Here is a 144,179-nt window from a genome sequence, read left to right as displayed (position 1 = left end):
CGGTATTAGTTCTCTTTAAACTGTTCTACCTCAAAGTGCTCGACTTCGCGCGCAGGTCGTCGGGCTACCAAAGCAGCGGAACCCATTCCCCCATTCAGGATCAAAATTGCGTTTTCAGGTCTTCGGATCATCCTCGGGGATGTTTCCCAGACCGTCGCCAATAGCCCATTGTGCAGCTCTAGTGCGACGTAATTAAAGTACTTACCTGCCTACCAGAAAAAATGCGCTATCTTAAATTGCAGTTCTATTGTTTTATCACCATTAGGTAAAAGAACGTGCATATCTCAATAAAGTTCACTTTCATAATCTTTTAATTTTAAATATTACTTAGATGGCAAGTATATTCCTGAGTCACGATTCAGAAAGAAAAAAATTAGATTTAGGGGAGAACTTTTAAAGTGAACATGCAGACTTTTGGCATTAAGTGGAAAACCCCGAAAACTTTCCTTGGCTCTGATTCAGGGATAATTAAACTTGATAACGTAATGATTTGTTTGTAAATGCTAAAAGTAGAACTATATATACAATGTATACACCAGTATATAGTATAAATTCTTTGCTCTAGAATGAACTACCAAAAGAACTACCAACTTCTTAAAAAAATCTTACATTTCACTTAACAGCAAAGTGAAGAAATCTAGGTTTGTCAACAGGAGCATTAACTATCGAAATGGTGATCTTTATAAGACGTGATCGCGAACTACTATTTTATTTTATAACCGTCGTTGAACAGCCGAATCAAATTTGGGTTTATGACTAATAATGTTTATCTCCGTAGCCTTGTAATTTTGAACCCAAGCAAGGAGACAAGGGTGCTCCTGGTTCAAGTATTGGAAGAAATTTGCCTTCGTGGAGGACTTTTTGAGGGAACTAACCCGCATTTGAGTTACATGGAGAGGAAGACCACGAGAATCTCCCACTGTTAGTCTGACGACAAGGGGACTCTAACCCATGATCCGTCTACCAATAAGGATATTTCATGTCAGCATTGTGGTCGGTGCAAGCCTGATGCAGAATTCGTATCATCCTCAGAGATGTTTCCCAGACCGTCGCCAATAGCTCATTGTGCAGCTCTAGTGCGACGTAAATAAAGTACCTCCCTACCTATGTTATACATTTTAATGGTTATTAAAAATCTATCCATCTGACATTAAATCACACAAACCACGATAAGTATAAGTTCGAGATATTTCTTAGAAATATTTCCATTTCTGAGATAAGATAGAAAACTCATCTGATTACCACTTTCTCATCCACTTTCTCATCGGATCATCCGATCGGATCTTTTCGGATCGTCCTCAGGGATGTTTCCCAGACCGTCGCCAGCAGCTCTACTGCGACGTAAACAAAATACCTTTCTGCCTACCACTTTTTGCTTATTTTGTCAGATCTAGGAAATTTTTTAAGTGAATCAAATTTTTTTAGCAAACAACAAGTTTTCTAAACAATAAACAAGTATTTAAAAACAAATAACAAGTTTGAGTGATTTTAGTTTTGTTAAATTAAAAATTATAGTTAAATTACAAATTAAAAAATATTATATTTTAAAAGTTCATAAATTTAATTTTTTTAAAAGGTTTACAATTTATATAATTTTTTGATGATACAAGACAACTAGGAAGAGAAAAAAGCTAAATACTAAACAAGGAAGACAAAGAAACGGAAAATAAATTAAAGTTTGAGTAATTTTAAAAATGTTAAATTAAAAACGTACGTTTTATCAAAAATTAAAATCATTTTACTGTTCTAAAGTTTTTAAATTTCAATTATAGTTTTTAAATAACCTTTGAAAAGATTTATGAAAAAAATTTATATGCTTATGGAGTAGTACAACAACTAAAAAAAATCTCATGCATCTTTTCACTTTTTAAAAAAAATTTCAAAAATTGACGTCCAGAAAAGGACTGAAAAATTTAATTCATTTAAAAAGTTCTAGAAATTGACAAAAAAAATTTCAATGAGCGATTTGAGAAAAAATAATGATAATACACAGTTTAAAATTATTCAGGAAAGGGATTTTAGTTTAATACATCTCGATTTCCATGTCAGCAGTGAAATATTTCTGAGCATCGCTGCCATCTAGCAAAATGTTGGAAAATTATAAACGTAAAATTATAAAAGATTATATCTTTTATCTAATAAAAGATTATATCTTTTTTTCCGGCTTCTTTTTCCGGTTTTTTAAATAAAATTGTATCCTTTTTTTTTTAAAGAACTGTTTGTTATTTTTTTACTTATTACTTATTATTTCCCCCTTTTTTCATATGTTTTTAATTTCTCTTTGTTTCATTCTTCATTTTGAACTTATCTAATGGGTTCTGTTTACTTGCAACTTAAGCGCAATAAATGAAACTTATTGTTTTTCTTAACTTTCTTCGTGTTTTCTTGTATTATATATATATATATATATATATATATATATATATATATATATATATATATATATATATATATATATATATATATATATATATATATATATATATATATATATTAAAATCGTATCGTAGGAATCGTATACGAAATAATGAAACTATCCGCAATAAAAATTTTCCGTCCATTTAATTATTTTTCAGTGCACTTTTTCTTACTCTGAATAGGTATGAATAATAGCCTAAACACGACTTGAATGGATCTAGGAATGCTATATAATGATTATAAAATGAGGTTGATATCACGATTTCCACAGAATTCTTCCCGCAAAAAAAAAGAGCGGATGATCGCCAATTCGAGCAATCTGAAAAGATCATGAAGAGCGTAGTAAAAATCTTTGGAGTATGTGTGAGCGTGAATTTGCTTGCCGGCTGCGCCGACATCCCACGTGACTGGGGGGCGGTAACCACACTCATTGAAGACGAAGAATTTCGGTTCTATTCACAGGAATGTGACGTAGTATTTCAGCGCCGACCTTCCAATTTCATCCTAAACTAAAATGTCCACGTGCGATGCTATCACATCACGCGGAAGAGTTAACTTTCGCGGATGAAAATAAATAAATATCTTGGACAATTAGACAAATCTATCGCTTTTGCATCAAGAAAATTTATTTTTAAGCAGGAGATTCATCTCGGATTTCTCATTTAATCTTTGTTTGACGGTCTGAAATACAAACTACAAATTTGTAATTGCATTTTATTCAGTACCATAATAATAAATCGGCTGTAATTAATACTAATTGAGGTATTAGTTCTTATTTTGCGAGCTGTACCATAATGAATTGTTGTTCAATAATATTGAACAGTATATTTTATTATCGTCATTTTTTGAGGTTTATATTTGTTTTCATTTTATATTCATTTTGTAATTACAAAAAAGGAGAATAATGAATAGTTCACGAATGATTTATAACAAAAAATCGGTGTTCTTTTATGAAAAACTTGGTTCAAGTTGAACCACGATGTTGTGCGATTTTACCTCACTCTTCATAAGTTGAATCATAATGTCGGGCAATTTAACTTCATTTTAATGTCGTGCAATAAAGCTTCCCTTTTTATAAGTTGAGTCATAATGACGTGCAATTTTACTTCTCTCTTTAAAAGTTGAAATCATAATGTCATGCATTTTCGATTCTCTCTTTATAATTTGAACTATAATGACGAGAAATTTTACTTCACTCTTTATAATTGTCAGAATCAGTCAAAATCGTATAAGTTAAACAACAAAGTTAAGTGTATACTAGTACACGTATCAACGCTAATAAATATGGAAAAAAAATACAAAGCATGTAACAATTAAAAACTAATTTGATCGTTTTAGTTATTTTTGACGCTAAGGCATGAAGCAAAGGGAAATATGTTAAGCACACTCTTCTAAAGGGTAAATCAATTTGCAGCAGCTATTTCAAAGAGCGATCTTCATCAAAATGAAGTAAGTATAGAAAAAATTTAGAGCATAAATAACATTAAAAAAAAGTGGAAGACTAAAATATAAATAACATTAATACATAAATAATATTAATACATAAATAACATTTTAAAAAAAACATCAAAACATAAATAACATTGAAAAAAAGTGAAAGGCGTAAATTGTTAATTGCTGAATTATTTTTTTAAATCTTTTTGCAAGCGTTGAACGAATCTACGAAATTGAAACGAATTGTAGGCAAATTATGAGAATTTTTTAAAAAAAAAAATAATTAGCATCCTTTTTTAAAAGAAGAATCGTTAGGTAGTTAAGGACGGATTAAATTTCTAAAGAGGGGTCCTAATTTTATTCTTTTTCGCGAAAATCGCAACAAATTGAAGGTAAATTACGAAAACTTTCACAAAAATTATTAATCTCCATTTTTAAAAAACAGTGAAAGATAGTTACGAACCGTGTAAATTTCTAAATGGAGAAGTCTTAATTTTAGTTTTTCCAAGAATTAAAGAAAATTACAAGGAATTGAGGGTCAAAAAAGTTTTATATTTTTTTAAGGAAAGGTTGTGGGAGATAATGCCATTTAAACGTTTAAATGGGAGAAAGCACGTGATTTTTTTTCTTTCTATGAATTTAAAAAGTTTACATCGATTGATATTTCTGAATAATAATTATGCTTTAAATGAGTAATCTCAGAAAACTGCAGTGAAAAAATATACTTGATGGTATAAAATTTTATCCCCTTCGAAAAATATGATGATGATAATTAAAGTCTATGTGTTTCAAACATTCAAAATGGCGCCTATTAAAGCTTATGAGATTGGGCGACTATTTTCAAACAATTATAATTGAGGCTACAATAATTCAGTATACAATAATTCTTTGCATTATATAATAAAATCATTTGTATAATTTTATGAGCAGCGATGGCTCAGGGGATAGAGCGTTCGCCTTCCAATGCAGCGAACCGGGTTCGAATCCCAGTCGATACGAATTCCGCTTTCGGCTTGCACCGACCACAGACTAACCGTGGGAGGTTCTCGTGGACTTCTTCTCCGTGTAAAACAAATGATGGTTAGCTCCATCAAAAAGTCCTTCACGAAGGCAAATTTCTCACAATAGTCGATCCAGGAGTTATTTTGTCTTCTGGATTGGGTTCAAAATTACAAGGCTACGGAGTTGAATATTAGTAGTCGTAAACCCATAAAATTGGGTCGGCTGTTCAACGACATTTATAAAATATAAAATAAAATAATTATATCTATAAAGTATACTAAACATATCTACTAGGTGTTCACAAAGTTACTGACCCATTTTGAACAAAAATAGTTAAAAACAAGATTAGACAGAAAAAATATTTGCTGTTAGTTGCATTTTTAATAAAAAAATACATTTTGATAAAAAATATATTATGTTTGATTAGTTTGAATTTTTTACATCAACGGGCATTTTTGCTGAAAAAAATACTTTAAAATACTTACAATATAATCACATTTGTAGCAATAATATAACGTAGATTCGAAGCAAAATGAATTGGCATACATCATCGAACTAATAATTAATGCCGCAAAAATGTTTAGGATTTTGATAATATACCTTCGCTTTAAAGTGTTCTTGCAGTAATGAATCACAAAATTTCAAATCTGGCGAATAGGAGTGCCAGTTCATGCTTAATCTTACATGAACTCGCTCAACAACGTTTAAATGAACTCGTACTGCAAGTTGTCACCATGGCCATCTGGTAGAGAAATTCGGAACTATTTGAACACAATGGAACAAAGGGTGTATTTTTTACAAATCATGCATTAGTTACCTTCAAAATGGGTCAGGTATTTTGTAAACGCACTGTATTCGCTCATTGAACTTGTTGATGAATACACAAAGATTTTACCCTTTTGGAAAAAAAATCTACAGGAATTGCACATTCGTTGCTCATTTACCATTGCACATTAACACACATTCGTTAAAAAATAATTTGAGAAAGATCCTATTTTTTAAAACTAAAATGGCAACACTACTTTAGTTTCAACTAGTTTTTTTCTTTTGACATTCTTTTTGATAGAAACCTTTAAGAAATAAAAAAAACTCAGTGATTTGAATTTGATTAGTGACACCGCATAAGTTGGATTTTACTATTGCTATTATTATTATTCCTCTTCACGACTTATGTTTCTTTATTTATTTTGTAAAAAATAAAAATTCTTTCAAATGAAAATAGAGTCAATGGAATTAAAAAAATAAATATTAAAATGATTAAATGGAATTCTTTTAGAAAAAAATTAACTTTAGAACAAAAATAATAATTTAATGTTATTGAATAAGGAGACAATTTTTTTCAACAGAGCACTTATTCAAATAGAGTCAACGAAGTTAAAAACGAAGAAAAACCGTAATATGACGAAAAGGAATTATCCTTTTTTAAAAAAATACATTTAAAAAAATCGAAAAAGAAATTTAACTATTTTTTTTAACAGCGCTTATCAATCTTGAGTACAGTGCGCAAAAAAAGAAGAAAAAGTATAATCTGAATACCTTTTAATCTAGAATCTAGAACAAAAATGTATTTTTTTTAAACATGCTTATTTCTTCGACAGATTTGGATTTCTAATCCTCAAATTTTAAACAAACGGCAATTTTTTAAAAATTTGATAACTCAGTAACTGTTTGACCGATTTAATTTTCGCAGTATCTCGAGAGCGTTTATTACCGAATTCAAAAAATTACTTTTAATAGGAATTTATTACTCTTCATTATTTTATTTAATAAGTCGAAAACATTTTGCCGTATTTTGCTGTTAAAGATGCCGTACTTTTAAAATTAGATTTTTCAAGAACTTATTCAACCGATTTTGCTCAAATTTTGTATTTTGCCAAGTAAAATTACGTCCTATCCCCTATATTTTGGTTGATGTGAAACATTTAAAGAAAATAATAAAAACTAATAACTATTTAACAAATGGCTATATTTTGCATGGAATTAGCATATTAATTTCATGGACAAACGATTTTTATACTTGTGTGCAAATTTTCGTTTATTAGCTTAAAGGTTACGATCTAGATATGCACAAAAAGTAAAGTTAACATTAAGGAGTCGAAACTTTGGACTACTGCCTTGATCAAACTATGGAAACCATATTTCCCAGATTGCTACTATCCTCTGTATTTTAGAGTTCAGAAATCCGAATCCGTCGAATTTAAGTCTGAATTCACAACTGAAATTATCGTTTTCACTAATTAATTAGCATATTTCAGATCACCCCCTCGAGTCCTTAAGACTAAGTCATATAACGTGAAGATCCGATCATTAGATCAAAAGTTATTCAGGGTGATCCGTTTTTTATTTTCCGCCCTGTTTAACAATGTTATAAATAAGATTTGACCCATAAATAAATAAAAAAGTTATTCAAGTTGTCAGTTTTAGTACCATGTTCCCACTAGCCCCCTCTCACCTATTTATGCTAGAAAATACCAAAACGTTGTCAAAATCTGACGAATCATTATTGAGAAAATTGAGATTAAAAGCATCAAAACCAGATCGATTGATATGACTTTATTTCGAAGATTTGTACTTTTAATATGAATATTTTTAAGGATATATATAAGGTTATGGGAACTTGATATCAGAGTCATTTATATTACAGAATTAATATTTTGTTCTTTATATTTTGGAAATAATTTTTTTTCTTTAATTCCGCCAAGAGTTACTTTGTATAGATTTAGTAAACGCAACGTTCCCAAATGTCTCTTTCCAACATAAAAGTCTTTTACTCTTTTTAAACGCAGACACGCTTTTGAATTTTTCATTGGACTATACTGCCGTATCGACGAATCAAAAGTTTTGCTGAGATTGCGTCTTCTACCATTTCCTTTCTGAAATAGTTTTACCTGGATTTGGAAGAGTTGAGACAGACAAAAAGCATTTGAAGTTTCCTTATGTGAAATTCATGCTGTAATATTTTATTATTAAAAAATATTACGAAACGTTAGCAATTTATAAAATTCTGCCACTGATTCAAGTAGTCTCAAAGTTTGATGTTTCTTATGGAAAGTTTTAACTAGAATTTTTTTTTCTCTATAGTTAAATATATAAAATAACTTTTAAATATTTTAGTAATTTACAAACTAAGAGCTTACCTATTGTTCAATATCTTCCCGTAAAAAAAATATCACCCTAAATAACTTTTGTGCTCGTACACTAAAAAAAATTTTTTCGAAACTACCAGAATGGTAACATTTACCGTGTTTCTGGCTCAATGAGAACGCCAGAAGCTCAGTAATTTTTTCCGAAGCGATTTGATAATTCTTTTGGTAAGAGTAACAATAAAATAAGGTTTTATAATATGTGATAAAATATGGTAAATGTGGTAAAATTTGATACAGATGGCCTCTAATCTTCTTACGGTTAGCCTAATAACAGTAGAGCGACTGTAAAAGCATGTTCTTCCCATATTTCGAAAAAAGTATGGTCGAAACTACCAAAATGCGGTAAAATTTACTATGTTTCTGGCTCAATGGAAGAACTAAGAAACACGGTAATTTTTACCGAAGCACTTTAGTAATGATTTTGTTAAAATTAATAATAAAACATGGCTTTAAAGTATGTTATAAAATTTGATAATTGGGATAAAATTTGGTGATCTTATCATGATACCTTTTAGAACATGAGATAAAAATCATTTATTTGGTTAAATTTACTTTTACGCTTTGTAATTTTTCCTAAATGTGTAGTAATAAGTACTGTAATTTCGAAAACCAGAATTTCCGGTAAACCATTATCATATGAACGGAAAAATTACCAAATGAATGTTTTGAAGATCGTATGTTTGGTTTTATTAACTAAAGTTATGTTTTTTTACATGAAATGTCACATTACCATATAGTAAGGTAATTTTACCTGAATTATTTTCTTTGTGTACTAAATACCAATCTGAATGGTTGAAAGGGCATATCAACCTTAAATGTGCTAATTAATTAGAGTTAAACTGATAATTTTACGAAAACAGACACGAAAGCGTACTTTCTTTGAATTAGCATATACTTTTTTTTTTTTTTTTTTTTTTTTTTTTTTTTTTGTCAGATATGAATTCTTGACTATCAAAATGTAGGGGATTCACAATTTTTAAACCTTTTGAAATAAAATAAAAAATTCAATCATTTTAAATATATTTTCAAAAAAATACTCTTTATTATTAAATTGCATAGCATCCATATTTTTTGATATAGAAATTTTTTTTTAGAAAACATGTAAATTTTTTTAAATTTTTTAAATTTATAAAGAACTAAGTAAATAAATATGTTTTAAGTGCATAAATAAAATAATTAGGGCTTTAAACTTATAAAATGATAAATATTTTAATTTATAAAAGTTAAATTATGAATTATTTTAAATTTATGAAAAGCTAAGAATTAGAAGCCTGTGATTTAGAAAATAAACGTGTTCAAAATTAAAAAAATTACAAATACTTGAAGTTATATAAAGATGAACATTTTGAATTTATACAAATCTTAATTGCTATGTGTTTTAACGTGATAAAAAGCTACATTTTTAAGTATAAAATAATGAGAACTTTACATTTAGTAAAATGAAAGTGCTTTAAACTTTTAAACTGACAGGTAGTTTGAATTGAATAAATTTTAAGGGTTTTTTATTTATGAAATGCTTAATAGTTAATATTTTCTAAAAATGATTAATGTCTTAAAAGTAAAAATAAGTATTCTAATTCAGAAGAGGTTTAGTATTTAAAACATATAAAATGTTAAATGTTTAAAACTAATAAGATGAAAAGTGTTAATATAAATCAAATCCGTAATCTGTTAAGTGTTTCAAATTTATAAAATGCTAAATGTTTTAAGTTAATAAAATTTTCAATATTTCAAATTTAATGAAAAGCTAAACTTAGAAACTTTATAGGGTTATGCTTTTTTAATATATAAAATGATATTTGTCCCATCTCTATACAATTGTAAGGTCTTTTAATTTAAAAATTATTAAGTATTTAATTTATAAACTGTTAAGTGTTTAACACACATAAAACACTAAGTTAATTTATAAATTCCAATAATTCTAAAAGTGTTTAAAATGCTCTCAATGTTTTTTTTCTTTCTATAAACTTTATTTATTGCTCGAAATACGTATCAAATTTGAAAAAGTCATTATTTTTAGCGACATTAAGTTACTTTTAAAGACATGAAACCAATAGCTTGAGACAAAAAACTGAAATAAATGATTCTTTGGGTAATAGATAGATTTCATGGTTTTTGATCAGTTGTCAGTATGTAATCCTACTTATTGATGAAACTGATACTGAAAAATAGTTTTGTCAAACCTCGAGAAACCTTTTGTCATTGTCGTCAAACCTTTTGTCATTGAAGTTGAAAGTGCATTGATCACATGATAATAAAATATTCTGTACGTATTTAGAGAAATGAAAAGTTTTAAACACGTGATTTATTGAATTTCTCTACTTTATTCAACACCTGAGACAAAGTTTTGAAACTTCTTTTAAGAAAGAAGTTTCGAAAAGCTGCTTACGAATTCGACATGAGTTATTGAAAATTAAATTAAATTTAAAAAATAATAAAATTATAAAAATTAAAATTAATTGCATTAATTAAATTCAGCTTAAATTATAAAAAAAATTCATATGTTCAATTTTTTATGTGAATTAAAATATTATAATTAGATAAAGATTCTCGGTTTATTTTTAATAAAAGTATTCATCATTCAATATGTTACCGTTAATGACCGAAATCAAGAGAAGGTCGACTTTCACCGGTGAATGTCGGCAATCGCTTTGGTGAATGTCCGAAATATTTGTTATATCCGATTTGATATTAATTTATTCGTTGATATTATTTTATTTATTCGATATTTAAATATCTGCTGAGGATATATTAGGAGAAGAATCAGTTTCGAAGTACTGGGCAGTGGCACTGACCTTCAAAAAATATTGATGTAGGGCATACCGGGCAGGGGCACTTAACTAGACCAAGTATATATTTCGGCCATTTACCAAAGGGACTATGTGATTGTTAACATTCACCGGTGGAAGTCAACAACCACCAATTTCGGTCATCCACACAAATATATTAAATTTTTTATATAACTTATGAATTAAAGATTCTTGGATATTTTTAATAAAAAGTATCCATCCTTTATATTGTCTTCCGCGTTTTTACTGTAAGAGTTGAACAAGAAAATTAAAAATATATAAAAGTAAAATTTTATATTATTCTTTTTCACCTATTTAAAAACTTCAAATGAAATCCAAAATGCTTTTACAAATTACTTGAAAACAAAGTAAAATAACTGAAATGCATTTATTATAAATTTTATGGAGTTATTTTTAATCGTGTTTAAAATGCACAGTTTTCAAAAATTGGGTCAGTTTCCCGATTTTGGAGCCCTTTCTAAACTGTTCTTACGATGACATTCGGAAACAAAAAGAAAAGTTTAATCTTTTTTCATCTCGAGAGAAAAGTGGAGATGTTCTTTCCTGCTCTCTTTGTTATAAATAATTTTGCGTAGAATTCGAATGTTCTGAAAACAAGCTTTTAATCTTACAACAAAATATTTTTCAACTTTCCACTGTATATATTTGTTATCAAACTGAAAATTCATAAAAAATATGCATTTAGAAAATTGAGAATTTGATTGGTGCATTTAAAGAGAAACGATTAAACAACGTTCAATAGGAATGCTTTCTAAGTTTACAAAAGTCGTTTTATTGTTCTTCAAGAGTTTAACTTTTTTTTATTATAGTTTAATTTTCTAAAAGAAATTTTTAAAATAATGTTGAAAGAATTATTATTAAATAAAGACTAATGACGTCACGTGAAAATTTTAGATTGAATCAATAGAAAAATTAACAGTTAAATAATTAACAACCGTTAACCTCTAAACGATAAACTTCTGAAAAATTGAAGAAATTTGGAGGGGTCTCCAAAAGCAACGTGTCACGGAACAGATCCAATGACTAAGAAAAAAGTCTTCTTTAGTTTTAGCATCGCATGAAATGGGGGGGGGGGACAAAACCAATTTTTATCTTGCATTCGAATCATGCAGAAATCTGCTTGTAAGAAAGAAAGCATATTTTCCTCTTAGAAAAATAATAGATTGCATTATTTTTTCAAAAGATTACCTCTTTAAATTGCTAATTAGGAAACGTAAGCTGTAATTTTCTTTTCAGAAATTTTTCAGACTTGTCAGAAAATCGTTAACATTTGTCTATTTATAGAGCGCAAAACATAAAACGGACAGCTAAATAACTTTTAATCTCATAATCGGATTTAAACGTGTTTAAAAACAATATTAATTATTTCAGATTTAACCTTGAATGTGTTATTTAATTTGTGCAAACAATATTTTAATTTATGAAATAACATTTTTTATCGAAATGAACTCACTTTTTTACAACAGATTCTTCACTATTTGAATTAAGGGGAGATAACAGCAACCTTGAAAATACGGTTCGATAATTTAGTGGGAAGAGGGATAAAAAGTTTAGACCACTTTATTTTTATGTCATTCCCCTGGAACTTTTCAAACGAACAAAAAACAAATTAGCACTCATTTATAAAACTTGTTTATCCAAAAATATTTTATGCGAATAAAAAAAAATTTTAAGATTACTTATTATTTTTTGATATTTATTTTCGTAATGAGTGGGATTTTTTATCTTAACGTATACATGTTTTAACATCTCTTTAAATTATGTACTTTTAAATGAAAAAATCCGAAATTCGGATAGAATCGGTCGAATAGTTTTTGAGAAGAGAAAACTTAACACTTGGACCTTTTTGAAATTTCATTACATAGAATAAACATTTAACCGAATCTACCAAAATTTCGGATTTTGGAATTCAAAATTGCATGGTTTAAAATGATGTAAAAATACGTACGTATAACAAATCAAGTTTTTTGTTTGTTATTAAATTTACTAATAAAAATTTTATAAATAATCTTAAATTTTATTTTGCATGAAATTATCTTTATATTAACGAGTTTTATAATAGTATATATGCAAAAAATCTTTTCATTCGTTATAATCTCATGAGACCAAGTACGTAAAAAGTAAAATTAAAACTAGGCGTCCTAACTTCCAACAGCTCTTCCGATTGAACTTATGTCCATATTATCCAGATTACAAATATCCCTCAGACTTCAAAAAGCAAAAATCCAATTCAATTGGGTACTTTCACTTCAAGAAGAAGAAGACTTCCCATACCCACACATATGACCTCTGACGTCAGCGCAAGCTAATCTTTATCAGCAAAATGGAGTATTAAAGTTGAGCTAAGTTTCTCAACATAAGTTAGAATGTTAATTAGTGATAAGTTAATTAAATACGGAGCCGTATTGCACCATCGAATAAGTTGAAATAAAAAAAATTTCTCGTCTACTTCTTCTACTTAACTTAGATTTATTATTTGTTTATGCATTTTATTGCAACAGCGATATATTTTTGTTTTGTGTACCTGGCGATTTCGATGCATAATTAGATTGTTTATGTTCCACTTGGCTTCGTACCTGGCTTTGTGTTAAGTCTCTGTGAAAATATATAGTGAAAGAATTGAAATCTTTGAGAAGGAATCTTCGTGAGAGAATTTAGAATGTGTCACTTAAAAGAACTGGTACTTGACGGACTTGTCTTGTTCAAAAAAGAGTGGAAGGAACAGTTGCGAACGTAAACAAATGCCACGCTTCAACGACCAATCAAGATTGAGATACCCACACTACGTCACTTGCAGGTATGCATTTGGAAAAAAAGGTATATTTATTTACGAACTTTTGCGTCTGATTTTGCAACTTAAAATATCGCCTGCACCAATTATTTTAAATTGAAGCAATGTATTATATAAATTTGTGAATTTATAAAAAAGTAGAATAATATGGTTCTCTTTAGCCTCATGAAAAATTGCCTCAAATTTGAACCCTATTATGGTTTAACTTTGCTCCTTGTTAGGATTACAGCAAGTTTGAACTACACTGGTGGACAAAATTAAGAGATGGAAGACATTTTCCCAAATATCTAAAAAAATACTGAATATAAATAAATGAAAGTTGGTATGGATATAGCTTATTCCATGATAATAAAGTATACTAAACAAAAACGTAAGTGCCATTCACTGGCAAGACCTATTGCCAATAAATCAAATGTAGTCTGAACTTAAGGAAAAAAGATGACAATAAAAGTGAGGCTTGTACAGTGTGTGTTGCCTCTAGTATGTTGTATGGTCACCTCTGACAGACAGACAGCATGCACAACGAGTATGCATGCTGTTAAAAGGGAGTTAAGGAGGACTTGTGGAAGACCCTCTCATTCTTCCACCAGAGCAATTTTTAACTCCAGAATGGTTCCGGGGGGAGGTTGGCACATCGCAATAGCTCTCCCAAGAGCATCCCAAGCATGTTCAATAGGATTCAGGTCAGGAGATTTGGCTGGCCAATACCTTCTTTGAATATCCTCGCTTTCCAGATACTCATCAACCATTAGAGCCCTATGTGGTCGCGCATTGTCGTCCATAAAAATGAACTCAGGGCCAACAGCGCACTGAAAAGACGCACATAGGGCTCTAGGACCTCCTGTCTGTACCTCTGGGCATTGACGGAGCCATTGTCAAACACATGGAGCGGTGTGCGGGTATTTTGCATGATCTCTGGCCCAAACCATGAGTCCTCCACCAGCATAATGGTCCCTTTCGATAATGTTGCTGGGATGGTATCGGGTTCCAGGCTCCCTCCATATCAATAACCGTCCAGAATCAGTTTGTAGACTGAATCTGGACTCATCGGTGAAGAGAACATTAGCCCATTGAAGCTGTGTCCAATTCTGATGTTGTCTGCACCATTCTGCTCGCACTCTGTTGTGGGGGTGGGTAGTGGGATGCAAATAGCGGGCTTCCTGGCATACAGCCCTCTTTCATGGAGTCTCCTGGATACTGTCTTACTCGAAATTGATGTTCATGTAGCAGCCGCGAGGCCCCTAGACAATTGAGAGTCTGTAGCCATCCTCTGGCACTTAGCTGAAAGGAACAAATACCGGTCTCCATTGGCCGTTGTAACCCTCGGGTGACCTTGTCCTGGTCGTCTGCATACTGTCCCACTAGTGTTAAATTGACTCCACAAAATGGAAATGTCGCTTAGTGTTATATCCAATTCCCTAGCAATCTGAGCTTGGGACTGGCCTGGCTCAAGTCTACCCATAATTCTCCACCTCATACTTTCGTCTAAACGATGATGTTCACTCATTTCACCTAAAAACCAGCAAGAAATAACAAGATTATTCAAAAAATGCACTAAAATCTGCAACTGTGTTGAAGAGTGGAATGAGATGAACAGCTCGATGCGGACTTTTATACCTCCTGCTGGCTTAGCAACGCCCACAAGTACACGTAAACTTATCTCAGGGCCAATAGCGCTAGCTACAGTGACCATATATGGCAATCAACTGTCCAGATTTTGTGCGGTATTTTTAGAGAAATGTGCGAAAATGCTTTTCATTTCTTAATTTTGTCCACCAGTGTATCTCAAAGTACAAAGCTTCTAACGGAAGGACATCGTTCAAGACCGTTAAATTGCTAAAATAATTGAGTTTGTCAAAAATAATGTATCTTATAAAAAGGTACAAATTCTCCCTGACTAAATTGTTAGTAAAAAAAAACTGTCAATAATTGTGGAAAAATATCCATCAGATGTTGAAATTGAAATTTAAAAAAATCAAAATTAGTTAAAACAATACTTATATCAACCTAATCTGCTTATAAATATTCTTTCAGTACGCATTCGTTTAAAAATTTAGGTTTTCAATTAAAAAAAAAAAAATTCAAGTCGAATGCAAGTTTTTGGTTCTATCCAGAAAATATTTTTTAAGTTTGTCAATTATATAAACAATGAATTTATATGTACTCATTGCCATTAAAATACCATCAGAAGGTCTTATAACCTCAAAGAAACTATTTTTTAATATATATATTTTGTAAGAAACGATTAAGTATTGATTCCTTTAAGACTTAATCAAAATGAGTTCGCATGAAGCAGTCGGTCGATAATGTAACTTTTTATTTTTTTAAATACTACTCGAAGGTAGTTTTTTGCTACATCCAGAAAAAAACATTAGGTTTGGTAATTTAATAGAATTTATTTTCTGTTGTAATAATTTGTTCTAAATTATTATCAGCACGTATAAAGTATTCCGTAGACAATGTGACCATTTTGATTTTCAGATTTTTTTAAAATTTGTTAATCAATTAAATTCAATATTTTTAATTAATAATTAATTAATTTTTAATTAATTAGTAATTCATTTTCAATTTGTTAATTAATAAAATTTAATTTATTAATTAATTTGTTACTTAAATATTAAGTATGATTAATTATTATTATTTTTTAATTAAATGACTCAATTTGTTTTTTAAATTTATTAAATTAATTTCAATGATAAATATATATTCAACATATATTGTAAACACAAATACTATAATACAATAGTTTTTGGAATCTCACAAAATTTTAGATATTAATATTTTTTTTAAAAATCTATTCACAATTTATTTGACAATTTTTGATTTTAATTTCTTAATTAAGACTAAGTAGCTTTAATTAAAACTTTATTCATAGTGCTTTTCTCTGAGTCAGTTTCAAAGATCTAGAATTCTCTTGCTCGATTGATAATTAAACATAGAATTAGTCTTGTCATTAACCCGTTAACTCTATTCCTTAAGTTAACCACTGCAGTTTAAAGCTAAAAATGCCGTTCAAGGGTGATAAATATATATATATATATATATATATATATATATATATATATATATATATATATATATATATATATATATATATATATAACTCTGCAACATTTTTTAATAAGGCCTTTCACTAGATTAATTTCGAAGGTTCCGAATCCTACTTCCATACATAATTTTAAAAAATTTAGTTTTAAATTACAAAATTTAATAACGAAATACAAAATTTAAAAAAAAAATTAAATTAAATAACGAAATACAAAATTTGAGGTGTGATCAGTTGAATAGTTTCTGAATTACCAAATTATAAAATTGTCGTATATTAAAAATTGATTAAAATTTGCCGAAATATATAAAATCTCTTTTTATAAATGTAATTCTTCTACATTTGATCAATATTAAAATTTGATTTTTCAAGAACTATTTAATCAAATATATAAAATCTTTTTTTCAAAAAAAAGAAACAAAAAAAAACAAAAAACCAACATTAAAGATCTGATTTTTCAAAAACAATTTCACCAACATATGTAAGATCTTTTTTTACGTAAATATAATTCTGCTACGTTTTTTAATAATAGAGCTCTTCACTGGGTCAATTTCAAAGGTCCCGAATCCTCCTGCTCTATTAATGACCAAACATGAAACTAGTCTCGCCATTAGCCCATTAAATCTATTCTTTCAATAAGCCATTGCTGTTTGGAGCTATGAAAAAGTCGTTTAAGAATGATAAATCAACTAATTGCCACCAGGCATCATTAATAATTACAAGTAGCGGATATACTTATGTTGCAGTGACAGTCATTCGAAGCTTAGGTGAAATGCTTCTTCAAATTAATCGAGTTACTCTCGCTGTTCAATCCAATGAAGAAAAAAAAAATGACGTCAATTGCTGCGTCAAAAGTTTTGGCTTTCGACACTTTTTTTCCAAGAAAACCTAAACAAAGAATGTTTTTGAAATACTCTATATTGTCTATAGAACTTGAACTTGGCGTCAGTTTCCAAACTCATGGTATCAAAGAATGCATTGGAAGAAAATAGGATGGGGTTTGAGAATCTTGTGGTAAATGTCAATGTCCTCTAGATTACACATAATATGCAAATTAGTGGGTCGAAAAATTATTTACTAGTATTTTTCCACATTAATGAAAAGAATTTTATTAAGGTATTTCATGGACAATGTTTTACACCATTACATATACAGGTATAACCAAAAAAGAAAATATAATAGCGAAGATTATGTTTTAATTTATGCAAATCTTCACAAAACAAAGTTATTTTTCGTATCTGTTATTTAAGAATGCTAATCTGTCGTTTTAGCAGAGTTATATTGACGGGTAACTTTTTTTTATTGGAAGTGAATTATTTTTCGTATGTAAGAGTGCTAATCTGTCGTTCTGAGAGAGTTGCAGTAACTGGCAATTTTTTTTTTAGTGGAACTGAGTTATTTTTCGTATCTGTTATTTAAGAATGCTAATCTGTAGTTTTGAAAGAGTTGCAGTGACGGGTAATTTTTTTTTATTGGAACTGAGTTATTTCTTGTACCTGTTATTTGAGAATACTAATCTGTCGTTTTAGCCAAAGTCGCATTGATGGGTAACTTTTATTGGAACTGAGTTAGTTTCCGTATATGTTATTTAAGAGTGCTAATCTTTCGTTTTGAGAGAGTTACAGTAACTGGTAATCTTTTTTCTTCTTGTGGAACTGAGTTATTTTTCGTATGTGTTATTTAAGAGTGCTAATCTGTCGTTCTGATAGAGTTGCAGTGACGGGTAATTTTTTTTTTATTGGAACTGAGTTATTTTTTGTATCTGTTATTTGAGAATACTAATCTGCCGTTTTAGCCAAAGTCGCATTGACGGATAACTTTTTTATTGGAACTGAGTTATTTTTCATATAGGTTATTTAAGAATGCTAATATGTCACTTTGGCAGAGTTACACTGACGGGTAACTTTGTTTTATTGGATCTCAGTTATTTTTCTTATCAATTATTTAAGAATTCTAATCTGTCATTCTGACAAAGCTACATTGACGGGTAATTTTTCTTTATTGGAACTAAGTCATTTTTCGTATATGTTATTTAAGAGTGCTAATCTGTCGTTTTAGCTGAGTTACATTGACGGGTAACTTTTATTGGAACTGAGCTATTTTCCGTATATGCTAATCTTTCGTTCTGAAAGTTGCATTAACTGATAATTTTTTTTATATTTTTTTTTGTGAAACTGAGTTATTTTTTGTAGGTGTTATTTAGGAGTGCTAATCTGTCGTTCTGACAGAGTTGCAGTGACGGGTAAATTTTTTTTATTGGAGCTGAGTTGTTTTTTGTATCTGTTATTTGAGAATACTAATCTGCCGTTTTAGCCAAAGTCGCATTGACGGATAACTTTTTTATTGGAACTGAGTTATTTTTCATATAGGTTATTTAAGAATGCTAATATGTCATTTTGGCAGAGTTACATTGACGGGTAACTTTGTTTTATTGGATGTGAGTTATTTTTCTTATCTATTATTTAAGAATTCTAATCTGTCATTCTGACAAAGCTACATTGACGGGTAAATTTTTTTATTAGAACTAAGTCATTTTTCGTATAGGTTATTTAAGATAGCTAATCTGTCGTTTTAGCAGAGTTACATTGACAGGTAACTCTTATTGGAACTGAGTTATTTTCCGTATATGTTATTTAAGAGCGCTAATCTTTCGTTCTGAGAGAGTTGTTCTCACTGGTATTTTTTTTTTTTTTTTTTTTTTTTGTCGAACTGAGTTATTTTTTGTATGTGTTATTTAAGAGTGCTAATCTGTCGTTCTGACAGAGTTGCAGTGACGGGTAAATTTTTTTTTATTGGAACTGAGTTATTTTTTGTATCTGTTATTTGAGAATACTAATCTGCCGTTTTAGCCAAAGTCGCATTGACGGATAACTTTTTTATTGGAACTGAGTTATTTTTCATATAGGTTATTCAAGAATGCTAATATGTCATTTTGGCAGAGTTACCTTTAAGAACTCTAATCTGTCATTCGGACAAAGCTACATTGACGGGTACATTTTTTTATTAGAACTAAGTCAGTTTTCGTATCTGTTATTTAAGAATACTAATCTGTCGTTCTGACAGAGTTGCAGAGATGGGTAAAATTTTTTTAATTGGAACAGAGTTATTTTTCGTATCTGTTATTTAAGAGAGCTAATCAGTCGTTTTAGCAGAGTAACATTGACGAGTAACTTTCATTGGAACTGAGCTATTTTCCGTATATGTTATTCAGGAATCATATAATCAGTCGGTCGGACAGAGCAGTTCCGTTCCTGGCGGGTATGCAGCGAATGCCCCGCACGCAGGCGCCCAATTTAAGGGGCGCCAAATTCAACTATTCGAAAAAAATCAAATTATAGCAAATTATTAAAAATCAAATTATAGCAAAGCTGTAAACTTTGATTACAGGAAGAAACAGTAAACTAATATAAGTAACTTCTGCACTGGAATTTATGACCTATATTGTACGTTAATAGTCTATTTTATTTGATGTCGAAAATAAATTTTTTGTCATATTTTTTCGTTGTTTTATTTTATTACGCCCATTTTCATAATCAAACACTTACACTAAAGTGACTTTAGTCTTTAAGGAAACTATTCAGTTTAAACCTCAAACTAAAAATGATTATGAAAATTGGCCTTATCATCAGAATTTAAGCATAGTATATAGGGGCGCACAAAATTATTCTTGCACGCAGGCGTTCGCCACCCCAGGAACGGCACTGGGACAGAGGTGCATCTACGGACATAAAAACTTTTTCATTGTGACTTGTCTATTGCAAATAAAAGACAATTAAATTTAAGGTTTGCTCTCTCTTTCTCTCTTAGATAATAATCCTAAAAAGGGTTTCGTAGAAAAGTCACAGGAGTTTCAAAATGTATAACTTAATTTAACCATCAATTATGATTTTTGAAATAGGTAATTATATTTTTGCCCCGACAATGCAATATTTCATTTAAATTTCGATTATTTTTATGAAATTATTCAAATAAAATCATAGAGAAGCAAAAGCAGCATTATATTTAATAAATAAATAACATTAATGAAATCATTTTGCATTCAAACCTTCCAATCTAAAATAAAACTAAATTCAACAATAAAGAAATACGTTTTTCTAATAACCATTCACAATTTTTATGATTGATTACATAATTGTTGCTTTCGTTTTAACGCAAACTATAATTCAGCTTATTAAATTCATTTTCAGCTTGCCTACGCATACGCCCGAAACGAATTCTAAACTAGACTGAATACAGCTCGATAAAGTAAAATGTCTGAAATAAATGTTATTTTAAGACTAGCGTTGATAAAACGATGAAAAAAATTCCCCTTTCTTTCCGTTTTCATAATAAATTAGCAATCTTTCTGTGGTTAATATTGTCATTGTAAGATCTTAAATTCAGTTCTATGGTTATTTGGATAAAAACGAGTTAGGTCAAATCACATTTTATTAGGAAACAAAATAATTTAACATAAAAACAAAATAAAACAATTACTCAAGCTACACGGTCCAACTGACCTCGCCATAGTTTTTAACTTCACCTGAAGGGTGAGTGTAGTACGCCCTCTAGCGAAGAAGCCAAACACTAATTTCATAATTAGGTAACCAATTAAATCTGATCCTAAAACTATTCCGTGACTATTTTCTACTATTACTAATGCATAACTATTTTCCTTCTATTGCTAATGCTGTGAACGCTAAAATAAAATTACAAAAAACTAACAAAACAATATTTAATTTTCAAAAAAAAAATCTTTTGCAATAAGTAGCTTATCATACAAAAATGTAAAATCTATAAAAATCTCAATTGGGTATAATATAGCCTACGTCACAGGTTGTGTTGTTCCTACTAAATTTAACCCATGAACGGCATTTTCTGCGAGCCTAACTTCAAGCCACAAATAAACAAACGAAGTGTTCGATCGTTTAAATAGCTGCTCGCCAGATTTTATTGCATTATAAAGAAAAGTTATTGAAACTAAATAAACAACAACAACTAAAACAAATAACAACAACTACTAATAACAATAACTAAATAAACAACAACTAAATTCCATTCGTTTAGCATTGCGTCATATGTTGTTCCTACTAAATCGAAGTAGTTGTGTTTTTTTCATATTATACCCAATTCTGAATTTTTTGTCGCTTGCATTTATTTTTCTATTGCAAGGCAGCATAACTGTAACGTTAACACGCCATCTTGTTCATACACAACCAGCTGATTTTCTCTGGAATTGCAGGTACCCAATGGCTAATGTAATGGCTATTTATAAAGTTGAGATCCCGCCAAACAGAGGTCGATCATTTAAGATTGCCAATGCCATAAAAAATTAGAAACCGTGAATTTAGATTATATATATTCTTTCCTCTCTTGCGTTGGCAACAAAAAGCAGAAACTAACTGAGCTATAATCTAGCCAGAAATAGGAATTTAAAACCGAACTGTTGAGGTAAACAAGCTGAGTATTGATTATGCTAATTAATTTACTTCCATATAATAATTTATAATTACATTCTAGTTTTAATGAGACTTAATGTTTACGTAGGAGAAAGAGATGTTTTAATAAAACTTCAAAAAAATGATCTATTTAAGATCTTTCAGAAATACTGCCCGAAGAGTATCTTCCGTCATCGCAATACAATCGTAATTATTTTAGTGAACGTAATCGTAATAAATATTCTAGATACCTTTCTAGGTTGCGATCTTTAAATTCTATTACTGAAAACTTACTTTTAATTTGCTTATACAGTCAACTTGAATTTGCGTTTTGATTCTAGAATAATACTTATAGTTTTTACCGTCTTTTGTTTAAAAAAAAAGTTGCTTGTTCCTTTGTTTTCATACATATTACGTGTTCATGATAGAACAGCTTAAAACTGTTGTCTCTGAACACTGAGTTATAAAATTGAGTTTACAATGAAATTATATAAACTAGTTGTTTCAATTGTGATTTTTAAGTAATATTGAAATATAGAGAAACATTTTACTGTACGAAAAAATAAAAAACAGAACACCTTAAATGGCTCAAAAAATGTAACTTTTAGTATATATTAATTATTTTATTTACCAATGATCGAAAAAATTTTAAATTATAAGGTTCACAATTTTTGACACCATTTTAAAAAATGCAATTTTGCAAGGCAAAATACAAAATCTGAACAAATTCGTTCGAATAAATACGGCTGCTTTAAAATTCGATTTCTCAGGAACTACTCGACCGATTTCGCTCTAATTTTGTATTTTGCAATGCAAAATTACTTAAAATAATATGAAAAATTTATACCTTACAATTGAAATAGTTTTTCCTTTACAACAAAACAGATGGGAAAAAATGTAAATAAAAACGGAATGATAATCCAAAAACTTGTTCAAAATATAAACTAAGGAAGGCGTGTTGTACGTACAGTGTGCAAAATAAAAAACGGACCACTCTGAATAACTTTTGATCTAATGATCAGGTTTCCATAGGCTTAATTTTAATTATTCGAAGGAATGGTTTGAATGTGCTAATTCATTACCATAGACGATATTTTAAGTTACGAAATAATATGCAAAAACGTACTTTCTCTGAATAAAAAACTTTTTTTAAGGATTTGGAACTCTGACGAACAAAATATGGGGTGGAGGGTATTTACAATCAGTGAAATATGGTCTAAATGATTTGGTCAGTAGACCAAATCTCCTCATAAGCAAATCTTAATCTGAATATGTAAATCTAAATACGTAAAATGAGCTTTCAAATTATTCAGAACTTTCAAACTATTGATTTAAAATACTTTATAACCTAAAAGGCTACTTAAATGTATACTTTAATAAATAAAATTCTTAAAGTACGAAAAATTACTCATTTCTCCATGGATTCTATTAATGATCTGACTATAGAATCATTTTCTAATTTAATCATTTATAATTTAATTTTAACTTTAGTTGTTGAACGAAATAAAATATATCATATAAATTTTTTGGGAAACAAAATATTGCGCAGCAATAGTTTGAAGTTTTAGGTAAAATAATTAAATTTCAACAAATTTTTTAAAGACATATTTCAATGTTGGTAAATAATAGCTGTAACTACTTAAGGTTTTTCTACTCCGTGGGAAAATTTAGAGTAATATTTTGCTGCTTTAGAGTAATATTTCGCTTATCGTAAGTAAATACGTCTAGAATTGTTTTCGAATTTGTTTTAAAATATGAAAAATAGTTAAACTGAAATTATTTCCCTATATAAATAAATTACAAACTGAAAAATATATTTTTTGAAACGAGAGTAGTAAACCACATTCTATTCCAAAACAAAAATAAAAAATAATAGATATTAAAATTGATAAAAAGCATTAAATTCTAAAAATCCAAAATTTCTTATCCAATTTTTTTTTTTTTTTTTTTTTTTTTTTTAAACGGCATTAAGCAGCCGACGACCCAATTCTGAGTATACGATTATCTATATTGAACTCCGTAGCCTATCCCAAGCCAGAAAACAAAGGAACTCCCAGATCAAGTATTGGAACAAACTGGCCATACAGGAAGACTTTTTGATGCATAAACCACATTTGTGTTACATGTAGAATAAAACCACGAAAACTTCCCACAGTTAGCCTGAAGGTAAGGCTAAACCATGATCCATCTAATACTGAGGATATTTTACGTCAGCGCTGCGGTCGGTGCGAGCAGGGAGCATAACTCGTATCAACCAGCCGCCGCAGATGAGCCACAGCTGCTTCTCCAAATTTTAGAAATTAAAATGGGCTACCAAAGTTATTTATTAACTTAATATCCTGATATAAGAAGTAACAATCAAAAATTTGGAATAAAAAAATAAGACTTTAAGAAGCGAAAAATAGGATTTGTCTTTAAATGGAAAAAAAAAATTTATGCTTACTTTAGTAAAGCCATTCGGTAATAATCCTTTGAGAGAGTGATAAAAGGGAACATAAAAAACATTATTAAAACATCTTAAAATCTGTAAGTGCTCTCGGCCACTGTGATTTTTCTAGTTTTGTTTTTCCTCTTTACTTCTCCTTTTTTGTTGGCAACTTTACGTTTTTTTCATTTCAAATCATTTTTGTTTTCTTTTCTTGTCTGTCAAGTCTAGAAAATGGGCGCCTATTTTTGAAGAGCTTGAAACATGTCGACTGTTATTCAATATTTGTTTATTTTTAAAACGAATGAAGTTTCCAATTAGGTAACATCTTACCACTTCAATTTTTTGGGATTACTTATTTAATAATAACTATTATATTCCTTACTATTACGTTGAATGCTAATTTGTATTATATTAGTTTCATCAAAAAATTAGACCATAATATCTTTTAATATATTTTTAATTTTTGTAAGCCACTGTTCTATTGGCATGAAGATAAAATATAATAAAATGATCATGGGATAAAATATAACGCCTAAATATTAAAATATAACTACTTTTAAAAAAATTAATGCCTACAAAGAAACTGAAACATAGTTTTGTTTTCATACATTTTCAACGTTTCGAACATCGAATAAAATATATATCGTTTCACAATATAAAAATAAAAATGTAACCTGATTGGTAGCCGTAGTATAGGATTAATGTAAAATTTAATTATACAAAATGAAACGTATTGGAAAAAAGTTGCAGTTTAACGCTATAAGTTTAAACAGCTTTACACTACAATGTAAAAAAAATTCTTAATTATGTTATTTCAAAATGACTTTCTTTGCCAACATTTTTCCATAAATCAATATTTTTAATAACTGACGAGCTGGCAAAACAAATTTGTATCACAAAGGGATTGATTCTTATTAAGTTAATTGACAAAATTAGGAAATTTTGATAATAGCTAATGGCTAGTTGTAACATTTTTAACAGTGGCCATTTTTTAAAACAAGTGGTGACTTTTTGAAAAATTTAAGATTTTAAACGATAAAAAAATTATTAAAGTAAACTTTAAAATAATAAAACTATTGAAATAACGTAATTAAAATTATAATAAATGTCATACATTATTCCATCTTTCAATATGATATTGAAAACAATGCCATTTTTGCTTTTTTATTCATTTATTATTTTTTCCCGAATATGATAAAGTTATAAAAATTAATGAAATAAATTCAAGCTCTAATTTCAAAAATGTTTTCTTGACATTAAAAGAACTTGTGGGTCATAAGTAGCTGATGCCAAAAAAAAACCTGATTACATATTTCTGTTAATTTTATTAGTTGATATTACAGACAAAAATTGGCAGTATCGGAGAAATTTTTATTTCTGAGAATTCTGAGTAACTGTTAATTATTTCTGAGAAAGTAAATAACCCAATTCAATCAAAGATACTCCAAGCAATTTATAACAATGAGTTGATTATTATACAGTTTTTTTTTCATAAAAAATATATTTTAGAAATTTAAAATCGCTCTGTGTGGCCTGGTTACACGACACTGAAGAGCCCTCTTTAAAGTGTTTCATAGAAACTCTACAAGCTCACACAATTCCTTTTAAATGGAAAGGCTGCGGTTTGAGACGAACTTCTCCCAAAAGTTATAAAAGAATTTTTTTTTTGTGAAATGTATTCTGCTGAGGAGAAATGTATTCTGCTTAATACGGAAGAGATTGACCACTGTACCATGGACTCATTTAATAATTCGTCGCAGAATTTTTATTTAGTTTATTTGTGATACTTTTTTCTTCTTCATTATTTTGAAATAATTTAAGTCAAAATAAGTGAAAAATATTATTTACAGCATTTTAATAGTTTATCGCTATGAAATACAGCAGTGTTAAAGATAAAATCTTCTAAACACGTCTGAATTCCAATCAATATTTTTTTTCTTCTTTCAAATCTGCACTTATTTGTAGTTTGATCTAAGAGAAACAGTTATTCATCATTGAAAATTCTTTCATTTAAATAACCAGTTATCGATTTTTTATTTGAATACAAATGAACAAAAAATTAAATCTGTTTTTTTTTTTTTTTTTGGATCTTCTATTTTTAGTACAAATATATTTCTAATAATCTAGCTAATTATTTGTTGATGAAACTATTCAATTATTTTTTATAATTAAAAAATACCAAAATATATTTTTGCTTGTAATTAGCTCGTACAATAAAATATATATGTAGAAGGGACACTGATGTCCAATCTGCATCAAAGGGTTAATGAAAAATTGATGAATACATAAAATGTTTTGTAAATAATTATTAATATTTTCGCTTGAGGTGATAATTGTATATTTGAAATACCAACTATGCTTTGATTACAAAATGAATTTCAAAATAAAATTTATACGCCAAATATATTGCAACACAATATTTAATATGAGAATATTCTTTTTTTTTTCTTTAGTAGTTGAGATAATTTTTTAAAAATTTTATTCTTTTTTCCCCCTTATATTAGATAGTGGATAAAGAAAAACATATGGGTCACTTGTGATGTGGTAATTTTCGTAATTATCTTTTATTATTAATAATAAAAGATATTAATTCTATATAATTCTATTATACTGGATTATAAAAAAGCAGAGATGTGTGTGGCTATGAAGAAGAATATATTCAGGGTGCCAATTTTAAATGGTGATGGTGGGTGGAATATCAAGGTGTGGTTGGAGGTTGTAGATTGGGCCAGTTGAAGACAGTATGAATTGAAGATGATGATGAAAACAGAAGGGTGATGAAAACAGAAGAAGATGAATATAATAGTTGAGCCGGATTAGAATTAATAAAAGGCTTTTATTTTATGTATATTTGCAGAGCTCGAGTTACAAAATATAAAAATCATAAGAATTTCAGTTTAATAAGTTTTGCATAGTAATATTAAAATAGGTCAGGCCATGGGAGACGCATCCCCCACAGCCTGCCTAGTCAAAAGCCAAATTAAAAAGTACGTGTAATTCGTTCCGATCGGACACAGGAGAAGCATGGGTAGGAGATCCAAAATTGGCGATTTATTAAAATATAGCATAGCCAAAACAAAGCCAATAGCCTATCAATATGGGTTTAAAAGAATACCTTGGCGATCACGAGTCGCCAACAAATTTATGTGAATTATTACAACCATGCAACCGAAACATTTAGCCGTTGGAAAATTAGAATAAAAAGTTATAAATAGATTTTTGTTTTCGATTAAAGGCGACAGTGAATATATAAGTCTGCATTAGTAATGAAATAAAAAAGTATCCGTTACATTAATCTAGAAGAGAAGAAATAAATATTTTATGTTTGTTTTAAAAATATTAAGTTTTTGATTTATTTTTAATGTAATCCTTCTATTAATAAAAATCAGCTTAAGTAATGAAAGATATTTTAAAAGATAGAAAATAAATATGTGTATGCCAATTGTGGCATCACAGTGGCATTGCTCGGTATTCCCTACCCTGATGGTTTGTTTAAGATTCCGATTTTCTTACATTGATTTTTTAAATGTTGTGGGTCATTTTCCTATATTGATATTTTTTCTAATATATCCTAATTGTATACCGTTATAATAGTCATTGTCACTTGTGCAATGTGAGTTTATAATTGTCTTAATTTTTGACTGTATGATTTAAATCTCGAGTTACTTGAAATTCTGCTTTCTTCACAAAGGTGGACTAGCTAGTCGTCTCTGGCGACTAGTCTTAAATATAATAGCAGAGATAAATGTTTTCTGATTTGGAGAACAATTGTACTAGTTATTAAAAAATATTGAAATGGCACAATATTTTAACATCTAATATTACCTAGTCAAGGGAGTAAGATATGTAATGTTTTTCTGTGTCAAATAACTTTTGATCACATTTGAAATATTTTGATGAATCTAAATTGCTTTTGAAAGATACAAATAGCCCTTTGTTACTTGAAACATTTTTTTTAATGTATACGCAATTTGTTAGATAAACCATAATTAATCCATGGTATATAACGTTTATTGCTACACTATTAGAAATTTTTCGGAGAAAATGGTTGAATAACAGTTTATTTAATTGTTATTTTACCATATTCATGAAGTAAGCAGTCAAATGACATAATTAAGATAGTATTCAAACTGTTAACTGCTAGAAAAACAGTTTAACTGCTTTCATCTAATACGGTTAAACAACCAGAATTTTATCGCACCAACTAAGCCCACTTAATGAAGCCACTTAGTTCCTTGCAGATGGGTACATATTCTAATCAAAAGAGCTAATCTGTCAATCTCATGGCCGATAAAATAGGGGTTCGAGTCTCAGCGTTGACACCATAATATTTCCTCCAGACCCTTCAACACATGAAAAATTTCCAGTGCTTTGCACTTCCCAATTTGTGTGACCCTTTACTATTAGAATACGATACTCTTATTCACACATAGATGGCAGCACCATAAAGCTGCTAAACTATCTTCAATGCCTAGTCATTTTTTTACCTTTTTGAAACCATGCTAGTTGTAAATGGTTAAAAAAACGTATAATATTGTATTCATGTTTTTTAACCATGCTAGTTGTAAGCGATTTCAAAACTATAACGATAAAAAATGCTCTTTACAGTAATTTTTACGGTTAATTGGATGGACAGGTCGCTGCCTGTTACTTTACCATAATTGTAGAATGGAAATTCTAACATTGTACGTAAGTCATTATGGGTCGCATTCATTTCATCGACAATCACTTCATCGACAGGCCATTTCATCGACACCACTTCCTCGACAGGCCGTTTCATCGACTAGGTCATTTCGTCGACAGGCCGTTTCCTCGACAGGGTTGTTTCGTCGACAGGCCATTTCGTCGACAGGGTCATTTCGTCGACAGGGTCATTTCGTCGACAAGTCATTTCGTCGACAAGGTCATTTCGTCGACAGGGTCATTTCGTCGACAAGTCATTTCGTCGACAGGGTCATTTCGTCGACAGGGTCATTTCGTTGACAAGTCATTTCGTCGACAGGGTCATTTCGTCGACAAGTCATTTCGTCGACAGGGTCATTTCGTCGACAAGTCATTTCGTCGACAGGGTCATTTCGTCGACAAGTCATTTCGTCGACAGGGTCATTTCGTTGACAGGGTCATTTCGTCGACAAGTCATTTCGTCGACAGGGTTATTTCGTCGACAAGTGATTTCGTCGACAGGGTCATTTCGTCGACAGGGTCATTTCGTCGACAGGTCATTTAGTCGACAGGGTCATTTCGTCGACAAGTCATTTCGTCGACAGGGTCTTTTCATTGACAGGATCATTTCGTCGACAGGGTCATTTCGTCGACAAATCATTTCGTCGACAGGGTCATTTCGTTGACAAGTCATTTCGTCGACAAGGTCATTTCGTCGACAAGTCATTTCGTCGACATGATCGTTTCCTCGACAGGGTCATTTCATCGACAAATCATTTCGTCGACAGGGTAGTTTTGTCGACAGGGTCATTTCGTCGACAGGGTCATTTCGTCGACAAGTCATTTAGTCGACAGGGTCATTTCGTCGACAGGGTCATTTCGTCGACAAGTGATTTCGTCGACAGGGTCATTTCTTCGGCAATTGATTTCGTCGACAAGTGATTTCGTCGACAGGGTCTTTTCATTGATAGGGTCATTTCCTCGACAGGGTCATTTCGTCGACAGGGTTATAATTGAGGAGAGTTATCCATATGCATCTGATTTTATTCTCATTTAATGTTTTATTAAAATAAGTTCAGCAAACTTGTTTTTTTACTTAAATATTAAAATGTTTTTCTTTTCGACTTGCCAGAGAATAAAAATTTATTTAAATTAATAAAATTTGCGGTGAGAGTATATATTTTAAAGGCGAGCAATAAGTCCTTTAGAAAGTGTAATCGGAAATGGAAATGTTTTTAAATATCATGTTTGATATGTGTTCTGAAAAAGAAATGTGAATTTTTGCTACCAAAACGAAAAAAGTGGAATTTTGAATGTTGATAGAACATTTTGTGAAATTTTGCCCTTGTGGTTTTCGCTATGTGTGAAAATTTTCATAATTATTTTTTCTCATTTGTAGTCTACTGAACAAATTTGATATTTTAAATATATATGCATTTTTTATTTTCATTTTTTCTGCATTTTAGTTTTGAGCCTCCTGGCTTGTTCAGTTGTTGTTGCTGTTAATTTACGTCGCACTACAGCTGCACAATGGGCTATAGGCGACGGTCTGGGAAACATCCCGGAGGATGATCCGAAGACATGCCATCACAATTTTGATCCTCTGCGGAGGGGATGGCACCCCCGCTTCGGTAGCCCGACGACCTACGCGCGAAGTCGAGCACTTTACGGTAGCACAGTTTAACGAGGACCCATACCTCACACCCTCGGTCCCTACGCAGACTGATCCAAGTGGTCACCCACCCGCACACTGACCGCAGTCAGTGATGCTTGACTTCGGTGATCTGCTGGGAACCGTGTCTTAACGATCAGTCCACTGCGGGATTGGCTTGTTCAGGCAGAAAATAATCAAAATTTTGATTGGCGATAAGTCGTGCTAATAGTTGTCAGTAAGTGTTTGAAAATTGCGTTTTCATCCTGTGCAGAAAATCAGTTAAAAATTTATACTATTAAAAAATTGGTCAAATTTTAATTGCAAGATTTTTTTTTCTTTTTTGTAAAGTAAGAGTTATTTATTCTTACGATTAAATTCCAGGCTTGACTTTTTGTTAATTTTCTTTTAAACAAAATGTGTCTAATTTAAATCCTACAAATGAAAAATGAATTAATTCATCATTTACTTACTACTATTATTATTCCTATTAAATTATAGTATTTTTATTTAATTATAATAATAGTATAATTCAAAAATAGTATAATTTGATAATATTAGATTAGAATTGAATAATTAATACTATTATTAAATCCACTATTAATAGAAAAAGCACATTTTGTGAAGAGCAAACACTAACACGCTTGCAACATTACGCCCATGCTTCCAAACATTTTTGGTAAGGTGAGTAGCACTTTAAATATTGTGGGAATCTAACCGCCTCGGTAAATACCTAAACATCAAGTTCGTGTTCCTATTGTTCTTCGAAATCTTTAATAGTAGTAACGAAACTAAGACTCAGTTTGATTGTTCGAATAAGCATATTCCTGTCCTAATGTTAACGATGCTGAACAAAAAGTTTAAAATTGCAATTAAAGTGAACATTAAGAAATTACTTTTCCATCATAAAAAACCTAAAAAAATTTTTCTGTTGTTGTTGTTCATTTACGTCGCACTAGAGCTGCACAATGGGCTTCTAGGCGACTGTCTGGGAAACATCCCTCAGGATGATCCGAAGACATGCCATCACGATTTTAATCCTCTGCAGAGGGGATGGCACCCCCGCTTCAGTAGCCCAACGACCTGCAAGCGAAGTCGAGCACTTTACGGTAGAACAGTTTAACGAGGACCGATATCACACACCCTCGGTCCCTACGCAGACTGATCCAAGTGGTCACCCACCCGCACACTGACCGCAGCCAGTGATGCTTGACTTCGGTGATCTGCTGGGAACCGTGTCTTAACGATCAGTCCACTGCGGGACGATTTTTTTTTTCTACTTATGCAAATATAATAATTAGGTCTATGATTATTTTCATTTCTGTGAGAATTCGACTGAAGTCTATGTTTTTGTTAAAATTTATGTAAAAATGTTCAAAATTTTTACAGCAAAAAATTTAGCTTTCCCCTGCTTGAAATAGTGTCCAAATTTTCATTGTAATATATTTTTATTACTTTTAGTTCTAAAAATATATTTTATTAATTTGATTTGATATTAAAAACAATTTGATTGTTAACGTCACACTATATTAACTAGTGACCACGGTTCGGATATCATGCTTGGTAATGTTCTGAAGACAATCCTTACCTATCTTGAAAATAAGTGTCGAGCGATTACGATTTAGATATAGAAATGTAGATTTCGATACATCAACCGTTTAAACGCTTCTCAACTACCTATTAATTAATTTAAAAAGCGAACTTCTTTTAGTGCAATTGGAACAATAAACAGCCATAAAGAATTTTACTTTAGTATAAGATTAAATAAGTGCATTTTTCTTATTAATAATAGAAATATTTAGATTCAATCTCTAAAATAGTTTCAGAATTACGCATGACACTATCAACGAAATGACCCTGTCGACGAAGTAACTTGTCGAAGAAATGACCCTGTCGACGAAATCTCTTGTCGACGAAATGACCCTGTCGTTGAAATGATCCTGTCGACGAAATCACTTGTCGACGAAATCACCCTGTCGATGAAATGACCTTGTCAATGAATTGACTTGTCGACGAAATGACCCTGTAGACGAAATGACCCTGTAGACGAAATGACTCTGTCGATGAAATGACCCTGTCGACGAAATGACCCTGTCGACTAAATGACTTGTCGACGAAATGGCCCTGTCGACGAAATGACCCTGTCGACGAAATGACTTGTCGACGAAATGGCCCTGTCGATGAAATGACCCTGTCGACGAAATGACTTGTCGATGAAATGATCCTGTCGACGAAATGACCCTGTCGACGAAATGACCCTGTCGACGAAATGACCCTGTCGACGAAATGACTTGTCGACGAAATGACCCTGTCGACGAAATGACCCTGTCGACGAAATGACTTGTCGACGAAATGACCCTGTCGACGAAATGACTTGTCGACGAAATGACCCTGTCGACGAAATGGCCTGTCGACGAAACAACCCTGTCGAGGAAACGGCCTGTCGACGAAATGACCTAGTCGATGAAATGGCCTGTCGATGAAGTGGTGTCTATGAAATGGCCTGTCGATGAAGTGATTGTCGATGAAATGAACCAGACCCAAGAAATTTAAAATTAAATCTCTTAAACCTTGCAAGTTCAGCAACGCTGTTCTCAGTCTAAGTAAATGAAACTTGATGATATAAGTTTAAGTATAATTTTCTTGTGCACTTTCTCAATTTCAATGATGACAACATTCTGTGTCATTGCTTAAAACAAATCCAATTAGTTTCAATATTTTTCTTTGATTTTTCAGTTTAGAGTTTTCAAGCTAAACAACTGCTAGTTTTTACGCTGGATCCAATTTCCCTAATTTTATTTACAGCTGTAGCTTTTTACTTTTTCTCAAAAAATTCTTAATTCCAGTTTGTTTTGCTACTTAAGACAACAAACTATGAAAATATAGTTCGTATTCAATAAAAAAGTTGTTTAAAGATCGTTGTTTAAAATGTTTGTTAAATATAAAAGTTGTTTGAAAATCCTTTTTGGAATTTTAAAACTTGGATCTTGGGATTTAGATTTTGAGATCGGGTAAAAATTAAAAAAGGAGGACTTTTTGCAGTTTTCTTTGTATGATTTATTGCACTAATATAGGTCGAAAATTTGACTCTTTAAAACTCCTTTAAAGCTATGAGTAACTTTCATTTGCGACTGCCTTCATCCAAAATACTTTTCAACGATAATTTGTTACATTGTTGCTAAATATTTTGCTCATACATCTACGCAATAAGAAAACAATAAGAGAAATTAGACACCGAGTATGGAAATATGTATCGGATCAAAATTAAACAAGTAACATTTTTCCACATTTATTGACATTCCTTAGGTGGAAAAAATTCGAACATTTCGAAGAACACGAGAAAGGTGAAATGTAGAACAATTGCTCGAGTTCAGCAACCTCTTAAATTTAAGCCACTTTCTTCTCTTCTAATTCAAAAGTCATAAAAAGTACAGTGCTGGACTTTGAAAAAGTAAAATAGAAAAAATGTACAAACCTGCTGACCGCTTCGGGATCCGTCGTAAAATTGGCTCCAATCGTCTTTAGGGAATACAGTCTCAAAGACGCATTATGTTCATAAAGGAAAGAAACAGCATCTATAGTCTCTTAAAATCAAAGTAATAGTTCTAAATTCAGCTTTTAGTTTAGTTTCGTTTTGCTCTTTTTTTTAAAGTTGAGTTTCCTCTTTTTTTGTCGAAGTTTATCGTTTGAAGATCTTTAAACACTATAAGTACTGTAAAGTTATAAACTAAAACATAATTTTAAAAAAAAATGGCGATATTTTTTTTTAAAAAGCTGGGGAAATAGAATCACTTTGATGGTTTAAATGTTATTTGTTCTTAATTGTAATAATAAATAAAATTTAATCAGATTAACCATTTCCATTGTTCTAAGTCAGCTTTCAGACTTCATTCAAAACTTTATTTCAAAAGTAAAAAGTATTATAAATGTAACAGTTTATACATTTTTTGTGCATTGTAAGACAAATAAAGAATTTATGCATTGAAAAATAAAAACGAACTTAGCATGTGATACAAAAAGATTTGTGCATTTCCTTTTATGAATGCATACAATGCATCTTTGAAAGACCATGTTAGCTGGACAAAAGAGGAGTGCGATGATTCCGTAAAACCAATCCATACCTATTATATTCTTATGCGCAAATTATAAACATATGAGTAAATAGAATGTATTCATCATTAAAGTCTATAATTGTATTATTTCTGCGATCCCTTTAAGACATAAGTATTGCATTGTGCAATTTCAGAATATTAGCTGAAATTCTAAATGTATTATTCAAAAAATTATCTTACAACGGAAGAGATTACAATATTAAAGACCACGTTGGTTTTTTCTAACTAACGATATGAAAAACGCATATTGCCTTAAATTTAATACTTAATTCAGTGGTAGTGATATAAGGGAACCACAAATTTAGATTTTCTTAAGAAAAAAATATTCTATGACAAGCTATGATTTCAACCATAATAATATGAAGGTCGAATACTTTTTATCACGATTTTCAGCTCTTAAAACACACCTTTTTTCGATAAATTTTTATTGATCACCTAGCCGAAATCTGGAAGACCGACAGTTTAGTCGAAGGAGCGGTTGAGAGTTTATTTTCACTTTTTGCATACTTCGTTATATCTAGGAGAGTTAAAAAAGAATCGAAATTTTTTTTTCGCACCAACGTTTATCCAACTATAATTTCACATAAAAAGTACATTTTAATAATTTATTACTTACTTTAGCAATAGTCAAGAAATTTTTGAGCTGTAAGGTGCATTAAATTTTACACCATTTTAAACTGGATAATTTTAAATGAAAAAAATAGAAAACTTGAGCTAATTCGATCTAAATTTTTAAAACAATATAATAATGAAATTTACAAAAAAAGTAATAAAATTAATTAGTAATGAAATTAATCTATACATAATAATAAACGCGGCTGTGTGTGTGTGTCTGTCTGTAATCACAATATATCGCCCCAGAAGCCTCGCCCAGGCACGAAACTCGGCACATAATTGTGTTTTGACATAATGAAGAAGTATTTTTTTTTCTTTTTCAAAAATTTGGATTAGTTTTTTAGTTATCAGTCATTTTGTAAGAAAATCTATGCTTTTTCGTCTTCAAAAAGACATATTCAAAAAACTATTAAAAAATGCATATACTTTTCTCCACTCTTATAAATGTATGCTAATGCGAACCTTATAATTCAAATATTAATTTTCAACAACTTAAACCAATAATATACGAAGGAATTAATAATTTAATTGTAAGGTTCGCATTAGTTTACATTTATCAAAGTGGAGAAAAGTTTAACTTTTGTATTAAAAATGTGGCAATATATTCGATACGTAAATAGAACGCCTAGCTTTGATATATTTGTCGCTGTTCATAATTGTTATAATAAGTTTTTCTTCTTCTTTCCACGCTCTATTTTTTTTTTTCTTAAGCGAAGACGATAATTTTTGTAGCGATATAGAAATAGAAATTGATACCATAAAAAATTATATAGAAATAGAAATTGATACCATAAAAAATTATTTCGTTTCCGGGTTCTTTTCATGTATTTAGCACTTTAGTTCTTTTTTCTTAAGCGTCGTTGTAGCTATATAATACATAAAATAGGAATTTAATTGTTTTTGAAGGAACGATCACACTTACCTTGGATCTGTTTGGTTTTTCTATTCTTTATTTTAACAGTTTTTATTAAATGTAATTAGTTATTTTCAGAAAGTTTCAGTTTGCAGGTAAGCACTTAGATTTTAATATTGAAGTTTCATGATTTGCTTTCATAGTAATTGTTGTTCTAAAGTATTCGTTGACTTCTTAAAAACCCGATTACTGACATGGCAGAACCGCCTTCCAAAAAACTTTGTATTTTGTCAAGGAAAAAGATATTCAGAGATTCTCAAAGAAGAAGAAATGCCCAAGAAACGTCTGTGGAATGTTAAAGAAGGATGGAACATGACCGAATTTTGACAAGCAATTCTAGAGACCAAGAAGTATCAGAGAAACGTCAAAGAAGATTAGAAGAGGTTCGTGTCTCAATTAGCAGTGCTAGGGTCCGAGAAACACCTGAGAAACGTCAAAGAAGATTGGAAGAGGATCGTGTCTCTACTAGCAGTGCTAGGGCCCAAGAAACATAGCGTGGCGGACAGCTGGCCGCCTAAGGCGGCTAGTTAGTAATAAAATTTATAAAAATAACATATACTTGAAAAATTTTATTACTAAAAAATGCTCGGCCGATTTATTTCAGATTTTGTATCCTGTCACTTAAAATCCACATAATTTAAAATGATGTAGACATTTACAATTCAAAATCTCTCAACTATAATTATGTAATTATTAAGGATCCTTTATTACAAGAAAATTTTTTTGGATGAACAATTTTCATGATTACGTATAAAATATTTTTGATTCGCTTCAAAAACTTCCTGAGATATGGCAAAAATGATACATTATTAGTTCCAAACTTTCGACCGCTGTTCCATGTGTTTCAGATCTCGGCTACACTCCTTCCTAAATCCGACGAAAAAAGGTACGTTTAATGCGAAAAAGTACGTTATTGTGTTTGGTTCGTAACTTAAAGTAACTTAAGTAGGTTCGTAACTTAAAGTCGGTTCTCTGAAAAAAATATAATTCGCATTTAGTTCCAATCACTAGAATAAAAATCCAAACACTAAAACCAAAACTAATCATGGTGATATCTTTTTTTTTAATTTTGCACGCATGGACCAAAATTATCTTCAAACAGTCTCAAAAAGCAAACTTATAGGTCCAAAATTGATGAAAACGTAAAACATAAAGAAAATTGTTTATCAATATGTCTCATTCAAACCAATAATGTTGAACTTTTTTTAATTTTATTATTATATTTATGCAGAAACTGAATTAATAATAAAAAAATAGGCAATCATATTTATTTTCTTCTAAAAATAAATTTACTTTAAGATAGCTTATCTCATTCACAAATAATATCAGTTTATTTTGCTTTATATTTTATTTTGTAATCGTCGTTGAACAGCCGACCCAATTCTGTGCTTACAACTATCTATGCTCAACTCCATAGCCCTGTAATTTTGAACCCGATGCAGAAGACAAGGAATTCCTAAATCAAACATTGGGGAAAACTAGTCTTTGTGAAGGACTTTTTGACGGAACTAACCTGTATTTGCTTTACATGCAGAGGAAAAATACAAAAACCTCCCATGGTTAAGAAGACTCTAACCCCTAGATCCGTCTACCACTTACGATATTTCACGCCAACTCTGTCATCAGAGCGAGTCAGAAACATAATTAATATCTACCTGCCAAAGCTGATATTCGAACCTGGAGCACTTCATTGGAAGGTGAGCGCTATTCCCTGAGCCTCTGTGGCTCAAAATAATATTATTGAGGTGTTTAGAACTATCAGCTGACTAAAACTAAGTATCAGATAAGTATTCTCACCGTGTAACGTAAATGCTAAGGTTCCGAGCCGTGATGGTTCAGGGGTCGATGGCTGGTCGATACGAATTCTGTATCCGGCTTGAATCAACCGCAGTGCTGAACGTAAAATATCGTCAGTGACAGACGGATCATGCATTAGACTCCCCTTGCCGTCAGGCTAACCGTAGGAGCTTCACGTGATTTTCCTCTCAGTGTAGCGCCAAAAGTCCTCCGCGAAGGCAAATTTCTCTCAATACTTGATCCAGGAAGTAACCTTATCTTCAGCATTGGGTTCAAAATTACAAGGCTACGGCGTTGAACGTTAGTAGTTGTAAACCTGAAAAATTGAGTCGACTGTTCAACGACGGTTATAAAATATAAAATAAAATGCTAAAGTTCCATAAAAACGTCCACCGCGAAGGCAAATGTTTCCCAATACTTTATCCAGGAGTTCCCTTACCTTCTGGCACTCATTAACTCAAAAACTGGTTCACTTGTTCAACAGCGGTTATAAAATTATTAAATTAATTAATACTAATCGCCTTTACATGGCTAAAATAGTTAAAAAACAATTTTATTTTTTCAATGTGCTTGATAACAGTGCAAATATTAATCGTTTCCTGACCGATGCATGCAAAAATCGTCATTTTATCGCTAAATCGAATTTTTATCAAACAAAATTAAGACCACTTTGAAACTAGCTCCACATTCGACAATTTTACCTGGAGCTTCGTGCTGTATGACAATACAAGTTAACATTACTTCCTGGCAACGACAAGCAAAATTAATTGCCAAAATCAATTTATCCTCAGTCAAAATTCTGACCTTTAATGTTAAATTGAGTGCTTTAAGTTTAATTCAATCTCTGTGCTGGATGATATTCACAAGTTTCAATCGCTTAATAAACTTTGAAAATCAGAATTTTTCATCATAATTAGTATTCATAGTCAATCGAAATTCTGACCTTTTCCGACTAACTGTAAAACTCAAATTGGAATTGTTCATCTCTGCTTCATGTCTTTTTCTACATATTATCGTCAAATAAAATTTAATGTCAATCAAAAATCCGACTAACTAAGAAGCTAAAACTGTAACTGTAAATTTCAATCATTTCCAGTTTCCAGATCACTGGAATACAGCCAGAATTTATCGCCATATCGCCAAATAATAATTACCGCCAATAAGAGTTTTGTCCATTTTCGACCAACTTAAGAGATTAAATTTTAACTGGAGTTCTGAGCTAAATGGCAATATAAGTATGAATGGCCTTCTGGCAGCTACATAAAGAATTTGCTGCCAATGCAAATCTTTTAAAAAAAATTACCATAAAAAACTATTTTACGGTAGTTTGTTTCAGGCTTAAATTATTTGGACCCAATTTTAATTGGTTATGTGGCGCACCTATCGAAAATTACTGTAATCGAATAAAAAATACTGATTTATTTAGAAAAATCCCTTTTGAAGTAATTTTAAGGATCAAGTTAAATATATAATCATTCGCCAAAACACAATTTTAATCGCCAAATTTACAATTTTATCGCATATATATATATATATATATATATATATATATATATATATATATATATATATATATATATATATATATATATAATACAAAAATTAAATACTTTTGTATTAATAAAATCAAACAAGTCATACTTGTCAAATTAATAAAAAACCTAGACAGAAAAGATTTGGGTTACTTCAGGAAATGCCCCCAGTTGACAAACCTTTTGAAATAATTGCAATCGATAGTGTAGGTGGTTTTAATTATTACAATTCTACCAAAAAATATTTAACTTTAGTAATTGATCATCACACTCGATATATGTGGTCTTTTGCCTCGAAATCAATAACTACGGAAACCTATGTTAATTTTTTGCACCAAATTTTTCAAATTCAAACCCCTAAAAGTATTTTGAGTGATAGAAATGCCGCGTTTACTTCTTCCCATTTTAAAAAATTTCTTAAACATAGCAAAATCAAACAATTGTTAACTACAGCCCATAGACCCGAGACTAATGGAAAAGTTGGGGTAAGTTTCCTAGTATTAGTGCATTTAAAATGTTTTTGAAGGAAATAAATGCGGTTCAAACGTCAATTAAATTAGTAATGGCAAACAAAATTAAGGAAATTTGTAATTTTTGCCGCTCCGTAAGGGCATTCAAATAACCAAAATAAATTTCACTAATTAAATATAGCATTTAGAATTAAAGCAAATCTCATTGTTGCTTATTTATCTTTATTTTTAATCCCATTTTTCCTATTTTTCCTTAAATTCACTTTGTTTACATTTTTATTTTTGTTTATTCTCAAGTCCAAAATTTTATTTTCCATAACAAATTCTTCCTTCTGTTTATTATTATTTGATTTAAAATTTTTTCTTTTATTTCTACTTTCCTTATTTTTATTCTTAATACAAAAGTATTTAATTTTTGTATTACATATATATATATATATATATACACAGAGAGAGAGACTTTTTTCGATTAGTGTTAGAGTTTCCGATTTTCATTTATGTTTGATAATTGAAATACAGGAATACAAATTACAGTTTTTTTCTTTCTGACCGCTGATAAATCGACGCTGAACGCTGGTATTGACTTTTTATCGCCAAACAGAATTTATCTTCAACCAAAATAACAATTAATTTCCGACTTGGTAGACTACTCAAATTTTGACTGGACTTACGTGCCGGATGTCAATACAAATTATAATTGTTTTCTAAATGCTACAAACAAATTTTTTTTATCACCAATAAGAATTTTAAAAACTTCCCATCAGCTAACTAACAAACAGATAACTGAAAAGAAGAAAATAGAAAAAAAAATTTAAAACTGCTCTTTTTAAGGGTACTTGAGAAGAAGAAAAACTACAAAGATAATGTGACCCACGTTTTTCATTTTCGGCCCCATAATTTTTTTTTTTCAAAATGCTTATTTTATTTTATAACCATACAGTTAACAAGTTTAAGACATTTTTATTTTTTTTGCTGTAAAGTTTCGATTTTTTATTATTATGTCCAAAATCATGATAACTCTTATTTTAGTAAATAATTGCTTCTACATCTCATGCACAGCATTTTAAAAAATTTCAATTTCAATTCTAGTCGCATTAAATTCCTAAAATTCACAAATAGAAAATATAAATAAAACTGATTTTAAGCAACTTTGTTCGTTAATTACAGTATTTATAAATAAGGCCATTACATGCTCAATGGACATTCTAATGCTTAGGCAAACCAAGATCTCCCCAAAAATTTCCTCGTGGAGTTCTAATGAAAAAAAATCGAATATATTATTGAGAATAACGTTAAGACATTATAAAATAATTAGATTTAAATAGAAATCAATAAATTTCTGTGTTTTATGATAATTAAAATCAAAATAAAAGTTGCGGAAAGATTTGCAACTATTCAGTAAACTTTTTTTTCATTCCTTTGTTGTATTTAAATCAGCGAATACATACTCATTAGCTAAGAGAATAATGAATAATTAAAAGAAAAACCAAACAAGAAAAATCTAAAACAGATTTTTTTAATCCATACTAAAGTTAAATTTAAATATTAAATTACGAACGCAATAAATCAATTTGTCAGAAATGAAGCCTTTAGAAGTATGCAAATCTTAAACTCCGATTCTTTTATGTTAAAAATATTTTTTAAGTTAAATTCGCGAAATTTTATTTAATAACGAAACTTTTTTTTTTGTTCCATAGCATTTGTAACGGATATGAATCTCGTTTAACTTTTGAAGTATTATAAAAATAGCTCATTTTTAATATAAATTCACATAAAATGCATACTTCTGACAAAAAAAGAAGAAAAAATTAGTACGACTAGCTATATAAAATGTTTAATTTCCTGCAATTTAACGGGTAAGTTATATATGCTATTTATATCACGCATTAGGGAGAAATTTTTAATTAAATTAATTTTTTTTACTGTTTTGCTTCATATGGTGTTTTTGTCACCTTTTCATATTCCTTAGTTAAAATTAAATATTAACATCGTTAAAAGTAATAATTTGCAGAGATAAAACAACAAGGATTAAAAGAGGAAAACAATAAGAAATTTAATAAAAATTAAATAATATTATTTTATTTTATGATCTTCGTTGAACAGCCGACCCAATTTCGGATTTATGACTACTAATGTTCCACTCTGCAGCTTTTAATTTTGAACCTAATCCAGCAGACGAGAGAACTCCTGTCTCAAGTGTTGGGAGAAATTTGCTTTCGATGAGGACTTTTTGATGAAACTAACCCCTCATTTGCATTACATGGAGAGAAAAACCACGAAAATCACCCTCGGCTAGCCTGACGGTAACTCTAACCCATGATCTCTCTACCACTGAGGATATTTTAAGTCAGCACTGTAGTTGGCGCGAGCCAGATGCGGATTCGTATTGGCCAGCCATCGCCGGAATTTTGGGGAAAGCTTGTTTGATAAGAAACTTCCTTTAAATGCGGTAAAGAGGTAAAAAGCACCTGTGTCCCGTCCAAGTGCTACTAAGATTGTGTCATTCTCTCAGATTTAGCAGTTCCGTGTAACATGCATATGCATGTACTTATGTTGAGCGCAAGTTCGGTTTTCAATCGAACTTGCGCACAAAGCTTAATTAGAGCAATAACTTCTCTGTTTCATATCAGACTGATAATTCTCAAATAGACTGTTCGTCTGCACTAAAAGTAATGTTGCTTTAGGCTAGGTGGCAAAACTCTCTAGATAAACAATGGTAGTTCTATTTTTATCTAGGCAAAGCCAATTTGTGAAATAAGATACTTGTTTCAAAACATAAAATATGATTTATAATTTTCAAAATTATTTGTGTTTCTTCAATTTAGCTTTAAAAAAAGCACAGGAGAGTTCAAAGAACAATTGATAACTATTTTTATAAGCTAGATATATCCTTAATAATCACTTTTGTTTCTTAACTTCTGTATTATAATGATAAAATCAATAAAAATATTCAAAGCAATAAAGAGAATTTGAAACAAATATTGTTTTACTAAAAATAATTATTTTAATGTATTGAACAATCTCAAAGGCACAATACCGTTCTTTTACAATATCAAATATCAATGTGCTATGGGGGCTAATGATGCTAAATATCTATCTTTAATATGACATTGTAGATTATACGTACAAAACAAATAATACGTCTTTTTTTCACCAAGAAAGCATCCCAAGCATTCTGTAAAAACCATGCTCTTCACAACATTAAAATATCAATTAAGTTAAATATGAGTGCTGTTATTCTTTTGTAGCCAAGGTAACTGGAACATGTATAAAATTAATATGTTATAAAATGTAAAAGATGTTTGCAACATATGATTTATAATATATCTTTTTTCTAACATATCTGTGCACCGCCTTTTGGAACACTAGAGTTGAGATGCTTAGAACAGATTAAATTTAGATTATGAGAAAGCTTGCGTACAATCATGTTCAGTTTTGAATCTATTGCAGCTGTACTGAGCATGACATAAATACTAAATGCTATAAAATGGCAAATCTTTCTCTTATTGAACCACTGACTGATTCTGGAATTGAAGGCATATTTAAATTGCAGGTTTTTGATTGAAAAAAATAACTTTTTTGAGTGCTGTGTTTTCATATTTTTAAAAAGTTTTACAGCATTTTTTTCTTTTAAGTTCAAACTTTCTTCATGCAAGTAAAAGGCTGATAAATAGTCATTTAAATTCTGCTTTCTTGCATAAAATTCTCTCTTAAGGGCTCTTAAATTTAACAAGATGACAACTTTAACATATTACTGAAGGAACTTGTTGTAAAAGATGTATCACTTTGTTACGCCCCAGAGGAAGAACGAACAAAAAATAAAAGCTAAAAAAGGAACACGAAAAAAAAAAATATCTTGGCAACAGCGTAAGATAAAAAACGGAGCAATTTTTCACTTTTTGTCGGTAACCTGAAGAAAAATTGCTGGAACAAAAGCTTTAAAAAAATGCATCGTAAAAAAAAGGGCGGGAAAAACGTGACTTCAAGCATTCACATGCATTTTTGCAATTCTAATGGAGATGAAAAGTCACTATTCGTGAGTTTAGAAGTTGAGTAATACAGTCATCAGTGTAATACGAATCAATTCATTTAGGTGATTTAAATTTACCATAAATTAACAACACTAGTCTTCTCATCGACAAATTGAATTTAAAAGAGTAAATTCAAATTCACTATTTGTGAGTTTAGAAATTGGGTAATACAATCATCAGTGTAATCCGAATCAATTCATTCAGGTGATTTAAATTTAATATGAATTAACAACACTAATCTTCGCATCAGCAAATTGAATTTAAAAGAGTAAATTCAAATTTACAGATTTTAAATAGTGATTGAAATAAACAAGATTGAGAGGCAGAGCAGCCCACAGGGGGTATCAAGGAGGGCAACTAGAAATAAAAATTTCTTTTGGGGGGCGATATACTTTTTTTTGAAATTTTCGACATTCTTTTAATTTTTTAACTGTAAGAGAGGCTTGAGGGACATTTTTAAATATTTAAGAGTTTTTTTTGTTGTTGTTTGGAGGTGTTATAAGATAACTCTTTCGTGATTGATATTTTCCCAGTCCAATTTGTTCATGGTTGATGTGCCACTTTATAGTGATATAAAATAACAAATAAGAATCATTTGTAACCAGTGGTTTAGTTTAATGGAAATAGGAAGTTTTTCATGAAGTTAGCGTTTAAAATCCTTTCTGGTAGGAGTTACTTTTTAAATTGTTTTTTTTTCCAGCCAAATTTATAATATCTTTAATTTACAAATTCACAATTACCTGAAACAACAAATATAAGAAGCACATATGTGTTCAGTGGTTTGATTAGAATCAAAAATGATATTTTTATTTTTGTAGGAGGGAGATATTTGGGAAAGTCTTTTTTGATGGGATATTTTCTCAGTCATTTTTATTGCACTTTTCTTATATCTAAAAGTAATATTGGATAGAAGAAAGAGATTCATTTAAAATGAAATTGATGCATTTTATGTTCATCTTACGGATTACAATTTTAAATTTTTATAAGAAGAATAAAAAATTTTAATGTGTACCAGTTTACAAAGAACTGAAGGGTTAAGAATTTATATAGAAAGGGTTCCAAACCTACCAGTATTTCCACTACTCTCATTCCAGTGCCTCGTTCCCAGAATTCTTATAGCTGAAGGTGTGCAGTGCTCAAAACAAAAAAACGGACCACCCAGATTAAGATTTGATCTAATGATCGGATTTTTACTTTCTAGGACTCAATCTTAAGGTTTGAAAGGGTGACCTCAAGTACATTGTTTAATTAGTGCAGATATAGTTTAAGTTACGAAATCAGACACAGAAATGTACTTTCTCTGAATAAACATGTTATTTTTCGACGGGTTGAGATTTCTGGCCACCAAAATATAAGGTGTAAACATATGTGCAAAATAAATAATTTTGCCCACCATTATAAAATTCGTTTATTCACAGATAATTCCATATGTAGGGGAAGTTTGAGTTTATTTGTATTTTTACCAATTCACATAAATAATGAAAGGTCAGAAATTAACTCTAACTATTTATTGAAAGGACAAAACACATATAAAATAAAACAAGAATAAAAAAATACAAGAATTTGGAAGAGGGGGTTTTGGGCTCGAATTAAACGTCCGTACTTTACGGCGGTTCCTGGCAGACTGTCTTAGTTCACCGCCAGAGGCGCTATAGTCGGGGAAAGAGGAAAGCTTGTCACACATGGTAAATAGTACTTTTACTAAATATTTATTGTTTTTTATAATTTTATTTAATATTTATTGAAATTTTTTTTATTCCTTTTTGTCTCTATTTACCGCAAATGAGGGTTAGAGTGAGTGGAGATATTTGCCGTCCACGAAGGTAAATTTCAGGAGTTCTCTTGTCTTCTGGATTGGTTTCAAAATTACAAGGGTGCAGAATTGAATATTGGCAGTCCTAAACTCAAAATTTGGGTCTGCTGTTCACCTACGGTTACTAAAAAAAAAAGTAGTCAAATTTTTGAATAGTATTTATTAATGTAGCTTCTATTAAGCGTAACATATTTTAATAAAATGACGGTATATAGATAAAGTATTTTGGCTATCGGGCTCCATTTTTAATCATCCAATTACTATAAAAGTAATCAATGTGCAAAAGAGATCTACATTAGTGCAATCTCATAAACTTTTCAATACTCAGTGAGAAATTTTATCTTGTTACTAGTGCTGATTCATAAAGCGGTTTTGTTATCCTTAATATTATGATTCTTTCACCATTTCCAACCCACAAACGATAAAGTAATTTTTCGATCAATCAACTTTAAAAAACTTTTATGTGTAACTAACTCATATTTGTCTTTAAATGACCACGAGGTGAGAAAAGGACCACGAAAACCTCCCATGGTTAACCTGACTGAAAGAGGATTTGAAATAGATTGTTTGGAAATTGAATTTATTGAGCTAACGAGTAAGACATGGTACTGTGCTCGAATTTGCAATCTAAAGTTATGATAAAATAACCGATAACAGTCTTTCTATGTGATTTACCGTAAAATTTACGGTAAAGAACATTTTTCACCTTTACGATTTTGAAACATTTACATGGAATGGCTATAGAACCATGAATATGAAACTATACTGTTCTTTAAACATTTACAATTAGCATGGTTTCAAAACCGTAAAAAAGAAATTTAATTAGACATAGAAGATAGGAGTTTCGTTGGGTAATGAGCATTGGAGTGAGAAAGTGACAAATTGAGGACACTGAAAATTTTTCATACATAGAAGGGAATAAAGGACATATTGTTGTGTCAATTCTGGAACTCAAACCACAGTTCTTTCACGAGACTCCCCGATTGGTCTTCTGGGCTTTAATATGCATCCAGCTGCAAGGAACTAAGTGGCTTTGGGTGGTCTTAGTTGGTGCGATAAAATTCAGGTTGTTTGACCATATTATGTGGTGGTACTTATTCCTCTTGGCCTAGAACAAGGCTAGACCAAGTCCAGGAGACCGTTCACCGACAGAAAATCAAACACCATTTGCGGATCCTCCAAAATAAAAATTTTCTCCAGTCCCATACAGGACAGCAAATGATCAGGTGAATCCTGGTGAGCATTACATTTTAGGCATACAGGGAACGTCTTTTGACCCTGAACAAATGTTAGTCGGCGGGTATGACCAGTGATTAGTCTTGTGATAGCTGTCTGTAGTTTCCTATCACCTTTTAGCTCCAGGGCAGCCCCAGGACTATTTTGTTGATACCATTCACGACTAGGTGGAATCCTCCAAGTCCTATTATTGTCGGCGTTTACTTTTGCATAGATTTCATTGTATGTTAGAAGGCCACTACTATCTATGGGATCATTGGAGCCCTCCTTGGCCAGTTCATCGGCCAGATCATTAAAGTGAAGGTTCACGTGGGAGGGGATCCACTGAAGATGTATATCATTGTGATAAGAGTAAGTCATCAAATTGTCGATGATATTTAGGCCAATTCTGTCACTGATGTTTTGCCAATTACTCAGGTATTGAACTGAGCTCTTACTATCCATGAAAATCCAGATATTCTCTGTACTCTCAATGGAAATCATGTGTTCTAGAGCAGCGTTTATGGCGATTAGTTCTGATCTGAAAACTGAACAATGGTTTGGGTTACGCCTTTTAATTTTTGTAACGTCATCTTGGTTTTTTATGACAACACCACTACCAGTGTTGCCATTATCAAATTTACTTCCATCCGTGAAAATATGTACTGCTTCATTTGGGGTGTTGTGGATTGTCTCCAGTGCCAACTGTCTAAGAAGTGCTGGATGCTGATTTTTCTTACTACTGGAGGCCAAAAGTTCCTCGTGAAAGAAAACCCTCGGAAGGTCTTTCAGTGGATCTATATTTGGTTCTATCGAGCAGTGTTCTATGTCAGGGAACAGCAGATTCAATTTACCTGCCCTGCAAAAGGGACTGTCTCTTTTTAATCTCTGTCTTCCAATTCATCAAGTAGGTAGAAGTACGATGTTGGTCTCCATAGCTGTATAGCTTGCTGTAATATTTTGCGGTGCTAGAAGTCCATCTCATAAACAATGGTTGGAGATTAGCCGCGTATAGGACAATCTCATTAGGACAGCTATTACGTAAGCTGATCCGTGCAGCACTCAGCTGTATCCTTTCTAGCATTTTTAAATTACCAGCAGAAGCTGTCAGTAAAATCTGGAATCCAGCATTGGTCTGATAAAGGAAGTGTAAGTTGTATTTAGGGTTTTGGCATCTGCTCCCCAGTCGCGTCCAGATTTTTTTATTGCATTGTATGATCTTGAGTTTCCTCTTACTTAATGAAAACCGTAGCTTACCGTTCGTCAGAGGCCCTCTGCCTAAACCTCGGACGCGTCTCTTTTAATCCTGCGCGTCAGACGAGGCAGTATCTAATACTATAGGTGAACGGTTCATGGTGAAGGAGAAGCGTGCAGCTTCTGTTGGTACTACACTCTAAAAACTGTACCTCTGATTTCAGAGGCACATTTGAATCATTTGTGCCTCTGAATTTTAAGGGCACAACGTACCTTTAAAAATGAAAGGCACAATGTACCTCTGATTTCAGAGGCACATTTGGATCGTTTGTGCCTCTGAATTTTAAGGGCACAACGTACCTTTAAAAATGAAAGGCACAATGTACCTCTGATTTCAGAGGCAAAATCAGATGTACCTCTTAACTTGGAAGGTACATTGTACCTTAGATTTTGCTTTTATGTACCGCTCATTGAAACAAGCATTTAGTGGTACCAAAACCTGTTATTTACCAGATTTGAACACATTTTTTTTTACCTATTTGTAATTTGCTAGCACTTTATATAAAAAGGGACTTTCTGTTTGATTTACACTATTACCAAGATATTAATTATAATAATTCTTAATGAAAAATATTTCTCAATTCTTTGAATATTGGCCACTTGAAAGTGATCATTTCAAGGGATTCCATCTAAGGCTTTTTCATAGACAATTATAAAATATGTAAATTTATACCATTTCTTTAATTATGTAGCGTTTAATGATACTTCAACAACTACAATGATGCTTTTTTAATCAGATATAGGTACAAAAAGATAATATTTATTTCTGTTAAGCCAAGTCAATATAATTCATGGATTTTTTTTCTTTTCCAAAAAGCATCCTCAAAATGGAAATTTATTATAAATTTAGATATTTTTTAAATATTTAGAGATTTCATAAAATAGTTTTATAAGGATCAAAAATTAAACACCAAATATCATGAAATCTAATATCTTTTATTTTCACACATAAAGAACAATTTTACATAATTTAGTAACAGTTGCAATATGATGTATATAGTTGCACAGATTTGGAAAAACATGGAATATTTTAAAATGATAGATGTAGATTTTGACAACTTGGATATTTTACAACATGAAATATGCTTAAACAAATGACTTACAAAGTGTAAAATAAAAGATTTCTTTCCATTGAAATGAATTTTTTTTTAAAATCCAGATTTTGGCGAAATATATTAACCCGTTAGGCGCCATCATTCCCATTTTGGGAACATTAGCTTTCAATTTTTTTAGAAGTAACTGTACTTAATATTATTTAATCGATGATTTTATTTGAGCTCAGAATATATGAAAAGCCTTCTGCAATTTTTTTGGAAAGCTTGTTTCAGAATTTTTTTTATTTTATTGTATTTTAAAAAACGTGAAATTCTGCATTTTTGCCCCAATCATTAAACATGCATTTGTTTTATAAATATTATTAAAATAAAAATTACTTTCGTGCTTAAACTTGATTACAACAATCGGATATAATTCTCTTTTCTATAATCCGAATTTCGATGTCTACAGTATTTCTTATAATGTCCTATTTCACCACAATAGATACATTAACGTTCAGATCTAAATTTCTTCACAATACTTGGCGAATTCCATTTCTCATTAAAATGTTCTTTCCGGCGATCGTTATTACACGGAATAGCTTGTGGATCATACTGAAAATTGGCAATGAGATTTTCTTTAAAGTAATAATAATTATCATCATAAATTTCTGACCTTTCAGCAGGAATAAGCTGTAAAGCACACGAAAACCAAAGATCGAAATTCACACTAAATCTCTTCGGTTTCTGTTCAAAGAGTTCGAAGTACCGTCGAATTCCACATTTCTTGGCATCAATTTTAAACATCTCATTCGCTAATTTTTTCTAAAGTAGGAAATCCTTAATAACAATAATATTTGTCACCAATTCTTTCAAAAACTTAATAAAACATTTCTGGAACGGATCCCACCGCTGCCACCAATTAATACATAGCTGTAGCGTATCAAGCTATATTAAAGAACTGTTCAGTTTTTTTATAAAAGCATTTATTTCACACCACAACAAATACAATAACAAATATAAAATACCCGTAGCGGGATAGTTAAATCTTATAAAGGAAACTAGAAAAAGTGCCCGTAGCGAGATATATGAAAACTCACCCGTAACGGGATAGATAAAATATCATATAACAATCTAGATAAACCCGTAGCGGGTAATATGAAAACTCAAATTCCACACAAAACTAATTCTAAAAAATCAACAACTTTCTGTGTTCTAATTTTATCGTCTGCTTTTATTATTTGTATTTCGTCATAAAATATTTCGTTGATGTGCGCATGCGCTTTTTCTCCGTTACATCGTACCGAAGAAAAAAAAGGGAAGCCCATTTGAAAGGCACAGGGAACCGGTAAAATCCTTTCGTACCGCGCATTGACTCGCGTTTGCTTTGGTGCCTTTCATTTCTAGTGGTACCTCTCATTTTTAAAGGCACATTAGTTATGTGCCTCTAACGCGAGAAAATAAAGGGTACATTTAGCTTGTGCCTTTTATTTAAGAGGTACAGTTTTTAGAGTGTAGGACGCCCGAGGGAAGAAGTCTGACTTAGTCCGTTGCCTTTATGCTTTAGCTGGGTAGTGGAATGGCTTTCACGCCTTGGGTGACCCTGCCAGGAGTATAAAACTCCGGACGTACTTCACCCATTCCACCCAGGGCCACCACCCCCGCCACGATGAAGCAGCATAATAGGACTTGGGGGAGGGGGGTATTATGTGAAAGCAGTTAATAAACGGTTTTTCTCACAGTTAACAGTATGATTATAATTTTACTTACGGTCATTTGACTGTTTTGTTTGAATATGGTAAAATAACAATTGAATAAATTGTTATTTAGCCATTTTTTCCGAGAAATTTCTAACAGTGTAGTAAGTATTTACTTTTAAGCTACCGATAGCAAATTTTATCCATACGTGCTTCTTTTCAACTTAAACGTCAATCAACTTATACTAAAAATGTAATAAAATATTTCCAAGGAGTTTTTTTGTCAAATTACGCAAAATATTTTGTCAAATTACGTTACGTTTTCTCTGAACTACCTTCAAAACATTTATTTATCAGTTTTTGTTAAAACAATTGCCTCGGTTATAAAGTGAGGTTTTATAGGCTAGGAAATTAATCCTCAATGATGTTTAAATTAGTAATAAAATTAGAATAAATAATGTGTAATTTGTAAGAAAATATTTATATTCCGTTTGTAATCATTGATCAATAATTCGATAAAATGCTGAGCCTACAAAGCCAAATAATAAAAACATATTCACTTATTTGCTGAAAGGCAAATATCGTATGAAAATAATATATCGTATTTTTCTACAGTTGTCCTTGAATTTTAAACATTATGCTTTTGCTAACTTTAAATAAATATCAGTACGATTGGGTTCTTGCAACCCAAGAAGTGAAGTGATTATGCCTAAATCATGTGATTTAATCTGATTTAATAGGATAGATACCTCTGAGAGACGACGCGCTTGTGTGTCGAATCTGATTTGCTTCTAAATCCACAAATGCCACGATTTACCTGCGAAAACGTCACTTGTAGGTACCCATTTCCCTCTTTCTAATTCTGTATTCATTTTAACTATTATATTAATTTAGTTAAAAGTGCTTTCAGCAAGGTTGGCAAATTTTTGCCAAAGTGGAAAAAACGGTGGAAGAAAACCATAGGAAAAACCTCTCAAAAATAGTTTTTGCCGCAAGTAAAAATTGATAAAATGGATATTTCTCATTTAAAATAGAAAACTATGTTATTAAAAGACTATGATATTCTCTCTTTCTGTTTATATATATATATATATATATATATATATATATATATATATATATATATATATATATAGATAGATGTGTCTTGATAACGACTATTTGCTTTTACCATTCTTGTTTCTCTACCATTTAGTTTTTTATTTTATTCATGTTTTTTATGTTAATTTGTGTTTATATATATATATATATATATATATATATATATATATATATATATATATATATATATATATATATATATATTTTTATTATCTATCTTTTATCAACTTACAAGTTTATCTTTCTTATCTACCTTTTATCTACTCACCAATTTGCTATTAATTTTGATTTGAACGCATAATTTATAAAAGAAAAGTAACAAACTGAAATTCTCATGTTTTCAGAATGAGTGTATATTTCTCTGAAGAAAATAAAGCAGAAAGGGCAGAAAGTAAGAACTTATCATTAAAATTTACCCATAGGCTGTCTTTTGTTAATGAAATGAATGAATGAAATAAAATTTTAAATGGTGGAAATTATAAAACTGCACTTTTTTGTTCCATTTAGAAACTTAATAGTATTTTATTAGTTTTTAATTAAAAAAAATTTTGATGATTTCATTATAGTTAATTTTAAAATCATCTCATGTAAATTTTAACCAACCCAATTTTTACCTGTTTTTTCCATATTTCTTGCCACTGGCTTGGCAAAAGTTTATTTTTGCCGGCAAAAATTCTTCCCTGGTGTTCAGCAATAGATTTCTAAATTTTAATGTTTTTCTCCTAAGCGGACGACTCTCTTTATCGAATTTATTTTTTCGTTCTAAAATTTTTTATTTTACTCAGGATTTTCTGAATTAAAATTCTGTATACGAGTCGTGCCCAAACCAGTTATTATAAAAACTGATGGAATACATGGATTTTCAAAACTACAACTAGTTTTATGAAGTTTTAAGATTACTATATATTTGTATATGGCCGCGTCGAACACAAATAAATGTACTGGATACAACATAAATGAACCGAACATAAATAAATGTACCGGTACTGGATACCCATTAAAATTGACCGAGGCCGGGTACCCAGTGCCGGGTCTTAAGATTGGAAACTGGGAGTTGGTTCAAGGTACTGGGTTGTGAAATTATTTTGCTGGGTCCGTGTAATGATAATTTGACCAATTACCAGATACATCCCTTATTAATTGTTCTATCACAACATCCAGTTGAATCGTGAAAGGTATCATCCCCAAAATAATCGTCTGATCTCTCAAGAATTTTCATTTTTTTGTTTGCTTTTTACTCGTCCCGACAGTTTTATTATTTACTTTTTTGTTCATCGCTTTCCTTCAAGAGAGCCATAGTCCTCATAAAAGTTGATGTTTATTTGGAAGTTCTGAAAAGAAACATAGAATTTCGTAAGAGCAGGAGCAGTCTGAAAATGTGTAATAATTTTTTATCACCTGTCTGCATCTAAGAATAGAATGATTTTACGCGCTTTAATTGCGTTACACACCTGCCAAAGTAATCTGCTTCTCTTTTTAAGCATACGATTTTTTACAATTGAAGGCCATGTATTCCTACATAGGCATTTCCTCGTCTTTTTGGGCCCTCGCCTGACCTTCAGACATCTCTAAGCCATTCTTCCTAAAAGAAATAAAAAAAGAAATAAATAAATAAAAATTCTATTACTGTCAAGTGCTTTTCGCAGCTCAATCCCCACAGCCACAGTGTCTGCTGTATTGGCGTTCTTTTTTTTTCTCTCTCTCTATTCGAAATTAAATATCCTCATTACGCACTCGTGGTCAACTTAGAGTGACTAGACGGTTTACTCAATCTATTGTTTTCGTTCTCTTCTTTTTCGAATTAATAGATTTGACAAGATTCGGAGAATTAAGAAATTCATCAGTTTCGGAAAAAAGGAATGAGAGAGTGGCTCTAAATGGGTAGTAAAATAGTTGCGTTTAAAAAAATTGGTTAATGTAGACAAAACATATTCTTTAAGTGGTGGTAAAATTATTTGTATTTTAGACTGGAAGACGTTCACATAACTAAAAGAGTTTTTAGTTATAACAAATAAACTAAAGCAAGCAAAAAGAAATTTTATTTAACTAAAAAAAAAAAATTCTTTTCACTTATAAAAATTAGTTGCAAATTAAATATTCCACGTTAGTTAAATTTATTCAACATGCCAAAAAATATATTACATTTAAAAAAATTCGCATCGAAAAATAAGTAGTAAAAGCAAAATAATTTTTTATACAAAAATTAATATATCATAAAAATAAAATATCCAACATTAAAAAATAATTTCCGTTGCATAAGTAAATTTAAAAAAATATTCTACGATAATTAAATTTTACTACATAAAAATAAATGATTTGACATGAAATAAATATTTTTATTTACAAAAAAGAGTTTCAAAAAATATATTCCATGGGAAATGAAATTTGTTTGAAATAAAATAAATATTTCGGCAATAAAAATTTTTTTTTTAATTTTAAAAATGAGTTGAAAAATTATTATACGAAAATTTAAGTTATTTAATATCAAAATAAATATTACGTCACTAAAAAAAATATTTTGAAATAAATATGAGCTGCAAATAAGTATTCAACTGTAATTGGGTATAATATGAAAAAAACACAACTACTTTCACTCCGAGCATTTTACTAGGAATAATATTTACCTTTTAGTTTAATTAATAAGCTGAGTTTTAAATATGTTTACAAAATTCATAAACTTAGATAAAATAACAAAATAAATTATTCCAAAAGAAACTAGACTAATACATTTCCAACCTGACGAGTAATGACTTATAACAACAAACTTCGTTTGATGTTTACTTGTTGCTAGAAATCAGGTTCGTAGAAAATGCTGTTTACTAGTTAAATTTAGTAGGAATAACACGACCTGTGACGTAGGCTATAGTATACCCAATTAAGTTTACTCACTATAAAAACAAATATTGAAATAATAGAAATATTTATTTTCACTTGTCATCTAAAGAATTACAAAATTCCACTATACTTACATTTATTCAATATAAAAATAAACATTTAAATACACATTGCAACTAAACATTGCAATTTTAAAAAAATGAACATTGCAACTTCAAAAAATATAGATATTTTCTTTTAAAAAAATGAGTTACAAACCAAATTATTCCACTTTAGTTAATTTTTTTTTAATATAAAAATAAACATTGTGCTTTAAAAAGATCAATACCACAATTGAATACCTACCTACAAGTGACTTCATCCTAGATAAATTGTGGCATTTCTCGATTCAGAAGCCAATCAGGCTCGACATACACGCGTGGTGTCGCCTATAGATATCCAATTAAATCTGATTTAAATCACATGGTAAGGCATAATCACTTCACTTCTTCTCGAATTTAAAGTACCAAATTATTTGCTGATCATATTCCGTTTCGATCCAACGGGTCGCATAAGCACTTTTTTTATTTTATTTCAGATCAGGCACGAACTTTTGAAATCGTCTGATATAAGTGACAGGTTTATTCGGCTTGGCGGCCCTGAAACTAATTAAAACCTTCTTAACTTTTAGTAATTGTTTTTTAACAATTAGGCATAACACAATAAATTAATAAATTGCTTATTATGGGATTTTTTTTCGGCACATCTTTAGCACTACACCACTCAATTCCCCTATATAATTACATAATCTAAAATTATGATCCATATCAATAACCATTTAACAATTTAAAACCTGTACAAATGCATTATCATAATTGTATTTTTGACCCTGGCAAAATCGGGCTTACTAGTTTGTTAGTCTTTATAAATGAGTCATAAAAATTATTTTTAAATTTGTTATTTTGATAGAAAAGTTTTTAATCATTCATTTACTTAATTTTCACACTTATTCACGTGGATTTCATATCCACAACTATACACGTATATCGAACAAGTATCATAAATCATTTGAGATAATTTTAACTGCAAAATTTATTCTTACTTGTGTCTCTCATTCATGATCATGTAAAAAATTGTGTGAGTCAAATTTTGGTGTGTGATTCCTTGGGAATTCCAACGTTAAGTAAAAAGAAAAACATGAACAATATCATTTTTGATGATTAATGCATGCATATTGAAAACGATAATTTCAAATTTAATGCTTTACTTATATTTATTCATTCCTAATGAAAGACAGATACTCTTAAAAGACTCCTTTACGATCTCAGATTGTTTATTAATCTGCTAATTGTTACGTACTACATCCTATTATATCTTTTTCTCTTATTGTTTAGTATTTTCCTAGTTGTAGATACTTTCCTCAATTGGTTCTTCTTTCCGGTTGTAAAATAGCCTCTTCTGTTGATTGTTCTTTCCTATTGTCTAATCCGTTTTTCCATAAGATATTTTCTCTTATTGTTTCATATTGTATTGGTTTAACATTCTTATTGTTTAATTATCAACTCTATTGATTATATTGTTTAATTATGTACTCTATTGGTTATATTGCTTAATTATCTTCTCTATTGATTATACTGTCCCCTTTTTAATAGTATCCTAATTATTAATCATGTCTTAAACCGGTTAAACTTTCCTATTATTGAAATCTCTTCTCCATTGGTTACACTATCTTATAGTTTAATCTTTTTCTTTAAATGTTATATTTTTGTAATCTGTTTTCGATGAAAATTTCGAATTACGATAAATTCTCTTTGGTGATACAATCGCAATAAATAATGGCTGTAGGAAAGGATTGAAACTTATATTTGCATACGACACATTCCAGTAGAGAGTACTCTAGTTTGTAGGAAAGGAGTTGAAATTTGAATTTCAAGATTCTGAAATCACACGTCTGAAAGCAAATTAATGAAAATGTAATAAAAAGGATACAAAAAGTAATAAACAAAGTAAAAGAGATACAGTTATAGTCACATGCATAGGTTGCTAAAACTAATTTTGCCGTCTTCTAGAATATCATAAATTTTAGCACTTTTTATCATGAGCGTTGTGTAATTTAAGCTTTAGGTTTCCGTAATCAGTATTTATAAACAAGAAGTGATTCGCCCCTCCTCAATTTAATACCTCGATTTAATGGAGCTTTAGAGCAGCATGGGGGTAATCATGCTCCAACTTACAGCTGAATTAATATATGTAGTAAAATAACGAAGAGATTAAGCATTCCATCCCTTGTAAACTTCTATCAATACGCAATGTATATATAACAGAGCAATACACAAAAACATATATAACAGAATATATAATAAAATATATAATAAAATACACAATGCAATGGTTCAGGAAAAATTTTACGCGTCACCTAGGTACTTATTTCAGAAGCTATAAATGTTTTAAAAAAATGATCAAAATTTTAAAAAAAATTCAAATCATTGAAAATTGCTTGAAATAATAAAAAGTCATTTCGCTTAAGTGAGCATTAAATATATGAAGTGAAATTTTTGGAGTTCAGTAAGTTTAGTATTGGTGCCAGATTGCAGACTTAGCATTGTTGCCAGGTACAATTTCTTTGAATTTCCGCATAATTGGAGCACAATACACAAAAAATTACCATAACGTAAATTGGGCTACTTTCCTGAATAATATGAAAATGTGACTTATCATTACAGTACCCCAAGCTTTTCAAATATATTATATGATTTTCTGTAACTTATTGAACTGACTATTTGTTTGAAAGTTAAAAATAATCATAGTTATAAACAATAAATATTTGATAGAGAAAGTAACCATCTCGCATTTCAAGAACTTCGCCAGTAAGTCTGCTACTGCAAGTTCCGGCGACTTTTCCTTGTCTTAACCCTTTATTATCACAAGCAATTCGAAGGCCAAAGGTTAGCCAGCCACTCCGGTGATTAATGGAACTTGTTATATCATTTTAGGTGGGGTAAAGGTGATTGTCACCGGGGGGGGGGGGGGAGAAATGTAATAAAATAAAAAAAAGAACATAATGAGAACGAAATCAGAAAGTATTTCAGGGTAGCATCTCAAGGACTTCAGTAGTTACAGACGTTTGGCCTTAGGCTTCCAACTCTTGCGTAGGGAGTATCCTATTTCTCAGAATTCGATTCAGGCTCTCCATTGATTTGATTACGTGCTGAAGGACAGGTATGCTCAATTGCATGAGCTCATCCTCTTACCTATACACTACATCGGCGCTTCTGAGAAATTTGGGTGAGTGTGCAAGTAGATCCTCGCAGCTGTGGTGTTTCCGTGAGAGAACCATTCTATAATTATAGGATGGTATTACATAAATTTTACCACCAAACTGTTACGAAATACGCTGTGAAAGTTTATAACCATTGAGGTTAAAAATCACACAAAATAGGGAAAGAGAGGGCAATGATCTCCGTTTCTAAGCAACTTCTTTTTAAAAATTTTGTAGCCACAACGTTTCAATCTGGCATTGAAAACAACGACTGTTTTTAGAATTTTCATCGAATGCAATTAACTCAACTGGCTCGTAGTTTCCCTTCAGTACAAATCATAAATAATCATTTGCTTTATTTAGATACAAATTCAACAAGCAAAAGATTCTTTAAAAATGCACAGTTTTTGTTATGTCAGTATATTTTAATTTTACGTTATACTCTAATAGGGTCTTACAGTTTATCTGGTAAATTTGGGTGAGTGTATAAGTAGATCCACGCAGCTGTGGTGTTTCCATGAAAAAACCATTCCATAATTATAGGATGCCATTACATAAATCTTACCACTAAACTGTTACGAAATATGTTGTGAAAGTTTATAATCATGGAGGTTATATTTCCACAAAATATAAAAAGAGAGGGCAATGATCTCCGTTTCTAAGCAACTTCTTTTAAAAAAATTTGTAGCCACTACGCTTCAATCTGGCATTGAAAACAAACACTGTTTTTAGAATTTTCATCTAATGAAATTAATTCAGCTGGCTCGTAGTTTCCCTTCAGTACAAAGCATAAATAATCGTTTGCCTTATTTAGATACAAATTCAATCAGCAAACGATTCTTTAAAAATGCACAGTTTATATTTTGTTAGTATTTTAACTTTGCATTATACCCAGCTGTTGCTAATTTACGTCGAACTAGAGCTGCACAATGGGCTATTGGCGACGGTCTGGGAAACATCCCGGAGGATGATCCGAAGACATGCCATCACAATTTTGATCCTCTGCGGAGGGGATGGCACCCCCGCTTCGGTAGCCTGACGACCTGCGCGCGAAGTCGAGCACTTTATGATAGCACAGTTTAACGAGGACCAATACTGCACACCCTCGGTCCCTACGCAGACTGATCCAAGTGATCACCCACCCGCACACTGACCGTAGCCAGTAATGCTTGACTTCGGTGATCTGCTGAGAACCGTGTCTTAACGATCAGTCTACTGCGGGACTGCATTATACTCAGAATAAGGGCCTTACAGCTTATCTGGTAAATTCGGATTGTACAAGTTAATCCCACGCAGCTGCGGTGTTTCCGCAAAATAACCATCTCGTAATTGTAGGATAGTTCCATTTGTAGGTTCATGATCACCAAACTGTTGCACAAAATACAGAAAGAGAAGACAATGATCTCCTTATGTAAACAGCTTTTTACATTTTAAAATTATTGTTGTGGCTTTTAAATCTGACATTGAAAACGTAAATAGTTTACACAATTTTCAGCATTTCGGTAAAATACAATTAGTTTGTTTGATCCGAAGTTTTATTTCCGTACAAATATTTAACATTCATGTGTTTTAATCTGTAGTTTTAACATGCAAACGATTCTTAAAAAGAAAAAAAAAAAAGGTCTACGACCATTCACTGGGGAAATTTTTCTTTCATATAAATTTCAATCACCAAGCTACGCCCTCTAGCGGGTAGAGTATTTTCAGGCTTTTATTTATTAAGATTTCATTTAGTTCCATCAGAAACATTGGCAGAAACATTGGTCGCCATTCAGAAACATTGGTCGCCATTTTTTTAGCAGCAAATAAAAAGTAAAATTTCTCTATAAGAAGGAAAAGGCAGAAGAACTTGAAAAAAACAACCCAGAACATTGGTAAATCTTTCTGAAACAGAACGCGCCTAACATTTGATAACTTTATAGAATAGTATATAGTATTTCTGAATCTATATAATTCGGAAAACAGCAATAAAGAATCATCCGAACTACTAGAAATAGTATAATTTGTGCTGATTATTAATAATTTTTTAGTCGTTTTCTTGGTAAGTATTTTTTATTTTTGAATGAATAATTTCAACTGGAATTCAGCTATTCTGTTTTTAAGTTACATATTGAAATTCAAATCGAGATCTTACAATTATAAAATTTTGTTGTGTGATGAGTCATCTACAAGTAATGAAGGGATAATCTATGTATATATTATTAGAAAAAAAATTTACGCGAAGAATTTGGAATTCTAGGAATTTATAAAGCGTTATAATTAGTATTATTTAAAATTATTTAAAGTGTTATAATTTTTATAATAAAAAATTCACTTTTAAAATTCATTTTTTTATAGTTTGATGATAGATCTCTACAGAATGGTTTTATACATCTGATACAGAACTTTAAGACTTGGAAAAAAAACAATATGAAAGTTTTTTATTTCAATATGAAGAATTTTTAGAATCGTTTTTTTTAAATCGTAAGCATTCTTAATTTTACGTTTTATAGTTTATAAATAATGATTTTTCATTGAAACTTTAAATTTTTAGATAAAAATTGTTGTCAAAAAACTTGTTTTGCAAAATTAAATGGTATAACATTATGTGCGTCTGTAAACTTATTGCATGATTTTAATGTTTGGAGTAATATGATACAGAAAAGTATAGAATGTAAAATTTGAATACACCTTTCACACTAGATCATTAAATTTAGTAGAATGATTTCTTAGGTAGGCTTTAACTATGACTACAAGGTTTTTAACAGATATTTTCTGATGTGTTTTGAATGTTCCTTCTCTAAAAAAAGATATTCCATTTTGTTTTCACTTGCATACGAAAGAATATCATACATTTTTCTTCTTTTAAATTTAATTAGCCACAATAAAAGCGAAACATTACTATGCTACACTGAAGAAATCTCCAGTTCAACTGATGATCCTGTTGTTCTGCTAGCAGGAATTCGACTAAAATAACCACTCCCACTATAGGTCGTTGCGTTCGCGAATATCAGCAATGTTTGCTAGATTACAGCTTTATTTCAATAAAACGAGTTTTTTTCACGTTCTTTATTATTTAATTATTTTTATGCGTTATTCCAGATAAACTTCCAGATAATTAAGGGATTAACGTGTAAGGGCTACATTACCAAATCAATGTTTCTTAAGTTACCAGAAACCACGTGTTTATTTTATTCATAATAGGATAACTGCAAGTGACGTAATGTGGGTTTCTCAACCCTGATTGGTTGTTGAAACGTGTCATTTGCTTACGTTAGAAACTCTAATTTCCATTCTATTTCGATTTAACCAAGTCCCTTCAATCAATTTTCTTAAGAAACACATTCTACAGTCTTACATATAGATTCGTTTTAGGACTGGGCGATATTAGAAATTATATATCGTGATATATCGTCAGTTTTGCATCGCGATATAGCGATGTATCGCGATATAGTATTTTTGAATTTCATTTACTTTAAGGCACAGAAAGTCAGATTTCTATCAAGACTTCATACGCATATTGATTTAAATCAATTTATAAATTTGAAAATATATATGTTTTGCTAAAGAAAGATATTAAATAAATTGACTAAGATGTACAAATCTTACTTAAAATATTTATTGAAAAAATGTGTGTAGATACAGAATGAAATATTTGCACTTCTTTATCGTTTATAAGGTATAAGCAGTCTTAATTTAAGTTAACCCCTAAAACACCCTTAATGAAAAAAAATATTGTTATTGAACAAAAGCTGATTTTAAAATTTCAAAATATATTTTAATTAAAATAAAAGTTAGATTGACTAAAAGCCGAAGTTTAAAATTAAAAATGTTCGAATTTTAAACTAAAAAGTAAACATAAGAATTGTAATAATTTCTTAAAATTTTCATTCTCTGAAAGATTTCTCAGTTTAAAAATAAAAAGGGAATTTTATAAAGATATCTAGCTGAAATTATTGAAAGAAAATTTAAAAAATTGAAAAAAAAGCTTGTTAAGAAATTCATTATACACTTAAAACAAAGTGTTAAAAATATATTTTTTTTTTTTTAAAAAAGAAACTTTTTTTAACAAATCAATATTTGCTTGTACTATTATGCGTAAATAATTACAGAATTATTAAGTTCGATCGTAATGTTCAAATTCTTAATGAAGAAGTAAACACAAGTTTTGTTATATTTTCTAAAAATGATCACGCAAATAACAAAAGATTTCTTAGTTTAAAAATAAAAAAATAAAAGTGAAATTTATCAATATATTTACCTAACAGCATAGGAACAAAATTTAAAAAATAAGTTCGTTAAAAAATTATTTGTATGCTTAAAACAAAGAGCTAAATAAATTTTAGAAAAAAAATGCTTCTTAAACACTATTTTTATTATTATTTCATATAAATAATTAAATTAAATTAAATAATGAACGAACGAAAAACAAAGTAAGGCAAAGTTTCTTAATTAAGTTCTTAAAAATGAAAACAAAAGAATTGTGATATTCGGTAATATATTTAGCTAATTAACTAATAATATAAAACGAAAATTAAAAAAAAATAATGATTTTACTCTCTAATAAAACGAAGTAGTAATTGATTAAAAAAAAAAGAAATGAATAAATTTCGCAAACTTTTCAAATTCTTTTGAACAAATAAAGTTTATTGACTTATGTCCAAAAAATAAGTTTTGTTTTAACTTTATTTCTAAAAATAAAAACAACTCAAGATTTATAAATTTAAAATCAGTAATAGAAGCCCATTAAATTATTAGAAGTTTTATCCGAAAGGTTTTTAATAAATTAAAAGAAAGTAAAAAAATAACCTAACAAATTTATTTACTTTGTAATTTAATTCCTTATGGGTGCCTTAAATTAGATTTCCGATAATTTTCACATTTAAAAATATAAAAAAAGTTTTGTCAGAAAATAAATAAAAAACTTATCTAATTAATGAAGAAACTTTTCTTTATAAATTCTTTTCAATAATAGATTGCGTTCAGAACAAGGTTACGACTGCGATCACGAAGTTAATCCCATTGAAAATAATCTACAAGAAACGATTTCAAATCGCGAAGGTGCGAAAACGAACATGTGATATAACGATATAAAGTCTCAAAAGTGATTCTGATTCTACCGCTCATCAGTCAAGGCCGTCTCAACATAACGAAACAATATCGTCTTCCACAGCGCGAGTTGGCATCGGAACGTAAGAGAAAGTCCTTGCGTGTATCGCTATATCGCTATATCGTTATATCGTCTTCTTCACTCGGCGGCTTAAATCAGATTTCTGATGCATCGCTTGGAATGAAAGTTGCTGTATCGGTTTGCCGATATAGGCGTTAAATCGATATGTCGCGATATATCGATTTATAGCCCAGTCCTAATTCGTTTACAAAGATTTCAATTCTTTCAGTATATATTTCTTACTTAACAAAAAGACAGGCCCGAAACCATGTAGAACATAAACAAACTAATTATGCATGGAAGTTACCAGGTTCACTAAGCAAAAATATATCAAGGCTATTATAAAGTACATGAACAAATTTTAAATCTAAGTTAAGCAAAAGTCGCAGACGAGAAAGAAGTATATTTCAACAAATTTGATATTCGATGCGGTGCTGTATTTAATTAAGTTCATGTTAATTAACATTCTAACTTATGTGGAGAAACTTAGCACAACCTTAACACGCCATTTTGCTGGCGTCATAGATCACATGTGTGGGTGTCTGTGATTGTCTTCTTGAAGTGCAAGTACGCAATTATGCTTTTAACTCTGGTTCTTATAAAACTTAATAATTCAAAATCAGCGTTATAATAAAATAAGTTATGAACAAAAAAAATTATAATGTGTAATTATAGTGTGTAATTTATTACTTTCAGTTCAAACTCCATTTACCTAATTGAGTAACTAATTGAATATTATTCCGTTGAAACGTCGTGGTAAGATTTAAATTTTATGATATTTCCAACCTTATCTAAAATGAAAATAAAGAAACTACAGTTGAGGACGAAACACAAATGAGAATATAAAAAAACATCTTATATTACATGATTACGCGTAATCTTTCTCGTGATTTAAATTTCTTGAGATATGCTTAACAACTATCCTAATGAAAAGTTGAACTGATTAAATATGGGACAGTAAGATTAAAAAATATTTGTTCAATGTGTGCAATTAATAATGCAACGCTATGTGTTGAAGTTAACCTCCAATAATTAGTTTGCATTTTGAAGATATTAGTTGATAGATATTTGAAGATTTAGCATTTGAAATTTCTTGGTTTACTATAGGTTTATAGTCAATTTTCTTTAAATTTTAATAAACAGATGGAGATGAAACAAAATTTGCGATGAAACGTTTCTCTCACGGTATAACGTCCTCTTAAATAAATTCCTCAAAAAAAAAAGATACTAAAACGTCCTCTTAAATAAATTCCTCAAAAAAAAAAAAAAAAAAAATACTAATAAAACGTGTTAAGTACGAGTTATTATTCAGAAATTGATTCTATTAATGAAATTGAAAATAAGCATCTCAAAAGCTCTTGCAATTAGGAATTAAAACAGAGCAAAAACATGTACACCTACCTCTACAGTAAGTTTTCCTTGCAAATATTTAAGGTGGTTTTGAGGTTTTAACGATGAATTGAGGTTAATTTGAAGTTGACTTCAAAAATAACCTGAAGAAATCAACCTCCTACTTTCGAAATCAAGGTATATCAATTGTTTTATACACACTTGAGGTTGATAGAGATCAACGTTAGAGCAAAGCTAGTTTAGAGAGTATGTTTTTTAGGTGTACGTGATATTTTTTCTACATATCAAGCAAATAAGTATTTTTGGTGCAAAACATAACCTCTTTTTCGTCCTCGGGTGAATTTCTTACACTTTTCGACCTTAAAGCAACCTCAAAAATACCTTATTTTTTGTAAAGGTTACTAAAGGTCAGTATAGCCAGACAGAAGAAAAATTAAGAGATTCTTGCTAGAGTTGAGAGAAGATTAAAATATAAATTATAAAAACGAGAACCATTCTCCATGCCGCAAAATAGTTTGTTTTCCAAGAAGTGCAAGTACGAGACAAAACTTGTTATCCTCTTAGTTTCTAATTTCTAATTTCATTTGATCGATTACTTTATTTTGCGCCGATTATTTCTCTGGCCTAAGACGATACGCAATAGACTTCTCATTAAAATGGCTGTTATTGGTGCCTAGCGAAGAATAAATCATGTGGTAGATTAAACGTTAACATGCAATGTGGGGATGTTTCTTTGCACTAATTTGACAACAAGGATTGCACCGTCGGGAATTTCAGTTGCAATATTTAATTTCAAAGAAGATTACGTAGGATTAATTGAATGGAATATTTCTGTATCAAGATAAACCTGACTATGATCAGTTAGTTACTTAAACCTGATGTTACTTTTTGATGTTAAACCTATGTTACTTAAACCTGATGTTTAAAAAAAAACAATGATCAGTTAGTTACTTAATTAAGCTGAAGAAAATGAATCAGTATTATTGCACGCATTAAGTAACTCAAACTTGTAAGCATTTCCAATATTTTTCTTTTTGTTGCCACATCTTTACTGAAATTAATTTTTCATTGACATGGTTATTAATAATATCTGAATAATTTAAGAGTTCTGAATCAAGAATCTGAAATAAATCAAGAGTTAGATTACGCGTAAACATGCAATAAGGAACCCAATTTTCACACTAATTTGATGAGCATGCATTATGTCATACAGATGCTGTATGTTATTTTGTGGGATTGAGTTCCATGCCTGTAGCACTTGGTCAGTCAATCAATACAGGGATAGTTAATGCTGGTTGTGGATGACGCTGAAGTTGTCGTCCAATGATGTCCCATACGTCCTCGATTGGTGAAAAATCTGATGATCTAGCAGGCCAAGGCAACATGTCAATATTCTGAAGAGCATGTTGAGTTACAACAGTAGTATGAGGACGAGCACTATCCTGTTGGATAATACCCCCTTGAATGCTGATCATGAATGACAACAAAACAGGTTGAATCACCAGGTTGACGTACAAATTTGCAGTCAGAATGAGTAGATCAACCACAAGAGTGCTCCTGCTGTCATAGGAAATCGCTCCCCAGACCATACCTCCAGGTGTAGGTCCTGTGTATCTATGCTGGAGACTGTTTGGTAGCAGATGCTCACTTGGCCTCCTCCTAACCAATACATGGCTATCATTGGCACCAAGGCAGAACTAACTTTCATCAGAAAACACTCTGTCCTCCAATGAGCTCTAAATCGACAGGGCATCTCGCTCAGAACTGTACTTAAAGTAGCCGATTTATAACAGTTCGTTGCGTCACTGCTGGGCCAACTGAAGCTCGAATTTCTGATGAAGATGTAGTACGGTGCACCACAGCAATACGTCGTACATGGTGGTCTTATCTCTGAGTAGTGCCACGTGGCAGCTCAGAACCCAGTCCTTTTGAAGCAGTAACTTCCCTTGACCACTGCTGTCAACAATTATGCACAGTGGATATATTTCTCCACAGTCTTTCTGCTATATCGCGGAGAGAAAATCCACCTTCTTGCAGCTTTATTTCACGACCACGTTCAAAGTCAGTGAGCTGTTATTAATGGCTTCTTCATCTTCCTAAAGACATTCTTGACTAAAAGCAACTCACTAGGTCAAAATCTAACGAAAAATAACGCGTATTAACTGTAGAACGCGTATTTAAAGCAACCCTGATTTAAAGCAACCTGAAAATTCTGCGTCAAGGGGTTAAACTTGAAGTGCTTGCTTAAAATTCAACCTGAATGTAAGAATTTTTTTAAAAGCTGAAATATGAAATTTTTAACCTAACAGCAAGAATAACTTCCGTTCATCCTAAAAATAAAACTTAACTACAAACTTAGATAAATTTTAACTTCGCTAAAAAGAAAAATAATAAAATATAATTATATTAGGATTAAATATTGTATTAGATAATGTTATATAAAATTGTAGAATAAAAAGATATCTTTTTTCAACAATCTATAAATTAATCTAAAAATATTATGTATTTAATTATACAGTTAAATTTGAGAAACTACTCAAAATTACCACGAGAGAATTGTATCAAAATATACAAATGTATTATACTATATTCACAAGAAAATGTGATTTCCATTAGAAAAATCGAAAAAATAATCATTCCAATTAGCCTAAGTTTAGAGAATACTATGCAATAAAAAGATTATTATATTCGCAAAATAAAATGATTTTCATTCTGAAAATCAAAAAAGATTGATACCGATGATTTAGTTTAATAATTGAAAAATGGTAACTCTTTTTGTCTGTAGGGTAAACTAACCAGTGAAGGAACACTTAAGCTTCTCTTGCCTTTTAAAACATCATAATAATTTCAAAATTCGTAATTTTAGTTAAATGACAGTGTCAACATATTTTTACTAATTGCAAATTATGTAAAAAAATTGTAGAGAACTTACATAATATTGTTTTAAAGTTTTGGAGGTTCAAATAACAAGTAGTAAGAAGACCAAGTGAAGGAACAGTTCTTACCATTGAATGAACACAAAATTTCCCAGTGAAGGAACACTTAATTTTAGTTATTTTTTAATGCTCTTTATGAATTTATATGCCATACAACTATCTAAAAACAAGCCTATTCTTGAAATTATAACATACAAATACTTGGAAAATGTTAACTTTTTTTTGTACTCATGAATTGAAAAGTAAAGTGTCAACATATTAATACATACTATTCATTCACTGGGAAATCTATGCCCAGTAAAGGAACATGCCTGTTCCCTCACTGGTTAGAAGTTGTTTTTTGTATTTTTAACATACTTTTCATTTTTAACATACACTAAAGGTACAAGAAAATTGAAGTTTACCTTTTATTTTCATTAAACAGTAAAATGAACGCTTGTTCCTTCACTGGTTTTTCATCCAGTAAATAAACATCCTAAAAATCATCCTAATCCAGTAAATAAACACCCCTTATCTCAGTACTTGCTTATGCTTAAAATAAATAAAACGTAACTTCAATAACTATATTTTTAATTCTCTCTTTCACAGTGAAAAAAATAAAACTACTACATACAATTAATTCCACTTTAAACAGATAAATACAATACAAGCACTCACCTTATAATTTTATCAAAGAAACAAGGTGTTGCACAGATAATAACAAACTCAAAATTTTTTCCAGAGAAGTCTATCTGACCAGATAATCCAAAACATTGCTAAATGACTTCCTATTGTTTGGCAGTAAGCTATTGTTACCAATAACTCTAAAGAAAAACTTTCAAAATCTTATTTTTAATCAATATATATGAAATGTTCCTTCACTGGTTGGTTTACCCTATTAGACACTGTTTTGGGTGTTTGTTACATTTCGTTTTGCTGTGCAAGAATTAATTATAAGATTTAGAAGCCTAAAATTACGATGGTGCGTCGAAAACTGTCCAGAGAGTGCGATGAAATAAAAAAAATTTCAGCATTCAATAATTAGTTCTAGAAGTATTAACTGTCAAACCTGTAGCAAAAAGCACCATTCGGGACCCCCTACAGGTCGCAGGAAAGCAACTACAGACTTGAAATTTATCCTGCTGAAAGGGTAATGCTTTCGTGTGAACTTAGCAAGAGCTTTTTTTTTTTTGAATATCTAATTTGTTTGAAAGTTACAGCAATTTTAAGAGCTTTTTACGTCAATTTTTCAATTTTTTTTTCCTTTTTGTTTTAAGTTGAATTTTGTTTTGTAGCCCAGAAACTATAAGATTTAGGAACTTAAAATTACGAAGGTGTGTAGAAAAATGCACAAAACCGATGGAATAAAAAATTATAGTTCGATAATTAGTGCGGGAATAGTTAAATTAGAAGTAAGCAGTTTGTCTGAAGTCCTTAGAAATGCAATTACAAAGTTGAAGAAATTTGACTGCTCAATGCGTCATTTTCATTTATGAACTTAATTCGAGTTCTTCTCGAAATTATAGTTTACTAAAAATTTCAAAGTTGAGTGTTTTTTTCTTGAATTATTTTTAACTTTTTTTGTTTTAAATAATAACTATTTAATGGAAGAAAACTCTGACTATCTCGCGATATTCAATTCATAAGTTCGGCTTGGCTTGATGTCAAAAGTAATTAAAAAAGGAAAAAATGTAGTAAAAAAATAAAAGAAATCTTAAAATTTGTATGAAGGTATTGAATAGCATAAAATGAATTTTGAATAATACAATTATCATAAAGAAATCTTTCATACTATAAGCCATTGTAACAACTAACAGGCGAAAAATAAAGAAAGGAAGAAAAAAAGAAAAACTGAATAAATTTTATCTAATGATAGGATATTCTACTTTAATAGTCACATACTTAAAGAATACACTTAGATGATGGAAACGAATTAACTATAACTATTATTTTAGTTTAATATAACAATAAATTGTGCGTTTACTAAATAAACACATCTTTCGGAATCAATATCCTTAAGAATAAAAAAAAAAAAAGACTTTTATTTTATTTTTTTCATTTAACAAAAATTACTCTTCTTCAAAAACTTTTTCTTTTTAATAATTGTGATATATCGGCCAAATTTATGAGCATGTTGTTCAAGATCAATGTTGGAAGACGATTAAATCTCAAAAGCACGAAGAGACGGTTAAACTGCCATCATCCTGACACTATATTCCTGCTCCTCCATTAAAATTTATGATCATTTTTTTTTCTGTTGGTAGCCTTTTTTTTTGCAGTTGGTCACTTTTGAGTAATTTCAGATACTTTTCAGTTTACCATTATTTTTTTATTTTTTTTGCAGTTGGTAAGTTTGAGTAATTTCAGGTACTCTTCAAATCACTTTTTATTTGCAATTAGTAATTTTGAGTGATTTCAAGTGCTCTTCAATCTGCCTTTCTCCTGCAGTTAGGAATTTTGACTAATTTCAGGTACTCTTCGAATCACTTTTTACTTGCAATTGGTAATTGTGAGTAATTTCAAGTGTTCTTGAAATCACCTTTTTTCCTGCAATTGGTAATTTTGAGTAATTTCAAATACTCTTCAATTTGCCTTCTTCAAGGAGTTAGAAATTTTAATTAATTTCAGGTACTCATCATATCGCTTTTTATTTGCAGTTGAGACTTTTTAGTAATTTGAAGTACTCTTCAATTTGTTTCGTCCATTTATTACTAAGTTTTCCTCAAGATGTTCAAACTCCTAGGTATCTAATTATCTTTTGACATCTCTTTTATGATTCATTCGGTAAAATCCCAGAACAGCCCACCTCTTGTCAACTATTTGAAATCTCGCCAAGTTGGCGATTATTATTGGGATCAGCGTTGCTTTTTTGATTATAAAAAAAAAACAATTTAAATTATTACAAATTTATTAAAATAGTTTTTAATAAAATATAATAATTTGACAAATAAAATTTTTTAATAACTAATATGGATAATAAATGAAATAACGGTTAAAAAATGAAATGATAACGATGATTCTAACAGCAAGAGATCAGAAGCATAAATGGAGAAAAAATAAAACCTTTTACCTCTTTTCTAATGAAATCCAACTTTCTCGTAGTTATATATATCAAATAACTAATCAATTTTAAGAATTTTGGTGGTGTAATCGACGTTCAAAATTGTCTCCCCGAAATATCTTCCGAAAACCAAGTTTGGCGAGATTTAAAAAAATCTCCACGGGGTGGACTATTCTAGGATCCACCCAGACCATTCTTAGGATGTGCCCAAATTGTTGGATATTCTTTGTTCTTATAGTAGTAACAATGTTTAATTACTTATATATTTATTTGTTCTAATTCCTTTAAGTCCATCCTCACAAATTCCACCGAAAACCATGCGTAAAAGTTTCCTTTCCCATATTTTGAAAAGATCAGAATAGCTTTTAGTTGAATTCTATGTCTCATATCCATATTACGCAATGGAGTGAATTGCACTTGGGGACAAGTGTTTTGTTGCATTTATACAAATACTTGATCTTGCCTAATTCGGGTGAGCAGATTTCAAATTTTTAATTAGTTCTGCTCCTAAAACCACACATTTTTTTAAAAGATATTCTTTGTCGAAATATACAAGTTTGAAAGCTTTATATATAACAAGGGGTTTGCGTAAATGTTTTGACATACTTCTAAGGGAGTTAGGACACATCATCAAAATTATTAACTGCAGAGAAACCCATTCCTGGAAATATCGGGGGCTCTTCCCTATTATGACCTGTTCAGACGCACACGAAGAAACAGTTCATAATAGAGGAAATGCCCCTAGCGACGTAATGTGACATTTCTGGACATGAGTTCCGATGCAGTTTTATTCTTGATGAGACCTTGAGTTTTATTCATGATGTGTCCTAAAAGTCTCCCCTCGAAGTTTATCGAAACATTTACCCCTTGTTATATATAACGTTTTTAAACTTGTATTTTTCGACATAAAATAGACTAAAAACATCATTTATTTAAAAAAAAAACTGTAGCTTTGAGAGACGATTGCAGATTTGAAATCAGTGATACGAAAGTATCGAAGATCCGTTAAAAAAAATCTAATGCAGCAGAAAAATAATTGTACCCCAGTGTTATAATTTTACGCATCAAAAATTTAATGTTAACATAGCTAGATCTTAACAATTTTTGTAAAACATAACAGCTGTTTTCAACAACCATCCTGCTGGCGCTAATTTCAAGCTTCATTGTATCGGTAACTAGTGATCCTAGGTTTTTAAATTCTTTTACATTTTCCTCACAGTGATGATTGAATCAAAAGTATGAAATAAAAAATATTAAACAAATAGAAAAGCGTCCTTATAGGAGCAAAAATAGATTAAAAGCAGGTGGTCCAAATGTTGGGGACACTCAAATAAAATTGTAAATACATCATAATTTAGTTCTATTCCCACCACTTAAATCATAAAAAAAAGATTATCTGAAATCATAAAAGTTATTAAAGAGAGACGAATAATTAAAAAGCTAGGTTAATCCTAGTTATTTATAAGTATAGTAGTAAAACACTAACACTAAAAACAGAAATTAAAATTGACCTCACGTCTAAAAATGGTTTATTCTAGATTTTCAGATTTTTTTTTTTTTTTTTTTTTTTTTGAAGATTTATTACTGGCATTATTTTGTAAAGTTTTTTGATATTCAAATAAGTATAAGTTAAATCATTTCGCAATTACAAACCCATTTAAAATTTTAACACAAAATCTACATGCAATGAAAAAATTAAGTAAAACTTTCTAAAAAAAAATATTATTGCTTTAGATTAGTACTCTAAAATCTTATCTTCTTTTACTTATACTGCAAATCAAGTGCTATAGTTAATTTCGTATAATCAGTAAGAAAGATGTGTGATGAATTTTTATGGATTAATCAGTTCTTGTTTTTTTAAACCGTTCTTTCATATTTAAAAAAATGCTCAAGTGATCAACAAACCATTTACTGTAATTCTTATTCATTGAAGTAATACAGCCGTCAAAACAAACTGTGATTTAGTACATTAAAAAATAAATTGTCGGTATGATAATTACCCTCATTACATCATCGTCATTTCAAAATCAACAAATCAAAAATGCATATTTTTAATAGTGTAAATGTTTCCTTGTTTAAAAAAAAAATATTTCAAAATAAAATTATAAACAACCTAAAGGGGACAATAATTTTTCTTAGCGCAAACGTGTTTTATACATATATACTTAAACATATTATAATTTATTGGACAGGTAGAATTTTTTAACTTATTATAGAGTCATAAATTTCAAACATCAAGCCTTTTTATGTTTCTATTTAAATCACAGTTCACAAATGAAAACGTATACGAATAAAATATGCGTAGATTTTTGAATGCATCTAAATTATTTCATAAATCAAGTTCGTCCAGGTACTTGAATTTAATAATTACAGTTGTTTTCACAATTACTGGCTTATTATGAAATCTAAATAACACGCCTGGAACTTAAGATAAAGAAATGCTTCATGATCAATCTTCAATCGATTCTACGTCTTACATTTTAAAATGCGGAAATAAATTTTCTTATTTATCAACTAACCCGTAATTATTTTTGAGTATTTTTTGTTTCATGTTTTTCTAGAAAATATATTCTATTGAGTCTGGTTAAAAAAATAAGAACGATAGTATTAAATAAATAATCCCACGAAACTGAAGTCGAAAGATATTACTTGTTTAAAACTTCATTCGCTTCAAAAACATAAAAATTTTCCAATTTATACGTTATTCAAGCAAATGAAGTTTTAAAGCAAGTAATAAAATGGGTAGTATTAATTAAATAATCCCAAGAAACTTAAGTTGAAAGATATTACTTGTTTAAAAAACGTTATTCGAACTTCAAAAACAAAAACATTTCCAAAAAACAAACAAATTAAAAAAAAATTACTATGTTTTTTAAGCGAATGAAGTGTTTAAACTAGTAATAAGATTGGTAGCATTTTTAAAACCTTTCCAAAGTTGTTATAATAGGCTTGAGAAAGTTTTAAAATTATTCTGAACTTTAAAATTTCAAAATTAGATTTAATAGAACATATTTTAATGAGCAGGGCTATACGTCAAAAAAAATAATTTTAAAATAGCATTTAAAAATGCAAAAAAGAGAAAAAAACTTTTAAAATTTTACCAAAATGAATATAAAATAAAAGATAATGTCCTTAAAAATTTCCAAAAACTTGTTTTCTATTATTATTTTTAAAAAAATTATAAATCATAACTCGTAGTCATAAATAAAATAAAAAATAAGGCAAGAATTAAAATAAATATACAACTTATGAATAAAATTAAATGTAAATAAACACATGATAAATAGAAATAAAAATTCATTAATTTTTGGTTAAAATCTTCAAGAACATCAAAATTGCCCTGCCTTATCAATTTTTTTTGTCGATATTCTTTAAAGTGAAAGATTGCATACTACTCACGTTGCTAGAGAACATATGAAATAACAAGGTTCAATGCATTATTTACTCTAATTTTGATTAAAAAAAAAAAATTATTCACTAGCAAAATTTCTTAAAAGGAAAAAAATCATTCAAGATTAATATAATATGATGAAAAAAAATCTAAAAAATAACACACAAAAAATACATTGCGCTACTAAAAATGTATTCATTATCCCTGTTAATAAATAAAATGAATCAAAAATTATTCAAACATCTAAAATAATTACTTAATAAATAGAATAACGTTCTTCGTAGATTAACGTGGCAAAAATAGAATCTCTTCTTATATCTGAAGAAAACTCTAAATACACATCCTTAAAAAAAATCTTTATTACATATAAACACTTACTGCCGTAAGTAAGATCTGGTGACTGGGGTGGTTTACGCAGTTGGTTTTGCACATTGTTAAGCAGGAAAGGGCTCACAATACAAGTCGTTTACTTAGGGTCGTTGTCCTGTAGGGTTAAAATCGTCGTTCATCTCAGGCACTAGGCCTGAGATTTTTCTTACAGTAAATTTAACTAATCGGTTTCATTCATTTTTGAATTTATAAATTACAGATTAATAAATTGAACTCTCCTAGTGCACCCCAAGATCGTAACGCAACCTGCTTGACAGCCGGAAAGAGATTATCTAATTTAATCTCGTTTTCTAACGAACTGAGTTAAAAGGATAGAATTTACCAAAGAACACTTGAATTTCGGAAAAGAATAAATTTTCTTTTGATAAAAGTAAATTTTGAAATTTCGGCATTAAAAGACCAGAATATGTCTCAGAGCAAAATTTAGACTACCAATTCTTAACTGTCAAGCAAGAAAGAGCTGGTGCTATGATCTGGCTCTCAAAAAATAAAAATAGTTTCATTTAAGGTACAATTACGTTGTACCATTTATTTTCTTCATGTGAGAATCACATAGCTTATGCACCTCACGAATATATAAATACAAAAAAAGTTTATCCATTGAAAGGTACAAAAATAATCAACGCGTTGTATTTTTAACACGTTTACTGCACTGTCACCCATGTTCGGGTGACAGCAAAGTTTCTGATCGGGACGCGGCACCTATATTCGGGTGACACCAAAGTTTCTGATAGGGCCACGTCACCCGTATTGGGGTGACGCTTATTTGACTTGTAGCTAAGGATATTCGCATGTATTTGAAAATATATTTCACAGGAAGTAACAAAACTATTGAATTGTTAAAAAAGCAATACAAAAATGATTTGTAAAGAAAATTATTGCGAGCCTCGTAAAAGCTTTCTTGTTCACCGCTATTTGGACTCACTAAGAAAAAAGTTTTCCATTTTTCTTTTCGAAATTTCAACGAATTCGGGTCAAGTTTTAAGTTATACTCCTCTCTACTCTGCAAAGATTCAAACTGATCGTGTAAGGTGGCGAGATGAGAAACAGATACGAAGCAATGGACATAAATAAACAGACATGATACCATGGTCACAAAAGGAGCGAGATATTATTCTTGTGACCACTAGAGACTCGCATTATTAAAATATGGGTGGGAGCACTTAGCAGAATACGCTTCGTACAGCGGTACTCGGGCCTGAAGGAGATTTCACTGTAAACCGATGCGCCTCGGTACAGGCTTATCGTTTTCACACTTAATACTTTTCGTAGCAAGATGGACCTAAAATAAGGTGACTAGCGTAAAGGTAAAAAAAAAAAAATTCAGCGTTTGAGTAATAGTTTATTTTTTATACTGAGAAATTCTTACTGAAGATATCTCGCAACTGCTTGCGGTTAATATGGTTTATGCTCAAAACAATAAAAAGAAAGTTGGAACTGTGAAAATATCCTATGGGATTTACATCGATATGGTTGTGTAATGCGGTTTACGTCCAAAATGGCTGGTATTAAGGTTACGTTAGTGGCATTTCATCATTATTATACTATATAAGATCCTTTATAATAAACAACGTTTTTTGAAGAATAAACTGTTGTGAGTAAACACATTTATAACTGTTAGGTAATGTTTTGACCAACTCCAGCCAGTGTAATGTGCTGACTATAAAAAACGGCGCAAAATATCAATATGTTACGCGTCACAACACTTAGAGCAGGGATGGGCAAACTTTTTTGGTCGAGGGAAAAAAGCATGGTGGGCCGAGTAAAAACTTCTAAAATAGAAAAAAAAAACGATATCCAAGTTTTAATTTAAATATTTAATGAGATGAATGAAATTGTGATTTTATTTTTAAAAGTTCCTTATATTTAGGTTCGAAGTGAGATGTGCTTATTTTAAGGCTAAATGCTTGTCTGTTAGTCTACTTCTGAAATTATTTTTTCTAAGGTTCATGGTTGAAAACACTTGTTCGCATATATAAGATGAAAGCAAACATAGCTCTGATTTTCTGGGCATGAGATATTAAATTTTGGAAACTAGCTTTTGGTAATGAATAAATTGGATTATTTTAGAACATAAATTGCTTAATTTTTAAGAAACATATTAAATAAAAGTACATAAAAAGATTTAATCGGAATCATTTTTTTTTGGTACCTTGTTTTGAAACGAATTTTGCATGTCATATAATAAGCATATGCGTACATAAACTAATTACTACTTTGTTTTTATGATCTATTTGAATTTCAGTTTTTTTAAGCAATTATTTCATTGCTGCACAAAAAAGAAACAACTTGCGCCCTTTTCCGGAGTTACGCTAGCCATTTACATACAAACAGGGTGTGAACATTTTGGAAACGGTCAAGTATCTCGAGAAATATACATCAAATCGAAAAAATTAAAATAGATATACTTAAAATTTTAATAACTATCTAATGATACCAAACTCGGATCTTTCACCCCAGGGATAGGGCAACTTTGAAATCTTGAAAATAAACTATTTTTTTATTTCAGATTCGGATTCTCCGTAAAAAGTAACCAGTCCAGTTGAGTTGTAGATTTATGAATTTTGCTTCACAGATAGCGGTGTTACCGAAAAAATTAAAATAGACTACAAACTGTTTAAAATGGTGGTATCTTTAGGCCCGCTATATTGAAACAAAAATCCTTCAGTATTTTTTTTTTAAATTGAATATTTTTTAACACACACAAGCGTCACAACACTTAGAGCAGGGATGGGCAAACTTTTTTGGTCGAGGGAAAACCGAGAGAAAAAAGCATGGTGGGCCGAGTAAAAACTTCTAAAATAGAAAAAAACGATATCCAAGTTTTAATTTAAATATTTAATGAGATGAATGAAATTGTGATTTTATTTTTCATTATTATTGTGATTTTATTTCCTTATATTTAGGTTCGAAGTGAGATGTGCTTATTTTAAGGCTAAATGCTTGTCTGTTAGTCTACTTCTGAAATTATTTTTTCTAAGGTTCATGGTTGAAAACACTTGTTCACATATATAAGATGAAAGCAAACATAGCTCTGATTTTCTGGGCATGAGATATTAAATTTTGGAAACTAGCTTTTGGTAATGATTTACAAAACTCAAAGTTTGGCATGTTTAGAAACAACAATAGTGTGCAATCTTTCCATACTCGATAAATAATGTTAGAACTCGCACCGGCAGAAAAATCCTCTCGTTGGAGCTTAAAATGCGCTGTCTGAAGCACAATTCACCTATGTTAGATTCCATACGTCTGATCCTGGAGAAAGACAAACGCTTGTTGGAGCTAATCTGTGGCTATTCTATAAAGAACTTCTGCTTTCAGCGTTTTACCAATTGAAGCCGTCTGAGCTAACTATTTCCATCAATTCCACCAATAGAGAAAGTAAAAAGATCATCAGTACTTTGTTAAAAAAGAAAGAACAAAAATAGATTTAAACAAAGTAGACAAAATAATGGATGTATAATGTATCTTGTTTATATTCGCCACGGATCGGCAAGTTAAAATTCTATCCGCTGGCCGGATAAAACCTTACAACGGGCCACAGTTGGCCCATCCCTGACTTAGAAGAAAGTTGTTACTAATGGGCCATTTAAACAAAATGATTCTTAAATTGGATGAATTTGGCGACTTGATAATTTTATGCATGTTACTGTATTTAATATATTCCAAACAAAGCACATTTAGAAATGCGGTTATGAAATGATAAATAAAAATTGGAAAAATAAAATAAATGTCAATAAAAAAAATTTTGCGACCAATATTTTTACTTAAATCTTCACGTTTTGTAATTAAGTTAGAGTGTAAGTCTAATCGAACGATCGAGTACTGCGTAGAACAAGAAATAAGCTAGAATTAGCAATTTTTATGTTGCGATAACGATCTAATGCTAAACTCTGCGTTTATAAGGAGTTAAAAATATTAAAACATTTGCTATAATTTAACAAATCACTTCATCACTACTTCATTAACATTAATTGCGATTAATAATAACAAAAATAAATAAATAAAACAAGCTTGGATTACGGGTACATCCCTGGAAAATTCCCTTACGGGTAAAGGTATCCGTGGAAAATGTAAGAAACAAGAAAATGATGCTTAAGAATTTGTAATCGTCAAACCTAGTACTTTTGCTATTACATTGCACTATTTGTAGAGACAAATAATAATATTACGCATATGAGCAATCACCTATCATTTTTGACCATTTCAGTTCCATTTCGCATCGATTTCATAATAAATCCATGCGGTTTTCGATCGCAAATCCGCAGTTATTGCTATGGATTTCTACGTGATTTTTGAATTTCGATTTTCACCCTTTTTTTTACCACAATAATATTATCAAACGGAATCAGAAATTTGAGGATTACACGACAGGTATAAGAGAAGGAAAAATATGATTTCTTTTTTGGGCGATCATTGAAAATGAGAACGAAACAAAACTATAGTCGCCGCTCTAAATAGGTGACAAATATCAAAAACCCTGCACATAAAATACTTAATACAAAGGGGGGGAAAGTACAAAAATCAATTTTATTTTAAATAGAATTCATGTATTTTGTTCACAACAGATATATTAAATATTAGGTAAAAACTCTCGGCAATTGGAGGCACTTCTGATGACGTGTTGAAAAGGAATAAATTGTCATCACCAAAGAGTCACGTTAGTTTTAGGAACCTCTCTTGAGCTAAAACCCATTTTTTATTTCTTTTGTCTTGAGCTACTGTGAGCATTGATGTCTGATGTTCTTCTGAAGATCCCAATCCAGCTTTAGACAACCATGGCCGTAGAGGTACCTGGAACGAATAAAAGAAAATTATTAATATATGCAGGGTGTTTCTGAACTCTACCCTTAGAGAGAAAGTAGGGCATATCAAAGGATTGAGAATTGCATAGTAACTCTGTTATATCTAAAAAAAAATTAAGGCAGCGCCAGCCTAAACAGATTGCAATTTGTAATTGAATCATTTTAATGTTTTATTATTGTTGATTTAACTGGTTGCAGGCTGGATCGCGATAAGCAACTAAATTCCCATTTTCAGATGTTAAAATTCCTTAGGTTTACAAAATTGTGCCAATCAGATTGGTTAGAAGACCTTGTGGGACATAATAAGTTTTCCATACGCAGGTGGCAAGTTGTGGCTTTAGAATGCTCATGTGGTAGCTAAAATATTTAAATTACTTTCAATTGTAAGTCTAAATTACTGTGGCCTAAACATTAATTTTGAAAAAAGAAACACAACCCAATTTTATTAATTTTAAATCGTTGGTAACCACTAGGCGAGATAGAGTAATCGAGAATTATTTTTAGATAAAATTGTCAAAGAAGGATTAAACTATTTCCAAATAAGTGCGTGTTTATGGGCAGGCAGCTCGAGCAAAGTGGTGAATATTTTTTTGTCAGATTTATTAAATCTCCAATTTATATACTCACAAGCAGGAAATATATTCCCATCAAAAATAGGAAATGAACATTTGTAACCGGTATTTTAGTTGGACAAAAACAGACTTGGAGGACTTTTTAAAAACATATTTTGTAGGAGGGAAATGATTGTAGGAATTTTTATTATCATTTCTTTTTCAATGCATAAAACTACCCAATTTTTAAAAAAAATGGTTACGCAAATTAATTTTTAGTGCTTTAGTTGAACTAAAACGTATAGTAAAGCCGTTCTAAAGATATTTTATTAAATTATTATTTTTATTCTAAGATATTTTATTGAATTTAAGAGCAACTTAGGATCCGTTTACTCATTGTCAGCAAAAAACAAAAAATAATAGATCACGGGTCGGGATAGTCGTCTGATTGGTAGGACATTAAGCTCGTGACAACAACCGCTTGTTTCTTTGACTTATAATAATCTAATTGAAAGAATTTTTGAACTAAAAATTAAATAATTAATTTAATTTAATTAGTTTAAGGGACAATATTCAATGTCATGCATTAATAACATAGCATAATGGACTATTCATTATGTTTTTCATTATTCTATGTTTTCTTCCTAATTTTTCTCTGTTTTTAAAGATTTTTTATCACACTCTCTTGCTCAAAAAAAGTGGGTGTTGTCATTTGAAACTTTATCACTGTAGCTGAAACCGTTGATGGCTAGGAATCGTTTATAACTAAATTTTTGAGAGCATAGACATTAGCATATTCTTAACAAAAGAAGAAGAAAATCAAAATTCTATGGGCGTATGATGATTTTAACCTACAAACTGACAATTCCCCCCCCCCATTCAATAATCATGAGGCGAAAGAAAAACCAACGCAAAGTACTCAATCAGGCGGCAACAGTAGAAAAACAGAAATACATGTAAAATAATAAGAATGCAATAAAAACCACTAACAAATTAGTTACTTATAACTTAAAAATTGAGCATAGGGGAGAGTGGGGTCAATTGTAACAGGGTACGATTGTAACAGAGCAAAAATTTCGAGTATCGGGTTCTAGATTTGGTTCTTAGGTGGCGCACAAGGTGTATTTAATGAATCTACATGTACACCCCTGCTGGCAACCATTTCTAGGTACTTTTGAAAGAGTTATATCACAAAAGATATTTTCACGCTACGTAAGTAATTTTTTTGGTATTAGAATATTATATTGTAAAAAAGTAATTTTGTTTAAATAAATAAAAATTATTAACCGAATATGTAAGTGGACACCTTAATTAACATTTCAGAAAAAAAAGATTAGTTTAGTTAATTAACTAGCATTGTTTTTAACAAATGAAGCTGAAATGGCGTCTTGGGGACAATTGTAACAATAAGTAAAGGGACGATTGTAACAGCTGAAAATAAATAATCTTATGCTTACAAACCATTACTTAACTCTTTAAGAACCACCAATAGTTTCCTATACCATTTATATTATGTTGCATGTGCATTATTTTATTTGTCACCTTTCACAGCATAAATTAAAATTGTTAACCCCTTAAAGTTAAAAGTTTAACCCTTTAGGTCTCTGCTCATTATTATTTTTACTCCTAAAATATCACTACTATTTTGATCAATAAAAAAATATATCACAACTATGATAATATGTATAATTAACTATGTTTTAGTTGAATTTATGAACTGTTACAATTGACCCCGTAAGTGGGGACAATTGTAACAAGTGCACGACTGTCGAAAATTGTTAATTACTAATATAATAGCATTTAAAATAAGGTATTTATTTTTCTTTCTAGTAGAGAATAGTCTACTTTACTCGTCTGTCAATTAATACTGATAATATATTGGATATTTTGTTAGTTAAAAATAGTTAAGTAAAAAATGTTACAATTGACCCCACTCTCCCCTACTACAGTAGAGGATTAAAACTACAATTCACCACACAATCTACGAAATAAATGTCAACAGGAAGAAAATTGCTGAAAAGAAGAAAAAAACCAAACATCAAATCATTTATTAGAGATCTGCCCGGGGCATAGGCATTATCTCGTCACATAAAACTGAAATAACGCGATTAACGGAGCCTGTCAGTTTTTTAAGTAGCCATTGACAGAATGTACATAAAATAGTCGAAGTACTCCATTCACTAAATGATAGACGAAATTGTTTAAAACTCGGGAGTACTGAAGATGGTGGTTGATTATAATAGCAAGCGGGAAAATGAAGACCAGCCGAAAAAAGCTTTCTAAATATTATTTTCGCCTCTAGACTGTCTGCAGACGCTCTAATGATCGACCTGGGTTAATCGGCTGCCTAATGGGATAATTTCACCGGCAAAAAAATAAAAATACATATATATAACTTTGAAAAGTTTTTGTTAAAAAGAGTATATGGTACGAAACACGCACACACTATGACATTAATTAAGCATAAAATTTTTCAACTCCTGCTGCAATTGGTGAGAAGATCTTTACCCCTATTTATGAGATCCCCCCCCTCCTATTATTTTCTTTAGAGTTTGTATATACCACAACACATCAAGGTTAATCGATTTGAGAGAAGTCAAAACAAAAATGAATGTAAAATTGCCAAGTGATTGATCTCCTTCGTTTAGAAAACTTTTTTTTTCCCAAGGCTGTCTCGCACCAAGGGAATAATTCTCTTAAACAATGAAAAAAATTTAAATGAGTAATTGATTATTCATGAGATAGCGTCTGCAAATTTTGAGGATTCTTTGTTGCATCTGGAAAAATGAAGATTTTATATGCCAGAAAGTAGAACACTGAGAGCACATAGAAAGTTATATAACTAGTTTAAACTTATAATTTCTGAATTTTTAATACAAAATGAATAATTAAACTTAAAAGTTATCTAACTATTTTGCATGAAGAAATAAGTCTGAGGGTCGTTGTACTGAAATCGTTGTTTGATAAACTGTTTAAGCGCACATAGCTAAAATATTTATCGATATAAATTTTTTTACTTGTGCTACCCTACGAAGAAGGAAAACATTTTCTTATTTTCGTTGGAAAATTTACATTTCTCCAGCTCATCAGAGTTTTCATCATAGAAAAAAAATGGGTGAGAATTTCTCACCCTTTCTCAAAAGCAGGGTGAGATTTCAAAAAGTTAAGTGAGATTTCTAAAAACTAAAAAAACACAAAAACTCTTTAAAAAAATTATTTTTTTAATTATAATAAATTTTTAACGTCTTCTATTTTTTAAAGCATTGAATATTTTTGGTGCATCATAATAGAAGATTTTGCCTTTACAAGGCATTTGTCCATCTTACATAAGTGCATAAAAAATTTGAATGTCTTACATGAAGAAACCTTACCTACGGTGAACATGTGATTGTAGAGAAATGTGCTCTGAAAGGGGTTCCGTGGATGTGTTCTGTTGTTCGAAAAGGTTCTAAACAATGCTGGTAAATAGGGAAGCTAGATAATGGGGCAGATGATGAAAATAATGAAAGATCTAGGAAGAAAAGTGAAACGGATTTTTTTCTAAATGGCGTAATTCGAAGCTTTTTCCAAAATGCAAGAAATTCGCGAATTTTCAAATTGATTTATAGAATGCGCGAATTTCTCGCGGTAATCATTTTTTAATGCGAGAAAAGAAAAAAAATATGCGAGATTCTCGCGTTCTCGCGCTGTAGTGAAAACACTGAGCATTTACACCATTACAAACATCAGGAGAAATATACATGGTGTAAACTATGGAGACCAGATTTGTAAACCATGATTAATAAATTGCGTCCTCAAGAAATTTTATGATTCGAGAACACCCATATATTTGTGGAAAATATTAATTTGTGTGTGCAACAAATTTGTTAAAAAAATTTTTTAATAACAAATAATTTGCATATGCAGAGCCACCTTCATCAAGCTTGATATTATAACTAAGCAGTTTTGATATATCACGTGAGATTCTGTGTTTGTTTTTCACTTATAAAATACAGAAGTTCATGATTTTTTGAATATTTTTAGCTGAAATTATTTTCAGACGATAAGAAGTTTCCATAAGTTAGTTTTAGCTTGGTATTTCTTTTGCTTTTCAATAGTAAGACAATATAATCTATAGTAATATATTTCTTTTTATATATAAAACTAGCTGAATACCTGTTTTTCGCAAGGGATGAATAAAACCAGTACTGAGAAACATTACGAAATCATGCTCAGAATTGAAAAAGCATATACCGACACAATTAAAGAGCTTGATGCAAGCACCAGGTAAGTAAAATTTTTAGGGAAATTAATGAATCACTGTTTTCGCCTTCTTCTAAATCTTAACTAATCACATAAATTTTTAGTATGCCAGCATGATTTTTATTTCAAATTAAGCAATAAGGTTTTATTTTTTAGTGATTAGGTTTTACTTTTCAGGTCTCACTTTTACTTCTTTTATTTATTTAATATTATTCTTTGCCTTTTTTGGTAGCTTTACGTTATTGAAGTAAAACTTCTTGTTTTTTGTTGTTCATCCCATTAGAATAAAGATAAAATGTATTTAGCATCACTTGGCACGATGCTATTACTCGGGACCAACCCATAATAGTTAAAATTTACCACTATCAAATAATTTTTTCCGGTACATATTACTTTCGAGGGTCCGTAAAACACTTCTTCAAAAGTATCGGTATTTAAACAGCTTAGTATTGGTTCTGTTTTAATCACCACTAAATATATCATGTTTAATACCTACATTAGTATATTTGGTACTTATTACATAACCCTTCAACATTTAAGCGTTGAGAAAAATATATTTATCAGTGAAAGTCAACTAAAGCCGAAATTTTTTTAAAAAATAGAATTCTTATTAGAACTTGATAAAGATTTTGGAGCCTAGCTATTTCTCTATCTAACCTTTAATTTACTGTTAAATTATTTATTTGTGAAAGAACAAAGTTCTCATTCATTAAAATATTAACAAATTACCTTCGCTACCACTGGAAAATATATTTTCTGAAACTACGGAAAACCCGTTGTAGAATCCTTATCAAAACAGCACCAATTACCATAATACCAGAAGTACATATTACGGTCAATAGTACACAATAATTAAGAGTCATTTGTGGATGGCGATTTCCAACGGTCTTCCTTAACGAAATTTTTATTAACCATTTCTCCTTTCACTTTGCTTTTTAGCATATCACTTATTTTATTTTATTTCAATTAATACATATTATCAATATTAATAAAGCATTAGTATTAGTAATAATATGCTACTCCTCCAAAATGAATCAGTATATCTTTTCTCCATTATTTTTGTTTTTCAGTACATACATTTTTTTTTATATCAATCAACATATTACCAACATTAATGAAGCATCATTGTCGTCATTGATAGTATGATGATTTTTTACGGTTCTAAACAAATAAATATCTTAACTTCATTACTTTTGCTTTCTTTTATTTCAATATGCATATAGGGGAGAGTCGGGTAGCCCCGCCCACTTAAGGAGTATTGCTTATATATCTGTATAATATTGAGTAATAATCAATATTTTTGTATGTTTCTATAGTTTTACCATCTAATTAAATAATGCAAAAAGAATAAACCAAAAAAAGTATAGTTTAACTTAAAAAAATAGAAATTTAAAAAAACATGTTTTTCAGCTCTTTTCAAAATGTGTCGGGTAGCCCCGTCCAGTTTCAAAAATTATGTTTTTTGACTGTTTTTTCGGGTGTAAATGAAAGTGACCATAGATAAACCTCAATTATCATTTTTATCACAAAATTATTTTATTTATTACATATTTATATACTTTTAGTGAATTCTATCATTTAATACCAATAATTTAATAACAACAATATTTGTTGTTAAAAATGCATATAACATTCAAATTTGAAGCAATAAAATAATAATCTTTGCAACCGTACATTTATCGACGAAATAAAATTGGGCGGTGATATCCGACATTCATGTGAGCGAGGCTACCCGAAATCCAATTTTTTTGTAAATTTGTAACTACTCGAACAATTTTTCACATATTAACTTCTTTCTTCGTGCAAATTAAACTTAAGACTACATACTTTAATGCTGTATGTATAGAAAAAAATTTTTTTTAGTATTAAAATGAAGTTTAATCGAAACATTCAACCAATTTTTCTTAATTTCATGACTACTGTATTCAACATATTTTCAAAACTATTGTTTACCATGTTAACAGCTGCATAAATAATTGAAACTTTGAAAATAATCTATTTTTAATATAACAATTAATATCCGATGGCCCATTGATTTGAAAAAATATTCTATACATATGAAATTGACTGTGGGCGGGGGTATCCGCTAGGCGGGGGTACCCGACTCTCCCCAATTACCTAAACTAATTAAGCATCATTGGCATCAATTATAAGGAGATTTTTTACGTTTCACCTAAACAAATAAATATAACATTCCCATTAATTTTGCGATTAAATACATAAATATTTTTTTTTCTATTCAATTACCGTTGATTTTAAATAAATAGTTTTTTTTAACAAAAACGTTTTAAAAGAAATATAAATAATAAATACGTAGTGCGTGAAATCAGACGTAGTGCGTGACGTAGACCTAGCGTGTTACCACATAATGTTGTTCATTGAATTTATCTGACATAGCTATGGCTACTATACTAGGATAGATAGTGTAATTCATGGGCTCTAGACATAGCGAATATAAAATAATTCTCTATTTGAATACAAGCAATAAACTATTTTTTTTATCTAATAGAGCTATAAGCTAGAAATTATCACTGATGTTATTCTTAAAATATGTTAAAACTGAATTGTCTATAGTTAAATTTAAAACAATGACTAACGTTTAACCAATCAGAAAATTCCATTTCGTTTTTCGCTCATCCCGTTCGAACGGTTCGTCGTAGAATATTCTAATACTGACAGTGACCTTCCTCTTGCTTCAAACTATCTGTTTGCCAAGTTTCATCGATTTCGGTTGGAGAAGTTTATAAAGGACACACACACCTACACACAGACATTTATTTTCACATATATAGATAAGTATGTTTAGAAATAATAAATTATTACAGCAATAATTTGTGGCTTGTAGTAAATAGTAAAAATTACAAGTTGTTGTAAATTTAAAACATTAACACATTTTTTAAAAAATAGATAAGTAAAAAAAAAAATCCAACACAAAGTTTCTCTGCACTTCAACACTAGGGGACAACAACCTTAAATTAAAAACAAACTTTTCTTGTGACGAAAAAGAGAGTGAAGAAAAAAAGAGAGTAAAGAAAAGAAGCAAAACTAATGTTCAAAGAAAAATCTCCGCCTCGTTCACCTACTGAAAAAGAAATTAAATTTCAAAAAGTAACTACATTGTAACATTTCAATGTAGCTACAGATGATTGCTCTTCCGAAATCAAGCAAAATGAGTTTATCAGACAGTGTTAACTATCCACAGTGTATAATTTTCTCATTAAGTTATATTCATAAGGACTTGGTGTTCTGTTGATCTTTTACACCGTTTAAAGCGAGAGATAGTGATAAATGATTCGAACTATTGCCTTTTGGGAAGACTCAAATGCTCATTTTCTCTGACAGAGAAAAATGATTCCATCAACATGATGAATGAACCTTTCTGTCAAATGAAGAACCACAAAACCATTTAAGTCTGTCGCGGAATACAATAAAAGAATGCGAACTCGCTAAACCAGATTTTAATTTTATTTTATTTGTGTTTAAAATAGAATTAGATATAAATCGACGAACAGGTGACAGGATAGCAGAAATTAATACTTTGTTGCTAAAACTAATTAATGCGAATCGAAACCTTTTCCGTTATTAATCATTTTAATCGACAATTGGGCATAGTTTGTCTAGAATAAGAACTCCCTTAGCCATTCGTCAGGACTCGTGGCGGTGACTATGGTAACGGGGTATAACTATTGCAAGTAGGGGTGTGGTGTCATTGTTTAGGATAGGTTTTGGCTCGGGTCGGCGAGTGTGTTGATTGTAATTAATAAGTCCAACTTCATTGTTAGCAGTAATACTTATTTAAATACACTAGTAAGCAATAAACAGTGCAAATTGCTGAGTAATACAATACTGAGCAAGCAATAAGCTGAGCAAACTACTGAATAATACTGAACAAACAATTAAACTCAGTTTTAATTTAAATCGAGTTGATTTCAAACAGAACTTCTTTTCAGAAACATTCCAATTTTCTGGAATTTACTAAAATGTACATGTTACCGTAATGACCGAAATCAGGAGAATGTCGAACTTTCGCCGCTGAATGTCAACAATCACATAGTCGCTTTGGTGAATGTCCGAAATATTTGTTATATCCGATTTGATATTAATTTATTCGTTGATATTATTATATTCATTCGATAATTTAATATATGATGAGGATAGATTAGGAGAAACATCAGTGTTCGGACTACCGGTTAAATACATGCTGAGCAGTGGCACTGAAAATTTAAAAAAAAAACATCAGTGAAGGGTATACCAGGTAATGGCACTTAACTAGACCTAGTATATATTTAGAACATTTACCAAAGCGATTATGTGATTGTCAACATTCACCAGTGGAAGTCAACAACCACCAATTTCGGTCATTCACAGCAATGAACATAACAGTTAGAAGAAACAGGAGATCATGAGAAAATGGCAAAATCTACTAGTCAACTGCATCATCATCTATCACAATCTCTTGAAAGAGTTTAATAAGAATAATTACCTAGTAGAAAAATAAATATTGCGTCTCTTAACCTTGATTTTGTCCAACAAGATCATCTTCCGAAATTCGACATTTAATTTTCTCTCGGTTAACTAAGCTTTGCCTCATCAGTTAAAATATTTTTTTCAATCACTATCATTCGAATATTTCAATACATACACAGGAAGAAAAAAAAACTGTTACAATCTCCAATCTCAAGACTTTGAAAAATGTTTTACAATTTTCCTAAAGATTAAATAAAGATCACGCCGAAAGGAAACTCGGATAACAACATTACTGGACAAGCCAAGACAAATGATCCTTTTAACGTTGTTTTTAAGAAGCAGAGCTAAATCCAACAATTTAAAGAATGATTTTTCTCCTGGACACTATAAGCAAAACGGATTCGGTTGGGAAAAAAAGGAAAATTTGAAACTGTACGGTGAACCTTAAGATAAAAATGATGATATCGACAAGAATAGATGTCAGGAACAGTTAGACTTAAATAGCAGTTGAATTCGAACAGTTTAGTAGCACAGTTTTTGTTTCATCCGTTCTAAAAGTTAATTTGAATCTTTGTCCACTAAACTATATGTTCCTTAATGATATAATGTATAATTTTTAGTAATAAATTAAACATTCAGGAGTCAGACTTAGAGTTAGTCAAACAGTTAGACTTAAATAGAAGTTTAATTGGAACAGTTTAATAGCATAGTTTTTGCTAAAACCGTTCTAAAAAATAATTTGAATCTTTGTCCACTAAACTATATGTTCCTTAATGATGTGATGCATAATTTCTATTAATAAATTAAATATTCAGGAGTCAGATTTAGAGTTAGTCAAACAGTTAGACTTTGTAGAAGTCTAATTGGAACAGTTTAGAAGCAGTTTTTGCTAAAACCGTTCTAAAAAAATAATTTGAATCTTTGTCCACTAAACTACATGTTCCTTAATGATGTGATGTATAATTTTCATTAATAAATTAAATATTCAGGAGTCAGACTTAGAGTTAGTCAAACAGTTAGACTTAAATAGAAGTCTAATTGGAACAGTTTGGGAGTTCTTGTTTCATCCGTTCTAAGAGATAATTTGAATCTTTGTCCACTAAACTATAATGAACTTCTGTCCACTAAACTTACTAATGAAAATTATGCAATACATCCTTAATGGTGTAATGCATAATTATCATCATTAATAAATTAAGTATTCAGGAGTCTACAAAAGTTTAAAATCTCTTGGAACCTTCACATTATATTGCGCAAGGGAAAGAAGCATAACAGTATTTTTAATTTAATAGATAAGCGACTGATCACCAGGATCAAAAATTATTTTTTTTGTCAAGCTATAAATAACATGTATAAACAGGCATACTACAGTTTACCTTCTTAGGAATCGAAACACGGAAAGAAATTCGACGTATAAAAAGATGTTTCATCATAGAACCGAAAATATAGTATGCCTTATTATGCAGTGACCTCATTATGCATAAGCAAATGCCTCGATTAAGCAGCCAATCAGGTTCGATACACACGCGTGACGTCGTTTGCAGGTACCCAATTGTATTTAATTTGTGTGACGCAAGTGAGTGGCAAATACGAAGTAGATAGAACAAAAACGATCTCGCGACACATTAACAACTGAATGAAGACCGAAGTCTGCTCGCAGTTTTCAATCGGTTTCCTCACATCGGGGAGTTGAAAATAAGTTCTAAAAATACGTTTCTCTTCCACATTACTCTCTCGTAAGAGAGAAATGATACGTGTTCTTCCATAACAATACAACTTGGGCCTTTTTACACAGTAATACTTTAAAACTGAGGAGAGCGTTTTTTTTCTTCTTTCTGTTTTCAACTATATAAGTGAGAGAAGCGCGCTGCAGCTACAAGTTCATTTACAGAAAGAAAAGAAAAAACAGAGCGAAAGATAAATGAGGTATGAGCTCGCAACAGCTAAGTAGCTGCTTTTCCGCGGTTAATTTATCTTTTTTCGTTATGGTTCGCTTAAAGAGATTTATCCCCATCGCATCCAAATTTATCTCGCTGAATTTTGTTTTAACGCCAAAAAAAAGTGATTTTTAATTTCAAATCACAAGCCTAGTAAATTAAATAGTTTATGGGAGCTTCATAAATTTTCGATATAGTAATGATCACGTTTTCGTCAGGATTTAGCAAGGACAGCATCAATTTCAAATTAATAAAAATAAATAAATTGGATTATTTTAGAACATAAATTGCTTAATTTTTAAGAAGCATATTAAATAAAAGTACATAAAAAGATTTACTCGGAATCTGCTTTTTTTTATTATTATTTTTTTTAACCTTGTTTTGAAACGAATTTTGCACGTCATGTGATAAGCATATATCACATGCGTACATAAACTAATTGCTACTTTGTTTTTATGATCTATTTAAATTTCAGTTTTTTTTTCTTCTTTTTTTAAGCAATTATTTCATTGCAGCACAGAAAATAAATAAATTGAATCCTTTTCCGGAGTTACGCTAGCCATTTATATACAGACAGGGTGTGAACATTTTGGAAACGGTTAAGTATCTCGAAAAATATACATCAAATCGAAAAAATTAAAATAGACATACTTAAAATTTTAATAACTATCTAATGATACCAAACTCGGATCTTTCACCCCAGGGATAGGGCTGGGGCAACTTTGAAATCTTGAAAATAAACTATTTTTTTATTTCAGATTCGGATTCTCCGTAAAAAGTAACCAGTCCAGTTGAGTTGTAGATTTATGAATTTTGCTTCACAGATAGCGCTGTTACCGAAAAAATTAAAATAGACTACAAACTGTTTAAAATGGTGGTATCTTTAGGCCCGCTATATTGAAACAAAAATCCTTCAGTATTATTTTTTTAATTAAATATTTTTTCTTCTCCTTTAAAAAATCTTTTACGATGTTTTTTCTTTTTAAACATATTTCATGAGTTCTACGCACTTGCAGCTTACTCGCAGTAAATAAAACTTATTATTTTCTTAATTTTTTTTCGTTAATCTATTTTCTTTTTTTCCTTTCCGTCTTTGTTATGTTATTATATATATATATATATCGAATGCGTCTATTTTCACTTTATCGAATCGATATTTGCACCCTGCATATAGAAAATATATGTATAAAAACTCTAAAATTGTGAAAAACCAATGATCTATCCATCTGACCTTAAAAGTTAGTTTCACCATTATTCAAACTCACTTTTAAGAAATATTCGGGTTTTTTTTTCGATCAGCCGGTCGAAAGGTAGGTATAGTTTGTCTAAAGTAAGAACTCCCCTAGCCATTCGTTTGGACCCGTGGCGGTGACTTTGGTAACGAGGTATAACCATTTCAAGTAGAGGTGCGGTGTCACTGTTTAGGACTGGTTTTGGCTCGGATCGACGAGAGAAAGGAAATTTTTTTCTTCGGTCTATTGTGTTAGTCCTAGATTGAAGAGAAGCTACCCTCCCTGAAATGCGCTATTCTTGTTTCCACAACAGCAGACAGCCTCAGACTTTGTGGCGGGGGGAGTTCTTACCGTAGATAAACACTGTAGGTACTTTATTTACGTCGCATTAGAGCTGCGGCGACGGTCTGGGAAACATCCCTGAGGATGATCTGAAGATATGCCATCGCAATTTTGATCTTCTACAGAGGGGGTGGCTCCCCTGCTTTGGTGGCTTGACTTCAGTGTTCTACTGGGAACCGTGTCTTTACGATCAGTCTCCACTGCGGGACAAGCCGAACGAAAGAAAATTCAACTATCTTTTTTTAAATTTAATTTTAATGCGTTTAATAAAACAATTAAAATAAAAATAAGTAAAATAGAATAAAAAGTTGGCGGAGGTCTGGATTTTTTGGCGACTTATCGCTTGCGCCCCGATAACCGAAAAGTTTAAAATATTCTTATACAAAAAGACGAATGGATTAAAATATCGATCCTTATTAGTAGAAAACAGACCCATTTATAACTGGCGTCTCAGAAAGGGGTGAAGGTCCTTTCTAGAACTAACTTTTATGCCTAAATACTAAGAAAAGCAACATAATTTTTGAGTGAGTAATATTCTCAGAATGTTGACTCGGTGGTTATTATTTTTCATCTTCCTTTTGATGATAGAAGTTAAGTGAACAAACAAGGAGCTTATTCCTAGCAATTGCATAAAATTTCGATCATTTGGTGTTTTTAAGAAGTTTAAGGGGGAAATCATCAGCTTGGATTTTTGCCAAGAACTTTTTATTTTTTAACCTAGAATTAGTTTTCCCCCGAAATATAGTTTTTCAGAGATAAAAATTATTTCCTATAATTTAATGAATAAATTTGTCTTATGTTATAAATATATGAATTAATATGAATACTATTTCAATATGCTGTATCTTGTTAAATTTTGAAAATTAGTTTTAAAAAAAAATCAGTACTAACAAAATTCAATAAAAACAAAAATCAATTATTTATCACTAAAAATTAAAATTCTACTTTTCATTCAAAACAAACGGACAATCTAGGATAAACAATCCAATTTCCCTCATATCAAAATATGAGTTATTATGAAAACTATTTCAAAGTCCCGCTTTTATTATCTTCGAAAATTGGTTAAGAAAAATCAGAACAAACAAAAATGCAGTCAAAACAAAAGTTAAAAATTTTCAGAATGAAAATTTTAAAACAAATTTTAAAACAAATTAGTAAAATTATACATTTTATTTAAAAACCAATCATCCAATCTAATTGTAACATTTAATTAAATACTCGTCTTTTCAAACAGTTGACACTAAAAATAAATTTTTAAAAATTCGAGTAGTTCAACATTTAGCCCGAAGCTCCTCCACCATCTTTCAGACATTCCTGCCAGGAGTAGATGACAAATGCGTTTTAAATAGCTATCATCACTAATACAACAAGGAAAAAAGAAAAACGCGATAAAGAACAAACGATGAAAAGCCACAAAGGAAAAAGAGAGCTGCAATCAGAATTTCTCGCCAGTAAGTGCAGAACAATCTGGCTTCACTACCATGGTAAAAGATGGACGGTAGGAAAAATCAAATTAAGATCATGTCCGTAGAAAAAAAAAAAAAAAGAAACGCGTGCTCAATGGAGCTCTTAGCGAGCGATAAACACCGATAAGAAAGAACCCTAACAATTGGTAATTTCAAACGGAAAAAGAAAAATATATATCAGTTTTTATTAACATTAAAAAAATTGCGAAAGTTGTGATCGGGATTTCTTTTTCTTCTCTACTTAGCAAGATTTGTGACCTCATTTCTAAACTAAATATCACTCACAAATCAATATTGTTTAGGTGAGGAGCGTTTTTGCTAGTTCCTTTTTCTTCAAGAGAAAGATTCATGATAGGGGTATTCAGCTTTTTTCGGAAGGAAGGGGGTCACAGAAAATATACTTTACTTTGATTTAGGAGGTGCTACAGAAAATAGTTTTTATACCAATTGAATATAACTTAATTATATATTGAATATAACTTAATTATTCCTTGGGGTAATAAGGACAATATCAGTGGTCTGAATTAACTCATTACAAAGAAAGGAAACAACTGTAAAAATCGCTACTTTCTCTTCGTAGTTAGTAGTGCGATTAGCTACTTTAAAAAACGAAAGAAGTGTAGTGTGATACAAAAAGTTACTAGTTTGTAACAATTCCCGGCAACTACTGTTGAAGTTTGTTTAGTAAAGAAACAAACTTCAAACACAACTAATTATTTTAATCTGATTGGTGCAAATCTTATGCGAGTAGATCATCGAAACGTATTTTATTCATTAACTCTCGATATACAGGGACCAAAAAAAAAAAAAAGCTAAACTCCCTGAATAACTTTTGATCTAATGGTCGGATTTTCATGCATAGGCCTCAATCTTAATGGTTCCAAAGAGTGACCTAAAATACGCTAATTAGTTAGTGCGGACGACATTTTAAGTTACGAAGTCCGACACAAAAGCGTACTTTCTTTAAATAAACATACCGTTAATTCAACGGATTTGGATTTCTTACCTTCAAAATGTAAGGGGAGTGCACAGGGGCGGACGCAGAAATTTTTCCTGGGGGGGGGGTCATAGACTCAGATTCTCCCTCCCCCTCCACAATTTTTTTCAGAAGAAAAATTTTTTTAAATATTTTTTTTTGAAAAAAGAAAAAAAAAACTGGGGTTTTTAATGCTAGTCGTCTCATTTATTTCTTTCATAATGAACAATAGAACAAAACATAAATAATTCAAGTATTCAATATCCCTAAATAATAAATGTCATGCGTTTTTTAGAAACTTTGGCAAATACAATCTAGCTAAACCTGTTGAAGCGCGCTTCAACATTATTAATGTTTACAATGAGACTGACGAATTTCGTTTTAATCTTTTGGATTATGATTCTTGAAACAGTGAAGAACATAATTAGATGGGTAAAAAAGTAGATTTTTCCGACCTACCTAGATGTATATGCCCCTTAAATAATTTTTAAAATATTTTATTTCTTTTGTAAACTGTTAAAAAAAATTATTATTTCTATTTTTCAATTTAGGGGGGTCATGACCCCTATTCCCCCCCCCCGATGGATCCACCACTGGGAGAGCAATCTGGTAAATATGGTCCCCATAGTTTGTTCAAGAGAGTGGTCGAAAATTTAAATCCCTTAACGCTTGTTTTATTTTTTGCGTATTTCGAGGACTTTTTAAGCAAATTGAGAACATTTTGCACAAAAGTTATAAAATTCGTTTATCTATAACTCCATGCAAAATATATTTTTTAAAAATTACTTATTATTTTATTTAAAAATAGACGAAAAATGTTGAACTGTGGGGTATACAAATTTTTAAATGATAAAATACAAAATTTGCGCGAAATCGATCGAATAGTTCCTGAGAAATCGAATTTTCAGAAAGTTACACAATTGAAATTCGATTTCTCAAGAATTCTTCGACTGATTTTATTCATAATTTATATTTTTTCATGTAAAATTACATTTAAAATTATGTAAGAATTAGTTTACCTTGCAATCAAAATTCTTTAACTATAATTAAATAAAATAATAAAAAATAATTAACAAATATTAAATTTTTTTTTGCATGGAGTTAACTTTTAAAAAAAATTTATGATTGCGAGCAAAAACGTTCCAAATTACTGGAAAGTTCTCGAGATAAGGCGAAATACGTAAAAGTAAAATTAACAACTTTTGACCGCTCTCTTCAACTATCTCTCAGATTGCAGAAATTCGTTCGAAAAAATTTATGTTCATTCTGAGAAAGCAAGTTTTTTTTTTTTTTTTTTTTTTTTTTGTCTGTCTGATTTTGTAACTTAAAATATTGTCTGCACTTATTAATTATATTTGAGGCCACAACCTCTAACCATTAAGATTGAGTCCCACAACTTGATCATTAGATTAAAAGTTATTTAGGGTGGTCCGTTTATTTTTTTGCTCACTGCACGTTGAATCTTACAGAAAAGTCCGTCTCCTAGTAGTAGAGATGGGTATGTATTTATGTATCTGATATTTAATACCAAAAACTTAAAAATACCTAATACTTTAATAAATGAATACATCAGGAAAATAGAGAGTACATTTTGTATCAATTTGCTTCGAAATTATTGACTTCTAAAAAAATTAAAACATACTTTTAAATCTTATTTAAATGGCTAGATGGCAGCACCATAAAAACAATCTTGAATTCATTTTGGCATTGTATCATTTTAAACTAACTAAATTATTAATATCAATGAGGAACAATACCAATTTGGACCATGCATGGACTCGGATCATTTTGTAACTACTCATATCATTTTATCAACTTTGCATAACGATTGCATTGTATCAATTGAGTATTAAATTAGTTTCTCTGGATCTGGCAGTATTCAGCAGCTACGGATTCGCTATTTCGAAACAGATACAAGGAAAGATGTACATAACGCGGATGCTGCGGAATCTTTTAACTGTTTCGTTTTGAATGTTTGTTAGCCTCCATTACAGGTTTCATAAGCAAGTGGTTCAACTGGTTTTATTACGTAACGAGCTTTGCTTTGTGTATTAATGATTTCTTTATACCAAGAATCGGTATTTCTTTATATCCAGAGCAAAGAACTGGCTTTTATGAGGAAAATATTGAGGAATATGCTTTGATTTTAAACTCGGTCAACAGTTAACTTAGCATTAGCACAAAATGAAAATTCGACTAGTTGTCCATTGCAAAATTGATACTGATTTGAGATTTTGAAAATGATTTTTGCATGATTACATCTTCGAACTATATTAATTTTAATTTTCTTAAAACTCACAAAATAATAAATTAATTTCCATAAACATTTATTATAAAGCTAATTTTTGTAACTATTTTACAATATTTGTTTCTGCTATATAGATTTTTCTTTTTTTACTGTGGGTTTTTTTCTGTATGATTCACGCGTTTACTGTGATTTTTACAACTTTTTATCATTTAAATGATTTTTATACGAAATTTATCACAGTACAATTTACAAAACGTTTTTGGAACAGCTGAAGAAGTTTTAGTTTTTTGCCAACTAATTAAATTATCCGGAAATAAATGTTAAATTGCTTTGTTTAATAATATATTTAGTACATGTTATTAAAATATTACCTTGAGACTGTGATATCAGAGGATTTATTATATTTTTACAATCAAAGATAATGAATATATTGTAAATAAGTTATTTTTTAAAAAATATATTATTTAGTTTTGGGTTTGATTTAATTCAGCTTTCATTTTATTTTACAACCACAATTATTTTTAAGTCTGCAATTTAAAATTAAAGATAAGCTTAAAAATTTAAAATAGACTTTTAGCTCTAATAAAAGTAATAAAAATTTTACTAAATAATTCCCCCCCCACTTTTATTTACGTAGTTATATGTAGCTTATACTTAATATGTAGCTGATTATTAATATTATTAATAGCTGATTATTAATAGCTGATTATTATTAATATGTAGCTGATACTTAAAGAATTAGTTTTTTTCCTGATACATATTGTATCAGTATCAGTTTGTAACTGATACCAAAAAAATCAGTTCTTACCCATATCTAATGCAAAGTATCAGTAGACAGTGAGGGAAAATAAAAAGAATTTAACAACACAGTCTAAAACTTTCATCAGAACAAAATTATTGTGAGCATTTACCTATGATTAATGAATTAAACAAAAACATAATTTCCCAGCAAATTACAGAATGATGAAAGAAAGCAAGCTTGAATAAAAAGAAAGGCAAGCCATGATATCAAAAGATCTGACTTTTATACCAAGATGCAATTGCGTAATAAAGCTTTTACAGTATATTTGAGTTACTGAGCATTTTGCATATCATTAAAAAAAAAAGAACAATCAATAAGTTTAGTTGTAACCTTTATTCTACAATATAATAATTTATAAACGAGGTATGTTACTTTCTCGGAAAAAATCTAACAGCTTCGAATTTTATTTTTACATTGCGATGAATTGTAAAAAGAGTATTATGAGAGAAGATCCGACTAATTAGTCGAAGTTATAAATATTTCCAACAATTTGGTACTAGCAGCTCGAGAGGAAGTGAAGTAATTTTGCCCAGTGAAATGATTTTTGACTTCTGAATTGACAAATGCCACGATTCACCAACGTTGATGTCACTTGCAGGTATCCAAATATTAATGTAAATGCAATGTTTTCTCAATTCAGCTTTATAATTTTCATTAGAAACATGCTTAGAGATGTTTTAAATAAGAACCTAACCTCTTACCCATTTTTTTTTTCTTAATAAAAACTTAAGGGGAAAATTATTTGCCATAATAATACCCAAAATCCTCACGAATTCTGTTAAGCTAAATTTGTTAGTTATGTAAAATGAAGAATAAATTTAGAGTGGGAGACAAAAGAAAAATCAATTCTCCTAAATTCTATTGGTAATTTTAATTACTTATGTATACAACCTACATATTTAACAAGTTTTAAAAGCACTTGTATTTTGTAAGTTTATAAGCATAAACATAAAACTAAATGGACATAATCAAAATAGGTGTCTTAAACAAAAATTTATTTCGAATATAAATGAAAATAATTAAAAAGTAATAATATATAAGTTTCACTTGACTTTTATTGATATTTAAAATATTTTTTATTTATTTATTAGTTTATTTTAAAGATCAAATTCGTTGTTTAAATTAAGTAACTGAAATCACGCCAACACTGCCATTCATGTTTTAATTTTTAATTATATCTTTATTGGAGCTAATAAAAATAAACTAGAGCTATTGCTTACTAAAAATCCTAAAACCGAATTTTATGAGAAAGAGGATATTTGAAAATTATTAGTTTCTACATTAAATCTATATAAACAAAGCAGAATGTTTTATGTGATTGTGTGTAAATATGTAATGAACCTTATATAAATCTGCAATTCTGAACAGTACCTCCCAAAATTTGGGATAAATTAGAGTTGACTCAGTGATTTGAATCACCAACTTGCAACTGGTTTGAATCAGTTGATTTTATCAGAATAGATTCAAATTATAATGAATTATTGTTTCTTTGATTTCAGTTACTTTTGTTTCACAGTGATATGCTGCGTCATACATACATAATAATTTCTTTTAAAACCTTAGAAATTCTTAAGCATTCATTATTCAGGAATTGAGATTTTCTATTAAAAAAAATTTCATAAATTTACATATAAAATAAATAAATAAAGAAAAATAGTAATGCATTTCCTCTGTAGTTTCTTATAAATTACCACAATTAAAAGTATTTATAGAATCTAGCAACATTTATAATTATAAAAAAGATATAAGTATATTTATTTACTTGAAAGAATTCTAATATTTTCATGTCTTTTTATTCAATAGACATTTAGTACAGGGGGAAAAAAAAGAGTACTACTAAGTGAATTGTAATTAGAATTGAATAGTGTTTTGAATCATTTGAATCGAATCACATAATTCGCAATTGATTTGTTAAGTCATGTTATTTGAATCAATGATCCAAACTATTCCATTGGAATTGAGATCTAAATCACTTGATATGAATCACATCTGAATCCCAAGATTCGATTTGCACGATTCGAATCATTGATTTGAGTCACTGGTCGAAATTAGAATCATTGATCCAACTAGAGATTTAAATCACGTGTACGGTAGTCACAGTGTTGAAGTCAGGAGCAGAATTCATATCAACCAGCCGCTACTGGGATTCGAACCTTCCATCCCCTGATGCTTACTTAATTGTGTTCATAGGTTAGTAATATACTAATATAGGCAATAAGTTTTTTAACCCCTTAACGATCGGTTAATTTTCAAGAAAACGGTCATAAAAGTGTCTATTTTGCCAAATACATGTATTTGATTAGTGCTAGTATCTAGTTTAAAATAAACTAACTATTCAAAATTACCTTAAAAATATTCTGGTTCTGCTATATGGTGTGTAAAATGAGAAATAAAATGTTTTCCGGGCAAAAGAAATGAATTAGTTTTATTCTTATTGGAGCATTACTACTGAACACTCCAGCCCGTCAATATCACATCCTGTCATTTTCATGGGAGCGAGACGGAAGGGGTTAACAGTTCCCCAAAACAAATGGTATCGAAATGTATGTTAATTAAAGGTTTGACATATGTTTCATATTTTTAGAAATTTATTTTGAAAAATTCATCAAATAATAAAAATTAACTATAATTTATTACATTACTGAAAATCATTTACTTTCGTAAAAATTTATTTAAAACATAAATTAACCAAATGAACAACATGAATTTTCATAAATGCACAAGAATTTACATGAATAAAATTGTTTCATATATTAAAGTAAAAAATTAAAAAAATAAACATTTGTGACAAAACAAAGTAATTTTCATTAATTTCTATAAGAAAAAGAATGAATAATCTATTTTTATTGTTTTCCCAAATATTTCTAAAATAATGAACTTTTAATGAAAATCTTTATTTTATAAAGGTTATAAAATAAATATTTTTTTAATTAATTAAATATCAAATACTATATTTTATTTTATCAAGGGTAATGACTGAAAAAAAAATTTTATATTGAATCGCACTTTAAATTAATATATAATAATTTTGCTATCCCACTAAATTTTAATTACTTGTCTTATTCAATAAAAATGATGAACTGCACTTGATTTCCTTCTAAAATTTAAAATAATTATTTGTTAAACGAATAAACATAGCTCTACTGACATTAAATGACATATATTACGTCACTTATGATGTATATTTTGTATTATGTCACTATGTATTGCAGAGTTCTTCCTGGGAATAAAAAAGAGCAGGGCGCTTCCTCTCAGAAAAGGGCACTCACTTAACATCATAAAAATTTATCAAAATGTGTTTGTGTAATATTATGTAATAACTGAATTTTACTCTCAACAATTTTTAAATTACCTTCTCATACTATTTTATGTGTATGTTTAAAAGTAGTTCTCTCTCATCAAAATAAGAGAAAAATTTGTAGTTTATAAAAATCATTAAAGGCAGGCTAAAACACAATATATGCGCATAAATTATTTTCAAAAAAACTTAAAAAAAAAAGATTAATTGATAAATTTGAAAGCTTTTTTTTTAAATTAGTAGTGAAAATTATAAGATAATTAGCATTTAACAGTGCATACTTTTCTATTTAAAAAATAAATAATTTTATTTAAAAAAATAATTTTGAAATTTAAAATTATTAAAAAAGCTTATTAATATCCTCCCCTGAAAGAAAAAAGAGATACTTGTAAACATTTAACCAGTTGAGAATAATCCTAACAAAGTAAATATTTGTTATAGTAATCAGAATTAAACCTATTAACACAGAAAATTTTACATGCAGGGATAAGATTGGCCAAAAGGCAAAAAAGCTGAATTTTCACGTGAGTAAATCTTACTTGATTTATAGCAAAAATATCAGCAACATATATGCCTATATATAGCAATAATCGTCGATTGAAAAACAGCCACATTTATAGTAACTAATTCAAGAAAAACACTTTCTTTTTACAAGAATCGCGATAAAGGATTTTAAAATCGCGTGAATGTAAAACTCGATATTGGATTTCAAAAATGTGAAAATAAAAATCATGATGCGTAACTTTCAAAACGCGTAAATACGAATTGCGATGCATAATTTCTAAATGGTGTGAATACGAATCCAAAGTTTCATTTTTAAATCACGTTTAAATACGAAAATAGATGTTGGATATGACAACTACAAAAACGAATCACGACATTGGATAAACTCGCGTGAATACGAATCGTTACGTAGAATTTTAAAAACGCCTGTATACAAATCGCGATATTGGATTTTTAAATCTCGTAAATGAAAATTACAATGAACTGTATTGAAATCGCTAGAATAGGAACACGCATCTTTTGAATCAGGTAAATACGAAAATCGATGCTTGATATTAAAATGAAGCGACGTCTGAATTACGAAAATACGAGCTATCTACCGGACGGGTAAAAATGAGGAAAATCTTATTTTCTGCTCGTAAAAGCTCAAATAAGTAGATATGAGGAAGGGTTAGCAGCTACGCAGTTTGAATTTTCTATATATCTTTTGATATATTATATCTATGTATCAAATCGGAAATAAATATAATTATTTTATTTCAACGGCTGAATTTTCAGAAAAAGCGAAATGGTTATTAAAAAAAAACTGAAACTTTTAAAGAATCTGAGTTTTTGATAAAAAGGCTGAAATTTGAGAGACAAAAGCAAAAAAGGTGGAAATCCGCTAAAAAGCAGAAAAATCTCATCCCTGTACATGGGTGTTAATCTTTTTTAAAATAAAATATGAATAAAAAGACAGTGTTTTTAAGAGGTGGCGGCTTATTTTTGCAGAAAAGGGCCAAGAGGGCTCATTTATTGGGATCAAAGGGCAAGGTGCCCTTCTAAAAACGCTTCGGAAGAACACTGGTATTGTGTTGCCAGCTATGATATTTAGACCTTACTTTGGTTTGTGCTTATTGATCCAATGAAATAATGCCATTTGTAGCTTAGCTACTGGCTAGATCGCTCAAGGTTGCGGTTGAGCATAGAGTTGACAACCTTAGTTTATGGAAAACTCATGAATAAATTATCTGGTTCAAAGCCATTCGACTGATGGAAAAAAAAAGAACTATGTGGAAAAATGTTCTGACGAAGGCCAAGGATTACACTGAGCTGTTAAACCAATGATGAATCCTGCTACATATTCTGAAAATTTGAAATTGAGAATCTCAGTATTGTGCAATTTAATCATCAATTGCCTTCAATGAACAGTTTTTGAACTGATGCTGTAAAACTTGAAATTCTCAGGGTAATTGACACACTATAGTATATAAGTACCATATCCGTAAATAATACATTTCAATAACAACTAAAGTTTTTTTTAGATTAAAGAGGTTCAAATAGTTGCAATTTTACAGTAATTTCAAATTACAAGAGGGTACAAATAAAAAATGTTGATAAATTATTAGTTCTGAATCTACTTACAGGTTCTGATATTCCAAGTCCTGTGACACCTAGGGAATCTCCTTCTTTCCAACCCAATTTCTTCAGCATTTGATAGCCTTTGTTGGACTCATTCACAGACCTAAAACAATGTATACAAAAATAACGTACTGAATGCTACAATAACATAAGTGAAACTAATAAGGCATAATATTTATGTAAATAAAATGTTTTAATAAATGAATTGTAGGTAATTGCCTAACAGTTTATCATTTAAACCTGTATTTGTGGGTTTGAATCGGAAACTGTCAATATGTTAAAACGATAAACTGTTAAAATGAGAAAAATAGTACAACAATTTCATAATTTCACACAACTTTCTCTTTGAAAAATATGGGGGGGGGGAATGTTTTTTTCAGTGCAGGAAAGCTGCCAGCTTAAAGTTCAGCTTTAAAAAATAAAAAATGATATAAAAAAATATGCCTAAATGCTATAAAAAATATAATTATAATCCAGAGTAACATTGCTATTTTGAAAGAAGCAATTATTCATGAAAAATTTAATTTTAAGAAATTTCAAAGTGAATTAGTTAGGAATAACTTTACCTTTAACAAATCAAATTATCAATTTATAAAATGCATTAAAAAAATGCTCAAAGAAATGAAAATAGAAACAAATTTAGTCACATGACACAAATTTCAGTTAAATATTATTTACAAATAGTTCTAAAAATTTATATACAATTTTAAATCTTAATATAAATGCAAAACAGAAGCCAAAAAATTCATTTGCCTGAAATATGTAGCTTTTTAATGATATATTTTTCTAATGAAAATACATTTTTAATATCCTTCAACTTACTTAAAATTATTCTTTATTACAATCTGTTGATAATTCTGATTTTTTTCTGGTAGCAAAAGACAGTTTTCCTATTTCTTTTGCAACACAAATAATAATACAAATAATAATATTGATGGTGATTTATAATTGAAAATACATCAAAAGTACTTATTAGTTAAATAAGTACTTTTGATGAAATTCAATCGAAATAAGCTTCAATTAATTATTATTCATTAAAAATAACTCATGCCTTAATGGTGGTATATACGAGGATACGATATTCTTTAATCATTGTTCCTCGATAAGCATGCCGTGTCCCAGAATGCCGTGTACAAACTTAGAGGAGAGGTAGAGAACATCGTGAAGAGTTATAGTTACATTGGAAAGCCTGGTAAGAAACGTCACCCTCACGTAATAATGAGACACTTAGACAACACAGAATGCAGTGAATACACTTTATTACACATCAAAGAGTACAATGTATCACTTACAAGTATTACAGGAGGTGTTCAAAATTGCTCCTATTAGCTTGGAATATTGTCGAAGATACCTGGCGTTTCACTGATCGTAACACCAGCAATAGAGATTCATGCTACAAAGTGTTTTTCAGAATATACGACCATGTTGTACACAATGCTCGGCATGGTACACCAGTGAAACAAATCGAGAGGAGATAAATCAAGCGATGTAGAAACCCAAGCAACCATTCCTAATCCAACTGTTTTCAAATGTCCTGTCCAAATGGTCTTATATATACCTTCCCTAATAAGATGACGTACCATCCTGTTGAAACCACAACCTGCACCAAACATGTGCGCTGACATCATTAAGCATTTCAGAAAGCACATCCTGATGAAAGAAGAGATAAGTGTGCAGTCGAAGTTGTAAGATGTATGGCCCAATTAAATTGTCCTCCACACATTCACAGTGAAGCGTTGTGCGGCTCATAGTCTGGTTTCGTGTGGGTTGTTTAAGGCCCACATATGTATGTTGTGTGTATTGAACACCCCTTCACGTAAAAAGGTTGCTTCATCATTGAACAAAACAGAACTGGAAAATTGCATATCTGCCACTCTTTGGTGTAGAAACCACTGAGCAAACTTTGAGTGATCATTCCGTTGTAAAACTGAACATGAAAGGGATGTAAGGCTTCACCCTACAGTGTGTGATGATTAATTGAGATTATACAGTTAATAGAGATGCTACAGTACCAATGGCAAGCCCCCATACACTGGTTGCAGTATTTTTGATGCATAGCATGCAACAGACTCTCTTTCAATATGGGTGTTCATGTTATTTGAAACCGCCCAGTACCTATAATTCTGGCTTCAAAGGATCCATCTGATGCATCCTAGACAACATTTGATGATTTGGTTGGTGCTTTATTGGATATCTTTCCCAATACAATCGAACAGCAGCATAGATGAAGTAGATGTCGATCAGCTTGACGCTTGTAAAACTATTCATGTTGAGTGCAAGCAGTTGTCAGCAATGAGGAAGTTACATGTTTTCGACCTTGAGAGCTCACATAAAGTACCACCTGTCAATTTTCTGCACATGCTTTCCTATGTTATTATGGCTCCTAACAATGTTCTCTACCTCCCCTCCAAGTTTGTATGTGGCATTCTGGGACACGCTGTATTTATATTTATATATACATTAAAAGAAGTGAAATGATTATGGAATACCATGTATAAACTACCAACAATGCATAAGCTGATTTAGATGTAGCTACAGTAAAGCAAATTTTATCAAAATTAGATAAATAAGTTTATTACATGTATTTTCCTTTTAATAAGAGTCATATTTTTTTATTATTAGTATTAATAGGAAAAATTCCTAGGAATACTGTATTTTAATTTACAAAAAAAGATCACAGCTACCAACAGATTCTGATTTGGAATATATGTATCTGTTAATTTATAATGAAATTAAAAAGTATATATTTCAACAAAAATGTGTTAAGAAGTATATATTCCAAGGAAAATGTTACAAAAATTAAATAGTAAAGGGAGTGACACCAACTTATTAGAAACAATAATATGTTCAGTATAAACTCTTTTTCTCAAAGGAAAAAAGAATTTGAGATTTTGACACACTAAAGGCATAAAAATTCATGGAAAAAAAATCGAAACACATTTCTTTTCAAAACAATAGTGGCAAAAATAAAATTCCTTCAGTTTTCAGAACAACAAACATTTTAAACAAATTTATGAAACAACTAGAAATGATGAATTGAAAATGAACTGAATAAAGTTGATTATGTAATTGCCATCGAACATATAAGGCAATTTCTCTTCTCTTAAATGCTAAATGGCCATTAAATAGTTAATTTTATTTAATTAAAAGGAAAATGATAAAAAATTCTAGGAGCCTTTTATTTAAGTGGTAAATATGTTAATAATATAAGGAAGTCACAAAATAATTTTATATACCTTTCTAAAGATGATGCTTCTGTTTTTTCATAAGGATTTTCACATCCAACTGTTTTACGTCGAACCTCTGCTTTGTCTTCATAACCAGATATTGTAGAGTTTTTCACTTCCTCATATCCCATACTCTAATATAAAAAAAATATAAAATTTATATGTAATAAAAATAATAATTTATATAAATACAAGGACAAATGTAAATTCTAAGAAAATTATAATCCTTTTCTAACATTTTATGTGTATATCATTAATAGTTACATTAAGATTCTAGTCAACTAGATGATTCTAGCCATGATAAAAGTGAAACATTAGCAAAGTAAAAAAATGTTAAAGAAATTAAGTAAAATTAAGTAAGAAATTAAGTAACTCCTAGTATTGCAAATTCAAAACAAATTAGGGCACTGTGGCATTTTAAACTCCATCAGTCATAAATACAAAACAATTATGAAGTTAGAGAAAAATAAATATTTAATTAGGATGGGAATTGAGCTGAATAGAGAGTTTAATAGTACAGAAATCTCAAGCCGCTATACTGTATCAAACTGAAATGAAATTGAATACTCAAATCTAACAGAGTAATAAACTAACCAAAATCTTATTAAAGCCTAACAGTATATTAAACTAAATCTGATGCAAAAAGAGAAAAAAGTAACAATTAAGAGGTTTCTTACTTGAAGGCCATATTTTTTCTTAAGTCTTCGAACTTCTTGCCTCCTCTCTTTTTCTTTTTCCTCTTTGGTTTTGTAGACTGAAGATTTCTCTACAAAATATTTAATTAAGCTAAATTAAAATACATAATTTAACTCCATGTTTTTCATTTTGTATTCTTCTATAACCCTCTATGCATAATTGTTGTTCTAACTATAAATTTCCTTAACATCAATCATATAAACTTAGATGCTACACAAAAATATACAATTTAATAAAAATATACTTTAACTAGAATAACATTTAAAAAAACAAACAAACACAGAAACGATTTATGTCTCAAAATAAATTTTAATATTTTAAAAATCAGTAACAAAATTAAAAAATTTTTTTTATAATAATAAAGAAATAACGAGTGAAAAATGAATGTTTTTCAAAAAAATTTATTATAACAAACAATAAATTTGTAAAGAGTGATGCTAACATCTTTTGGATAGTGCTATTTTCCCAAAATGTTTGGCAACAAAAAATGTAATCCCCTAAATATTTTAGATGATTACAGTTGAGTTTTAATTTTTTTTTCTATAAACATTAAATGTAGCTTAAAGATTAGCAACTATTAATACAAATATCACAAAGGTTACTTAGATCATTGAATGAAAAAATAATGAAAGTTGGATGAGCGAATTTTAAAAAAAGAATTACTCAAAATAAAGCATTTAAAAACTAAGACAATCGGGAGCTTTTTGTAATTAAAACTAAAATCCATAGAAATTAAGGAATCTTAAAGTTGGGTATCTGTCACATAATAAAAGCCTCAAAACTATGATCATTATGTCAAATATTTTCATCTTGATTCTACAATGATGAGAGGCATCTTACTTAAGAGTATTGAGAAAAACACATATCTAAGTTATAGTTAACTCCATCCAGATTTATTACATCGGTTGAATGATGCGACAAACCGAACAAGAATTTCATCTTCATGCGAAGCTTTTATAAAAATTGTTTTTCAAGACTGAATTATCTAACTATTTTGGCAGGAAAATCAACAGGTAAAAAAATTTATTTAAGTGCTGCAAACATATGTTAGCTAAATAGATTATTAATTTCTTCCATATTTAAAAACATATTGTGCACTAAGACAACAAATGGTAATATTTTTATTTAAATAATTATATTAAAGCAAAATAGTACATTAATATATCCCTGACTGAACTTGAGCGCATTCTATAGACTTGTTCATTACTTAAATTAAAACTGCACATAACTCAATTCTAGTGATCAAGATATTGAATAGTTTATGATACATAAAATATTAAAATTCAATAATAAAAAACATGTTCCAGGGACCTTGGGAAAAAAATCCAAGGAAAAATAAGAACAATGATATTTAGGAATCCACAAAAAAATAAGAGCAATTATATTTTGGAATTAAACTTAATTGTTATTTAAATGTGATGAAGAGCAAAGTTTTTACCGTAAACTTGGGATGTTTTCGTGCGAAAAAAAAGCTATCATTTGTTTTGTTCATAATATGTGCAAATTAAGATTAGATATTTTAGCAGTCTTAAAATAGCAAATTCAATTTTGATGCTCTAAAGAACAATATTGTGCTTTCAAAATTATTCAATAAAATACAATAATTATTTTTAAATAAACAATATTAGTTTCAAATTACCTTTGCTACTTTAAATGTTTTCAATAATTTTATTATTTTAATAGAAAAATAAAGATGCCAAAAAAATTATTAATAAGATCTCTAACTTATGAAAATATTTTTAGTTTAGGTTTGAAATTCTCCTGTGACTTTTTAAAACTAAATTGAAAGACACTAATAAATTTTAAACATTATAAATCATGTTTTATATTTCAAAGCAAATATCTCATTTCAAAAATTGACCTTGTGCAGATATATAACCAAAACTGATGAAAAAGGGTAGCCGACAGCTTCAACTGTGGTTTACATAGAGGACCTTGCCAACTTAACAGAATCAATGTTGCCTTTGATACTGTTCATTTGAGTATAAAAAGACAGCCTGTTATGTAACAGTTAAATTATTGATCTAGTTAAGCCTTTGCCTGATAAATAGATAAGCTCATACATTAAAGGGATGATTAACAAATAATTATACAGTAAAGATTACCTGCTTTTAAAGATTTTTCTGCCATCACCAGACCTGGTTCACATTCATCACAGGTTTCATGGCCAACATGTATGTGAAACATAAGTTTACAGTCTCCGATCGAAACGATATCCCTGTGACTTAGGACACAAGGTGAACTTAATTCTTTAGGCTGAATAATAAAAATTTTTAAAAAAAATTAGAAATGTTATATACTCAAATATAAATAAATACATACTTTAATCCTCTGAGAGTTAGTAAAGGCTTTTTCTAAATTTTAAAAAACAGGGTATACTGCATAAAAGCAGTGGTTTTTCCCATGTTATTCAAAGAAGAAAAAGTAGGTAGAAGGGAAATTTCAGTACAATTTTGTCCAAGTGCTCAATGTTTGTAGGGTTAAAAACAAGCATATCAATAATTGTTCAGTTGTTAACAATTATTATTATGTTTTGAGATGAAATAGACAATGACAAATGAATTAAACTAAACATATTATGATAATAATAAATTTTAGTACTACACATTTATTGTTGCAAAGTGATTTTAAACCTCTGGAATTGCTATATTAATAAGCAAAATATTGAATCCCATGTTTTTAGGCTAAAGTGTATGACATCAAAACCAAATCAATAAAATTAATAGTTTTAAATTTTTAAGAGTTATAAAGGTTTCAAGTATAAAAAGCACAATTTTTGTACTTATAGATTTTCAAGAGTCTTATATTGCCATTAAACAAGAGAGTTGTTTCTCCTGAATTACTTTATGCTCATTTCAATAAATCCAGCAATAAGTGGACAGAATTAATGGCATAAGTAGGTGGGTTTTATGTGAAGAAAAAGGTATAAGCAAAAAATTATATTTTTATTGATTGAATCTTTCATAACTTCTAAACTCTGAGCCCCATCAAAATGATTGTGATTTCATTCGATTCAATGTGGAAAAAAAACCTCATGGAATTGTATACCTCACTTATCTATATAGCAATTTTAGAGGTAAAGATAAGTACAATATTGTACTATTTACACTTAAAAACTTTATAACTATAATTAAAAATTGTACTCGTTTATATTTCATGCTAGCTACTGCCCATATAACTTCTGATCAATTGGTTCCATTGACTTAAATTTATTGTCAATAAAACCAATTCAGCATAGAAAACTAATTATTTTTGAGCTATTAGTTTTGCCTACTCTGCACTGATCTCATTCAATTCAACATAAAAATCTACTTGAAAAATAATACTTCATGTGTTTAAATAGATATTTCAGATGATAAACAAAAATTGTATTTTTTTATACTTCAAGCTAGCTAAATCCCATATAACTTCTGATCTGTCAGTCTTATTAACTTAATTTTGATGTCATATTATTTAGCATAAAAAAATATATGGGAAACAATACCTCATTTGACTAAATAATAAAATTTAATTTACCCCTTTTAAATCTCTCTCCACAAAGTAAATACAAGTAAATTTAAGATGGTTTTTTCACCATGAAATTTCAACAGCACAAACAATTTTTTTAGTGTTGTACTTCATCTTTATTTAGTGTTGTCTTCTTTTTTCTGGCATACAGAAAAAAAAGACAAGTTGATACAAAACCAAACTATTTATGTTACTCACAAAAGTATTTCCCATTATTAAAATATACAGGTAACTGATATAAATAACCATGATAGATATACACTGTAATATAAAAATTGCATCATTAAAATATTTTATAGTGATATGAATCAGTATAAAATATATCTTAAAATGATGTCAATTTTGAAGTAAACATTACACAATGGATCTAGATTTTTTAATTTTGAAAAGTATAACTACAGGATATTCAAACAGACAAAAATAGTAAAATATTTCTACTTTGACAAAAATAAATTTGCTATATAATTCTAACAAAAATTTACCTCTGACAGCCTAGAATCGTTCACAAATGTTCCATTCTGACTACCAAGATCTTTGATAACATACTTCCACAATTCATTATTAAATGAAACTTCAGCATGAGTCTAAAATAACAAAAATAAATTATATTTATCATTAATAACCTGATTAATTTTAAGGTGTCAGACAGGTTTCAACAAAATTTTTGTTCCAAACTATAATCTTAAAAAAAAATTTCAAAAAACAATGAAACAGAACTAAATATTTTATTTAATATTGACTTTTAAAGAAAAATTCGAAATATTTAAAGCTTGATAAAAATAACAAATTCACATTTAGACTTAAGTTTTTTGTTCAAAACATTGCTAATATTATACAAAATCAACATACAAAATTCCAAAGCATTCTATAATTAACTTTTTTGCAATTAATGTTAGAATAAAGAAACTTTCTCAAAATCAACATTTTTCAAAAAATAGAAAATTCTGAAACGTAAACAAATTCTGACAACGACAACAAATTAATAATTCAAAAATTTGTCTCTGGAAATAAATTTTACTTGTCTTAAAAATATAATTTATTCAAATAAATAAAGGTTAAAATACTCAAAACAAAACTAAAAGCATTTTAGTTTTGCTCTGGGAGTTTACTTCTGGTTTCAGCTTTGTCTGTCTCAGCATACGAAAAAACTATAACTTCATTTCTAAAAATTGGAGATCAAAATCATTTATATAAAGATAATTAAAAAAAAATCAAAATTTTCATTAAAATTGCCAATTTTCCCCCAGTTGTATAGCTCAAAAGTTTGTTTTCAACAACTAAATTTAATTACATTCTTTACTAACTCAGAATCTGCAGCACTATCATTATAAATACGTCTGCAATCCAAATGTAGCCACACGGAAATTATTATTACAAAACTACAACTTAAGCTGGCATATAAGTAGCAAAATTTTATTTAAAAATTTAACATAAAAATTTATTTTGTTTAAAGTAAATTTCATTTTTATTCAATGATACTTACATAGGAGTAGAATAAATCCTTATACAATAAAAGCCTGTAATTAAATTACAGAATTTATTTTTTCTTTACTTTTTATTCTTTGCTGCGTTCTCTCAACTCAGCTATATAACATTAATGAGAAACAAGTTCAGAGACATTTTAAAACGAAGTCTTCATAACTTTTTTAGCAATATATTTTTTTAAAATTAAAGACAAAAATTAATCGGCATTTGCTGTTGCAATCTGCAATACCCCTTGCAGTTCTGGAAGTTTTCTGCTCCTAGACTTACACAAACTCAAGAAGTACGATAAAAAGTTTTTAGCAAAATTAAATTTAAAATAAAGTTTTCTAATCTGCAGTATTTACAAAATTTTAATGTTACTACTTGAACATTTTTTGAATGCACTCATTAAAGTGATAGTATTTAAATAGCATTTTTTTTATTTCTTAAATATTTTATTAAACTTACAAATAACAGTAGTTACAAATTTCACAAAAACAATAAATAGCTTCTCAAATCAAATTGGTTAAAAATAAATCGATAAAAATATTTATTTATCTTCTTGAAAATTAATAAAAACTGTACAATTCATTACATACACATCTCTAACATGATTTTTACATAAAAACATGCTGCAGATTGACTGTACAGATTTATTATTGTCCCATAAATAAAGGAAACTGTTAATTGCTTTGTAAAATTTTCTTAAGCATAAAAAAAGTATCTCATTGAGAAACATAATTGCTTACTTTGCTAACGCCAATTTCAGGAATATAAACATCATTCGTTTTATCTCTTCCAATAATTGCTCCTGAACAAGTTATAAGAAGTAATGTACCAATTTTTAACTTAGTTGATTCCTTCACAATTGCTCGAATACAGGGTGAATAATTATCTGATGAATCTAAAAAAAAATATTTTTAAAATTTAAACTATTTAGTAGCAACAGGCATAAAAAATACAAAGCTTAATAAATCAAAAAAAAAAGTTTTTTTTGAAAATAAATTCAAGAGTTAAGAAATTTATTTCATCAAATTTAAATATTAGTGAATAAAATTAATTATTGGAAGAGATTATTAAACAAAATATTTTTATTTATTCAAAAAAAAAAAAAAAAAAATCAGCAAACATGATAAAAAAAATTTTAAAGAATTTTATAAGCAAATTAATATCCGCAAAATTTAAATTATCAAATCACTAATTTTCAATTGCAATTTATCAAATCACTAAGCTTTTAAAACTTCAAAATCAATTAATATTTTAAAATTGTACAGATAAGGAATCACAAAGAATTTACCAGTAACAAAAGAATGTTGAAATTTTTTTTAATACTAGATAAAATTCCACAGGGAATGTTTTACACAGATATAAAGATGTTAATTTTTTTTAAAAAATCAAAAATTTATGAATTTTTAATTATATGACAGTTTAATCAACTTTTATGACAGACTAAACATAACAACTAAAACATTTTTCAGGGTGTTATGAATCACTCTACAAATAGGGGGGAATCAGATCACTCTTTTAACGCTAGATAATTTTTTTCTCCTTAAGAAGTACCGACACAGAAAGTTAAGAAAAGTGTGATGATTTTAATCATTAATATACTTAAAATGTTAGGTTATGTTAATACTTAAATATATATCTGCATTACTCTCTAAAAATGGATGTGTTTCTGAATGGTGATCAGATTCTTGATCAGATTCTGAAGAAAAGAGTTCCCCTTCTTCTGGAGAGCTGTAATTTCCTTCTTGTTCATCAATTTTTACAGAATATTTAGTAGAATCAGAACATTTCTCTTCATCAACATTCTGGAATAACAATAATATAAAGAAAATGTGAGCATAAAATAAAGTAAGAATTATTAAAAGAAATGCTCAAAGATTAGTGAATCAACTAAAAATAAGAATAAAAGAGGAATTTAAAGATCTCATATAATTTCAATATGACTAAGCTGTGGCCATAAATACTTGTTGTGTGAGACAGACAATTAGTGTCACGGCAAATTCTTATTACCTCAACAAATTACATTTTTACTGGAAGTAGTAAGTATAATAACATCAAACAGTGCCACGTAATTGTAATTAATGCAACGTAATTAAGAATTATATTTAACAATTATGTGCAGAAAATTAAAAGCTTTGGTTACAAAAAGGAACAAAAAAATATTATTTAAACTAAATGTTTGAGAGAGTTCAAATAGATATATAACAAGAAATGGGTGAATTAACAAATTGCATGCAGACTTGTATTTTTGATATATTAAAAAAATAATATCTTTTAAATGGACTACAGTAAAAATGCTGGAATACTATTTTAATAAAAAAGTGAATTTAATTATTGGGTAAGTTACAAAGTCTTTAATAGTACAATATTATTTTGTTTCCAATGTGATTACTTATTGTCAATCACTACTTTGTAATTTTTAGATCCTTAAGTTGTTATTATTATTATTTTAGACTGATAGGTGTTTGCATTAAATTGTGTCAACTATTAAAAAAGTGCGATAAAAATTAATCAACAATTATTTCATAAACTGTCACTTATGAAATACATATAAAAAACAGGGAAGAGATTCATGATTTTATTTTTTGTCATAATTTTAAATGAATATTATTTTCCTAATTAACAATCATTTTATAAATTGTTACTTATGAAAGAAGGTGAAAAATGTGAAAAAGAAAAATCATTGTAATTCTGTTAAAAGGAAACATCTTAAATTAAAACAAATAGAAAACTGAGAAGCTCAATAAAAAAATTTATCCACACACGTTTAAGAAACAAGCTCATTATAAAAAATATAAAATATGATCACTACGGTCTCACATATTTCAGATTTAGCTCTCTATGATTTAAACAAGAAATACAACCAAAAGACATATTCAAATGGCAAAATACATGTACATTTAGCATTAATTTATTAATAAAAACCTATTTTATAAGCAATATGTCGCTTTGTTCTATTCTTTAGATGTTTTTTTAATGTAAAAATAATTTTTAAATAATATTTTTTTACAATAAATAAGGAATGTATATCAAAATATAACCACTAACTTTTCGTTAACATAATTATTTTTTTAATGAAATTTGAATCATAAACATAAAGCATTAAATAATAGAATTCAATTTTTCATCAAGAAAAGATTTTTTTTTACAATAAGTACTTATAATATTTTTATTACAATAAATAAAATCATTATTTTTTTTATCTTTATCAATAAAAAAGAATAAAATCAAGAAAAGAAAATTTTTGCAGATTGTTATACAATGCTTAAAAAAAATTAAAACACTTACAAACTTCTTTCTCCAATACCTTCGTCTGGCTTTGACTTTTACATTTTCTTGCTTGGATTTTTTCGCAGTTTCAATAGTATTTAAATCTACTTGATAATAGAAATCGTAAGAAGATGTATCTTCATCATATTTATAATAAATTCCACTTTGTGGATCATACAAAAGTTTTCTTATCTGAAAGATATTAAAAGAGCCATTTAAATATTTTTTATACAAAAGATTATTATTTTTTTCCTAAATAAATTTTTTACATAGAACATTTGTAAAACAAACTTTGCTGAATAAAAAACAAAAATTTTAAGACTTTCACTAAAAAAGTTAAGACTGTTTTTAATACTTAAGCATAAAAAGGCTTATCGAATAATCCTATTATAAAACTTTTTAAAAGATTACAGTGCGAGAAAAAAAAGTGAAAACACTGAATAACTTTTGATCTAATGATCTGATTTTTATATGCTAGCAATTAATCTTAATGATTCAAGAGCCTAACCTTAAATATGTTAATTAATAATTGCAGAGGATATTTAAAGTTACAAAATAAGATACAAAAATAAACTTTTTCTGAATAAACATGCCTATTTTCTTGGCACTATATGGGGTACTTGCAAATTGGAAATTAGGGTCCCAATTGTTTAGACAGGGGAGTTGTTGAGATTGGACACCTTATGGTCAATTACACTTTTTGTGTATTTTTACATCTCAAGTCAATCAAAAAAACTTAGCTCAATTTTTTGTTTAAATATTTGACTTAAAAATAATATTTTAAGAGAACATGAATGCAATTCATCACATTTTTGATGTATAATTTCAACATAGGGAGTTTGGCATGGTCAAAGAGTTATCGACAGTAAAACTGTCAAAAACTATGTCAAGCCTGGACAAAACCCAAAAAGAGTTCCTTATTATCGAAAGAAAAAATTCACCCCACAATGGAAAAAATCCTTTTAAAAATGATATTTCAACGTTAATTTTAGGAAATTAAACTAATTAGAAGACAAAAATATAAAATTATTGAAATTTTACAGTTCTTTAAGCAATACAGAATCAAAATGTATTCTAATAAATGCTTTTAACTATGGACATTTTGAAGCTCATTTAAGGCATTTTTTTGCTTAAATGTAATGTTATGATACTTAAATGTCTCAGCCAAACAACTGCAAGAGTAAGATGAAATTTCTCTTCAACATCCATAAGCTTTATAGAAAAATTCCTTATAACCTGTTCCTATACTAGATATTTTAAATTATAACTTTCACCAACAATTAAATTAGACAGAATACGGACAATGATAGATAAGAAAACAATTTTACGAATAAACTTACAGCATCATAATAATAGCCTGTGGATGTGCTATAATACATCTGATATTTTTCATCATAAATGTAATCTGATATTCCACTATTTTGCTCAGCAACTTCTCTAACTAGATCATGAATTGTTTGCTAGATAAAAATTAATATAAAATTTAATGAAAAGATAAGTATTTTACAGCTCAGTTAATAAAAAGTTTGAAATTAATTTCAAAATAATTTAATTAAGTTCTAAATTGCAAAACTTTAAAAGTACACTTATGTAATGAATAAAAGATAAAAAGAAAAAAAGATAGATATAAAGAGATTTTTTTTTAAAACTTAAATTGCACTATATTAAAAAATACAGTTTTTAAATTAGTTTAAATTTATTTTTTTCATTTAAAATAAAAAAATAAATTTAACTAATTTAAATTTATCAATAATTATTATTAATACTAATTAATTATTTATTAATACTAATTATTATTATTTATACATATATAATTCGATAATTAATTAATAATTACAATTATTACATAATGTAATTATTATTAATGCTAATTTAAGTTTAATTAAATTTAATTACAGACAAAAAAAATTATTACATATATATTTATTTCATAGTTATTTAACAAGCATAAAGCAGACAATATAGTAATTCCGAAAATATTTTGCATGCAATTAAAAATTTCAAAACTTTCAAGGACTTTTTGCTTTAGAACCGAATGCAGGAGAAACAAAAAACTGCCTTTAGACTTACTGGACAGGCTACATTTTACGAGCTAAAAAGCTACATTAAAATAGACGCAACACAAAATATTTCTTTCTTGTTTAAAGAGAATAAATGAAAGAAAGCAATAAATTTGAATAGCATACTCACTTTGGACCCCACAGGCATTCCCCAAACATTCGAAACTTCATTGAAAGCTGGAATAAAAATAATGATAAAACGAAATAAAATTAGATCTTAACTATATTTAAATTTAAAAAGTTATTAAAATTCAAGTTTTAAGAAGCGATGAAAAAAATAATAAATGCAAAAAAAAACATGTTTTTTTCATTAACAAGAATATGAACATGAAAAATGTAAACAACGAAATCAACAGCAACAATAATAATTAAAAGTTCATGACAAAAACAAAAGTTATCGCCCCATAAGTCCTCTTGCTTGCCAATATCTCACTGGTTCCTTATCTATATAGATTGGTTCGCAGGTAATGTTTGTCCATAGGCTCATTTCTTTCGTCATAGGGGGTAGGCAAACTTGGTAAGAATGTCAATATTCTATAGCTTTTTAAACCAAAACAATAATTCAAAAATTAAAATAATAATAATAAAGTCTTTTTTCAAATTAAAAAACTAATATAGTAAACCGTAATATGAGAATTAAATTCAACATAAGTCCAAATAAAATTGTGAATTAATTAATTTTGGAAAGGTTATACGTTCTAATTACTTCTTTATAACTAAAAGAGGATATCTATTTAAACAAACTTCATTAATGTTTACACACTTTATTAATGATTACAGCAGAACAACAATTTAACTACTAAAGTCTCTGTACATAATAAGAACTGTTTTCAAGAACCATTAATTTCAAAATTAAAAATACAGTGACAATACAAAATTTGTAACTTACTTTCCTCTTTTTGAGATTCCAAATAAGTTTTCTCCTCTTTAATCACATCACAAGTTTCTGTAAGCATATGCTGTAAAAAGCATTTTCTTCATATTTCAAAATTAAAATAGAGAAAACAATTAGGCAGACAAATCAGTTATAGCAATCTTACATTTGTAGCTATTTGAGGAAGAACACTGTTGCTACTACAATCAATATCATTAATATTCAGATTATTTACTTGATCAACAACAGATTCACAAGAATCTTCGGTTTTAGTACTTCCATTTTCAATTTCTTTATTTCTGTCATCAACATAACTGTCACCAACTTCGGACACAGGATTTTGTTTTTCACTTCTATTGAGGCCAGTATCATTTTTGTGTCCCTCATACAAGACATAAGCATTTTCAGAATAATCATAAGTATAATAAGCGCCATTTTGAGGAACGTAATATAAACTCGTGTTCTGAAAAATAAAAAAGAGAAAGTCAATGATTTCTATTATTGAAATAAAACAATTAAAATCTGGTTTTAAATCAGTAGGTTTCTTTAAAAACAATTACTTAAATCATTGGATTAAAAAAAAGAACACTTAAAATGATTTTGATTGTTTTTAAATTGATCATGAGACTAATTAAAAAAATTGAATCTTTCTGAACAAATAGAAAATTATAAACAATTTCAAAATTTCAAAATAAAGGTAACATTACAAAAAATGCTAAAAAAAAAAGGACAGAAAAGCTTTAACACCTTCCCGTACAACAAAAAGAAGAACTTCCCCAGGCAAGACACTCCTTATTTATTCTCTGAGAGTATACCTGCTTATACGAGAATACCAAATTGAGATTACTTCTGTGTAAACATGGGCCGCTAGAGTTAGAATAAACTCACCTCCTATATAATACCATAGGCAGCATAGAAAAAATCCCATGATCATTGTCCTGAATGGGTTAAAGTAATGCAATAAAGTCATGGTGGCTCAGGGGATATAGCATTTGCTTTCCAATGAGGTGAACCAGGTTTGAATCCCAGAGATAGGTGGTTGATAGGAATTCCGCATCCGGTTCGCACCCCGGTTGACATAAAATATCCTCAGTAGTAGACGGATCATGGGTTAAGAATCTCCTTGCCGTCAGGCTAGCTGTGAGAGGTTTTCCTCTCCATGTAACGCTAATGGGGGTTAGTTCCATCAAAAAGTCCTCCACGAAGGTACAGTTTCTCCCAATACTTGATCCAGGAGTTCTTTTGTCTTTTGGATTGTGTTCAAAATTACAAGGCTACGGAGTTGAACATTAGTAGTCGTAAACCTAAAATTGGGTCGTCAGTTCAACAATGGTTATGGAATAAAATAAAAAGTAATGCAATGAATGATGCATGGGTGTGATGTCTCTCTGAGTTTTGCATTAACTACCAGAATGCATGCGTGATTAGTTTCCATTTATATCTAAAAATTGTTACACATAAGAGAGTAAAATTTAGATACATATTTCTGATAAATGTTATAATTCTCTGTGCCATTTTAATAATATTTAATCAAATAATTTGATGCAGAAAAGGCATACAGATATTGAATTAATGAACACCTAAGCATCAAGCATAGTATAAAACGAATAATAAAAATGTTAAAGAAAAATATTTAATAATGATATTAATGTAATAATATTAATGCAATAGAGTTTTTATTTTTTTAGCATTATAATTCTTAAATAAAGAAAACTAATCAGTCTTAGAGCTTAGAGTTACAAACGAAAACAAGACAATAATAGTCATCGTGAATATTCAAATGAAACTGGTTTACAAACATTCATGCCCACAAATATACGTTTAATTAATTTGGGTAAATAATGAAACAATTTAACATACAGATAATATAATTTTTTTAAAAAAAAGCCTGTATCTAGACAAAAAAAATTCAATTTGACCATTTGAAAATCACAAATAAAACAGTGTAAAAAAAACTGTTAGTGTGAAAAAGTCTCTAAACATTAGATTTTAAATAAAGTATAAGGGTTATATTTTAAAATTTTAATCCAAATAATATTCTTCACTTACCCTATCATAATAATATCCAGTAGATACACAGTAATACATTTTGTAGTTGTCATCATATATATACTCATCCGACGATTTAAATTTATTAGTAGTTTCGGTATCATCAACCTATAAAGTACACATTTGGTTTTGAAAAGAAATTTACTAAAGATAAATTGCTATCTACAAGAAATACAATGCAAATAACAAAGCTACTGTGTTCACTTCTTTTTTTATAATATACAGTGTAATGCCCTACTTAAAAACAGTGAAGCTAGTAATGTGATACAAAAAATAACTTCAGTAGAGTGTCAATTATCTGAACGTCAATTTACTGGATATTTCCAATGATATGTATAGTCCTTGGATCATGTGTTTTTCACACCTTAAAAAAATCATGAAAATGCTTCTTTATTTTCAGAATACCTGAATAGGGGTTGAAAAATTGCATATTTTCCCCCTCGTTGACTTTGAAAAGAATCTCACGTTCTTTGCCGATTATCTGAATGCCAATTTACTGGACTGCCCAATTATCTGGAACGTTCAAAGATCATATGTTTTTCCTACCTTTAAAGAAAAAAATCGCGAAAATGCTTCTTTATTTTCAGAATATCTGAAAGAGGTCAGAAAATGGCTTTTGCAGAGAGCATGCATGTTAAAACAGTTGTTTCCCATTGAAAATAAATATCTGGCCTTACTTTCTGGATTATATTATGCCACATAACATTAATTTAATTAAAACAGTTTAGAGCATTAAATTTCTCTTTTAGCATGTCTTTCTCCTAAGTAGACCATTTTTGGTTGCTTCACCAGTTTCATTATACAGTACAGAACCCGTTATCCAGAAATCAGAAAACCGGAAAACCAGAAAACCGGAACGAAATTCGATAAATTTTCCCGCCATTTTTTAAACAAAATTTTTTTTTCCTTATAAGATTTTAGGATTTTTCTTTCTTTTTTGAAAGATGTTCACCTTACCATCATTTTGGAAATAATCATTAGTGTATTACTTCATCGTTTTTTCTTCTTTTCAAGATTATTTCCTAAAAAAAATTTTTTTTTAGTTGGGTTTAACAATAAAAAAACGGCTTTTTGTAGCGATTCAGAAAACCGGAAAAATCAGTTATCCGGAATAGTGATGGTCCCGATCGTTCCGGATAATCGGTTCCCTACTGTACCATCAATACTCACTAATGCTAAGGCAAAATTTATATTTATAATAAAAAAATAATAATAAAAGATTTTGTTTCTGTGTATTTTGTTACAATATAAATACAATGTACCTACCAATTGTTCCAACATAATAACAATTTTAGCTTATTAGAAATTGCTAAAACAACACATTTAAAAAAGTAAATGAATAAACTAGGAAAACCAACTTACATTTTCATTATCATCCTTCACATTAGACTCTTCTAATGTATTTGAATTTTCTATGAAAATATAATATTACTATTATTAGATTATTGAAAATAAAAGGAAATATTATGAGAATTAAAAAAATCCAAATTACTTTACAAAAAAAAATTTCTAAGTTAATTATTTATCTATGTTAATTTAAATTAAAAATGCATAAAAAAAAGTTAGAAATTGAGTAAAAATTTGAGTTGAATGTAAGCAATGAACAATATTGCTTATCCATTCAATTAAAATTTAAACATTATCTAAGTGGGCCATCCTAAAAATTCCCTACATACTTCATTGTAAGTGAGAAGAGTTAGGAGGCAGAGCACAGACAGAATGAAACGATCTCATATTAAAAAGATCTTGATGCAGCATAGCAATTTTTGTGAAAAAATCTGCATGTGTTTAAAAATAATGTGCTTAAAAAAATGCACTTTGTAGTACATGATGAAGTATACCTACATAAATTCTAAATAAGTATAATATCATACCAAATTTCAATTAAAGAAATTATTAGTCAAAATTCTGCTATAGACATAAATAAATCTTTTAAATTATAATATTTAGACCTTTCAACTTTAAAATGCCTTAGCCTATCAAATAAAAAGTTATAAATATACATATTAATGAATGGATAAGATATTAGAGAATTTATCAACTGCTCAATATGACAAATAATTTTTGTTAATCTGTTTTTCTTTATTTAAGAGATTTTTTCACTTTCATTTAATTTTTGATCTTTTTTACTGATTTTTTCAATGGATTATCTTTTAATTAATTATTCAATTTCATGTACAATGATTTGTTTTGGTAATAAATGAGGTGGACACATAAGTTAATAAATGTAATTTTCTAATAAAATATCTAACCTAACAAAACAAGTTTACTTAGAATTTAACAGAGGAAATAGTTGCTACAATACACATTTTAATATTTCAGCAGGAAATTTGTTGCAACTTATAAGTAGGCCTAAAAATAACCACTCGCCATGTGGCGAGTCAAAAAAAAAAAAGTCGTGACTTCAACCAAATAGAGAACTGGTGACTTTTTAATTTTGTGAAAATCGTGAAATAATAAAAGTACACGAATGAGGAAAGAGTCTAGTTCTTAAACAATTCACATACTTCGAAGGTGTTATGTATATATTAAATTAGGGGTGCGCAAATTCTTTGAGTGAAGGACCACTTGCATATCAGGTAGATTTCATTGCATTTAGAAGCTCCAACGTGCCCAATATGGCTCGTGGGCCACAGGTTGAGCACACCTACATTTAATGCATTTTGTCTCCCCAAATATTGCAGTATGCTTAATTAAATTCAGTATGTTCTAAATTTTGTCACATATCACATTTATATTATTTTTATAGTTGAATTAACTTTTTATAGCTGTAGATTATTTCAGATATCACTTTTTTTAAAAAAAATTTGATTTAAGCAATAAATGGGTATACAAGAAAAACGACCTCAGTCACTGACTCATTTGGTTAGCGAAAAAAGTGGCTACAGTTATTAGAGTCTACTGTTCACTATTTTTGAATTTTCAGGTCTACTTACTAGTAATACTTTTCTTAAAAATAAATCATAATGAAAACTTTTATTGAGTAGCTATTAAAATTACAAGGTCACTCTTACAAGTCTTTTATTCAGCCACATTTCAAGAAAAGGGTGAATCCTAGAATAGCCCTCCCCGAGGCGATTTATTTAAGTCTTGCTAAGCAAGTTTTTAAAATCTCACCGAACTAGGTTTCCGGAAAAAACTTCAGGGAGATTATTTTGAGCATCCTATCACGCCAGCAAAATTCTTAAACCTGATTGGTTATTTGAAATGTATACCTACACAAAAGTTGGATTTTGTTAGAAATGAGGTGAAATGATTTATTTTTAACTTTATTGAATGCAATAGGTAAGAGAGTGATGATTGAATGGTGTCTGGATCAAAATTAATTTCGAAAACGTATGAATGCCCTAAATGTGGAGAACAAATGAGTTTGATTGTGCGAAATGGTATTTTTGTTCTATTAAAATATATTTTAATAAATTTTTAATAATATAAATTGTTTTTTTTTTTTGTTTACTAATCAAAAAGCAACATTGATCCCAATAATAATAGCCAAATTGGTGAGATTTCAAAAAGTCACTAAGATGTGGGCCATTCTAGGACTTTACCGAATAAAAATTTATGAGCTTCTACATGCAAAGTGAATTTAAATGAATGGGGGAAATATTTAAAGGGGACGTAGGCTGAGCAACTAATGTAAAACAACAAACTTTTAACTTAAGTGAAGTAACAAATACCAGTTTCTTCAAATTTTGGTGAAAAAACAACAGGTGCAATCTCGCAACTAATTCTTTTGTCATTCGATGCACACTTTTCATTTAATTCAGTTTTAACGTCCTTCAAGCAATAGCATTTATGACAAGATCGACTTTCGTAAAATTTTAAGCTTTTCGTTAAATTCTGAATTTGAACAGTAAGTTTTTTAATCTCAAGATCTTTTTCTATCACCTGGGTTTGTAATTTTGTACAGTCAAAGCATGATAATTCAGACATAATATTTTTTTCGTAAAATATTTTTAATAATTAATAAACATTAGAAAAAGAAGAGCAGACTAGTTTCTCTATTTTAAGTAAGGTTTTTCTGGACTCTCAGTCGAGAATCAGTTTATTCTGTTTACTCAGTTTTTTTGAATACTTAGTCTCGCTTGGATATGTTTAATGTAAATTTTTACAACTTTATCAATTCAACCAGTTTATTATTGAGAAAATTTAAATCAAGATTGTGTTCTGAGTTATATTTCACTTCAGTTTAGCAATGAAACGCGAGATAAATAATTACGTTTCTTTATTAAGTAAACGTTAAAATTCGTATCACTGCAACTGTGATCAAGTTAAAAAATACAATTTGGTGGGGGAATTTCGAATAATTTCGTAATTACAATTTGTTAAATTAAATGTCTCTTTAATTGACATTTATTATAACATTGGAATATCTGCTTCTTATTGTTATTACTGTACTATATTTATAGCTTTATTCACAAAAAGCGTCACATCATGTCGTCAAACGTTTATTACTCTGATAAATATTATGATGACAAATACGAGTACAGGTATACACTTAGTTTTGACTTTTTGTCAATTCTTTCTAGTGTTTTTATTGTGTTTAAAATTTTTAGACCTATAATATTTATGTTTATTTTGCTGTTTCTCTTAAAACATAAACTTATTGTTGTTTGGAAGTCTAGTGTTAGTTTGGTGTTAGAGTTAAGTGCAATAAATATTTTGACTTTATAGCTTTCTGACTCAATAATGATTTATATTTTCAGTGTATTATAAATATTAGTATGAGTTGGAAGATTCATTCTAGAAAAAATTTATAAATGGAGAGTCAATAATCTATCCAGTTAGGCTATTGAATTACTTGATTTGATCTAGAATGAATAAAAGTTTCTCTTTCCTACATTTTTTTTTCTTCCTATGACGTACAGTAGAAACCCGATTAACCGAGCCGATTAGGAACTATGTTTTTTTGTCCAGATACTCTTATAGCATAATCATTGTGAAATCCTTGTAATTCAATGACTCTTGTTTATTGTTGTATAGGTATAAAGTTAATAATTAATAAACCATAATAAATAATTTAAGAAGCATAATTTTATGGCAAAAATTTTGTATACATAAAAATTATCATAGGATAGTCCTATGCGGTTTTGCCTAAGGTAAAAGTTTACCTTATATTCTTACCTAGTATGGTAATTATTATTTCCCATATACGCTTATGGCAAATTTGTCACATTTATGGCAGACGTGTATGGCGAAATTTTACCTTAGGCAAAATTACATAAAAAATATCCTATGGTAGTTTTTATGGCAAACCTATGGCCAATTCTCCTGTGAGTAATGAGCCCTAAGCAATGACTGTACATTTTAGTTCATTGTCCGGCTCCACTTCCCCCAAAAGAACTCAACTTCCAAGAAATATTGCAGCACCCTCAGAGATCAAAAACGGCTAACAATGTTTCATTTCAAACCAGATGCAATGTATTATCGAACTGTACTTTTTTAACAATGTACTTTTGCAACAAAGGTAACAGAATATTTTAAGAAATGATAATGTAAAATTAATGTACATTAAATTTATAAAAAATAAAATAATGATTTGAGATTTGTGTTAATTTTGAAAATGCATCTTAAAGTTTAATTTAAAAAAATTCTATTTCCTGTGAAAAATGTATGTATTACTATAGAAGTTAACTTTTATTTTTATCATTTGAGAAACGCTCTGTTTTTTATTTCTAATATTAAGTTTGTGAGCAAGGAGAGTTTTTATACATAGTTTCTATTTACCGGGATTTCTGATATCCGAGGTACTAGTGGTACCAATTAGCTCGGATAATCGAGGTTCTACTGTATCTGGTATTCAAGGTTCCTGCGGCCTTGCAAAAACCTTGAAAAGTACTTGGATTTCAATTTTGATTTTCAAGGGCTCCCTAGAAGTACTTGAAAATGATATTAAATCCTTGAAATATTCAAAATGACCTTGAAAAATATCGGAAACTCTGGAAAACAGCTCTATTTCCCGCATTTCTGTGTTTAACTTTTTGAGGTGCGTAAGTGTAAGAGAATGACTTTCCCGCCTTTCAGATGATGACACGTACTGTTTGATTTTAGGATTTTACGTATGTTTGGCTGATTTTAGGAATTTTAAATATTGGGAACTGTGCTAGACTCTGACAAAATCTGGATTCTTGTTCAGGCGATTTTAATATCGATCTTTGTATTAAACTGATTTAAAAGTTATGTGTTGTGATTCGTTTTTGCGTGTTTCAAAAATCGTACTCGCGATTCCCATTAAAGTAATTTAAAAATCTAATATCGTGATTTGTACTTAAGCGTTTTTAAACCCCAATATGGCGATTAGTTCTTCCGCGAGTTTAAAATCTAATGTCGCTATTTATATTCATGCATTTTACCGTTGTAATATCAAACATCGATTCTCGTATTTATGCGCGATTTGAAAACTACTCATTGCGATTCATATTCACGTGATCCTATCAAGTGTGCATGATTGATGCTTTTGAAAAATAATAAATTCAAGTATGATTGGTTAATTAAAACATTCAAAGTGACCAAAATTGTTAGTAAGAATCTATCAGAAAATATTGAGGTGAAAGTTGGCAACTGTTACAATTTAAAATGGTTGAGTGGTAATAAATTTAAAATGATAATTAAGCCGCAACATCCAATAATTGATTAATTTTCTTTAATAGAAAAGTGGTCAAAACTTCAAAATTATATTTAAGAACAATTTAAATTTCACTGTCTAAATGCTTCTGTCACTTTAAATATTAGATAAAAATCTCCCGGCAGAGTTGTTTTTAAATATCTAATTGATATCACAGTATTATTACAGTGCGGCCATTCCCCCCCGTCCTTCCAGTGACTATGTTGTAGAAGTTCAGCTTTTTTTATTTTTGTCCTCTTTCTTTGATTCTTTTTTCAATCGTACTTTACCACAGACATTCAAAAATTATTTAGTATATTTGTTAATGATAGTTTTGTTCTTTACATATCATATAAGACGCATGAGTTTTTTACAGATAAATATCTTTTAATAATTTTAATTAGTATGTTTTCTACTTTCTTTACTCTAATTGTAAATTTGTAATTATAAATAAGATTAAGTGTACTTTGTTTTTATTTTTGTATCGATTGTTTGAAATGTTCCTCTTTTCTTCATGACTTGTCCGAATCTTCGCTTATTCAAAGGTTGTATGCCTAACTTAAAATAGGCCTTATGCAAAATTCAAATCCAACGTTTTTATGCATCACGAATTTTATTCTTGACTTGATGCCAATCACCCTTGCTTTTTTTATACTTAGATCACTTTCCGAAATCAAGAGAGAGCAATGGAAGTCTTATATTTCAGCACTGCTATTATCGTCTAACATTTATCGTCAACTAACTATTATTGTCAAAACATTTTAGTTTAAAATGTTAAATTGTAGTCTATCTTTTACTAAAGTTTAAGTCCTTGAAAATTTTATAATAAGTCTTAAAAAGTCCTTGAAAAGTACTTGAATTTTATTTTTAAAGTAGAGCATGAACCCTGGGTATTGTTTGTTATTTATAATAACATTGCTTGGCAAGAAATAAAAATTAGTTGAGAATACTTTAAATTGATTATTGAAAAAAAATAAAACAATGACTTATTAAGATACTCATTATGCAATTAAAAACTAACTATATGACTATATTTTTGAACATTTAGAGATTGTTTGGAGTGTCTGACTTGTAATAAGCAGGGTTGGGTTTTTGACGTCAAAAAGTGGTTTTTGACATGACAAGGGTATAATACTGGTTTAAACCGTCAAAAATGTCAAAAACTGAAGTTTGCCAAGAAAATATATAAACTTCAAAACTACCAGCAGTTGCCATGCATTATATTGAAATTTAATTATACAAGTGTATAAAATTTTTTTTTTAATATTATACCGAATATCTTTATTATCCAGTATGTTAATTTGAATTTAAAAGTAGTTATATTTATGAATAATGATAAATATAATTCATATTGTTTATTATATTTATTTATAATTATTACACTTATCATTTTAAAACAATTTTTATCTCTTAATTTTTTTTTCTCCACTTGTATTAAAAATACAAATAATGCATATCTTGAAAGCAAGAAATAATTATTCAACAGCTGAATATTTAGATATTCAACAAAACTATATTGTATTAAGCAAAATGAAATTCACAAGTATTTGGATAAACTAAATTTTCAGCATAGTAAATGAATAGGCTGAATATACTGTAAATTGACACTAACTACTCTGTGTATTTAACAGAAAGCACTTAAATTTGTATTGTCTTATGTTAAAAAGATTATTAAGAAGATTTAAAAGAATATTAAAGAGATTTTTCTTTAAAAGAAGATGTCTAATGTACAAAACTGCTAATGTTTATCTTTAAAAATGTCTAATTTTTAGTATAATCTATACTATACACTAAATTTGGTTATAAATAAATTTCTTAATAATATCACTGCAGATTTTCAATAACACATGAAAATGAATACATAATATTACAAAAGATGTGAGTTTTCAAAAGTACAAGATTTTGGTTACTATTCAAAATATAAGTGTTTCTTCAAAATTTTATATTTATTTTTTTTCTAGAACATATTTAGAAACACTATCCTTTAAAAAATATATAAATTTTATGTATTAATTAAATTTCACATATGAATATAGGTTTTTGACATTTTTGACAGTGAGGTTTTTGACGTGACAGTTTAAACCATGGTTTAAACTGTCACATGTCAAAAACCTGCCAACCCTGGTAATAAGTTGGGCATTGTTTTGTTGTAAATTTTATATTCTTATATCTAGTTTCTTTGTAATCAATAAAAAACTAGAAATTTGTGTTCAATTATATAACACATTAACATAAGAATAAAATTAATATTGTATAAAATTTTTACTTTCCAGATTATAATTCAAGTTCTAGAGATTATGGCACCATTCCCCGTATAAATTTTTTTTTTAATAATCGGTCCTGGTACCAATTATTTTAGAAAAATATAACATGATAGGGTCATTCCATGTCAAATCATACAGGATTTTACAAAAATGGCACCCACCGTCTCAGATTTTGATGAAAATTTGTACACTTATAGAATTTTTTGTGCTGATTTCAAAAATATCAATTATATTTAAATCGGTTAAGGGGTTTAAAAGTTACAAGCATTTGTATTTTTGCCAAAATGGCACATTTGCCGCCATTTTGATTCATACATCAAAGGCTATTAATGATTGTAACTCACCTTATATTTGTGATAGAGCAATAATTTTTTTTTATTTTGTTCAGAATAAAGTAATCTGTCATATAAACACTTTTTTTTGCAAATAAGTATCTTACTTATTTAGTAAATGGGTCTGTTTTGCAGTTTTTTGATCAACGGAGTTGAGTAACTTCAGGAGATTATTTCTGGCAACTCGCCCCCTTCAATTTCAAAAATATTTTATTCAAAGATAGTTGAAAGTGCAAACTAACATCTGATATAAAAATTTCGATGGGCCGTTCACTCACTTTTTAAAAAAAATATTTTTTTTCTTATGAATCATTATGCGCTAAAAGTACTCGTAGTTTGATGATTTATAGTCCTTAATTATAACTAGAGTATAATAAAATGATATAAAAAAAATATGAATGGTAGAAAAATATGTAAAATAAAGTAATCATTTATTAAATTTTTTTTTCTTCTTTCTTTGAGCCCTCAAAAAAGAAAAGAAAGACAAAATTTTAGAATGAACAAAATTTCACCTTTTTTGCAAATAAATTTATCCAGAATCATATAGTTTCGGTAAATGAGAGGGATCAGAATCTAAAAAAAATATAAATAAAAGTTTCTCTGAAAGAGTAGAGGGCAGTGCCAAATAATAAAAAGCAGCCATTAAATTTTTTTTTTAATTGAACTAACTTTGATCTTTATGGAAGGAGAAAATCATTGTACACTTTAATTTAATTCAAACATTTTGTCTGATTCTAAAATGTAATTAAATGTAAGACCAAATTATGAATATTTGAAGTTAATTTTATCCTTTTATTTGTCACAATGATTGTTATGGTAATGAGATACCCCTACAAAATTTCATTTGAAACACTGATAAAGTTAAACTATTTATTATAATTACATTGAAATGAAATGATTTTATATCACTAACTATAAGATAATTTGCATGCTCTTATTTCATCACTAATACCTGCAGGCCCTTTTTATTCTCAAAAACTTTTATTATAATTATATACATCCAATTTTTAAAAAAAAAACTTCTGAATGGAAAAAAAAAAATACTGAAAACTATTGACACATTCCAACTCTACCTTCCCAAAAAAGAAATTTGACTAATCAGAATGTATCATCTGCCAGAACATTTCTGTTTGCTCCAATCAGAACTGAGTGTCATGTAAAATTTATTTTCTTTCCAATCAGTAAAATTGTATTTCTTCCATTTATTTAGAACAGAACAGAAATAAATAAGTTTTCAAAAGTTTTAAATGTATCAATTTGATACTTAAAAAAGAGTTTTATTATGAAAACCCAAGTATTATATAGTATTGGATTAACTTTGAAAGATTTTAAGTGCAGATTAAACTCATAGAAGATTTTAGAACTTTCTTCAGAGAATATATAACTTATTTCATTTAGGAGCAATTTAGATTTTAAGGAAAGTTCAACTATATGCCTCATACATAAGGAGTATCTCCTTTATCAGTATGAAATATATAGGGTGACCAGGGATAATTCACAATCACTCTGTTTCTGGGGTAAATAATGATCACCTAAGTTTTATTTTAAAATTTATTTTTTTTTAAATTTGAGACATGGACAAGAATGTTTGTACATTTTACTAAAGTATAACTATATTTACTTAATTATAGTTTTTTGTTTAATCTAACAAAATAAGTATCTTTTAAACTGCTTTCTGTATTTTCCATTTTAAAGATGGGTTTCAAAATGTGCACATTTCTGCAAAGATCCCCTCCTTCTCTTAATAATAAATATTTTGAGTTACTTTCTTTTTCTTTGATATAAAAATAGTGTAAGTTTTTGTTTAATTGTTTCACATCTACTGTAAGCATTATAATTAATTATAGGAAACTATATCAAATGTTGCCCCCCATGGGGTAATTATTGATCACTGGGGTAATTCCTAATCATTGTCATTTCTTTTTATAAATAGTATTAAAAATAGCTAATTGTCTTTTCTTAAATGGCAGTTCATATTTATTAAGTGGAACAACCATTAAAATATATTTTAACTGTAATCACAAAATTTGTTTATTAACTGTATACAAGACAAATGTGTTCTGATTTGTCCCATTTCTGGTTTGCCTTACCTTGCTTCTATCTTAATTTTATGTGTGTACATTGTTAGAATAATTTTTAAGTTTATAAATTTGCCTAATATAAATGTGGTGAGAAATTATAACACTAAAAAATATACTAAGCTTCTAGAAAGCAAAATTAGTGAATTTCTTTTAATGATTGAAAATGAAATTTCAGTGTGAGAGCTACTGTCAGAGCTGTTGACATACCTTACTTAACTTTACACTCTCACTTAATGAAGTTAAAAAAATCCAGCAAAAGTAACTTATGTGGGAACTCTTTCTTATAATCCAACAGAACATGAGAATGAGTTGGCTGCTTGCCTAAAATGTATCGCAGGATGCAAAGATTTTTGGAAAATTTAAAGTGTTAATCTTTATTCTTTGCTTTTAAAGAAATCGTTTTATTAGCTGCTTAAACATCTCTTTGGTTTATTTGTTTGATCTTGATGTCTTATTTGTTAATTACCATTGTATAATTATTTTTAAACAACCCCTTTACTATAAAAACTGGTGATCAGTAATTACCCCAGAAGTGATCAGGAATTACCCCAGAAATGATCAAGAGAAGGGGTAATTTCTGATCACTAAGAATTTAAAATCTTTTAAATTCTAATTAGATTTTCCAACAAAAGAAGGTAGCATAGGACTCATCTCATATAGTCTCAAACTTCCAGTAAATATTGAAATTCTATCTTGAATAGTTTTTTCACAAAGTAGATGTTTGCATTTTTTGATCAGGAATTATCCAAGGTCACCCTTTATAAGAAAATGAAAAAAAATTGTGACTTATTTAATTCTCCTTCCAATAAGACCAAGAAAGTCTCCCTTCATGTCATAAGTGTAGATCAGGCTAAAACATACAGAGCTAAATTGCAAATTTCAGCAATTCCTGGCCAGAAATTGTGTTTGTCTTGCTCAGTCTCAAATTTTTTCCTTTCTTCTTTTCTTTTTTGAGGGGGGAGGGATCAAAGAAAGAAGAAAGAAATAATTTAATAAATGATTACTTTATTTTACATATTTTTCTACCATTCACATTTTTTTATATCATTTTATTATATTCTAGTTATAATTAAGGACTATAAATCATCAAACTACGAGTACTTTTAACGCATAATGATTCATAAGAAAAAAATATTTTTTTTAAAAAGTGAGTGAACGGCCCATCAAAATTTTTGTATCAGATGTTAGTTTGCACTTTCAACTATCCTTGAATAAAATATTTTTGAAATTGAAGGGGGCGAGTTGCCAGAAATAATCTCCTGAAGTTACTCAACTCCGCTGATCAAAAAACTGCAAAACAGACCCATTTACTAAAAAAGTAAGACACTTATTTGCAAAAAAAAGTGTTTATATGACAGATTACTTTATTCTGAACAAAATAAAAAAAAAATTATTGCTCTATGACAAATATAAGGTGAGTAACAATCATTAATAGCCTTTGATGTGTGAATCAAAATGGCGGCAAATGAGCCATTTTGGCAAAAGTATAAATTCTTATAACTTTTAAACCCATTAACCGATTTAAATATAATTGATATTTTTGAAATCAGCACAAAAAACTCTATAAGTGTACAAATTTTCATCAAAATCTGAGACGGTGGGTGCCATGGCTGGATGAACTGACATGGAATGACCCGATAGCAAAAAACTATTATGCTACTTTTCATTCTATAACTTGTTGTCTCTTAGATATTTTAGATCTTTATTAACTTTTATACTGTCAGTAATTGTGTAAAAAACAACTAATATTCTTGCTTGGCAGATATTATGAAACTGATTTATAAAGGTTGGTTTTTAATCTTAAAACAAATATGAATATGTTTTTAGCAAATTAATCATTTGTACTATATCATTTTTTAAAAGATTGTAAAAGCCGATTTTTAATTACCTTATTAACTATTATTTGGTTTGAATCAAAAGTTTTTCAACATTCAATAAATTAATGAATTTATTTCAAGATATGTTAAGAATTATAAATTCTCTGAAATTATGAATTGTCAGTAACAGTAATAATATTCATTGTTTTATTTTAGGCATGTTATCATCACAAAAGAAATGTTAGAAAAAGTCCCTAAAGATCATTTGATGTCTGAAGATGAATGGCGAAAAGTAGGAGTACAACAAAGTAAAGGATGGATACATTATATGATCCATGACCCAGGTACACGATTTTGGCTCTCAGTTGCTGACTATCATATATAAAAGTAAAATGAGTGTTATAAATTAAGATTTTTTAATTGTGCTTGTAAAAATCAAGAAGTTTAAGTGTATAAATCAAAGAGCTTAAGACTAAGGTAATTAAGAAATGTTTAGTAACTAATAATTCTTCTTTTTAGTTGACTGAAAAAGGTTTACTTACTTGATTGAATAGTAGTATGGTTGTATTAATTTTAATAAACTTCATGGATGTAAATTTTGACTAATGAAATTCACTTTCCAATTTATCTTATAATTATAAAATAGATTTCACAAGTCTAATTTAGAACTATTTGTTAAAAATGTAACACAGCATCAGTAAGTAAAAAAAAAAAAAAAAGAAACATAAGCTATATAATACCAGAATACTGTGTCAGGGTGCGTAGCCTTTTTTTTAAGGCAGGGCTGATTGTGCTCTGGATTGCCTGACTTTTCGCTAACAGCGATCCGGAAGTTTCTGAAGGTCCAGACGTTTAAAAAAATCATTGATCACAGAAGTCTCCGGAAATCAAATTTTCTAAGGTGGAACTTAAAAACACAGTTTATTTTATTTGTTTGTAAGAAAGAGCCAGAGATATACTTTATAAGGTTATATTCATGATTAATATTAATTTTTTATCAGTAAATAGTTGTTATAATCATAAACTCAAGAAAGAAAGACATATTTGTAAATCTTAATTACTCCTCCAGGTCTTCATAGATATGTGTAAATGGTATAGGTATGTGTAAAATTTTAAAAATATTTTACGTAAACTAAGAAATATCGAGAAAAAGGGGGGAAAACCTTGTTTAAATTTTTTTCTAATTTTTCAATTTCAATTTTTTTTTTTTTTTTAACTCAAGAAATTTTCCGGAATTTTTACTTTGGCTCGCAATTACTCCTGTAAAGGTGCTTATTTTTGTTTTTAAAAAGCCCTTAAAGGTGCTTTTTTCATTGGGTGTTTTTAAAAAGTGTTTAATTTTCCCTTTTTCAAAATGAGACTTTTCCTTTACCATGTTGATTTTTGCTACGAATTATGCAACAGTTAACATTGTTCTATTCAACGTTTTCACAATTAATTCAACCCCAATCTATTTCTGTGTATTGTCAGCCTGTAGCTTTTGTTTTGTTTTCGGTATCACATATCTATCATTCTCCAAGTTATGCATGGGTGCGACATTTCAGAGTTTCAAATAAGCTGATCTTCATGAGGTTCTTCTGCGTTAAATGAAATATAAAGCGTATTTTTTTGTTATTGCGCTGACATAATCGTTTGTATCTGTTAACATAATTGTGTTTATTAGCTTTTTTTAGATGGTCGTAATAAAACAAAGATAAAAAAATTATATATTATTACCTCCATAGCCCCTTCTATATTTTCATAACTTTCATTCAATGTATTTCGAGTAGTGAACTTCTTTACCTACTCATCCACTAATTAAAATTAATAATTTCACAATAACCTTTATTCCTTAATAATGAAAATGATTATTACAATAAAGTTTGTTTACTTAAAAGATTAAAAAAAAAAATTTATTGTTTAGCAGAGACTTTGTTTCCAATTCTATATTCATTAATTAAACTTAATGGTTCTGCTGGATAACCATTTACAATTTTTTTAAAATTTTATTTAATTTTCTGTTATTATGAAATTCTTTAAATATTTTTCGATGTAGAGATTATTTAGCAATTATGCGAAAAGCTGAAATTTATAAATGTATAATATTTATAAATGTTTAAGAGAATTTTTAGCAGCTATTTTATACTATTTATTTTAGTTGAAATGTTCATTATACACAGTTTTATAATAGTAATCGTAAAATTCATTGAACAATTGAGTATTACATTTTAAAATGCAAGTAGAATTCAATAATTATTTTATTTTATAATTGTAAAACGGTAGATAAGTAACTTTGTCATAAAGTTTTACATGATACGAGAATATTATGCGATTGCTTTATAATGAAAGAACAACAATTTAAGTTTTAAACTTTTTGTGGAAAAGAAAGAAAAAACGAAAAAAAATTCCTGTCATCGGTGTTAGCGATTAGGGAGTCTTTTATGGTATAAATATTAAGTCAGTACTGTTCCATTTTAAATAAAAATGCATTTTGCTCCGCAAAAAAAATTACTTGAATTTGTCAATAGAAATTCCCTAATTATTGCAGCAAAAACTTTTAAATTTCTAATCAAACTTTCCTTTATTATAATTTTGTGCAAATAATTATTATTAATTATATAAATGACTATTAAAAGGAATTAATTGAGAATGTCCAATTTTAATGAATTAACTGTTTACGCAATCAGACTAATAACTTTTTTCATAATTTACGAATGGAGAAAGTCTTTTACAGCTTAAAAGTGAAGAGAAAAATAAAGTTGAGATTAAATTTATAAAGTAAGCATAACTTGAAGGAGGTTGAAATAAGGGCATTAAAATCAAAATTTCAAAAGAAAAAAAAATCACTTTTTAGTGTACAGTGACAAGTAAGCAAAAAATCTAAAACTAACTTTTGATCTAATGATCAGATGTTTACATTCTAGGACTCAAACTTTAGATTTAGAATTTCCTTAATTCCCTACCACTATTGTAAGATACAGTGCACTCTCGATTATCCGGGTTAATCACCGGGACAGGTCGCGCGGACAATCGAAAAACACGGATAATCCGAAAACTCCTTTAATTAAAGAAAAATTCAATATCAGTGCAAAAAATATAAAAATTACTGACGTTTGCATGCATAACATCAAACTAGGAATTTTCCTTATTGAAAAATGTGTAATGCGTCTTCGCCATATATCGATACACATATTTTACGAACCGCAGTAATGTCACCGTAATCAAATCCTCCCATATAATCTAATAAAGTTTCAACAGAGCAGCAGAATGAGAAATTGTATTTCATTCATTTACTACATCATCTGCATCAGTTACTATCATCACTATTTGATTTAACAACATCAGGGTGGCCACCCACCTGGAAAACCTTGAAAACCTGGAATTATCAGGGAATTTTTTTATACTGGAAAAAACCTGGAAATATCAGGGAAATTTAGATAAAAACCTGGAAAAATCAGGGAATTTTAAAAAAAAACTGGAAATTTTTTTCTTTGATAATTTTTTTAATTTTACTAATTTAAATTATTTGCTAATTTTCTTAATTTAAATTATTTCGTCCATTATCCCATTTTTTTAAACGGCAAACAGTTGAAATATCATCAACTTTGCTTGCATCATGCTTGATACTTTGCTTGCATCAAAACTTGCTCCATTACAGTGTTAAGCTGGAAGGCCACATAAAATTCTCCCACTGTTGCTAAACGAATGTAGAAACCTTTGACCGCTATGGGACTGTGCAATTTAGATAAGATTCTGGTGGAGGTGGAAAAAGGGATTAGGATATTAGCTTCTGTTTTTAAATTCTGTCCTTGGGCTGAATCCATTTATGGCTCAAGTTTGTTCTGATGCTTTGGTGGTAATTTTTTTTTTCTATTTTGACAAAATGTTTTTATATTTTTAACTTCATAAAATTCTCCAAAAATTAGTTGGTTATAATTTAATAATAATAGATTTTGTATTGCACTCTTTTTCTGAGAGCTTTTCTACTCCCATTCAAAGAAATTCGTGAATTATTTTTTCTCAGCAAACCAACCAATCTCTCATTTTTTTGCAATCGCTAACAGCAATGTTTGTCGACAAATCGTTACAATTGTTGCATTAATGCTAATTTTTTTTATTTCATTTTAACCTTTTATAACATATTTTAATTTTAAAAGAAAGATTTTTTAAAAACCAACTATATATTAATATTTAATTTTACTCCTTTGTTGATTTTTATTATTTTACTCCTTTGTTAATTTTACTCCTTTGTTTGTTTTCTCCAATGTATGATTTTTGATTCAAAATTTTGTACCAAAGCATTAAAAAATAAATAATAAATCTAGCCAAATTGTCAAAATAATTTTTTTTTTCAAGATGATATGTTAAAAAAATAACATTTTGAATAAAATATTTTATAATATGGACACTTTTCTTGTGCACATCCTACGCTTTATACGAAAAAAGAAATAAAAACCTGGAAATTTTAAGATTTTTATCTGGAAAACCTGGAAAAATCAGGGAAATTTGAAATCTGATTTGAGTGGCCACCCTGAACATAACGATGTCTTCATCAGTCAAATACTGGAAGCCAGGCTCACATGCATCACTTTGAAACCAATCTTCTAAATTTTCTTCATCAAGAATTTCGAAACCTTAGATTTCTTTTGCTTGTTCGAGAATACTGTTATCATATTTTTCTTGAACATCTGAAGAGGATTGTTCATCAAGCGGTATCATCTTTCTCCAAGATCGTGATAACGTAGACGATTTTACCTTTGACCATTCTGCTGATGTTCCATATACTGCAATCCAATAACGAATATTGCTTCCAAAAATTTGGTAGTGTTATAACTTCATGAATCAATTTTTTTTTAATCTTGAAAATGTTTCTCTTTATATTTTTTGCGTGACTCCGGAATGAGCACGGATAATCTGCAAACTGGATAATCCGCACACGGATAATCGAGAGTGTACTGTATTTACTTTTCACCAGACTTGTAAAATTAAAAAGTTTAGAGTTCCTTACAAAATCACTCGGGCGAAGTGATTGTGTTTTATTTAAATATTATTTAGAAAGAATTTTTCTAAAAGTATTTCATTTAAAGTTTTTATCAAACTTTTGTTTTTTATTTATCTATAGTTATTGAAAGTTAAATTTATGATTTTTAAGTTGAAATGAATGCTGCCCTGCTTTGCATATTTCAAAAATTATTTCAAAAGAAATGTATAACTTAACATTAAACACCCAGGACTTACAATTATAAATCAAACAATCACTACATTTATTTATTAAAAAACACTCTTATGACCTGATAATAAATTTATTTAAACTCAGCACATACATCTAACCTCTATTGTCGCCAATGTCTCAATTTTAAAATATAGTTTTACATTTATAAATTTTCTGATATTTTCATATGAAGGATAGTATTAAGTTCGAGAATTAAAAATATTTTTAATTACTAAACTCATATAACAGCATTTAGGAATCTATAAATTTATGTTAAATCTATTATATCAAAAAACTAGATCGTTTTATAAAATAAAAATTATTGCGTTTAATAAAATATAAATACAGTGTATTTGAAAAGTGATCCTAACAATAAAAAGGTTATTTTCTTTTTTAATTCTCTTCTAAAAAGAATTAATGAGTTATTTTTATTCATCATGGCTAGTCGAGCAGGGGGAAAAGAATATCGAATTACACTGTTTAGGTTGATGTACTTTCGTTCTCCCACCACATTTACGCGTAATCCATCGCCAATTCCACCTGCAATCAGGACGTTTATAATCTATGGTATGGTTTGGCAATTCGCGTGCCCCCGTGGCTATTGTCGCAGCACGCTACGGAACTCTTGCAGAGAGATTCTCCTTTTGGGAAGTGACAAGTTTTGGTTATTTTTTCTGCAGAAATTTTCGAAAGTTTTATGTTTTCTTCAGAATTATAATTCAAAAGATGCCTTTCTCGCTCATCAGAGTAGAAAAAAATGCTTATGATTTTTCTATTCTCGATTGATAATAATGAAAAAAAAAAATAATAAAGTAAAAAAATTTGGTTTTCTTTTCTGCAGAAATTTTCGTTCTAGTATTTTTATGCAATACTATTAATTGCCACATTGTTTTTAAAATCCGATATTTTTTATATATGATATTATTTATTACAATAATCGAATCTCGAAATGAAAACACACCCTTTTCATCATCCGATCCGCATGATTTAGACTTCTATCTTTTTTTTTTTCATTAGTTACTGCTACGGATTTCAAATTTTTTTTTTTAATGTGATGATGATTTACAAAATACAAAAAAGGAAATAATCAGTGTTTTCCCCCTACAAAATGCCAGAATGTCGTCCATAATTTTAGAATAAAAAAATATTACTTATTTTTTGAAGTATCTTGCAGAAAGATATTAGTATTAGAAAGGCATGTCTCAGAAAGCTCGAAAAAATTCTGCCTCGGGGCATTTTATTAATTAACCTCATGAATTTTACTATGTTTTTTTTATCTTCTTTTCTATTTGTTAATTCTTTTATTGCTTGGCTTCTTAAAATACTTTTAAAGACCATATTTAACAATTTTCACCACTTTTTCATTCAAAATCTGTTTTGACTGGTGTTAGTGACAATGCTATTGTTTTTGTTTGTTTATAGTTATTCATTAGCTTTTTAACTTTTCAAGGTGTAATTTGTTGGTTCTTATGTCATTGGATTTTATTTTAGTAACATTGAATCAACACTTTTCAATTCTAATACTTCAATTCTAAATTATTGATAAGGTATATTGAATGTAAAGGTACTGAAAATGTGTTAGTAAAGTTACTAATTTTATGAATCTGTAACCTTACATTGACTTTTTTTATTTCTTTGGTACAGTAATGGTAATTCCACATTAAATCAATTAACTATTTTTAGCATATAAAATACTCAATTTCAATTTTTGTCATTATTTGTTCCTGCTTTAAACAGGGTTCGTAGCATTTTTAAAAGGTGCTTATTTTCTATTTTCGTTTTTTAAAAGCCCTTAAAGGTGCTTTTTTCATTGGGTGTTTTTAAAAAGTGCTTAATTTTCCTTCTAGAATGAGATTTTTTTTTCTTTACTGTGTTGGTTTTTACATGTATTATGCAAAAGCGAGATTTTCTCATTGTTCTATTCAGTGTTTTCACCATTCATTCAACCATGATCTATTTCGGCGTACCGTTGATTCATAGTGTATGAAAGTGCCAATCATTTTACAGGTTTTATGAAATACTTGTGAGTTTACATGTGCGTCTATTGAGTTTGGTTCGGTGAGATTATTGCACTTTTATGCGCAACTCTTGCATTTTGCAAGATATTCTCAATTTCAGGCTTCATTTTCGACCCTCTGATATCGAACTGAAAAGTCTTTTGATCATTTTATAATGGCTAATGTAATCAAGAAAAGTTCTTTGTCAGAAACTAGTTATTTTATCATAATCATGAAAAGTCTTTGAAAATTTTTTTGCATTTTGTTAATGTATATAGTGCTTAAAAAATACTTATTGTTTGTTGAAAGATTTGGCTACTCACCCTGTTGAACATTTTTAAAATTTCGAAAATTCTGATTTTTTTTTTTTTTACAGATTTGTAATTATCAAACAATCCTAATTTTAGAACTATTTGATCTAATGTGCTAAATACTATCAGTTAGTTCAGTTTCAATTGCACTTTTTAGAATCTGTAACGTGGTAAAGGCAATTTTAAAAATAAGCAAAAAAAAAATTCTGAACTGAAGTTTTTAATTTTATGAAAAAAATATATTTTAACTCCTGTCTAGCAATGTTTGTGCCAAATTTTGAGAAAATATTCTTATCAAATCATTAAGAAAAAAAATGTTTTTTACATTGACATAACTCTTATTTGCATAAATATGTTGCTTTTTTTATCAAAACTGTTCATTAAATTACACATAATTTGATTTTTATTTCATAATTTGTCATTTTAAACAGGAAAAAATAAAAAATTACATAATTCTGTAGATGTACCATTTAGAAATTTGGCACAGATATTGTTAGAATAATATTTTTTTCGAAAGATAAAACTTCCATTGTGAGATCTTTATAAATAAATTGGTGAAGTTACATATTTTGTAGAATGCCATTAAAAACTGAACTTAATGACACAATGTGTACCTCTCTTCGTCAAATAGTTCTCAAGTTAGTCATTTAAAAATTATCGAACTAAAAGTTGAATATTCAAATTGTTTGAATCTGTAGTGTCTTGATATTTTTTTTTTTTAAGCCATTCTGCAAACTCTACCAGTGAAGCATAAATTATTTCAATATGAAGACATTATTATTCAAGTATGAATATTAGTGTGGAATCAATTATATATCCAATTCTAGCTTTCTTGATATTAAATCCCACATCTCATCAATATTGTTTTGTTTTAAAAATTTTAATTTGCTGAGATTGATACCATACTAATTTTATACTAAACCTATGATAATAGTTTCTTAAATTTAAATCTATTCTGTATTAGACTGTAATAAATTTTTGTTATTATTTCTAGAACGTCATATTTTACTATTCCGGCGTCCTTTAACTGGTCCTGCTCCAACACAAGAACAGCAAGCGATAAATGATATGTCTGAATAATTTCTTTGAAGCTTTATTTTTACTGTCTATTTTGTACATAGAATTTGTGTAAATAAGTGAAACACTGTGGGTTTTTTAAACTTTGAATATTTTTTGTATTCATTTTAAGGTACATTTTGTGTTTTTAGCATTCCATAACTTTTAGTAAAACTTAGTCTTGTTTAAAACTGCGAAAAATGTATGGAAGTTGAATATTTTTTGTCAATACATCATTTTATTATTATTAGTTTGGATGTATAGCATTTGAGTTATTTTTTTACTTTCATACAGTGAGTTCTAATAATCATGTAGCTAGCGATTCTGTTCCAATTTTTTATACTAGCTTCTTTTAGTTTTGTAAAATTTATTAAACGTTTCCAAGAAATTCTGCAGCATCAAAAATATTTTTCAACTTTTTATAGGAACTAAATTGTGATTAGATTCATGTGTCTTTTAAAATACTTTTTTTAAAAACATTTCATTTGTCTTTTAAAACAAAATTTTTAAAAAAAAGTTTCATTTGTGTTTTAAAAGAATTTTTTTAAATGAAATAAGTTTTTTTTTTACTTAAGCACTGAATCTCAGTTGAGATATATTCTCAAGCAGAAAGATGTTTTAGAGTGGAGTGCGTAGTGGTTTTAAAAAGTGCTTATTTTTTGTTTGTTTTTTAAAGGTGCTTTTTTTTTTAAATTCCGGGTTTGTAAAAATTGCTTAATTTTTTTATCTTTCAAAAAGAGATTTTTTCTTTGCCATGTTGATTATCATACTACATTACAAAAAATTTATGATTTTTCATAATTTTCTCTGCTATATTTATCAGAAACTAGTTATTTTATCATGATTATGTAAAGTTTTTGAATTTGATTGATTTTATGTTTATAAATTAAGAACTTTTAAGGATAAAAAAAATTATTACTGCACAGATCCTTATTATGAATGTTTTTTTTTTCTTTAGAAAGTGATTAAAAATATTTTTTAAGTACTTAAAAAGTGCATAAAATGTTCTTATTTTTTATTGAAAAATCTGGCTATGCACCCTGTGTATAAATTTCTTATTGGTCTGACAAAATAAAGGTTTCATATTTCTGTCAGACTACTCAATATATAACCATGTAGAGTATATAATTAGATTACTGTAAGATTACTCATTAATAGCTTGATTGCAATGTTGTTATTAAGTCAAATATAATATTTATCTGTACCTAACCATTACTTTCTGAAGCATACTCATGTTTAAATAAATTTAATTTAAAACTTATGTGTCATTTTTTTAAGATCTTATTTTAGTTAAGGTTTGTTTTTCTTTCTTTATAGTGTAAACAAAATAAAAAATAACTTTTAACTGGTGAATCACCGAATATTGTGCCAGTAGAGCAGTAAAATTATTTGAGTGGTTCTTTTCTTTTTCATTTTTTTTAATCAAATGTTTCATAAATAACATTGAAAATTCATAACTGAGTTAAAAATAAATCTTACTTTATTACCAGGGCATTTTTGTTATAAGCTTTAGGTATTTTTCTTCAACTATCTATCATATCTTGTCCTAAATAAAATAGTAAATCTTTGTTATTTGAGGTTGTCAAAAACTGATTTCCATCTATAAATGAACTTCCATTATATTAAGTGAAGGCACAGGAAGTAATTTACATATTTTTTGTTGTTGTTGCAAAAACTGTGTTTGTTAACTTGGCCATTAAAACTAATGTTGTTCACTTAACTGTTCGCTAAGTTGAGTATTTTTATTAAATCAGAATTTAACAAAATGACATACATGATCTACACATGGGTTATAAGTATGTTAGGTGTGTCTTTAATGTATATTTTTATAACTGATCATCTAACAAGGAGTTAAAATTTTTCCGTCAAGCTTTCAAGTTAATAAATTAATCTTTTCTTGATAGTTTACTTTATTTGAAGAGAAAAAATATATACAGAGATTGTTTTTTAGCATGCCTTTAATTATTTTTATAAACAACAAATTATTTTGATTCTGAGAGAGAATTACTTTTTGAAATATACACATAAAATAATATGAGAGGGTAATTTAAAAAATTGGGGCATTGTACTATATTAATTAAAAACAATGTATTTTTTTTAAACCTATTAATTTTGTCAAAAGTACCCACTCAAACAATTTTCAACTTCCATTCGATAAAATAATT

At 29.2% G+C, this 144,179-nt stretch overlaps 2 protein-coding genes across 7 annotated transcripts; one reads left to right on the top strand and one right to left on the bottom strand.

Moving 5' to 3' along the window:
- Positions 1-79,229: 79,229 nt before the first annotated feature.
- LOC107436762 (angiogenic factor with G patch and FHA domains 1) lies at positions 79,230-124,532 on the bottom strand. 6 transcript variants are annotated; one of them, XM_016048566.4, is made up of 16 exons: positions 124,039-124,532; positions 121,724-121,773; positions 120,362-120,469; positions 118,479-118,775; positions 118,328-118,397; positions 117,569-117,615; positions 116,719-116,838; positions 115,397-115,570; positions 113,757-113,913; positions 112,852-113,006; positions 111,121-111,222; positions 109,237-109,387; positions 107,113-107,201; positions 106,445-106,569; positions 103,212-103,311; positions 79,230-79,512 (listed from the first exon to the last, which is right to left on the bottom strand). In XM_016048566.4, the coding sequence occupies exons 1-16, from the start codon at positions 124,292-124,294 to the stop codon at positions 79,375-79,377; spliced, it is 2,139 nt and encodes a 712-aa protein (XP_015904052.3). In that variant the 5' UTR covers positions 124,295-124,532; the 3' UTR covers positions 79,230-79,374. The 6 variants fall into 6 exon arrangements, with proteins under 6 accessions (XP_015904052.3, XP_042903504.2, XP_015904054.3 ...); XM_043047570.3 differs by having other exon boundaries at positions 118,328-118,413; positions 118,548-118,775; XM_016048568.4 differs by having other exon boundaries at positions 124,250-124,487.
- LOC122270401 (cyclin-dependent kinases regulatory subunit) lies at positions 124,414-143,275 on the top strand. The gene is made up of 3 exons (XM_043047574.3): positions 124,414-124,851; positions 133,676-133,803; positions 141,953-143,275. The coding sequence occupies exons 1-3, from the start codon at positions 124,796-124,798 to the stop codon at positions 142,036-142,038; spliced, it is 270 nt and encodes an 89-aa protein (XP_042903508.1). The 5' UTR covers positions 124,414-124,795; the 3' UTR covers positions 142,039-143,275.
- Positions 143,276-144,179: the final 904 nt, after the last annotated feature.

This window comes from Parasteatoda tepidariorum, chromosome 7 (assembly GCF_982258835.1).
Source record: "Parasteatoda tepidariorum strain Cologne lab strain chromosome 7, Ptep-v5.0, whole genome shotgun sequence".
Taxonomy (NCBI): Eukaryota; Metazoa; Arthropoda; class Arachnida; order Araneae; family Theridiidae; genus Parasteatoda; species Parasteatoda tepidariorum.
Note: the sequence above shows the minus strand (reverse complement) of the source record. Positions and strands in the feature narration are given on the sequence as shown.

What these genes read in the sequence shown, in the direction of transcription:
- LOC107436762 (XM_016048566.4), bottom strand. Translation starts at nt 124,294, where the DNA reads ATGTCTGAATTATCATGCTTTGACTGTACAAAATTACAAACCCAGGTG. An exon ending in CTGGATATTATTATGATAGG is followed by an intron (nt 118,776 to 120,361) that starts GTAAGTGAAGAA and finishes TTTATTTTTCAG; the next exon opens with AACACGAGTTTATATTACGT. An exon ending in GAATGCCTGTGGGGTCCAAA is followed by an intron (nt 116,839 to 117,568) that starts GTGAGTATGCTA and finishes ATTTTTATCTAG; the next exon opens with CAAACAATTCATGATCTAGT.
- LOC122270401 (XM_043047574.3), top strand. Translation starts at nt 124,796, where the DNA reads ATGTCGTCAAACGTTTATTACTCTGATAAATATTATGATGACAAATAC. An exon ending in GATGACAAATACGAGTACAG is followed by an intron (nt 124,852 to 133,675) that starts GTATACACTTAG and finishes GTTTTATTTTAG; the next exon opens with GCATGTTATCATCACAAAAG. An exon ending in TTATATGATCCATGACCCAG is followed by an intron (nt 133,804 to 141,952) that starts GTACACGATTTT and finishes TATTATTTCTAG; the next exon opens with AACGTCATATTTTACTATTC.